The 144,179-nt window shown below is 43.7% G+C and overlaps 2 protein-coding genes across 19 annotated transcripts in view; one reads left to right on the top strand and one right to left on the bottom strand.

Moving 5' to 3' along the window:
• The first annotated feature begins 21,434 nt into the window (after positions 1–21,434).
• FHL1 (four and a half LIM domains 1) lies at positions 21,435–84,598 on the top strand. Of its 6 annotated transcripts, none has more exons than XM_038588406.1 (8): positions 21,435–21,574; positions 44,644–44,714; positions 79,751–79,932; positions 80,306–80,480; positions 81,098–81,267; positions 81,720–81,906; positions 82,495–82,694; positions 83,051–83,237. In XM_038588406.1, the coding sequence occupies exons 3-8, from the start codon at positions 79,777–79,779 to the stop codon at positions 83,132–83,134; spliced, it is 972 nt and encodes a 323-aa protein (XP_038444334.1). In that variant the 5' UTR covers positions 21,435–21,574; positions 44,644–44,714; positions 79,751–79,776; the 3' UTR covers positions 83,135–83,237. The 6 variants fall into 6 exon arrangements, with proteins under 6 accessions (XP_038444334.1, XP_038444335.1, XP_038444336.1 ...); XM_038588407.1 differs by lacking the exon at positions 21,435–21,574 and adding an exon at positions 42,821–42,838; XM_038588408.1 differs by lacking the exons at positions 21,435–21,574; positions 44,644–44,714 and adding an exon at positions 71,088–71,197.
• A 3,742-nt stretch (positions 84,599–88,340) lies between these two features.
• Positions 88,341–144,179, bottom strand: part of MAP7D3 (MAP7 domain containing 3) — a 59,646-nt gene continuing 3,807 nt past the window's right edge. Inside the window, exons 1-20 of one of the 13 annotated variants that reach the window (XM_038588422.1) lie at positions 120,340–120,423; positions 116,528–116,595; positions 116,270–116,368; positions 116,091–116,174; positions 113,310–113,473; positions 109,014–109,128; positions 108,571–108,675; positions 105,553–105,648; positions 103,935–104,060; positions 100,596–101,458; positions 99,932–100,059; positions 99,459–99,664; positions 98,531–98,660; positions 96,345–96,480; positions 95,030–95,134; positions 94,128–94,181; positions 92,785–92,887; positions 91,496–91,694; positions 90,550–90,595; positions 88,341–89,753 (exon numbers count right to left, since the gene is read on the bottom strand). In XM_038588422.1, the coding sequence (XP_038444350.1) occupies positions 89,601–89,753; positions 90,550–90,595; positions 91,496–91,694; positions 92,785–92,887; positions 94,128–94,181; positions 95,030–95,134; positions 96,345–96,480; positions 98,531–98,660; positions 99,459–99,664; positions 99,932–100,059; positions 100,596–101,458; positions 103,935–104,060; positions 105,553–105,648; positions 108,571–108,675; positions 109,014–109,128; positions 113,310–113,411 (2,667 nt within the window). In that variant the 5' untranslated portion in view covers positions 113,412–113,473; positions 116,091–116,174; positions 116,270–116,368; positions 116,528–116,595; positions 120,340–120,423 and the 3' untranslated portion in view covers positions 88,341–89,600. Of the gene's footprint in view, positions 89,754–90,549; positions 90,596–91,495; positions 91,695–92,784; positions 92,888–94,127; positions 94,182–95,029; positions 95,135–96,344; positions 96,481–98,530; positions 98,661–99,458; positions 99,665–99,931; positions 100,060–100,595; positions 101,459–103,934; positions 104,061–105,552; positions 105,649–108,570; positions 108,676–109,013; positions 109,129–113,309; positions 113,474–116,090; positions 116,175–116,269; positions 116,369–116,527; positions 116,596–120,339; positions 120,482–134,459; positions 134,646–144,179 lie in introns of those variants that run through there. The other 12 variants (XM_038588414.1, XM_038588417.1, XM_038588416.1 and 9 more) reach the window with 12 other exon arrangements.

Here is a 144,179-nt window from a genome sequence, read left to right on the forward strand (position 1 = left end):
TTGGCTTTAAGACATCCCGACTAGCATAGGCTTTCTCTCTTTAGATTGTTGGCTCCCCCGCTCTACGCTTAATTAAACAGTGAACAACTTTATCAAAACATCTAGTATATTGGTCAGAACTCAAGTACATGGTGAATATTAATTTATTTGACTTGAAACAATGTCTTATTTCGATTTTTAAAAAAAGGTTTCTCTGCTAATCAGAGTTTTAAAATGTTTACCCAGATTATGTGTCAGCTTTAAAAAAGAAATTTCATGGACTGAAGGCATTTGAGAAGTTGGAAGGAACTTTAGAAAGCCAGGGCAGGAGACTGTAAGCCAAGTTCAGCCTGTAGACATGTTTTATTTGGCCCCTGTGGTATTTTAAAACTATTTAGATTAGTTGCCAACATTGAAAAATCAAGCAGTCTCACATAAAAATCTGGATTTCTGGCTTTTCTTGGAAAAATAAAAAATAAAGGGGTAAACCTGGCCATGTTAGGCCTGCACAGCAGCATGGCACATGGGGGGGCAGGCACACCCCAGTTTATCAAAGCCCTCCCTACAGGAGCCCCTGACCCCCCCCAGCTCCCACCATCACCAGGCCTTTGAGTCTACGATTCCTGAACACATTCAGTCCTTGTGAGATTTTTCTACAGAAATCATTACTGCTCAAACTTCAACAACTGACTAGTTATCAATTTCTCAATTGTTTTGACTCAAATGCCAAAAATATTATTTATCAAACAGAGCTAATTACTTTAAAATTTCAGAAGCTTTTCTGGTTTGATGGCCTTCTCATGATGTACTTAGGCTTTTTAAATATGATTAACTGAGAGAGGAGCTAGAGGAACCACAGTTAAAGACCAATCATATCTAAAAACAAGAAAATGAGCTCTGAATCATCATTCTTATTTTTTATTTTTTAAAGATTTATTTTTTATTTTTAGGGAGAGAGAGACAGAGAGAGAACAAGCAGGGAAGGGCAGAAGGAGAGGGCAAGAGAGAACCTCAAGCAGGCTCCACACCTAGCACCAAGGCCGATGTGGGGAGGGCTCTATCTCACGACCCTGAGATCATGACCTGAGTTGAAACCAAGAGTCGGTTGCTTGACCAACTGAGCCACCCAGGTGCCCCTCAACTGAGAGATAGGTTTTAAAAAATGATGATTCATGGGCATCTGGGCTCCAGCCCTGCATCAGACTTCATGCTCAGCGAGGATTCTCCTTAAGGATTCTCTCTTCCTCTCCCTATAACCCTCCCTCAGCTTGCACACATGTGCTCGCTCTCTCTTTCTCTCTCACTCAAATAAATAAATAAGCCTCAAAAAAAACAATCTCCCAGTTGAACTCTGACTTCCTCTTTAAAATTTTCTTTCAGGGGCACCTGGGTGGCTCAATCAGTTAAGCCTCGGCCTTTGGCTCAGATCATGATCCTGGGGTCTTGGATCAAGCCCTGCATCAGGCTCCCTGCTCAGTGGGGAGCCTACTTCTCCCTCTGCCTCTCCTGCTCCCCCAGCTTGTGCCCTTTCTCTCTTTGTCAAATAAAGAAATAAAATATTAAAATAAAATAAAATTTTCTTTCATTTCTCTCCTTTTCTTTGGAACCCCTGTGATTTACTTACATGTCAGGGTAACAAGTAAGTTAGCACTTAATCATTTATTCATTCAATCAATATTTTTTTGAGCAGTTGGTAGATGCCAGAGGCTGTTCTAGGCATTTGGGAAAGCACAGAGAACGAAGGAAACAAAAACTCCTTGTGCAGCTCACATTCTCGGGGGAGAAAGAGACAATAAGCAAATGAACAAAATTAGTTTTAATAGTTACAGTCACTGTGAAAATATAAAAGGAAGATCTGTGACAATGACCTGAGGCTGGGTACTATTGAGATCGGGTGCTTAGAGAAGACTTGATGGGAAGGGACCAGCTATATGAGGTTGTAGAGGAAGATTGTCCTGGGCAGAGAGAAAAGCAAGTGCAAAGTCCCTGAGGTAAGCTAAGTTTATTGTGTTTGGTGAAAGAAAGGCCAGTATAGCTGGACCACAGGGAGAGGGGGAAGCTGGTAGGAGCTGTGATGGGGAAGGGAGGCAAGGGCCAGACATGCCACGCCTTGTAGGTCATGGCAAAAGGTTCAGATTTTAACCTGCTTTAGAAGCCATTGGAGGACTTTCTATTACATCGGTCATGCCTTAAAATTTTAAGTCTTTTGCAGAAGATTGCACAGTGCTAAGCATATAGTAGTAGCAAGTGAATAAATACTGATTCATCGACTAATTAGTTATAATAATATTATAATAGCATTGTATGGTGACTACACTTATCATGGTGAGCATTGAGTAATGGGTAGAATTGTTGCAGCACTATGTTGTACATCTGAAACATCAACTATACTTCAATAATAAAGAAAATAATTATGTAAATTTTGAAATGAAAAATAACCAACAACAGCAAAAAACTGAAGTGATTCCACTGAGATCTGCGGGCTGCCCTCTCAGAGTTCTAAACTTCCCCTTCACTGATTTATTAAAAGTGACAGGTTCAAGAAAATCCTGCTGATCTATGATCAAACATCCCCCTCAAACGATGACATAAGTCAATGGTGAATCATGATCCAACACCTCTAAAAACATTGTATGAGGGGCACATCATATGAGGGTTATCAGTTAGTGGAGCATCCGACTCTTCATTTGGGCTCAGGTCATGACCTCAAGCGGGTGAGATCAAACCCCCTGCTCCAGTCAGGCTGTGTGCTCAGTGTGCAATCTGCTTGTCCTTCTCACTCCCCCTGCTTTTACTTTCTCTCTCTCATAAATAAATAAAGTCTTTTTTTTAAAGAAATAAAATCTTAAGAAAGAATATTGTATGCAACAATGAGGAACACGGAAACAAAAAAAGATCTATCTATGCCAGCACAGTGGAGTCTGAGTGCCTGGGCTTAAATACTCACCACCTCCACTTTTTTTCCCCCAGAACCTTCTACAAGTTTATTTGTACAAATAGCACAGGAGGACAGCAGACCCATGCAGAAGAAGCCCAGGGGTCACAGCAGTCCTTCCATCCTTACACTGGCAGACAGAAGTGTCTACACTGGAGCCTTTGCGGGGGGCCTGGGCACCGTTGGGAGCCGACGCTGCAGCTGGAGTAGGAACCAGAGCAGGAGTCACAGCTGTGGCCTGAGCCTTAGTTTGAGCCTTGGCCTTGGACTTTGGCCGGCAGAGCCTGAGACACTTAACAATGCGGGCACCAGCACATTTCCCTAGCTTGGGGTGAGCAATGTAGGCAAGTCAATTGAGCTTGCAGCTGCCACCCTTTGGAATCTTGGGCTTAATCTCCTTGGACTTGACGAGGGTCTTGATCACCTCGGCAGGTGCATTCATGGCCTTGGCGTTGAGCGGGGTGGCATTGAGTCGTCACTGTATGACCCTTAGGAAGTGGCTTAACTTCTGTGAAACTTCAGTTTCATCATCTATGAGACAGGATCATATACTACCTCCTTCATAGGGTTACTGCAAAGTTTCAATGAGACGATCCATGTAAAGTTCTTAAAACAACGCCAGGCACAGGGTAGTCAACATACATGAACTATTCTTCTTTACTCCTTATTCCGGTCTTGCTTAAAACAAAAACAAAAACAAAAACAAAACAAAACAAAAAAACGGGGTGCCTGGGTGGCTCAGTGGTTGAGCATGTGCTTTTGGCTCAGGTCGTGATCCCGGGGTCCTGGGATCGAGTCCCGCATTGGACTCCCTACAGGGAGCCTGCTTCTACCTCTGCCTGTCTCTGTCTCTCTCTGTGTCTCTCATAAATAAATAAATAAATAAGTAAATAAATAAATAAATAAATAAAATATTTAAAAATAAATAAATAAGCCTGCAGCCTCAGCCTCCCTCCTGAGTGTGGGAGGCCGCATTTGGGAGGAGAAAAAAATGTTTTGCAGCTCTCAGGGGCATTCAGGTCTGAAGGAGCCGAAACATGGTTGACTGCGCCATCTTAATATTCTGAACATGCCTGTGTTGTTGTTGGGAACTGCTCTCTCTACAGTGACATTGTTGGTGCTTCAGCCGGGAACAACTGCAATATTAATGGCTGAAGAGTCATGTTTAATTAACTTGCCTTTATCAGACACAGTGTCCACGGCTATATTTAGTGACTGAACTCATACGGAAAGCTGCTGTGGAATTAGTCAGCACATCAGCCTGCAAAATATCAAAGAGCAGAGGAGGCCTTTTGTCTCAGCGTTGAACCAGAGGCTGAAAATGCATCCAATTTTAGCATTTCCAGATGAGGATAAGAAGACGGCAAACACTGTAATCAGGAAAAATGTCATGCGCGGCCTAAGGACACATCCATCAGGGGACAAATGTGGGGAGGGTGACCACATAAGTAAGCAGTCTGCCCGGAAGCCAGGAGTGACCATCACAAGTGAATTCCTGCAGATAATGCACCATGAAAAAAAAATCCAAGACTCCTGGCTACATAAGAGGTCTTAGGGAGTAATACAGAGTACGGACTGGGTGGCAGGGTTGATTTTTGTTTTTGTTTTTGCCCTTGGCATCCAGTGGAAGGATTCAGGGAATAAAGGAAAAGCTTTTCTTCTCAAGGTGAGTTTTTGTTTTCGATAGGAAAGCTTCTTTTATTTTGAGAGTGTATATTTAGGTAGAGGTGAGGGAGGAGGAAGTCGGTGAGGTGAGCCCTCCTTCAAAAGATCCTAGCAATCCTAATGTATTTGAAAGGTTTTGCTGGACACAATACACATTTTTAATTATAAAACATAAAGTAAGAGGAATGTGAGCTTTGACTATGACAATTTCTTATTTATTTGGATGTCCGGAGACCCTGGACCAGGGCTTGGCACATGGTAGTTCTCAATAAATATTCATTGAACAAATGAAGGTATGGTTCATGTCAAGATTGTGAAGCAAACACACACACAAAATTCTCCTCCACGCTATTCCAAACACACAGGAATGATCCATAAGGTCTTTAAAGATTTATTTAAAAGTACCTAACAATCGGGATGCCTGGGTGGCTCAGCGGTTGAGCATCTGCCTTTGGCTCAGAGTGTGATCCCAGGATCCTGGGATTGAGTCCCGCATTAGCTCCCCACAGGGAGCCTGCTTCTCCCTCTGCCTATGTCTCTGTCTCTATCTGTGTGTCTCTCATGAATAAATAAATAAAATCGTTAAAAAAATAAAAGTACATAACAATCAAATGCGTGGACCCAAACAGAAAAGCAAACTACAGTGGTTAAGCCATGAGGGGTTGGGACCAGGACTTCAAGTCCATGGGGCAATGGAGCCAGACTTGCTCAATATGTGATATAGGATTGGAACCAGGATCCCAGTGTGAGGCCAAGGCCACACTTTCTCCCTGAGATCAATGGCTGAAAGATCTCCGCCTACCCACCAGGATGGGGCCAGGATCTCCCGCCTGCTTCCGGCAACAGCTGAATCAGGAAACTCTATGTTACATGACACCCATGTATAAGTTTGTACCATGTGGATATGAGTCTTAGAGCTGTTAAATCTTATAGAAAGAATCCTTGAGCTGAGCTGGGGACTAACTTGAGAGGCCAGGCCTGAGGCAACTGAGAAACCCCTCTCACAGGGGTGGGTGTGCAAGAAGAAAACCCCCATAGACAATCAGCTCCCAAACCAAATCTGTGACATTTATGGGAAGTTGGGCACCATGACAAGTGGTCAACAGACCCAATATCTGAAAAATAGAGACAGCAGAACAGTTGAAAAACGACTTTCAAGTAACCTTGTATTATATCTTCACAGACTATATCGTGTTTGTGAGATGCAAAATACCATCTGCAGTATGCTACCTTTTGTGTAAAAAAAGGGGAGGAGGGGATACATATGTATCTGCTAATGTCTGCAAAATATATTTTGCAGGAAATATAAACCAGAAATTAAGAAAATTGATCACCTAAAGGGAGTAGATGCAAAAAGAATGCAAGAAAAGGCAATGGGACTCTTCTGAGTATATTTTTGTATGTCTTATCTGTTGATTACATTTATATTTTATATATTCAAAAATGGATTTAAATGAATGAGGAAAAAAGCCCTAAAATTCAATGTAAACAAATAAACTAACCCAACTGCACAGCACATTGAAGATATAACTACTCAGCAGAAGAAAAAAATTAGTCCAATAACTTTTGACACGGTACTCTCACTGTATGCCTTCAGTGGGATATATTATATAGATTTTTAAAAATAGCTGTAAAGCAATCTTGAAAAATTTTAGTAGGTTTATGACTGGTAATATATTGCTGTAACAATTCTGAAGCTGTTTTGTGTGTATAATTAGATGGAGCAAATAATTCAGTAATTTGGAAACAAGTACATACATTGGGTGTCAGGGTTGTCACCATGGGTAAAGGAAAATACAAACTATATTATGGGGAAAGGAGAGGAAGAACCATGTGCTGTTAGATCAAACACAGCTATTAGCATTAACTCATGATTTAAAAATAGTTATCTGTCTATTAAAAGGGCCTGGAAGCAATGGCAGCCCAGTTGCAATGAGCCCAGAGAACCTAGATCTTGTATACTAAATACCACATGCCTCAAGTTGGGTTCTCTGGACACAATGCTGGCATGGAGTTTGAAGTACAGGACATTTACAAGGCTGGACACCTGGGTGGCTCTGTGGTTGAGCATCTTTCTTTGGCACAGGTCATGATCCTGGGGTCCTGGGATCGAGTCCCACATCAGGCTCCCCACAGGGAGCCTGCTTCTCCCTCTGTCTATGTCTCTGCCTCTCTCTGTGTCTCTCATGAATAAATAAATAAAATATTTTTTAAAAGAAAGATATTTACTAGGGATTAACAAATGAATGAAGATGGAGAAGGAATCAGGATTGAGAAGAGAAACAAAATTCAGGCCTGAGAAAGAAAGCTTCCATCAACCCAGCAGGGAGCTCTGGAGCTGCATTTTGCCCTCACAGAAGGTCCTACATTAAGTTGAAGAGCCGGGTCTTCATACCACAGTCTCAATGATCAATGGACCTGGGTTGCCCCAGGAAGGGAATGCAGTTAAGTGAAATGGTTCTGCATCTGAGACGAACCCTGGAGGAGCTGACAGCTGGAGGCACCCCAGTGACCACACTCCCTACAGCTGGGCAGCAATTCCTCCTGGGCAGCAAGTCCTTTCCTTTCCTTTTGTTTTAAAAGTAGGCTCCAAGCTCAGCGCAGAGCCCAACGTGGGGCTCAAAATCACAACTATGAGATCAAGACCTGAGCGGAGATCAAGAGTTGGATGCTCAACCAACTGAGCCCCCTAGGTGTCCCAATGAGTTCTTTCCTGAAGGGTGATCTGTACATGTCTATGTCTACCATGCTCTTCCCCCTAAAAGGGGCTAGATCTCCTTAAACAACTGACTCATTCTCTGTCCAGGGCAAGGAAAGAATGAATGGAGCCTGGAATATCTTCTTATGTCAGAAGGCAAGGAAATGCTCAGAAATAGACTATGTAATGAAGACATAGGAGCCAGAGGGAAGGGGCCTCCACTAGATGCATTTGGGATAATTTGAGCATCAAAATGAATAAGGACAGGAATGAATTGTACACACTGGATAATAATAAAGAAAGAACCCATGAGTCCATACAGATACTGAAAAAAAGCTCAAAAAAAAGTTGGGAGAAGAAGGGAAAGCTCTTATCTATAGAATTCCAGCTAAGAAACGTGGAAGATGGGGCACCCCGGGTGGCTCAGCGGTTTAGCGCCACCTTCAGCCTGGGCCTGATCCAGAAGACTGGGGATCGAGTCCCACGTCAGGCTCCCTGCATGGAGCCTGCTTCTCCCTTTGCTTGTGTCTCTGCCACTCTCTTTCTCTCTGTGTCTCTCATGAATAAATAAATAAAATCTTTAAAAAATAAAAACAAATGTGGAAGAGATGACAGAAATAGAAAAATCATCATTTTATAACCACCACAGTAATAACTGACTTGGGTGAAATTCATCAGTGGATGTGAAAACTGTCGAGTGAAAGCAGGTTGAGGGATAAATAAGGTGTTCACACAGTCTCAAAATATAGCTTCACAGATGCCTTACTAATTACAAGGGGGGAAGGGTACCCCTACAATGGAGAAGTCTGATGAAAACCACCTGAGCCAAGTGATCAAACCTCACATTACAATAACTGGACAATCTGACATCAAGTGCCTTCTGATATAATGCCCTAAGGACACATCTGTTGCATACTTGCCAATATGTAAACGGTCAGACAAATCCAAATTGAGGGACTTTCTAAGAAAGATAACTGATCTGGACTCTTCAAAATGTCAATATCATGAAAGCAAAAAAAAAAAAGGCGGTGAAATTATTCTAGATCACAGCAGACTAAAGAGACACGGCAGGCAAGGATTAATTCTCGATGGGATTCTGATTTAAAAACAGCTCTAGGGGTGCCCCGCTGCTCAGTAGAGCATGTAACTCATGATTTCGGGGTTGTAAGTTCGAGCCCTACGTTGGGTGTAGCAATTACTTAAGAATAAAATCTTGAAAAAAGTCTTTAACACAGGCACTTGGATGGCTCAGTCAGTTAAGCATCTGCCTTCAGCTCAGGTCATGATCTCAGGGTCCTGGGATCGAGCCCTATATCAGGCTCCCTGCTCAGCGAGGAGTCTGCTTCTCCCTCTCCCTCTGCTCTCTCTCTTGCTCACTCTCTCTCAAATAATTAAACAAAAATACTTTTTTAAAAAGTCTTTAACAGGGACACCCAGGTGGCTCAGCAGTTAAGCATCTACCTTAAGCTCAGGTTGTGATCCTGGAGTCCCAGGATCAAGTCCCACATCAGGCTCCCTGCATGGAGCCTACTTCTCCCTCTGCCTCTGTCTCTGCCTCTCTCTGTGTGTCTTTCATTAATAAATAAAATCTTTAAAAAAATATAAATAAATAAAAATAAAAAGTCTTTAACAAAATAAATAAATACAAACAGCTCTAAAGGACATTATTGGGACAACTAGGGAAATTTGATTATGGATGCAAATTAAATGATATTATTATATCAATATTAAATTTCCCAAGCATGATCTTTATACAATGGTTATGTGAGCATATGCCCTAGAGTTTAGGAAATGCATGTTTGAGGAATTTAGGGGTGAAGTGCCATGTCATCTGCAACTATAACTATCAAAAAGTTCAGATAGCTACATAGGAAGGTATAGATATAGACATCCATACACAGGTAAAGCAAATGTGGAAAAATAATAACAATAGATGAATCTAGGTGAAGGGTACATGAGTTTTCATGATAGTGTTCTTGCAATTTTTCTAGAGGTTTGAAATATTTCAAAATAAAAAGTTGAGGGAAACAAAAATAAGGACAAAAGATATAATTTCAAAAGATAAAAAATGAAAATTAGCACATAAAATTTTAATAGATTATGAGACAGGAACATATAATAAGAAATCAATTGAAAAAAAGAAGAATCCAATTGGATAAAGATCAGAAAAACAATACAACCAAGCGAAAAGTTGTTTCTTTGAAATGAAAATATCCATACAATTCACAAGCCTTTTGTGAGACTATCCAAGGGAAAAACAGAGAAGACTCAGATTACTAAAATCATAAATGAATGAAGGCACATCACTACTAATTTTGTAGAAATTACAAGGATTATAAGTGAATTCCTATAAAGACACAAACTACTGAAACTGACTCAAGAAAAAATAGAATATCTGAATAGAGCTATAATAAGAGATTAGTAATTTTTAAATTCCACACAAAGAAAAGTCCAGGACCAGATGACTTCAATGGTGGATTTCAACATTTAAGGAATTAATATCAATTCTTCACAAACTCTTCCAAAAAACAGAAGATGAGGAAATTCTCCCTAACTCAATCAAGCCAGTACCCTGATAACTGGTATCAAAGCCAAACAAAGACACTGCAAGAAACCTATAATCAATAGCTCTTAGGAATGTAGAAGGAAAAATCCTCAACATAATACTAGCAAACTGAATCTGGCAACATATAAACATATAAGAAATATTAGACATCTGACCGAGTGGGATTTATTCCAGGAATGCAAGGATAATTTAACATCAGAAAAACAATATACTACAATATATCAGTAGGACTGATGTAGAGTATCTGTATCAAAAGAATAAAGGACACATGATCACCTTAATACACTCAAAAAAGTATTTGACAAAATTCAACATCTCTGCATGATAAAAACACTCAACAAACTGGGATCCCTGGGTGGCGCAGCGGTTTAGCGCCTGCCTTTGGCCCAGGGCGCGATCCTGGAGACCCGGGATCGAGTCCCACGTCAGGATCCTGGTGAATGGAACCTGCTTCTCCTTCTGCCTATGTCTCTGCCTCTCTCTCTCTCTCTCTCTCTCTCTCTCTCTCTCTCTCTCTCTCTGTGACTATCATAAACAAATAAAAATTTTTAAAAAAATGTAAAAACACTCAACAAACTAGTAACAGAGAGGACCATCCTCAACACAAATCTACAGCTAACATTACACTGAATGGTGAAAACCTGGAATCTTTCCCTCTAAGCTTAGATATAGGACAAGGATGTCTATTCTTACCACTCTGACTCTCCATTGTTCTGGAGGTTCTAGCCAGTGTATCAGGCAAGAAAAAGAAATCAAAGGCATCCAGACTGGAAAGAAAGAAAGAAAACTAACTCTACTTGCAGATGATTTTGTGTATGAAAGATCCTACAGAACCCACAAATTAGCTTACCAGAACTAATAAATGAGGCCAACAAAGCTGGGGGTACATGATCAATATGTAAAAATCAAATGTAATTCTACACACTAACAGTGAACAATCCACTGGTGAAATTAAGAAAACAATTCCATTTATAACAGCATCAAAAAAACACTCAGGAATAAATTTAACCAAAAAAAGCATAAAACCTATACTCTGAAAACTATAAAACATTGTTTAAAGAAGGCCTAAAGAAATTGAAAGACATCCTATGTTCATGCGTTAGAAGACTTAATTTGTGAAGATGACAATATTCCCCAAATTGATCTACAAGCTCAGTGCAATCCATGTCAAAATTCCAGCTTGCTTTTTTGCAGAAATTGACAAACATCATTAGTCACCAGGGGGAAAATGCAAAATCTACAATGAAATACCACTTCACACACACCAGCATGGCTCTACTAAAAAAGACAGACACGTGTTGATGAGGATATGGAGAAATTCGAACCCTTATACATTTCTGTCAGGAATGTAAAATTTTAGGGCAGCTGCTTTGGGAAACAGTTTGGCAGATTCCCCAAAGCTTAAAGATATAGTTACCATTTGACCCAGCAACTCCCCTCCTAGATATGTATTTGTTAACCTTAAAAATAAAACTGCCAGTTATTTTACCAGCAAACATGGGTTTCTTCAGGAATAGCACAGAGTTGCAATCCCAGAGGAGCAAGTTATGACGAAACCACAGGCAAGCCCAGAGAACAAAGTAGAAGGAGGCTCTTTTATAGAAGAGAGGGGGGCTGTTGTAAACAAAAAGTCCATTGGAGGAAACTTGGAATTCCTAGTATTGTGACTTCTCATTGGCTGGGCTGTTTCCGGGGTGAGAAGGAAGCCTCCTTTTCTCCTGCTAGGGTAGTAACTTAGTACCCTTATGCAAGGTTCCTCTCTTTCTGTTGGACCTACACCTGACAATGACAAATGACTCCGTTCTAAAGAAGGTTTCCCTTATTAATCTCCACATATCCAAGAGAGCTGAGACATGTCCATACAACAGCTTGTATACAAATATTTATAGCAGCATTATGCATAATGGCCAAAAAGTAGAAACAACTCAAATGCCCTTCAATTGATGAATGGATAAACAAAATGGAATGGACAAACAAAATATCCATAGGATGGCCTGTTGTTCTGCAATATAAAGGATGAACCTTGAAAATATTATATAATCTAATTTCTATGAAACATCTGGAATAGGCAAATGCATGGGGAAAGGAAGTAGGTTAGTGGTTGCTGGAGCTGGGAAGGAGGCGGGAAATGGAGAGACTGACCACCAGTGGGGTTTCTTTTTGGATGATAAATGTCCTGAAATTAGACAGTGGTGACGGTTGCACAACTCCGTAAATATGCTGAAAATGAGTTAAACACTCAAGGATGAATTTTATGGTGAGTGAAGTACATCTCAATTTAAAAACAAACAGGTGTTAGCCAGGCTCCCATGGCAATCATGTTGCAATATGTAAATGTATCAAATCAACATGTGGTACAAAAACAGAACAAAAAACTGGAACTAAAGTCACAAACCACAAAAACATCCAAGTTGGGGGTGGGCATGGGAGACATTGGGAGAAGGACAGAGAGACCCCTTACATGGGACTAAGTGATATAAATAGTATGTATGACTTCTAAACATGATGGTGGCGGGAAGGAGAGGACTATATAAAGCCATGATATTGAGTCAAATAGATAAACAAATACAAGTCGCAGTAAGATATATACTAATGGTACCACTAATGTACATTAAACATAAAATCATAAAACAAAAGTAACTCATAATAGTGGTTGACGCAGGAGAGAGAAGGGGCTAGGACTGACGTCAATGGCCAATATTAAATATTTATCTATAATATTTAATTCCTTTGTTTCTCAAAAGAGAGACTTAAAGTAAATATAAACCGTTATCTGCTGTTAATTCTGAGTAATGGAAGCATGAATGTTCTTATTCTTTTGTTTTTTTCCCACGTCGGGCTCCCTGCATGGAGCCTGCTTCTCCCTCTGCCTGTGTCTCTGCCTCTCTCTCTCTCTCTCTCTCTCTCTGTGTGTGTGTGTGTGTTGCTCATGAATAAATAAATAAAATCTTAAAAAAAACTTAAAAATAAATAAATAAAAATGTCTGAAAGTTAAAAATAATTCACAAGGTAATGTCCTGAATTGGATTTTCAGCCCACTTTTATTGATTTCATGTGTCATCTTGGCCACATGACATTTTTAAAATACACTTTTTAGACTGTAAAAAAAAATGATTATCAAGGGTGCTTGTGTAAAAACGGGCATGTCGAGGTGGAAAGGTGGGGGAGGAAACTAATATTTGCTGAGGATCTATCTACTCCACGTCTGACCTTGTGCTAGGTGCTTTACACGCAATGTGTAATTTAATATCTTCCTCATATTAATCCTGTGAGTCAGGTAACGCCAGTCCCAAATTACAGCTGTGGAAACTGGGATGAGGTAAATTAAGTTAAACTAGGTCACGAATATCAATGGGTATACGTGAAGAATTGCCCAGGAGTCCCTGGGCACATTCCATTGTAAAGAAATCAATTTCTGGACTAAAATTGATCTCCTGAGAACATGGAGTCTCTGCCAGGTGGATTCTCTTTCTCACCTCTTCTGGCTCAAAGCTTTTCTCCCATTTTACAAAAGAAAAACAATCCCGCCCCCCCCCCATCCCTGTTGCTAATCTGACTTTGGTGCATAGCCTATGGGATGGGTGGTTGGGGGGCAGAAACCTCCCAGTACCAACCAAAGGGTACAGCCAAAATCAGGGTGTTGCTGTGGAAGAATTAATGACCCTAATCACTGCCTAACAAGCCCTTTTGCAACATAGGTGGTTTTTTTTAAAATTTTATTTATTTATTTATGATAGTCACAGAGAGAGAGAGAGGCAGAGACATAGGCAGAGGGAGAAGCAGGTTCCATGCACCGGGAGGCCGACGTGGGATTCGATCCTGGGTCTCCAGGATCACGCCCTGGGCCAAAGGCAGGCGCCAAACCACTGCGCCACCCAGGGATCCCCACAGGTGGTTTCTAATTCTTTGCTTTCAACAAAACTGCTGAAGGTGCTAATGGAATTGTCAGCTAATAAATCATTAAAATTAATTTTTGATGATAGATCGCAATGGGATTTTTGGTACATAACTCAGAAGAAATACAAATAACTGTGTGACTATGCCATGAGAAAAACATTTCATTACATTTTACCTATTTCTGTGAACAAAACTTCTTAGCATTTCTGTTTTTAAAGAGTGAAAAAAATGGATCAAAATAAAATCAATACTGAATTCTGTCTCGTTCTAGTAATAGGTCATATTTATCCACAGACGCACAAACTAATTGAAAAACATCTCATCTATCTCTAGAGATACATTTTTATTTTTTTTTTAATTTTTATTTATTTATGATAGTCACAGAGAGAGAGAGAGAGGCAAAGACACAGGCAGAGGGAGAAGCAGGCTCCATGCACCGGGAGCCTGATGTGGGATTCGATCCTGGATCTCCAGGATCGCGCCCTGGGCCAAAGGCAGGTGCCAAACCACTGCGCCACCCAGGGATCCCTAGAGATACATTTTAAAACATTCTTTGCATTGTATATTTAGATTATTTTTCAAACTTTATAAAATATTTGTTCTTTTGTCAATTGTGTACTAAGACTAACTCTACCCAGAAAACTTTTTTTTTTTTAACACATAGAGCTTTATGGTGATAAGAAATTTTAAAAGTTAATTTGAACTGTCCTGGCTCTATTGGTGGAATGAAAATTTGTGCAGCCATTATAAAAATAGTATGGAGATTCCTCAAAAAAAAAATTAAAAATAGGGGCGCCTGGGTGGCTCAGTAGGTTAAAAGTCTGCCTTTGGCTTGGGTCATGATCTCAGGTCATTACTCTGAGCCCCAAGTCAGGCTCTCTACTCAGCGGGGAGTCTCCCTCTCAAGTGAATAAATAAAAAAATTAAAAATAGAACTACCATATGATTCAGTAATTCCGCTTCTGGGTGTTAAATTGAAAACACTAACTTGAAAAGATATCTGCACCCTCATGTTAATTGTGACATTATTTACAATAGTCAATGTTTGGAAACAACCTAAGTGTCCATCAACAGAGGAATGGATAAAGAAATTCTGGTATCAAACGGAATATATGGAATAAAATGAAATATTACTCAGTCATAAAAAAGGATGAAATCTTGCCATTTGAGACAACATACATGGACCCCATGGGCATTATGCTAAGTGAAATAAGAGAAAGACACTGTATGATCTCTCTTATATGCCAAATCTAAACAAACAAAAAACACCCCAAACCCATATATACAGAGAATTGATTGGTGGTTGCCAGAGGCAGGAGAAGGGGGTGGAGTGATGGTAGTGGTAGAGATTTTAATTTATGTTCATATTTTTGTCACAGAGAAGTACAGAGTGATCAAAAATAGACTTATAAGCATAAAATATATTACATTAGGACAACATTATGTGTGAGAAGTGGAAAGGGGAAAAAGGGAATGAGGTACAATTTCCAACTGTTAAAGATCTTAATCATGTATTTTTAAAATAGCTAATGGTGTGTATGAAGTGGACATTGTATTCAGATTCAATTGGACAGACTCAAAAAAAGTGATGTAACCATTTTATTTTAGAATATCAATATTTACTATATACTAAAAATAACCTCCTTTGTAACTACAAGGATGAAAAATTTTAGATATCTTAGGGAGCGTGAGAGCAAAAGCGGTTTTTGTTTTTTGTTTCGGGTTTTTTTTTAAGTTTTTTTTTTTCCTTCTTGGTATAGCTACCAGCAAAATACTTTGAAGACACCTGAGTATGTAATTTGCCCTGGGCCACACAACCATCAGATGGCCAAGCTCGAATGCATGTCTGCAAGATTCCAAAGCATTTGGTCCTTTCACTGTACCTGAGGGAGACAAAGGATTCTGTGAATGTTGGTCTTAATTAAACTTCATTCAGTTTAGAAATAATTTATTTGGTTGTTTAATATGAGCAAGGCGCTGTGCTTGGTGCCACTAGATATACAACAATGATGATGAAGGTATATTACTGACTTCATGGAGCTAAAAACATTACAGGAGAAATAAGCTGTCTTCAAAAAATCTTTAATATAAGACTAAATGTAATAACAGTAATAGCTATTTTGAAAAATGTTATGAGACAAGGGAGAGATTGTGTTTAGCTGAGGTATCAGAGGGGAGCTCGAGCAGATTCTGGCATCAGCTAGATGGGTCTTTGTAAAAAGGGTAGAATTTGGACCAAGTGAAGATGTGTTAGTGAGAGAAAGTAGGGATCATTCATTCATTCATTTATTTGTCCATACATCCATTCATCTAAGAGGCATTGACTAGAGACATCAACCAAATATAATAAATGAGGCTTTAAGAATGTCCTGGTTGGAATAAATAAACTGTAAAAAACATTTGGGAGACATTTGGGGAATTCTGAATCTTGACTGGGTATTTGCTGATATTAAGGAATTTTAGTTAATTGCTCTGGGGTGTGATAATGATATTGCACTTCTGTTAAAAAAAAAAAAAGAAGAAAGTTGGGGATGACTGGCTGGCTCAGTCAGCGGAGAATGCAATTCTTGATCTCAGGGTTGTAAGTTCCAGCCTCACTTTGGGAGCAGAGAATGCTTAAAATGAACTCTTTAGGGCAGCCCCGGTGGCTTAGTGGTTTAGCACTGCCTTCAGCCCAGGGCATGATCCTGGAGACCCGGGATCAAGTCCCACGTCGGGCTCCCTGCATGGAGCCTGCTTCTCCCTCTGCCTATCTGTCTGTGTCTCTTATGAATAAATAAATAAAATCTTTTAAAAATAAAAGATTTTTTATCCATTAAAGACACAGAGAGAGAGAGAGGCAGAGACAATTATCTCTGGATGGAATATGATGCGTTGCATTTGCTTTAAAATAGTCCAGTGTGGGGATCCCTGGGTGGCGCAGCGGTTTGGCGCCTGCCTTTGGCCCAGGGCGCGATCCCGGAGACCCGGGATCGAATCCCACATCGGGTTCCCGGTGCATGGAGCCTGCTTCTCCCTCTGCCTGTGTCTCTGCTTCTCTCTCTGTCTCTGTGTGTGACTATCATAAATAAATACAAAATTTAAAAATAAAATAAAATAAAATAAAATAGTCCAGTGTGGGGATACCTGGGTGGGTGGCACACCATCAATGAAGACAAGGAATGTGAGAAACAGGCCAGAGTGTGGGCAGGTAGGGGGAGATGTCTAGAAGTTGCTGAAATGGTGTCAGCAAAGGAACTGCAGAAACAAAATTTTCTAGAGAGGAGGGCCCAGGATGTATTTCAAGCTCCTCCTAGACCCCAGGCTGCTGGCCCACTGAGTCTGAGGGGGAAGAAGTAGGAGGTAAGGCTGACCAGAGAGGCAGATGTGCTCACTGGGAGGTGAGCCAGGTTCCATCATGGCCACCATGTGTGATGATCATGAAATGGAGCGATCATCTGTAGGCTTGAGGCCCTGGTGGAACAAGACACTTCAATCTCATGGATTTCATTGATAGGGAAAAGTCATTGAGATGCAGGACTCGCCATTACTTTGGAAAAAAGAATCACTGACCGGAAAGAATCAGCCACTTTGGATGACCATAGTAAAAGCGATGAACTCTCTCCTGCTTCATGGTTTTGGAAATATAGTATACTGCTTTCAACTCTGGGGTCTGGAGCCATGCTGCTTGGTTTAAAATCCTCACCCCAAAGTTGCTGAACCTCTGTGAGCGTCAGTCTTCTCATCTGTATAGAGTGGGGATGAGTATCTAATGTGAAGAGCAAATAAAATGAGGACCAAATAAAAGGACGCATATAAACTGTCTGGTAGAGGGACCTGTTGGTGGCGCAGCAGTTGAGCATGTCTGCCTTTGGCTCAGGGCGTGATCCCGGAGTCCCAGGATCAAGTCCCACATCTGGCTCCTTGGGGGAAACCTGCTTCTTCCTCTGCCTGTGTCTCTGCCCCCCTCTCTCTCTGTCTCTTATGAATAAATATATAAAATCTTTAAAAAATAAACTGTCTGGTAGAATAATACACTGGTATAGTAATACCCACTTGAGGACTTAGAATCATGAGTCATAGTGGCACTTTTCTGAAGAGAAGGCAAAGGACTTGATTATTTCGTATGCTTATAAATGCTTCATATTTCCTTCCAAAGGTGTTTTAAATTCTGTTGAAATCTAAGACCCTTCTCCTCTGGCCTGTTTCTTTACTAAAACAAAAATTTAAAAGATCAGATCTGAGATCATACCATCTGATTTTAGTCTGTATAATTTATTTTTGCTTCTTAATGCTGCAAAACATTACCAGAATGTAGCACACAAGTTCAGTTTGGGCAACCTTTCTCCTTTTATTCATTTTGCTTATTCTGCAACAGTCTCCTACATATTTTAAGTGGAACAATGTGTTTCTATGACCCATGAAAGCTGAGTTCAAATCCAAGGAGATGAAGTGTTAAGAGGCAGACAGGACCCAGCCGGAGCAATGTGGGAAATATGTGCCTTGTGCCTACAAGGAGCACATCATGAGTATCTGTGGAAGGAAGGAAGAGGAGAAGGACATGGGGAGAGGTGGGAAAGAAGGTTGGGGGCAGGAAGTAAGGGGAAGGAAAGAAGGAAAGATAGAGAAAGGGAAGGGATGAACAAAGAGATATGGTGAAAAATGAACCATAAATAACACCAATTGAGTGCCAAAGGCTGGCCAGGATGTTCTCGGGAGAGGGCCCTCCATTCAGAGCCCTCCATCTTTGGGTGTCTCTTGGCTACTTTTGGGCTGGATGCCCAGCCAGTATTCCATTCTGGGAACTGCCTGATTATTCAGAGCCTTCTGGGGATCAGAGTGGGGCAGATCAGCTTCTTCTTTTCCCAGCAAGTGTGAAGCTGGAGCCTCTTCTGCCATCCAGAAAGACCAAACTTTAGTGCTTCAGAGGGCTTGGAATGGGAAAAGTGAAGGCCCAAGCCACTGGTGACAGGAAGACAGAAGGAAACTTTGCAAGGGCTTATGGTCTCTCCTAAGGGAGGCCAGCATCCAGTTCGTGCACCATGGGAGAAAACAGAAGTCGTTAGACTGGATTTGCTTGATCTATAGGTACAGGCAGCTGCTCCTACTCGGCCCCCCATCAGCACGTACCTCCATGGTCTTACAGTGGAGACCGCAATTGAGCAGGTCGAGGGCCCATCCTCTGCCTGGTGTCCAGCTCTCATTTCATGTTGTCCTGGCAGGGACTTTGGGGAGCACTTCTCTTATCAGCAGTGCCTCCCTCCTGCTTATTCCCAAACATGCACTCACCTCTTCAAATTCAAAAGAGAGACATTCTCTCCTCCCAACTTGTCCTTCCTGTTTTACTCTACTTCTTCTGTTCCCCTTTATGGTGAAAGGTCTCAAAACAATTGTCCCCACCATGCTGTCTCTACTTGAATTCCAATTTCCTCTACAAATCTGTTCCATCGAGTCCAAAATCAAGGCGATCTTTTAAAAATATAAATCACAATGGAATATTACTCAGCCATTAGAAATGACAAATACCCACCATTTGCTTCGACGTGGATGGAACTGGAGGGTATTATGCTGAGTGAAATAAGTCAATCGGAGAAGGACAAACATTATATGGTTTCATTCATTTGGGGAATATACAAAATAGTGAAAGGGAGTAAAGGGGAAAGGAGAAAAAATGAGTGGGAAATATCAGAAAGGGAGACAGAACATGAGAGACTCCTAACTCTGGGAAACGAACAAGGGGTGGTAGAAAGGGAGGTGGGCGGGGGGCGGGGGTGACTGGGTGACGGGCACTGAGGGGGGCACTTGATGGGATGAGCACTGGGTGTTATTCTATATGTTGTCAAATTGAACACCAATAAAAAATAAATTTATATAAGAATAAATAAATAAATAAAATATATATACATAAATCAGATCCAGAATATTACTCAGCAGTAAAAAAGAAAGAGTGATGGATACACGCAACAATGTGGATGAAGCTCAAGAGAATTAAGCTGAGGGGGGAAAAAAGCCAATCCCCAAAGGTTACGTACTGTATGATTCATTTACATAACATTCAAGAAATAACAAAATTATAGAAATGGAGGGCAGAGTAATGGTTGCCAGTAGGGAAGGACCTGGGTGGGGGGAGGACTAGGGCAGTGGGTATGGCTATAAAGGAGCAACAGGACCCATCCTTGTAATGATGGAACTATTTTGTATTTTGATTGTGGTGGTGAATACATGAGCTTACACCTGTGATAAAATTGTATAGAATTAAAGCACACACCCACGAGTCAGAGTACAACCAGGGAAATCTGAGTAAGATTAGTAGATTGTACTAATGTCAATGTTGTGGTTGTGATCTCGTACTGTAGTTCTGCAGTGGGGTAAGCTGTACATAGCATTTCTCTGTATTAGTTCTTAGAAATATATGTGAATTTATAATTATTCCAAAGAAAAAGAAATGTAAAAGAAATATAAATGAAATTATGTCATGCCCTGGGATAAAGCCATTCATTCATCTATTTGTTCATTTAAAGGTCTCCCATTGTTTTTGGAATAAAACTGTCTGCCCATCGCCTAGGACACAGTACGAGATCTGGTCCTTGCCAATCTGTCCTTTCCAGCTTTATATTATGCTTCTCTCCCGGGCTCTGCTAGTGCCAATCACAATCAACATCTCTTAATCCCAAGGCATCAAGATTTGCATCTTCCTTCTGGCCTTCATACACCTGCTCCCTCTTTCAGGAAGGCTTTTCCTTGGATCTTTCTATGGTTGCTTCTGTCCTAACTGTCACGGTTCGCCTTAAACGTCACCTCCTCTTTTCCTAACCACACAATCTGCAAACTCTTCTTTTCCTGCACAGGCCTTATCCCAAATTTGATTATTTTCTCACTTCTCTATCATGTCTCCCCCACTAGATTGCCAGCTCCCAGAGCAGGGTGGATGGTGTTCCTCATGACTCTGCGCTGTAGCCTCAGCATCTGGCACAGTGCTTGGCACGTGGTGAGGGCTCAGTAAACCAAATGTTGGGTGAATGAAATGAGTAGCCACGTGCCGCTTTGCCATCAGTGCTTTTCTGAGTCACGTAAAGCCCTCTGGATGGTGGCATCAGGCTTACAGATGGAGCTCCTTTCGCTCCCACCAGCTAGTCACTAAGCGGAAGGGTCGCCGGTGGGTGCTCCGACAGCGGTCAGGGTGTTCCGCAGTCCGGGGCCCAAACCGGGCGCACCGTGGACCCCGACCGCTCTGCAGGGAGTGCGCGGGTTAGCCGAGGCCCTTGATGAGGGCTAGACTCTTTGTTGCTCCCACCTCCCTGGCCCTGGCCCCGGCTGCCTGCAGTGACTCGTGACTCCCCGCGGGCCTTGAGGGCTGCAGCGCGAGGGCGGGGGTAGGAGGGCCCCGGGCGCCCCCGGCTCGCCCTCCCTTCGGGCTCCAGGCCTGAGCCGCCCTTCACGGGGTTGAGGGGAGCGCTCGCCTCCGCCTCCCCACAGCCACCTTCCCCCGCGCGCTCGCGCAGCGCCTGCACCCCAGCCGCTCCGGAAGCGGGACACGTGGCCGCGCGGGGTGCGTGGCACCCCCGCCCCGCGCCGGGCCGACTCCCGCGCGCGCCGCGCCCCGCAACTCCCGCGGGCAGAGCCCGGGCTGGCGCGCGCCGCGCCCCGCCCCCGCGCGCGCGCCCGCCCCCTCCCCGCCTCCCCCGTGCGCCCCTCCCCTCGCGCCCCTCCCGCGCCCTACATCCAGCGCCCGGCCCAGGGGGCTCAGTCCGCAGCCGCCGCCGCCGCCACCGCTGCCGACGCCGCTGCAGCGCCTCGGCCTCGGTGCAGGCAGCGGCCGAGCCGAAACAGCTGCGCGGGCGAGCATCGCCAGGCAGTAAGCCCGCTTTCTCTCCGCGTGTGCGTGCGTGCGTGTGTGCCTCCTGCCCGCCGGCCGGCTGCACGGGAGAGCGGCCGCCCTCTTGCCCTGCCGCCGCCGCCGCCTCGGCCGCCTCGCCTGCCGCGGCGGGTACCTGCGGCCTGGGGCCTCGGCCTCCCGGCGGGGGTGGGGGACCGCGGGGTCCCCTCGGGTGCATGCCTCGGCAGCCCTGGGCCGGCGCCACCGGAGTGGCGGGCGTGGGGATGGAGAGCGACTGGGGAGGGAGTGGCGTGGGGGCGGGGGAGCGGGCGTGCCAGGGGGGCTCCCGGTGCTTTCTCCGCTGAACGATGAGGAGCGGGGGCCCGGGGTGGGTTGGGGAAGCGGCCCCTGGTTTTCCTACGGAGGTAGGCGGGCCGTGGGGGCGGGACAAGGTGGGGGCATGTTCTCAGCCTGGATGCCGGGGGTGGGGGGCTCGGAGGAAGGCGAGGCGGGGGGGGGGCCTGGGCGTGCTCCCCCGGGTGGCGGGGTTGGGGAGGGAGCGAGGGGGGACCTTCAGGGCTTGGCACAACGCAGAGGACGGGGGTGAGGACGAACGGGCTGTGGAGGTGAGCGGCTCGCTAGGGTTTTCTCGACGGAGATGCTGGGGGGCGGCTGGAGGAGTTGAGGGTGGGGTGTAGAGAGTATGGGGGGCGGGGAGGGTCCGCAGCGCTTCTACTGAGGGGATGACTCGGGGGGTGGGGTTGGCGAATGGGGGTGGGGAGAGTGGGGGATTTCAGCTCCAGCGTGGAAGCTAGAGAAGCAAGAGGAAGGTTCTGTCACGTGGGTTGAGCTTTAGAAGGTGGATTTTCAAGACTGCAGGGTGTGACCTTTGCGTCTCGAAAAGCGTGAGATCCCTACAAGGTGCTGTCCATTCTAGGTTCTGGGAAGGAGGTTTGTGCTTTCGAAGTTTCTCGTTCTCTTCCATTCCTGGTGGCCTCTTCTCAGCCGTCTAGGACTAGGTAGAGGTTTGCAAATGAGCAAGGAAAGACTGTGTGGTTCGTGTTCAGTGCTATATTATTTTCTGCACTGGGGACCGTGCGAGTTTCTCAGGTTTATTTGGTTTGCCCTTTACAATAAAGACCCTGTGCCAGGGAGACCCCTTGGGAAAAGAAGAGAGAACAAGGTTTATAAGGGAGACCCCAGGTTTGTTTTTTTAATTTCCTGAAGAGCATGAGATAAGTCGTGGTAGCATTTTGCTTGGCTTCTAGAAGAGGTAGAAATAGAATAAACGTATGTCTTTGCTGGAAGTCCTCTATATTTGTTTAAATTATTCCATCGGGATTATCTGAGGCCCCTTTGATTTGAATTTGGAATAGATCCAGTTTTCCTAATTGGAGCCATCATTTTGTAATTGCCTGTAATTCTTCCTGGGTTATCAAATCAATGGCAAGCTTATAGAGCAGTAGGAATAATTTTTTTCGTTATCTTGATTAAGATAGTTCTAATGTAGATTTGATGTTATTCCTTGGAAATGTGAACGTTTGCAGAATAGTCCCTTGGAGTCTCTTGGAATTTTGCAAAGCCTTTCCCTCCCTAGCTTATCTTCTCCAGGAACAGAACCCTCCCCATTCTTTACACTGAAGAAGCAAGGGCTTCTGGGATGGTAGCTTTGCCTTTGGAAACTCATGCTCATATTTGCTTAAAAAGAATACATACTAAAAAGGCATACGCTTTTAATGTGGTGAGGCTATATGTGCTTTGCCATTTTGGTTACATAAGGTTCCAATCTAGCCTTTACCTTCAGTCTTTAAAAATGGTTATTTAACATTTTTAAGAGCAAATATAATCTTTATGCAACAGGAAATTGGTCAGATAGCCCATGATTTGTGCAAACTGCCTCGGAATAAGTATATAGTGGAAGGCTACTATATAGGATCTGTAACCATATATGGGTTTTGAAATTCTATGCTTCCATTCCCCATAGGATTTTTGGAGAAGGAAAGCATTGTGTTTTTTTTTTAACCAAGTCTAGATTTTTGAGTGAAAATTTCAAAAAAATTTGTGTAAGATTTAAATTGGTAAAATTTCTCTTGTATGGCCAGCTCATTGGAGCTAATTTAGTATCTACCAAATGAATGAACCAGTTAAATAATTATTTGTTTACTGGAAATACAAAACTGGAAATGTTTTAAGTGGAAATAGAGATTCTGGTCTCAGATTGATAAAAATGTGTTTAAATAAGCACTATATGTGCACCACCTCTAACACTACTGCGAAACACATTCTATATACAGGCAACAGTCTAAAACTAGTGCATTTTAAAAATACAATTTAAGTCTGATTGTTTTTTCTCTTATGAGTAGAACGCTGAGAAGGGTAAAATCTTTTACAGAAGGAAACCTATTGATGGGTGGTGGAGACTTCAGTTTCTCCAGACAAAAGGAGTAAATGGATGTCTTTACTCAGCTTTTTGAGAACCGTTGTTTGCCCTGAAGGACTGGAGAGGGGGAGAAAAGATGAAGAAACCTCAGAAATTCACAAAAATATTATCAAATATCTTTCTAGGTATTCTTAAAGATCTTGCTTATAGCCATTTGAAGAATAATTTGCAAATAGATCCTTTGCATAAGAAATTGACCCTCACCGCTAAAGCTTTGACATTTAAAAAAAAATAACAGTTTGTTGAAAGAATGGAAGCCAACCTTCAGAGGCTGATCCCTGTTTTCCTGCTCTCCACCTCCTGGTTCCCTTCTGCCCCACACCCCTCCCCTTCTCCCCCTCCGGTGCCAGCAACATTGGGAGTTGAACAAATGTTTGTGCTTGCTTGAACTTTAGGCCTTATCTATTTGGCTGCTTTCCCCAACTTTTGCCTACAAAATTTTTTTGGTTAATTGAACTTTCCAGTTGTTTGGATTTGGGGTAAAAGGGAGTAGACTATAATTATTTTCTCTTAAAAAGATCTTTTCTTTCAGCTCCTGTTGGACGAGAGCAAAGGCAGGTTCTTTTTTTCTTTTTCTTTCTTTTTTTTTGTCAATGGAGTACTTAATTAAGCAGAATATATGACCATTCACTTATTCAACAAACATTTACTGAGTTGCGGGCTGTGTTGGAGGCTCTGTGCTAGGTGCAGGGATACACAGTGGATAAAAAATGGTTCCCGCCTTCTGAGACAGTTAGTAAAACAAAATGCAGACAGTGAATGTGTTGTGGATAGTCAAGAGGTGTCCAGAGTCTTTTGGGTATCAGCATAGCACTTTATATGCATCAAACATGCTTCAACCATGCACACAGTGTAGTCAATTCTTGCCAGAGAAATATTCATTGTATAAATAGTGCCTCACCTTCCCAACTAAGACATACTTTTTTGTTTTGGGTCAAAACATGATTTATAAGTCATCTTAAGGGTCTTAAGGTTAATGGCCTTTTTAAAAAAGAATAGGTTTCGTGTGAAGTACATAGGACATAAGAGACTTCCTGATACTTAAGTTCAGCATTTTATATCACATCGTGCGGTAGTGAGCAGCCAGGCCAGCGTCCCTGCCTGTGACTTAAAAGCATCTTATGACAGCAAATGAGGCCAAGCTAAATTACTCTTCTGTGGTCAGCTTTGGATTACGGATAATGGATGGTGGAACCCAGAAGAGTAAAGGATACTGAATAGTGGCTCTAGTAAACCTTCACCCTCCTGCTGAGTTACCTTCTGAGATTTTTGTGCATTGCCCTGTTTGTGGATAGTGCTAGATCAGTGTTTTCAATTGGGGCAGTTTCCCACCCCACCCCCCCACCCCCCGGGACATTGAACAATGTTTGGAGACATTTTTGGCTGGGATGAATTGTGATGCGGCATGCTGTCTAGCAGGTAGAGGCCAAGGATTTTGTTTCAACAGTCTAGGTCACCCGGGGCAGCCCCCACAACATAGAATTACCTGACCCAAAATGTCAGTAGTGTTGAGGTTGATGGAATTCCCTCCACTCGGTGCAGTAAACCGTCATTTCAGGAAGAGTAGAAAGCAGTAACAGTGTCTTGACGTGACACTGAATGTTTGCTGAGCTCACCCGATGAGTCTTAAAAGTGACTGGTCCCAGTACATCGACCTGAATAATTAAAAGACCAGTAAGAGCTGCTATCTACGGGACTTGCTCTGTGCCTGGCACTTCTCTCTATACATTCTACATTCTTTTCACTTTATAAATGAGGAACCAGGCTCAGAGAGGCAAAGCAACTTGTTTTAGGTCTGACAGCTGGTCAGGGTTGCAAGCAGACATCAAAATTAAGATCATCTTACCTCTCAGAAGTTCATGGTTTTTTGAGCACAATGTCATCGTCCCATCTCCCTTGTGGCATGCGCCATTCAAAAGGTCACTTGACAAAGTTAAAATTACTACATGTCCTATATAACCATTGAGTTTTCTTGAGAGTAATTAAAACCATGAATGTTAAATTTTATCATAACTTGGAAGTAAGTGGCCAGGAGTAGAGGGAGAAAGGGAACTGACATAACTTGAAGGCCTGCTATAGTTCTAGAAAATACACTAGTTGAATTTACACCCACTGTGTAATACAATCCTCCAGCAGCTCTGCAGTGTAATGATGCACATTTCACAGATGAGGTTAGCAAAGTAACTTGTCTAAGATTGCACAAGTTAAGTGGCAGAGTTGGGATTTGAACATAAGTCCCATGACTAAGCCACTGTGCCTTGCAGCTTTCTCTATCTTGGGATTCGTGAAGGGGGTGAGTTGTACATGCTGTGGAAAGATGAGTAGTAACTGGTCCTGGATAAAAAGAGATTTCAGAGGTAGTGTGTCGCAGATGCTTGATTATATTCAGGTAGAGAGTAGGGAGGTGAATCACTGTACTTTCCTCCACTGATGAGATTTAAGTTCAGCAGGGAATTTGTTCTCAGGATCTACCCGAACTAAGCCTATAATTGTCCTTGTGGAGAACTTCATTTGCTATCTTACTTGAATTTTTCTTTTTCTTTTTTTCCTTTTAAAAAATATTTTATTTATTTATTCATGAGAGACACAGAAAGAGAGAGGCAGAGACACAGGCAGAGGGGGAAGCAGGCTCCCTGTGGGGAGCCCGATGTGGGACTCAATCCCGGGACTCCAGGATCACAACCTGAGCCGAAGGCAGACGCTCAACCCCTGAGCCACTCAGGTGTCCCTTACTTGAATTTTTCAAATGCTGTTTTGATAACCATGAAACTGGAAGTAACCTAATTGTATTTATATTCTTTCTTTTTTTAAGATTTTATTTATTTATTTATGACAGACACAGAGAGGCAGAGACATAGGCAGAGGGAGAAGCAGGCTCCTCGCAGGGAGCCCGATGTGGGACTTGATCCCAGGACTGGGATCATGCCCTGAGCCAAAGACAGCCACTCAACAGCTGAGCCACCCAGGCGTCCCTGTTTATATTCTTTCTGCAGCTCACCTTCTACCTTTCCTAGGACTGTTGTATAGAACTTAGTAATGACAGCATTTGGTTTTGTCATCTTTTTAAACAATTTAAATATTTGTTTTTGCTGTGGAAGTTGTTTTTATAATTAACGTCATCAAACTCATACTTGTGTTTTCCATATTGGGGGGTGTGTTTTGTTTTGACAGCTAAATATTTATTTTAACTTTTGATGTGTTGTGATTTCAAGCATAACAAGGGGAAAAATAAAAAACAGCCTGATAGCAATCATATTCTGTCTGGCAAGCAGTTTTTTTTTTCCTGTGGGTAAGAGGAGGACTTCATGTTTCATTTCATTTACTTTAAATTGGAAAGGAATTTTAACCATGATTCTCAAGGGCCAGGATGCTGGGGGGAAAAAAGAAATGTTATTTAGATAAAATGTATGTTTTGATTTCCACATAGGTCTGAGAGCCATAGATTCTGATCATAATAATAATGTCGTGACTGGACTATAGCCAGCAACTACTGGGATGATCAGCCACTGGGTATGGGCATGCATTGTGATATGGATTTTGTAAAACCCCCCCCCCATCATTTTAGAGTAGACTTGAGAGATCTGATAAAACTTGCAAGAATGCGCTAATCCTTTCAAAAATCCAACTTTTTAATGGCAGTAGTGGTACTTTTTCAATGTAGGGAAATTCAGAAAATACAGAAAAGCCTCAAGAAGAATAGAAAAGTCAGTTATAACCCACCACCCAGAAATTAGTGACAGTGTTTTATATTTCTTTTTTAAATACAGTGGTTTTCTTTTTTTTTAATGGTGAGTTCGAGTCTGCTGCAAGATCTCCAACTTATAAATGTAGCCTAAGCTATTATTTTAAAAACTTAACAGAAAAATTTTCTGAGTTACTATTGCTTCTGTAAAGAGAAGTCATGGTCCTAAGGAGTGAAATGGAAAGAGTGCCAGGGAGTTGGAGAACTATCACATAAGCTCCTTAAAATTTCTCCCCCTCCAGAATATAAAAAATAGTGAAAGAGAATAAAGGGGAAAGGAGAAAAAAATGAGTGAGAAATATCAGAAAGAGAGACAGAACATGAGAAACTCCTAACTCTGGGAAACGAACAAGGGGTGGTAGAAAGGGAGGTGGGCAGGGGGTGGGGGTGACTGGGTGACGGGCACTGAGGGGGGCACTTGATGGGATGAGCACTGGGTGTTATTCTATATGTTGGCAAATTGAACACCAATAAAAGATAAAAAAAATTTCTCCCCCTCCAAATTGAGTAATAGAATTCCCATGCCAGAAAGGGCTGGCAGGACCCACTCCCCCTCATTTTATCGACAAGAAAACTGAGACTCAAAGAGGTGGAGCATCTGTTCCTAGGTGATATAACGTGTTAACGTTGGAGTTCCAGTTTGATGTTTTAAGTTCTCTGTAAAAACTCTTCACAGTCACGAACTTTTTGTTGGCCTGTCCCTCAAAAAAACAGACTTTTATGGTGGAAGTATATTGACTATACTAAAGGATACCAAAAAGGCCAGGTATTTCCCAATTCCAGAAAATGGTCAAAACAGTCGGGAGCAAGGGTGCCTAGCTGGCTTAGTCAGTAGAGCCTGCGGCTCTTGATCTCAGGGTTGTGAGTTCAAGCCCCACACTGGGCATAGAGAGAACTGAAAAAAATACAACAGCAAAGTCTTTACCAAAAAAAAAAAAAAAAAAAAAAACAGCTGGGAGCATTACAGGAATTTGTCCTCTTGTTTGCTCGATTGAAATTGAGTGTTAGTGGCGGGAACAGCTCCTGTGCATCTAGCCCTCAGTTTAATTTCCCCTGGCTTGTGGGGCAAGTAGCAAGTACTAAGGTACATCAGATCTGCCTATAGTTGCAGAAATGAAAAATTACTTTATAAGAGTTTTTCCACGTGGTAGTTTGGAAGACCACAGCAATTGTTGCATGCAAGTATTTTTTCCTTTCTAAAATGGAATGTCTCTGTTAAAATCATGGGAAAAACATTTTAAAGATTCCATGTGCTTCCAGATTTAAGTAGGAAGTTAGCAAATTATAGCAAATGCTGGCAGTATGGGATCCTTAAAACAGGTACACAGAGTCCTCTTGTAATCCGGTGCTAATATCTCCCCAAGCTTCCCTGTCTTTCCTCTCTTTCTTCCCCTGCCCTTCTTCGTTTCTTCCTGTTAGCTCGCTCGCTTTCAGTCTCTCTCTTTCTCTCTTTCTGTGTCTCCTTTGTCTGCATGTCTGTTTCACTCTTGGGGTTACTCTCTTTGCTGTCCAGCTGACTGCCCCCTTGCCCTTTGCTGGGCCTTCTGTATAGCCACCTCGTCCCATTCATCCACTGCTGGGTCTTCCCCTGACCCCACTTGCCAGTATTAAAGTTGCCCCACCCCGGGCTGGGCCAGGTCTTTTCTGCCTGCCACGGGCCAGGCTGGGAAGCTGCTCCCCAAAGCAAGTGTCAGGTAAGGAGAGCTGGTGTCACTTGATAGAGCAGAGTCACTGGTCAACTAGAATTTCACCTGCGATGCGCAGAGGTTCCGAGGGCTGCATATACACACAAACCAGCAAGCAGGACATCCTCCCTTCTTCACAGCCAGGGCCCCAGCAAAGCTTAGAGCTACGTGAGATAATGAATATGGATTGGATACTCACTGCCAAGGGCTTACCATTTGAACAAATGAGAAAATTGTACCCTTGCCTAGGGGTGTGTTAAGTAGTTTTTTTTGTGGCTGTTCCTCATTATTGCCTGCTAATGAGTGTGTGCATTGTCACTGAGCAAGCAGCTCTTCCCAGCTTCCTGGAGGACACCATATTTCTCTTCTGAAAATGGGTTTTCCTCTGTATTTAAGGCACTGAGATTTGCTTGCACTTCATCTTCGAATTGCTGTAGATATAAAATGCACAGAAAGATACATGTGTACTGGTTTCTCAATGCGGCGAAACCTAGCAAAAAGAACAATCAGAATAAGTCTTTGTTGTCAGCACTTTGGTGCTTGTCGAATTCATAATTTATTTACCCACATAAAAACTCTCTGAGTCTTATGTATATATTCCAAGACAGAAAACGTTCCATACACACTGTAATCACAAGAATTTGTGATACCCACAAGAGTTTAAATTGAATTTTCAGTACTAAGAAAATGATAACTGGGAATACACAAGTTTTATTACTGAGATGATTTTGATGAGGATGGTACAAAACTAAATTTCTATATTTGATTAATTAAGACTTGTTCACTTTCAGTTTGAGAGTGTAGCTAAGGCTGCTTGACTCCTGTCAAATTTGAAAGGTGTGATTTATTAGGAAGACATCGAGGTTTGGTTTTTCAGTAAATTGCTGCCAGATCTGGTTTTACACATCATTCGTGTTTGTGAAGCTGATTGCCAGTGTCTGCCTAGGTATAATCAATCATCTGCACTTTTATGTGGCCAGGTGAAGGGAAGTAACAGGTGTCCCCCCTACGTTTCTTAGAGACCAAAGAGTACCCACAGGCACACACATACGAATCATAAAGTCCAAACTTCCTGTATCACTAAGCCAGAGTGGTGGACTCAAGACATTTGAATTAACACAATTTAATGTTTTTCAACAACTTCTAAGAAATAGACTGTAAATAACTGTAGTTTCAAATAACTACAATGATAAATTCCTCAGTGAGATAGCTTTTGGAAGCCAACAGGACACTAAGTTCCTTGTCAACAGTTCTGCATCTCCAGATGCCAGGGTCAGTTCAAATTTTCGAATCCTAGGCCCTGCTCTTCTAGACTACAAAAGAAGCTCTGCCTCTTTTAAGGAAGGAACTGGGAAGGAGTTTTGCAATATAGTAAACACACCTAACCATTCTGAGGAAAGAAACCAAGCAGCCAAACTAATAGGAGACAAACGTTTATACTTGCATTGACAGATCAAGCTGTCTGCCTTTGTTAGAGCCCTCCCTTTGTTCAGCTAGAGCCTTTTTTAGTATCGAATTTTTTCCCCTATTTTATTAAGGAATAATCAAATTTTGGTATGTTTAAAGGAAACCATGTGGTGACGTGATGTACGTGTGCATTGTGGAATGATGCAAATAATTTAAAGTCAACTTTATTGATTATCATTTATGTATGATAAACTGCATCCACTTAAGGCATACAGTTTGATGAGTTTGGGCAGATGTATGTGCCCATGGAACCACTGCCACCATCAGGATGTAGGATATTTTTTATTACTCCCTCAAAACTTTCCTTGTGCTCCTTTGACTGCACATTCTTCCCTCTGCCTCCATCCTCAGGCAACCACTGATCTGTTCTTGTGTGAGAGCCACTTTGTAAACTTAGATCCCTGCCAAGAAAGAAACAATTCTGATAAAAACAGAAAAGTGGTCTCTGTTTCTTCTGAAATAGTTACAGTAAGCTGTCACATCCCCCAAGAACAGGACAAATAAAAATGGTTTGAATTTTGCTTCACACTTAAAGTAAAAATGAACAAACGAGAGTATTTTGCATCTCTATATACTTACACCTCTAACTTGAGTATGTACATAATCAATATACAGGAAGAAATGCCTTGAGAAATGGGGTTTCAGAGGGCACTTTCTGAGTGGATAGCGCACCATCTTTCCATGCTCATGTGCAAAATAAGCTTTTCATATGCTAAATGTTACTTTCCCATTGACACATTGAGATGAAAGAATAATTAGACAATATAAGGACAAGAGTACTGAGATGCACTGTGTCCCTTCATCATTTACCCCCTCGAAAAGAGTCCACGTCACTGTTCTTCCATGTAGCTGGCAGTCTGCTTCATTGCTATCGCTCTGTCCATCTGCCACTCATGACTGCCACTGTGTCTGCCCTGCCCCATCTTCTTTCCCCATTTTCTTCTTCCTCATCTTTCCCGTCTCCTGATGCTACTGCTCTTACACTGCTCATAACAAAGCTGTTTTTATAAACATCTCCAGACTGACTTGTCAACAGACTGATTAATTCCAACATGTCAGATACCATTTCAGAGGCTGTTTTTCTTACTTTTCTCTTTGTGGTCCAATAATTTCTTCAGCCGCCTTTCAAGTTTGGGGCCAGGCTGGAGGTTAGAGAGTCGTTAGCAGTGGGTTTTCGGACAACCAGACTTGGATGTGTTTATGAGCTATGGTAGAGATGGGCTCTGAAACCATGAAATCACTAAAAAGAAATGAATGATTGGTATTATGATCCTAAGAAACTTCCTTTTACAAAGCTAACGCAATTACAGTCGTCTTGAGCTAAGGTAGGTAGGTACTTCCTGACTTCTCAGCATGTACTGTGAAGGGTTGAAAATGTTCAACATTTGTCAACATCTTGTCAAATGCACCACACTAATGGAAACTATGGACTTTAAGGAACAGTAGGGTGTGAATATTGGCTTATCAGTTGTAACGAACTTACTATGGTAATACAAAATATTAACAGAGGAAATCGGGAGGGAGGTGTTAAGGAGGTATATGGAAACTGTACTTTCTGCTCAATTTCTCTGCAAACCTAAAACTGCCCCAAAAATCTATTTAAAAATCCTTTAGAATTCAGAAATATAAAGAATATATATAAAAAGAATATATCAGCCACTTTTTACTGTTAACTTGCAGGTAGAGGTACAGTGTTTGTTTTTCAGCGCTAGTAACATAAGGGAAGTGCTTCTCCTGGAATGATGTAATTAGTATCCTGCCCCCGCCCCCAAAAAGTGGAAGGTTCTACTAATCACTGGCTGGTTATTGGGTTGGAGCTTGCTTTATTTGCCACCATTGGGACATCATGCCATCTTTGCAGTGGAGTGGGGCCCCAGACTTAAATTCCCTGCCCTACAACCCAATGATCCCTTCTTTAACCATTGTATTTATGGTGTCACTATCAACAGTGACAATTGGTGAGCTCATGCCAACTCAGAGCCAATATCCAGGTCAGAGTTTGATTGCTTTGGGCCAAAGGCTATCACATGGCTTGTAATAGCATAGACCTAACACCAGAACCTCCATGCAGTTATTCATTTTGGCCAGCTCTCTAGGAAACCCGGGTGAAAAGGTTACGGTTTTTAAAGTCTTGTAATTGGTTTCTGTATATTGAAACCGGGTGCTTATTATGAGCAACTGCAAGTATGTGTTGCATTCTTGAGTTGGCTATAAAAACAGAACATTCTAAGGACACCTAGGCCTGCTCAGTTGGTGGAGCATGTGACTCTTGCTCTCAGGGTCATGAGTTCGAGCCCTGTGTTGGGGATAGAGTTTACTGAAAAACAAAAACCCACAGAACATATTATGACAGGTGGTAGTAAGCAGTGGTCAGGGGACGGGTTATGAAAGGAGCATTGAGACTGAGGTAGATTAGAAGAGAAACAACTGATAAGACATCAAGGATTAGAACACAAATGAAGGTGACCACCCAAGGAATGGATACCTTAGGGATGTGGTTATCAACCACATCTATTATCAATAGAATGTATCCCATTTGGGATATGGTTGCTCATAGAATGTGTCCCATTGGGTCTATGGTTAGACTCAGAGTGAAAAGCTCCAGAGCTCCAGAGTTACTTGAAAAAAATACGAATAGAGATGGTTAGTTATAGAGCGCACCTATTTAAAGCCTATTTATTTTATATATCAGAAGTAATTTTTTTAAGAAAACTATAGCTGGGGGCATCACAATGCCAGATTTCAGGTTGTACTACAAAGCTGTGGTCATCAAGACAGTGTGGTACTGGCACAAAAACAGACACATAGATCCATGGAACAGAATAGAGAATCCAGAAGTGGACCCTCAACTTTATGGTCAACTAATATTTGACAAAGCAGGAAAGACTATCCATTGGAAGAAAGACAGTCTCTTCAATAAATGGTGCTGGGAAAATTGGACAGCCACATGCAGAAGAATGAAACTAGACCATTCTCTTACACCATACACAAAGATAAACTCAAAATGGATGAAAGATCTAAATGTGAGACAAGAGTCCATCAAAATCCTAGAGGAGAACAAAGGCAACACCCTTTTTGAACTTGGCCACAGCAACGTCTTACAAGATACATCCATGAAGGCAAGAGAAACAAAAGCAAAAATGAATTATTGGGACTTCATCAAGATAACAAGCTTCTGCACAGCAAAAGAAACAGTCAACAAAACTAAAAGACAACCTACAGAATGGGAGAAGATATTTGCAAATGACGTATCAGATAAAGGGCTAGTTTCCAAGATCTATAAAGAACTTATTAAACTCAACAGCAAAGAAACAAACAATCCAATCATGAAATGGGCAAAACACATGAACAGAAATCTCACAGAGGAAGACATAGACATGGGCAACATGCACATGAGAAAATGCTCTGCATCACTTGCCATCAGGGAAATACAAATCAAAACCACAATGAGATACCACCTCACACCAGTGAGAATGGGGCAAATTAACAAGACAGGAAACCACAAATGTTGGAGAGGATGCGGAGAAAAGGGAACCTTCTTACACTGTTGGTGGGAATGTGAACTGGTGCAGCCACTCTGGAAAACTGTGTGGAGGTTCCTCAAAGAGTTAAAAATAGATCTGCCCTATGACCCAGCAATTGCACTGCTGGGGATTTACCCCAAAGATGGAGATGCAATGAAACGCCGAGACACCTGCACCCCGATGTTTCTAGTAGCAATGTCCACAATAGCCGAACTGTGGAAGGAGCCTCAGTGTCCATCGAAAGATGAATGGATAAAGAAGATGTGGTTTATGTATACAATGGAATATTACTCAGCCATTAGAAACGACAAATACCCACCATTTGCTTCAACGTGGATGGAACTGGAAGGTATTATGCTGAGTGAAATGATTCAATCGGAGAAGGACAAACATTATGTGTTCTCATTTATTTGGGGCATATAAATAGTAGTGAAAGGGAATAGAAGGGAAGGGAGAAGAAATGGGTAGGAAATATCAGAAAGGGAGACAGAACATGAAGACTCCTAACTCTGGGAAACGAACTAGGGGTGGTGGAAGGGGAGGAGGGTGGGGGGTGGGGGTGACTGGGTGACAGGCACTGAGGGGGGCACTTGACGGGATGAGCACTGGGTGTTATTCTGTATGTTGGCGAATTGAACACCAATAAAAAAATAAATTTATTTTATAAAAAAAGATGTGGTATACGTATGCAATGTAATACTACTCAGCCATTAGAAACGACAAATACCCACCATTTGCTTCGATGTGGATGGAACTGGAGGGTATTATGCTGAGTGAAATAAGTCAATCGGAGAAGGACAAACATTATATGGTCTCATTCATTTGGGGAATATAAAAAATAGTGAAATGGAGTAAAGGGGAAAGGAGAAGAAATGAGTGGGAAATATCAGAAAGGGGGACAGAACATGAGAGACTCCTAACTCTGGGAAACGAACAAGGGGAGGTAGAAAAGGAGGTGGGCGGGGGGCGGGGGTGACTGGGTGATGGGTACTGAGGGGGGCACTTGATGGGATGAGCACTGGGTGTTATGCTATATGTTGGCAAATTGAACTCCAATAAAAAATAAATTAATTAATTAATGAAAGGGAATAAAGGGAAAGGAAAGAAAATGAGTGAAAATATCAGTGAGGGTGACAAAACATGAGAGACCCCTAACTCTGGGAAACGAACAAGGATTAGTGGAAAGGAAGGTGGGTGGGGGGTTGGAGTGTCTGGGTGATGGGCACTGAGGGGGGCACTTGGCGGGATGAGCACTGGGTGTTATGGTATATGTTGGCAAATTGAACTCCAATAAAAAAATGAAAAATAAAGTAATTTTTTATGTATGGATCTGTTATATATACTCATCATTACACCTGTTATTAGATAAACTTATATATATTTATTTTCTTGATGTCACTACATGGTTTCACTGATTGACCATACCTGTGCTCCTGCCTCTCTGAGGAGTGGCAGATTTTAGACAAGGTGGGGGAGGGCACAGAAATAAGCTCTCCCCTGAGTCCAGTCCACGGCAAGCCTTGGGGATTCCAGTGCACGATCACAGGTTAGTCTCTGCCAGTGGTGGACCAAATGAACGCACAGCCCACGCATGCCTTGTGGTCACCATCACCATTGATACCATGTTCTGCCGCTGACCTGACCGTACAGAAATTCCTGTCCATCGTAGACATGGTAAAAAAAAAAAAACATCCAACCACGTTGCAGTGTATTTGCGTCATAGGTAGAGACAGGCTTGGTGAGTCCCGAGGCCTCCGATAGCCTTGTTCCTCCCACTTGAGCTGTGGAGAAAGAGCTGGAAGGCCCTTTAGCCCCTCATCTTCTCTTTCCCCCTGTCTCCTCTCTCCCTGTCATTCAATTACTTGTGGATTTTCTGTTATGGAAAAAGGAGGACCTCAGCACAAAAACCTTGGGGGACTGTTGGCGCAGGTGTTCACACTGGCAGAGCAATGGACTTTAGACTTCCCTGACACTGCTGGGTCTTCACTGCCGCCCTGGGTTGTGAGGTGGGCAGTGGAGCCCAGGGGTACCATATAAACATTTTTTTACCTCCACTTTGAAAGTTGAATTGGGTTCCCTTATAAAGTGACCATTCCTTCCACTTTTCACAGCCCCCGTAATTTTCTTTGATGCATTCACGCTTGTGCTTGTAGTGGGTTCCAGCAGAGGGCATGCTGCCGGGAAGGAGTGACTCTGGCCTGCTGCTTGGAGCAGGGCTGCCCAGTTGCCCACATGTGAGGGAACCGTGCCCGGACAGCCAAACCCAGCTTAGAAAGTAGGAGCCAGGGTGCCTGGGTGGCTCATTGGTTGAGCATCTGCCTTCGGCTCAGGTCATGATTCCGGGATCATGGGATCAAGTCCCTCATTGGACTCCCTGCACAGAGCCTCCTTCTCCCTCTGCCTGTGTCTCTGCCTTTATCTGTGTGTCTCTCATAAATAAATAAATAAATAAATAAATAAATAAATAAATAAATAAATAAATAAAAAAGAAAGAAAGAAAGAAAGAAAGAAAGTAGGAGCCAGAGAACTTCATAAAATGAGATCAGCAAATGCTTGCTGAGGGCTTACTCTGTGTGCAGGGCACTTTGCTAAGCCTGCTAGTTGCTGTTGGGAGTTATTAAAAACAGAAGTGATCTCTCAAGCACAGAACTTCTAATCGGAAAAGCTGTTGGAGACACAGGAAGGCTGTGGTGGAGAGCATTGAACCCAGTGAGGGAGGGAGGAGGACAGTCAGGAGTCTTGACTCCTAGCCTAAGTGTGCCATTCATGGAAGAGATTCCAGAAGGTAGTACATTCTCCTTTGCCAAATGTAGTGTGCATGCGACATGTAGACAGTACATATCTGTACTATATCATCATACTAATTTTAACTACTGACCACTATTCCTCCAGGTGAGGTTTTTGGACTGGCCGCATCAGCATCACTTGGGAGCTTGTTAGAAATACAGATTCATGGGCTCACCCCAGACCTCAGAAACACAGGGGTTGGGGCCCAACACTTTGCGTTTTAACAGCTCTCACCACCCCTCCCCGAGACTCTTGGTTGCACCCTAAACTTATTGCACAGTTATGGGCTATGGAAATTTGGGGTAGTGGGTATTCAAATTTGCTTGCACATATTAGATTCATCAGAGGGAATTCAGTTGTGGGGGGGGAGCACCCAGACGTCACTAGTGGCTCTGCAGGTGCAGCCAGAATTAGAATCTCTGGTTTAAGAGGAGGATGGCATGAGCCAAAGGACCTGTTCTTCTCCCGTGGAGACAAATGTCAGAGGCTAGGAGTCTGCCAAAGCCAGAGTTGAGAATGGGGGAAGGTGAAAAGTGGGTCTGATGGGAAGGCCTTGAATTTCAGGCTAGAAATTTGGCCTTTAGATTAAATTGGAGGAAGGTGTAGGGTAAAGGGAGTGATGCATTCAAGGTGGTACATTTGAAAAATAATTCTGGCAGCTCTATGAAGAAGGGAGCATGTCTGATGAAGTAGTCTAGATGTGAAGTGAAAATGGGCCAAATTGGGGTTGCAGAAATGAGCTTATAAGGAAAAGGTCTGGAGACTCTTTTGCAAGACAAATAAACATGATTGGGTGATGGTTTGTAGGAGTGAGGGTGGTATTAGTATGCCTTTAGCTCAGTACTTCCTCTCAAACTTCTGAGACAGCCAGCACTCTCTAGTTGCTTCTGTCAGAATTGCCACATTCTGTGGATCTGGGCTCATCCTTAGTCCATCATTGCTTTGATTTAGAGAGCTGGTATTCCCCAGTGAGTTATGTAAGAATACAGAACTGTAGTTACCCAGAAAGCTACCCACAGTCATCATGGCGGAGGAAACAATCCTGTTTCTTAGCGAAAGAATGCTTGGAGTTGTGGGAAAGTTGTAAACTTGGCAGTGACTAACTCGAGCCTATCAGTCAATTAAGTGAGTTTTTATTTTATCATTTGTTTTATTTGGGTGCTGTTGTACTAGTCACTGAAAGGACATCAATCTTCATATTTTTAAAACAAAACAAAAATACCATTGAACATTAGGGCAAAGGACAAGAATTTGGTTTTACCTTTTGACTTTAGCAAATATTTGCCACTCCATTTTTCTTGCTGGATTTCACCATTTGACTTGTTTTGTTTTGCATTTTTCCCATTTCTTCCCGATGCCTGATAGGTTTAGAGCCCCCCTACTCTGTTATTGATGGCTTGTTTATTCTTTAGTATTCTTTTCTTTTTTTAAAATATTTTTATTAATTTGAGAGAGAAAGAGATCGCAAGCACAGGGAGCAGCAGAGGGAGAGGGAGAAGCAGGCTCCCCACTAAGCAGGGATCCTGATGCGGGGCTGGATCCAAGGACTCTGAGATCATGACCTGAGCCGGCTGAGCCACCCCCCAGGCCCCCTGAACTTTTTTTTTTAAGATTCCACACATTATATGTGGGATCGTTTGGTACTGTCTTTCTCTGACTTAGTGCACTCAGCATAATGCTCCGTCCCTGTCATTGCAAGTGGCAGGATTCTATTCTTTTTAATGGCTGTGTAATAATATTCTATGATGCACCTACACCACATCGTCTTTATCTGTTCATCCATTGATGGATACCTATGTTGTTTCCATGTCTTGGCTGTTGTGGATAATGCTGCAATAAATGTGGGGGCGCAGGTATCTTTTCAAGTTAGTGTTTTCATTTTCTTTGGATAAATACCCAGAAATGGAATAGCTGGATTAGATGATAGTTCCATTTTTAATGTATTGAGGCACCTCAAACATATCCCACAGTGGCTGTACCAGTTTACATTCCTACCCATAACACACAAGGGCCCCCTTTTCTCCGCACCCCCACCAGCACTTGTTTTTGCATGTCTTGTTCCTAATGGCCATTCTGCCTGCTGTGGGTGAAAGCTCACTGTGGTTTGGAGTCACATTTCCCTGATGATGAATGGTGTTGAACATCTTTCCGTGTACCTCTTGGCCAGGATTTGGATGTCTTCTTTGGAAAAATGTCTCTTGAGATCCTCTGCCCGTCTTTTTACTGGATTGTTTGGTTTTGGCCCTGGAGCCATAAGTGTACTTTCTGTATTGGATCTCATCAGATATATGATTTGTACATATTTTCTCCCATTCAGTAGCCTGCCTTTTCATTTCGTTGATGGTCTCCTTTGCTGCACTCAAGGATTTTAGTATGATGTAGTCCCCTTGTTTATTTTTGTTTTTGTTGTAGAAGTTTTCTTAATGTTTTGCTATCCCAGTCAAAAAAGGGGCACCTGGGTGGCTGAGTCAATTAAGCATCGCATCTGCCTTTGGCTCAGGTCATGATCCCGAGGTCCTGGGATTGAGCCCCGTGTTGGGCTCCCTGCTTGGTGAGGAGTCTGCTTCTCCCTCTGCCTGTGCCTCTCCAGCTTGTGTTCTGTCTCTCTCTCTCTCAAATAAAATTTTAAAATCTTTTTAAAAAATAAGACAATATATTTTTATTTAATATCCCCTCCTTTATGACCAAAAACTTCTTTAAATTTGCATCCAGCAATGGCCCATGGAAAGAGCTTCTTCATGTTTATTTGGGGCATGGTGGGGGCTCTGCACACCTTTCCATCTTTTGTTAGTTTATAGGTTATACAGTATCTGGAAGGAAAGGCACATTTTCTTACTTAGTTTGGGAACCTATAAAAGCGAATTCAATATTTCAAGTGTTACATATATTACGTGCAAGGTTTAAAAATGGCTTTTCGTTCTACCTTTGGTAAAGCTGTATACTGTTTACTTTTCTGAAGGAACTATAAAAATCTAGGAAAAATCTAGAGTGATCACAACTTTAAATGTGTATTATATCTAGTAGATATCTTTTAAAAATATAGCCTTTCTTTTCTGGAAGTGAATAAGGATCAAAGCTTTCTGTTTCCAAATTGTGGAGAATAATGGTGAGCCCAGCCTAACATATAGACTTGTTGAATCACTATGTTGTATGCCTGAAGTTAATGTAACATTGTGTGTCAACCATACTCAAAAAATAAAAGTAATAAAAATCGAAATAAAGTAGGGCACCTGGGTGTCTCAGTTGACCAAGTGTCTGACTCTTGATTTGGGCTCAGGTCATGATCTCGGTGTTGTGAGATTGAGCCCCATAGCATGGAGCCTGCTTGGGATTCTCTCCATCTCCCTCTGCACCCCCCCACTCACTCATGCATTCTCTCTCTCTCTCTCTCCCCCCCCTAAAAAAGCCAGACCTAGTTAAAAAAATTTTTTAAATCTTTAAAATAAAGTTACAATAGTACTCCCATAAAATGGACTATCAAGCAGCCATTTAAAAATGAGGGAGCTCTGTATATGCCAATATGGAATGATCTTCAGAATCAGATTTTTTCAAAAAAAATTGTGAAGAATATTATGATTGTATCATATAAAATGAAGATTAGAAACTTGTGTGGTGGGCAGCCTGGGTGGCTCAGCGGTTTAGCACCACCTTCAGCCCAGGTCCTGATCCTGGAGACCCGGGATCGAGTCCCACGTCAGGCTGCCTGCAAGGAGCCTGCTTCTCCCTCTGTCTCTCTCTCTCTCTCTTCCTCTCTCTCTCTGTGTGTCTCTCATGAATAAATAATTAAAATTAAAAAAAGAAACGTGGAATAAATAAATGATCTTCCAGAGTATGTTTTGTGATGTACTTTATACTAAATCGTAATATAAGGACACAAAATTAGATTTTATTGCATTTCAGTCATGTAACTTCCTTCGGTATTTATTAAATTAATATATTGTTAAAGACTTGATGATGTTACAGATGTTGGTTATGTTGAAATTACTACAAATGAGGCACCTTTCTTCTGTGTTGATTTTTTTTTTTTACCAATAAATTATTTTGCTGAATGAGAGCCAGTTTATCAGTTCTTCTGCTAAAGGAAATGAGCCCATAGCCAGGTCATTTGTGTTTATTGCATTTATGGTAACATTTAAAATGTGTTTTGAATGTGCAGATGCCAGTGTTTCTGACTACCATAATAGTGTGAGCACTTGGATAAAAGTAGGAAAAATGAGATGTCTGAGCTGCCCATTGCCATGCTAAGTGTACCTTGTTTGGGGTTCACTGCTCTTTGGTTTCTTAGGTAAGAGAGGATAGTCTGAAGAGCATGATTATAAGGAATGGTTACCATGACAATCACATTTCAGAGAATTTAGGAGAGACAATGAATCCGTGGAGCTCATCCGTTTTTGATTGATTCAACAGCCACCATTCAAATAGCTGCTGGCTCTGGATTTTATTTTTCTGCATAATTCACCCAGTGGATTGGTGATTTGGGCATCATTTAGGCTTGGCTGTCACTAGTGACAGGGTCACGACTATCTTTGACTGTGATACTATCATTAAACCTGTGGGAAAATGATCATGTATGTTAAATGTCACTAGAACATAGCTACTAGCTTCTTCTGGAACCATATAAATGGTTTGTCTAATTTCACTTATTAATGCTGTCAGGGTGGGACGAGATTAACATGATTTATTTTAAAGCATGACTAACCCTAAAGTGTTTGGATTTTACTTTGCTGTCATCACATTTTATCCAGGGTGTTTGGCTGCTGTTCGGTGTTTATTCTTTGACTTGTGCACAATCGTCAACACGGTTTGTATTATTAGGTCTGTTTGGAGGCATGGCGTTCTAGTCCTTGATGATGAAAGCGTGAACCGTGGCACTGCAGACTCGGGGTAGGGAGGGGGTGGGGGGCACGAGGTGGCCCCCAGAGCTCAAGGGCTACCTGCCCAGCCTTTGGGCCTTTCTCTCTTCTGCCCTCTGGAGGCCATGTGGGAACATGACATGCAAGGATTCCCTGTGAAAAGGAGAGCCAAGGTCTTGCTGTGGTTACTAGAAGACAAGTCTTTAACCCCTGCCCCCAGCCTCCCAAAGCCTGAACTTGTAGAGGTGGGGAGCAGACCAAGAAGGCAGGAAGGTACTAGCAGGGTCAGGTGTGAGGGAGGAGGCTCTTCCAGTTCCTCAAGCACAGAACCTATTTTCTTAGAGCCCAGGATGCATTAAATCCCACCTCCAGGAAAGATCAATCCCAGAAGGGTGAGTAAAATGAAATAGTCTATCAAGGCTAGTGTGTGGGGGATGGGTTCGGGTTGGAAGTTTAAGTTGGGTTGACACGGAACTGGGGTGCCCAAGCATTTGTGACAGTGCATAAAATCGTTCTCCAAGTATGATAACATTTTAACTCTGCACCTGCCCTGCTAGTAGTGATAATGGTCTGTCTCCTGTTCAGTGAGTACCTCATGTGTGTGAGGCCCTGGTGAGTGCTTTTCCACGCGCTGCCCTCTTGCTCACCATTGTGAGGCTCAGAGAGGTTTTACAGCTATTATGAGGCAGGGCAGGTGTTGAAGCCCAGGCAGTCTAGTCTGACTCTGGCCCCCTCGTGTGAACAGCTGTGCCATGCTGCGTTCTCACTACGGTTGCATGAGAGGGTGTGGCACCTTCTAGAAACAGTGAGTTCCGTGAGACTGGGTTATGGGGAGTGGGAAAGGAGACTGGGCTATGCCTTTTGTGTGTATGTGTACATGCCCTGCTGAGTACCATCAGGAAAGAAAGGTGGGGTTTCTGTCCCTGCCAAGGAGACAAAGACACTTCAGGTTCTGCAGGACAAGTGAGATACAACACAAAATATGTCATATATATTCATAGGACAGAATGTGAAAATACTGGCTCCAGGTAAATAGAGGTGGGAAGAGGACTAGAAGGTGTCTTTTGGAAGTTCATCACTTTCAGACATGTGCTTTCTTGAAAGCTAGCTCTGGGCTTTTGATCTGGCAGACAGGAACCTGTCCCAAAGTCAGCATTGTTGTCCAGCTTGAGTTTCGAAATGTTGTCTTCAACATGACAGTTATCATTAAGATCTCTACACAGATGAACCCATTAGCCTATTGAACTAACTGGACTAGCTACTTCTTTTCCAGCACGCTCTTTCCAAAATCTCTCACCCCTTCCTGTTTGGTAATCAGCCCAGAAATGATTGGTTGGGGGCGGGAGGTGGACATTCATGAGCCTGGTTATAATCCATGGTTTATGTTTGCCATGCCTTGTTTCATAGATACTTCTTTAAAAAAAAGAAAACCCTTGTTTGTTTGTTTGTTTGTTTGTTTGTTTTAGAGAATTCAGGGGGAGAAGCAGAAGGAGAGGGAGAGAGAGCCCTGTGTCAGACCCACCCCCCGCAATCTTGATCTCATGACCCTGAGATCCTGACCCAAGCCCAAACCAAGAGTTGGAGGCTTAGCCAACTGTGCCACCCAGACATCACTCCATAGATAGTTCTTGAGAGCCTCCTGGGTGTTGACCAGGCACTATTCCAGGCATGGAGCTAGAGGAGTGAACAGACCAGATGGGGGCCCTCCTCTCAGGGAGCCATTGTTTGCTCACATCTCATTTGCTCATGTACATGTCACAGTTGATGTACAAGGGCTCTTGGTCTGAGTTTCAGGATTTCACACACCTCCTTTCTCCTTAGCCCTAGCCCACCCTTCTGAATTGGGGGCAGGGATAAGGCATTGAGTTGCCTCTCGGGAGGCCTCAAGGGTACAACCAGGGCAGCATGTCAGAGGACTGCCTTTGCTTAGGTGATGGGAAAAGCACTGGGCACACCTGTTTCCTAGTGATGTGATGGGGGGGCCCTCCGCGCTGGGCAGGGCATAAGCCTGCTGCCAGCCCTCATCCTAATGTGGTTGTTGATTGGAGTTAACTTAAGTGGTCACATGGCACCTTGTCTCCATGGCAACACCTCTAAATATTCCTCTGGTGACTTGTGCTCTACATTCTGCCTGGATCTGAGCCCTCCTGTGGCAAAATATTCTAAAGATGTTAAAAGAGGGGGGAAAAGGGCTCAACTAATAAATCTATTCTAAACGACTGAATCATTTGTTTTGATTACCCGGATGATTGCCAAATGTTAATTTAAAACTGAAATAGGCCATGAGCTCACTGTGCTAACAATGCTGAGTGTTTGAGCTAATACAGCCTGATGATGAGGGGGCCAGATCCACCACTGGTACAAATGTTATATGATAAACAGACATTGGGGAAATATGCGGAACATCTTGGCAGTTTAAGGGTTGTAAATACAAAGTAGAATGTGTTACTGTGAGCCATTTCAAAGGAATTAGACTTTGAGGTTGATTTTGTTTTGTTTTTTGCTAGGTTTTTTTTTTGGGGGGGGTGTTTTGTTTTGTTTTTAGAATTTCTTAACTTTTCTTCTGAAATGGTAACTTTGTGTCTTGCTTCTCATTTTTTCCTAACTTAGGCACATTGGAACTTGTCCACTGTGTCGAGCCCTTGCTGACTACATCCCAGTCTCCACACATCCAGTGTGAGGTAAGCTTTACTGATTGCCACAAATTTGAACACTGATCTTCAGCCTTCCGATTGTCAATGTTGGGGTCGATGCTGTATTTTTTTAAAAACTATATTTGTATAGTAGATTGAAGAGGATTCATTTTAACTGACCCAACCGGTATCCCTGCTTATCCTAAATATTAGCTCACTGGGGAATGTCTTTTCGGGGGAGGGGGTGGAATTCTCAATTGCTTTTAATTTGGTGGCATGAAAAGTGAATGTGCCAAGCACAGCAGAACTGTTCAAAGGTCTGCCTGAGGATAAAGAAGTGCTCATGCCCCAGCGTGGACAGTAGGGAGCAGGGAAGCTCCATGGAGCCGAAGTGGCATTGAGGAAAGAGATCGCTGCCCAGGCAACCACGTGAGAGGGGCAGGCTGACCCAGTCAGCCGTCCCCAGTCAGCCATCCAGGATCTTCGTGCCCCGGGGTGCAAAGAGCCAAGGTGTACACTGCCCCCGCAAGATCTGGGGTAGATCTGGGATAGGAGCACCAGAGAGGGCTTCCATGTGAACAGCCAGATTGAGTAACCCCTTCACGTAGCAAATGTCTGACGGGTATCCCGGGTCTTCTTCATTTAGCCACAGGGCTTGCATAGGACTGTGATGATTTAGGATTCCTCGGCACTCTCCCAGAGAGGCGGGACATTCAACGTTGTGAATCTCAAAGATGGTTCATCCAGGCCCAGCCAGGCCTAGCATCAGGGTCCCTGGACTTTTCTGCCCTCCCCTCCTCTCTACTACACTCCTTTCCCTACTCATCTCACATTCGATGTGGGCCCTTGATTTCTATGAGGGTCAAGGCTCACTAGCTGGCTGTAGTTGTTCCTCTCACACCTACTTGATGCAGAATGCTTCACGTTTTGAAATATATGAATTCATACCTTAAAGGATAAAAAAAGTAGGACGGATTTTTCGGAGTGTTTAATCTGAATTTTGTCAGTTTCCTCAATTACATAGAAGCTGGAAGCTCTTCCCAGGGCCTGGAGCTTCCAACTGACCCAAAGACAAAAGCTTCAGCAGTGTCTCAGCCGGGAGTGCTTCACTCTGCCATCCGAGGGCTTAGACTCTGCCATCTGAGGGTCTCAGCCCTGCTGTGCCTGTCACCTCTAGCCTTTACCCAAAATGGTGGTTTTCAAACTTTTCTCTTTTTTTTTGGAATGATAGAAACCTGTCTTCAGGGACACCTGGGTGGCTCAGCGGTTGAGTGTCTGCCTTTGGCTCAGGTTGTGATCCCTGGGTCCCAGGATCAAGTCCCACATTGGGCTCCCCATAGGGAGCCTGCTTCTCCTTCTGCCTTTGTCTCTGCCTCTCTGTGTCTCTCATGAATAAATAAATTCTTTTTAAAAAAAAAGTTTAAAAAAAAAGGAACCTGTCTTCAAATAAAATCTTAGGCCTTCCCCCCAGTAGGGAACACCAGAGCAGAGCCGTGACCCTCACCATCCTCTGAGGAACCCAAGGGCAGCTGGAAGCAGGGTGCTCTGTCTAAAGAGCAGAGATAACAGCCCTGTAGCCCCTTCACAGTCCTTGCCTGTATTTTCCCACACCAACAGAGACTAGATTATTTAAGGAGGTCCACAGAGGGGCCTATCCCATCGACTTGGTGGCCAGTCTACAACTCTTACACACTTCATCAGGAGGAAGCTTCTGTAGAAGCGATGTATATTCTCAGAATGATCCATTTGCATTGGAGGTGTTTGAGTACATACTTCAAGTGGTTTTGTGATATTAAACCACCCCAGTGACATCTTTAATTTAACCTCAACTTAGCACCCGTAGGTTTCCTTTGAGAGCAGTGAGTTTTTCAGGTGACTCAATGGAATGTGTTGAATGCAGTTTCTCTGTAGTGGGAGTCTATAGGCTTGACATGAAGCCATGCCGCGGTCACGATGCAGCTGTATCTTGTGACCGTCCTTCATTTATCCAGCCCTACTATGTATTAGGCCAGAAATGTAGGCGTGGGCCAAAGAAAAAGAATAATACATTTTGGTCTGATACCCTTTAAGTGTAGGAAGGGCATCCCTAGTTGCTTTTCCTATTTGCAGATGGGGAAGCCAAAAATTGATTTTCCTTTTTTAATTAGATTACCCAGCATTGAGTAGGCTCAGATGGGTTCAGGGGCGCAGTTCAAAGTCCCTGTCGCCAGTCTGCTCTTTGAGCCTGTGATTTATGCCAACCTCTGGCTAGGCATGTGAAAATAATGAAGTATGCGAGCATAGTCCCGGGATACAGCTGAGCCTGGAACCCACATGCCTACAAAATGAAAGCAAATGTAAATTATGTATTTCGTACTCTATTTTTTTAAGTTTGCTTGGAACAGTTGAACAGTTTAGAAAATGTACTTAGTGGCTTTCACAGGAGGATATTTTATTTTCTAAATGATAATGAATACTAACTTAGGTTTATTACAGCATTTATCACAGGTAAACTTTATCATTCAAGAACTTGAAATTATTTCACTTGGCCACCTTTTAATTATGTAATTAACTTGGAACAAAAACTTAAACCCAACATAATTCTTTTTTTAAAGTTTTTATTTATTTATTCATTCACTCATTTATTCAAGTCATCTCTACACCCAGCGTGGGGCTTGAACTCACAACCTAGAGATCAAGAGTCACACACTCCTCTGACTGAGCCAGCCAGGTGCCCCAAACCCAACATAATTCTTAACACACCCATCTGCTGGGTATTCTGTGTTTGTTTCTGTAGTAGTGACAACGTTGTTAATGAATTAAACATGTATTTCACATCTAGGAAATATTTGTATCACTGACATATGGTCACTCTCATTATTGATTTGGCAGTTTGTAATATTCACAAAACAAAAATTTAAAATATAGTAGTCATAGTGATTTGGTTTGTACCATTTATATTGATGTGACCTCTCTTCTTGGTACACTAACAAGTAAGCATGAAAATCAGCACAGATGGGTTACACAAGCTTAAAGAATTTGGAAATCATCAGTCTAGAGCCAAGGTCTCAAACTGGTGGGCTGAATCTGGCACACAGAGGTGTTCTTTTAAAATTTTAAGTGAATTGCCAGCATTTAAAAATTGAGAGATTTCACATGTTTTAAAAACCCAGACTTGCAGCTTCTCTTGAAATATCAGAAGATCTGGCAACATTGAGCCTGCATTCCTGTTGGGCAACACTCAGCTGAAGAGCCAAGTAGCTGCTGTGTCTTCAGACGGAGCACGAACTCTGAATTTTGTCAGAGACCTCACCACTCTCTAAGGACAGGGATTGGTGGCCGTTATCTGAATGTTTTGCTCATTTTTAAGACCTGCTTGCCTCTTAAAGGCATGTGAGTTTTCACCCTCAGGTATATAGAAATTGAGGCTACAGTCTTAGAGCTATCCTTTCTCTCAAAGTACTGGCTTTTCATTTTCAGGTATATGATGTTGGATGATACTCATTTTAACTTAAGTATGTGCATTAAGAGGGTTGAAGTTTGGAGTGCCTGGCTGGTTCAGTCAGTAGAGCATGGGACTCTTGATCTTGGATGAGTCTGAGCCCCATGTTGGGTGTAGAGATCGTTTCCAGAAAAAGGGTTGAGGCTAAACATTTGAGGAAAGAGCTACCTTCTGATGGTTTCTGATTAAGAGAAGGAGCATCAACAGAGTTTGGAGGATTCCTGTGGTCTTTACCCCAGCTTTTCTCAAACTTTCATGTGTGGCTTCTAACACAGGAGGTCTGGTGTTGGGCCTGAGATTGCACAAGTGCAATAAGGGCTGAATTATATCACTGCTAGTCTGAGGACCCATGTCCCTTTGAGTAGCAAGGGGACTCAACCCTAAAGCAGTTCTAAGAAAAAGCAGTCATGCACTGATGTTTCTACATATCTTTTTCTTTGGCCCAAGAAAGAGAAGCAGATCTTAGGCAGGCTATTTGTGGTCAATAGGTAAACCTGAGTTCACTTCTATCTAGTTCACGTCTACCAGTAGGGTAAGTTTAGAAAGTTGGTTGGTTGGTTGGTTGGTTGATTTATTTTTTATTTATTTATTTATTTATTTATTTATTTATTTATTTATTTGAGATGAGGAGGGGCAGAAGAGAGGGACAGAATCCCAAGTAGACTCCCTGCTGAGTGTGGAGCCTGACACAGGGCTTGATGTGGGGCTTGATCTTCCAGTGCTGCGATCACTACCCTAGCTGAAATTGAGCTGGATGCTTAACTGACTGAGCAACCCCGGCATTGCAAAAGCCAATTGTTTTTAATGCAACATAGCCATTGAAAAGATAAATTTAATTTTAATTTTAAAACTTGCTTTAGGGCAGCCCGGGTGGTTCAGCGGTTTGGCGCCACCTTCGGTCCAGTGTGTGATCCTGGAGACCTGGGATTGAGTCCCGCGTCGGGCTCCCTGCATGGAGCCTGCTTCTCCCTCTGTCTGTGTCTCTGCCTCTCTCTATCCTCTCTGTCTCTCATGAATAAATAAATAAATTGTTAAAAAAATAAAAAATAAAACTTGCTTTAAATGAAGTACTTAGAGTAAAACAGCTACACATGTTTTTTTTTAAAAGATTTTTTTATTTATTCATAGAGACACACAGACAGAGGGGCAGAGACACAGACAGAGGGAGAAGCAGACTCCATGCAGGAAGCCTGACGTGGGACTCAATCCTGGGTCTCCAGGATCACACCCTAGGCTGCAGGCAGTGCTAAACCGCTACGCCACCAGGGCTGCCCAACAGCTACATATGTTAAAGCTCGAGAATTGTAAAGTAGGAATGAGGGCTATTAGTTTTGTAATTATAGAAGAATATATTTATGATACGCTGAGAAAACTTATAAATAAGACCACAGAAAATAGGACAATTCTCAAGTCCCTGGATAAATGATAGCCTTGTAAGCTATAAAATGATAGAAATAGAAAGGTAGAGTATCAACAGACTCCCAATATATAAAAATTTTCTGAGAGAGTTGATCTTCAGTGTTCTTTCCACTCACAAAAAGCGAGAACTCTGAGATGGTAGATATGTTAACTAAGTTGATTGTGGTAATCAGCTCACAGTGTATATGCATGTCAAATCATTATGTTGCTTACCTTCAGTGTGTACAATTTTTGTTAATTAAACCTCAGTAGCATCAGGGCAAAAATAATGAAAACATACCAGGAAAAGTTTGTGATGCATTTGATAAGATAATTAATTTCCATATTATGCACAGAGCTCATATAGTTATAAAGCCTGGTGCTTGCCTGGAGTATGGTAGATGCAGCCTAGCTGTTGGCTGAATGTATTCTCCAGTAGGTAGAAGGGTAAAAGATGTGCACGTTATATCACAAAGTGAATAAACGCATGGAAAAATGTTCAGCCCCATTGGTATGCAAAGATAAAGCATATTCAGACATAAAGAAGGTAGGTATATTTTTCATCTAATTAAGTTGACAGGAAAGGAAGCCTAGTACTAATATGGCTGGTTACCTTGAAATTGAGAAATCCTTCTTCACTGCTGGTAGCACTGTAAATTGGAAATGAGCCTTTTGGAACAGTATTTGGCAATTTATGGCCAAAGTCACAAAGATTGGTACCACTTGACCCAGTAATCCTATTTTGGGAAATGTTTTCTAAGAAACAAATTGTTCTAAGAGAAGAAAATAAAAGGTATATGTTACAGGTATTTATCATGGTGGAATTTGCATGGACAATAAGTTAGAAAGAATTTAAGTGTGTCCAACATTAGAAAAGTGCTTTGTGTACTCTAGAAAGATTCTTGGTTATGTAATTATGATATATCTATGTGGTGGAATTCCATGAATCTGCTCACAATTATCATCTTGATGCTTGCAGACCAGATGAAAGAATTGTATAATATGGCCTTGCCAAAAAATGCACAATGCAAAATTGTTTATGTGCTGTGATGACAGCCTTGTCAAGTGCGGTGTGCATGTGGACAAGAGCTAGATGTAACACTTCCTTGGAGGTTTTAAACTATATTATGGTCCTGTGGATTGTACATTGTACCAGAAGTCTGTGGCTCACTCAGGGATTGAGACCTTCGGCTTTTACCACCTCACCTTCATGTCACCAGTGGTTGGTGTTGAGTAAATGACTATGAGACGATGAGATGTGACAAGGACTCCAGCCTGGAGCTTAGACCAGATGTTAGAGTTCCTACTTATTCCTTGGTTCTAGTTCCTGCTTGCTCCTTGGTTCCATTATCCTGAGCTCCCTTTTTTCTTCTCTTTTCCCATTTTTTTTAAATTTTTTTTATTTGTTTATGATAGTCACAGAGAGAGAGAGAGAGGCAGAGACACAGGCAGAGGGAGAAGCAGGCTCCATGCACCGGGAGCCCGACGTGGGATTTGATCCCGGGTCTCCAGGACCGCGCCCTGGGCCAAAGGCAGGCGCTAAACCGCTGCGCCACCCAGGGATCCCTCTTTTCCCATTTTTCATCTGTGTTCTGTGGTTGATAGAAAGGCATTGTGAAAAAAAAAAAAAAAAAAGAAAGGCATTGTGGCATCCCACATGACAAACAATCTTTGTCCCCAAGGTTTTCCGTAACATGTAGTAGTGGCCAGGGATGAACCTCTCTGTCTGAAGGCACTATGCACACTCAGGTAGTGCCTTGTGGAGCCATAATGCCAGGGCAATGCCAATTTCATCTTCTGGTGGCATTTAACCAGGTAACCAAAATCTCTTCTCTTGTCCTGAGCCTTTGTACAGCATCTCCTCCCCTCCAGCTCTTTTTCATGTGTCAGATATACTTGTTTCCCTGCTGTAAGTATACTTTTCGCCTTTAATTAGGTCAGTTACTTCATGTCTGTTTTTCTTTTCTGACATGGTTTCCTCTGGCCTGAGCGCCACATATTTTCCCCATATGTCATTGCCTCTGGAGCTTCATGTTGCAATCATCGTTCAAGGGGAACAGAGAGCACATTACTGAGGGGGGGGGAGGTGGTTAGCTCTTGACTCTCTGCCTGCCCTTTGCCTGTATGAGCATTCCTGTTTCTTTCAGGCCCAGTTCTGTTTGGTTTTGTAGTCTTCCTTGTTAGTTATGTTTGGACGGAGAGATACTTAAGTAAAAATAATGGTAAGTCAGAGATCTGTCTGGCAAAGGTGCAACCCATTTGTTAAGGTTACTGGTTTATTTATCTCCCCTGTCTCTATGGTGACTAAGTCCGGCACTGGGATTTAATGGACTTAATTTTGACCTCTTGTACATGGCCTAGCTTTCCCAGCCTCCGACATAGAAGGAATTCATTTTCGCTGGAGGAGAGAAACTGCCTCACTTAGAGGAAGGGTCCTCTCGGGACTCTTGAAAAGTGGAATCCTCCAGAGCCTTGAATTCTTTGGCCGTCTTTAATTAGAGTTCATCTAGCACTCGGAAAGAAAGCTGAGGAGTCTTCTGGAGAAACCCGCACATACACACAACATTACTGATGGCCCCAGGAAATCATTTTCTTTTCATTGAAATAAAGTATTATGTAGTTAATGGGAATGAGTGGTCTGTAAGAACGTTTTATAAGAGAACCATGTGTAAGAATAGTAAACCAACGGGAAGGAATATGGGTTGGATGTGACACATTTTTTATGTTTTAAAAAGTACGTGTATGCATGTTTAAACCATATTTCAGAGTTTAAGCATATTTAACAGAAGTCCATAAGAAAGGTTGGGTTTGACAAGGATTCCCATGAAAGAAGCCAGATTTGGACACTGAAATTCAAGTCTAGCATTCCATTTGTATCCATTTGATGTGAAATGAAGGCATGAGGTGTCTGACCACCACGGTAGCTGGTGTCAAACAATCTTGGACTAAAGTTGGTTAAGGTGACCCATTAAAACTTTTGATCCTTTCCCATAGGATGCTTTGAGATTTAGAAGGACACTCTAGTTTTAGGAAGCCTAATGATTTATCTGTAATCCTGTCAGAGTGCTTAACTTTATTTAAGGCTTGTGTATACTGCCTTACACAGGCTTCTCATGGAGAATTCACCTGTTTGCAAGTCTTCATCTTCTCTAGGAACAAACTCACGTAAGTGAATTCTCTTTAAGACCAAAGCAAAGCAGCCCATCAGTGACTAACAAGCATTGCATATAGGCTGAGGTGGGAGGCATCAGACGTGTGTTGCATCCTTATTCCTAAATGAAATATTAGGGTTCAGATCTGTCATCAAATTCGGTTCAAGCCACATAGAAACTTGTGAACACTTATGTTTTTATTAAGATTTTTTAACGTTCTAAAACGCCATGGATGTGGAAGTTGTTTTAAGACTTTCTCTATCATCAACTCATCTATTAATAGGACAAAGACTTGAGAAGCCAACAACAGATGCTCGCCTGTAAAGAGATCCATACTTGGGAGATGAAGTTGGATAGTCACTAAATCCTAGGTTTGGAACTTCTTAAATTAAGGTCACAGCTCAATCATGTACATTTTATCATGGTTAGTACAATAAGCACAGCTGAGGTTAAAGCTTCGCAGACCTCAAACCCTGAAGGCTGAAACCCTTGATAATGCTATTGAGAAAGAGTAGCACTTTTATCCTCCTCATTATCACTGTCACCATCATTCTTATCCTATAAACCTTACATGATGAAAGCCCAGCATGGAGAACCATGCTAATACTAGTCATAATTTATTTTATTATTTCTTTCATTGTTAATTTTCCACTTTTGTTTAAACCACGCTAGGCATCAAATCAATTTAGCTAAAAAGGATGAACTCCAAAAATGTATTTAGAATAGCTGCCTCACTCTCCTACCTGGTGAGCCAGATGAGCTTCATGGTTCATATAGCATATCTTGGTGAGGGATATCCAGGTAGCAGGTGAAGAGTTAGTTCCTGTAACACTTCTTCCCCTAAGGAGTAAAGTAGTGCTCCTTAGGGAGTCCGTGGCCATCTCTTAAACCATGTGATATGTGTATATGGTAGGATCACTTTTATACATTCTTCAGGGCTATGAAATAGTAATTTACTTAAGATATACCCAGTGTTTCTTTTCCAGAACCAGTGGAGCTTTTTCTGTGGATTCTGGTGATGGGTTTGTGTACACAGCTGTCAGTGGACATGTGGTAGGGGATTCATAATTGATAGTGTCTTCTCCTCACTGAGGTTGTTCAAATGCTCACGAATTGAAGATGGTGAGTTCCACTCTTGGCATTGGGGTCACATGAGAGGTTTGAACCCAGAGACAGTACAGTGTGTTTCATCATTTTAGCCCTTTCTTTATGTACCCATAGAGGCATTTGACTTTACGTGGGACCTTGTCCAACTCCCTTGATCCCCTCCTGGGTGTTTTCCCTTTTTGTTACTGGGACTATTGAAGGCACAAAGAGGGTCAAGGATTTGACTGGGGCTGCCATCTAGTACGGTAGTTCCCCATTACCTGTGGTTTCGCTTTCTGGGGTTTCTGTTATCTACAATCAGCCATGGCCTAAAAGCAGGTGGTCCTCCTCCTGACATAGCATCAGAAGGCCAGAAGTAGCCTGATGCCCCATCATGGTGTTGTCTCTGCCCTTCGCCTTGCTTCATCTCAACGCAGAGGCATTTGACCTCACATCAGCAGCACACAGAGGAAGAGTGCACTACAGACCACATTCACGTAACCTTTATGACAGTATATTGTTATAATCGGTCTATTTTATTAGTAGTTTACTATTGGTTCTTGTTCATCTCTTACTTTGCCTAATTTACAAATGAAACTTTATCAAAGCTGTGTCCATCCAGGAAAGAACACTGCATTGTGATCGGTATTGTCAGTGGCTTCAGGCATCCACAGGGGATCCTTGGAACGGATCCCCCTGGGAGTGAGGGGGCAAAGCTGTCCTCTGCTTTCCCCAGGAGACTGGAAGCTCCTTTGCAGTGGCAATACTGATGTTTTCTCTGACGTCCTCTGTGTCGTCTGTGATTCAGTGCTTAGAGGCTTTGCAAGCAGTCACTAGAGAAACAGTTAATTGAATGAAGGCTCTTCACGAATTAGAAGCCATAGAGAGCATGACCATGTTATCACTGGGGATTGCCCCAGGATCGTTGTTTGACTTCCTGTTCCTCTGATACCAGTATTCCTGATGTCACTGGAGCAGATTCTCAAATAGAACAGTCCCTCCTACTTCATTATAGCATGGCACCATTGTTTCCGAAATTTTGGTATGCAGTGCTTCAAATAGGCAGAAAAGTGGAAGCCAAAGTTGAAGGAGATGTTTTTATGCCCACTACCCAGATTCTACAATTTAACATTTCACTTTGTGTGCTGTTTGACATATTCTTCCATGCATTAGGCTATCTTCATTTTTGTATGCATTTCAGAGTAAACCACCAGCATCCATATACTTCACCCCTGAACACTTCAGTGTGCATGTCATTATGTGGTTTCAGTTTTGACCTTCTTAGAGCTGCTTTCAGATTTTTTTAAGATTTATTTATTTATTTATTTATTCATGAGAGACAGGGAGAGAGGCAGAGACGCAGGCAGAGGGAGAAGCAGGCTCCATGCAGGGAGCCTGATGTGGGACTCGATCCTGGGTCTCCAGGATCAGGCCCTGGGCTGAAGGCGTCGCTTAAACTGCTGAGCCACCTGGGCTGCCCTGCTTTCAGATTTTTAAGGTTCTGGCATTTGTGTTGGCGAAGCCTAAGAAGAGATGGTAAGCTGAATGTGAAATAAGCTCCCTTTTCAGACTTAGGTGTCTCTGTTTGTTTTCTCACTATAGTGAGCATACAAACATGTACATATCACTGCCCCCTCTCCCCCACATTACACAGTCACATTATTTGTATTTATGAGATGTGGAATGCTAGCCGAGGACATAGAGTTGTGGGTCTCCTTTATATGAGGGAAAACTGGAGAATTGGGGTTGAGGAGAGTGGGGCAAAAGGTTAGAGCTAGGTCTGACAAGGGAAGGAGAAAGAGGTTCATTACCAGGAAGTGAGCAGTGTGCTACCACTTACACAGTCTAAGGAAGGCTCAGTGGCCATGTATATGACTCAGGAGGCCATGGATTTCATAAACCCTAATGATACAAGTACAAGGTCTTTCTGTTCTATGTTTTTCCAAGATTTTATTTTTAAGTAGTCTCTATGCCCAATGTGGAGGTCACTCACAACCTTGAGGTCAAGAGTCGTATGCTTTGGCAATTGAGTCAGCCAAGTGCCTGATGGGTGTTTGTCTATTCCAATGGTTTTCATATTATATTCCATGGGACCCTAGAATTCATAAAAATGTTGAGAGGTTTCACCAATGTTGGAATTATACTTTTCAAGGTGTATTGAACTATTAAAAAAAAACAAACAAAAAGCAACAGACATATTCAGTGGTACTTTGTAGTAGATTTTAACATACTGGAGAACACTTAAGGATTGACTTAAAAATAAGTAAAGGTTATTCATGTCAACCTAAAATAAAATTTTGGATAACACCTATCTGTCATCCATCAAAGCCAAGGTAATATTTCTGTTACGGGAATAAAGACAAAAGGTCTTCAGCAAGACCATTCCACTAAAGCCATGGTGTTAAGGCATTGGCCCGAGAAAGCTGAAGTTACAGTTTGGTTTCCAATTACCATGAGTGCTTAGCCATCTGTTATATTTAGATTTTTTTTTTCCAGTACCTTTAGGAATCTGGAAACAGATGAGTATATGCTTTCAACTTGCAATGGCCATAAAAGGGGAAAGGTAGTTAAGTGACTGAAGGCTGGCTCCTGTGTCATCCCTTGGTTGGGGCCATGCGAGTGGATTGGGGAACCTTCTAGCTTAAACCCAAGTCTGGAGATGTACATGTGGAATATTTCCATTCATTAGGAGATGTTCAGGGCTTCTTGAATTATGCCCGAAAAGCTTTACAATGACTTTGGCAGATTTCCTTCAGATGGAGGCTACGGTAGTAACTTTAGTCCACTCATTCTGGATTGTAGCACATTCTGTGCTTGTAGTCTAAAGTACCTTTTGGAAGCCAGCACCTGCCTGTGTGTGGTTGCAGCTGTGTTTTAAAATGTTTGCTTCTCTATATTTTATTCTCCCCTAACATCTTTTGATGAAGATTTCCAAAGTTGAAGTGATTGTTGTGGTGCACACCTACATACCCATCATCTAGAATCTACCATTGACATTTTACTGTGTTTGTTTGATCACCATATCTACCCATCCCTCTGTCTATCCGTAAATTCATATTCTTTCTGGATGCATTTCAAAGTCAATGCAGTATATTTCACCAGTTAAGTAGCTTTATATAATTTACACACTTGGAGTCTGGCTTTTTGAACACTACACAAATGTGCATTAAATTGGCATAGAGTCCTATGAAAGATGTAAAATAAATGCTCAGTTTTACTGGGGAAAATTTTAGAAGACTTATTTTAAAAGTAACAGATTTTCTGGAATTCTGGCATGGTGTTGGAAAAGAATACTGGTGTATTTTTAAATCTGAACTTTCTCGTGACTCAGACATCACTGACCCCTAATAAAGAGGAGGGGGGGTTATCCCTGTAAATTTTGTTTTCATTGTTGAGACAGGAGCCAGATAACTTCCACTTCTTATAGAGAGGCAGGATCATCTTTAAAAATGTTATAAACAGCAAGTGTTGGTCCCTCCAACAAAATATATTTTATTTGGAAAGCAGAGAGAGGCAGTTAACCAAAGACCAAATTGGTCTACGCTGGATCTGATCCCAAGCCCTGGTGTCAAGGTGTTAAGTGCAAATTATTAAAAAAAACATTCTTGTTACAATTGGAGCAGTGAGACCAGGATGGAGATGAAAGATTTGATTGTATGGCTTTTGCCCCTATTTGTACGGAAAGCACTCTACATTCTTGCAAAGCTGGGTTGTCGTTCCCTTTATTCTCAATCCCCAGAATCATGTCCAAACACTCTCCCTTGGTCCAGGGGGTTGGCTGGGTATATTTTCTTCTGGAAGTCTTCACTTGCACTCTTGCGTTAGCTGGCAGATCCTTAAAAGCATTTCCAAGCAGCTTTTCCCACTCCCCACAGGGGCTAATCCTGTAGCTTCCACTTCAGTTCCAACTGCTGTGTTCCTCATCTCTGACCTTCCAAGAAAAGTTAGTGTAGAAGAACAAAGAAAAGTTAGGATAGAAGATCTATGGGGCAGGGAGTAGGTGTGAGATGTGGGCGGAGAACTGAGTGGTTAAATGCTTTGAAAATGTGTCAGTAGACCACAAATAGGACCAAATGATGCATAGGGAGTTGTGAGAATTTGACCAAGCTCCTCGAAGAGTTATGGGTAGGGCACACTACCCTTCGAAACCCATGACAACTCATTGGCACCATAGAACAACATGTGTACTTTGGTCTCAGAAGAGACCATTAAGTCACAGAGGTTCATATTCCTCTCTACCACTGACTTTGCTATTTGACCTCAGAATGTGACGGGCCTGTTTGCTGCTGGTGGCATAAACACCCATCATGTAGCTAATGAACTGTCTGTGGTGTAACAGAACAGGTTACAACCCTATCTAGTTTTTGTTACAGCCCTAGCCTTTGAACACTTCATTAACATTTAGCTACTATCATGAGTCAAGTTTAATTTTTGAAAAGGGTTGCTCTGTGTACATTATGTCCTGTGGCTCACGTGTGTAGTACCATCTTAATTAAATATTTCCACAGATCCATTGAGAAGATACATTTTTCTTCCTGCAAAATATATGTTTAAAACACATCGAAATTGAGGGTGCCTGGGTGGCTCAGTCAGTTAAGCGTCTGCCTTCGGCTCAGGTCATGATCTCAGAGTCCTGGGATCAAGCCCCACATTGGGCTCCCTGCTCAGCAGGGAGTCTGCTTCTTCCTCCCCGTCTGCCCCTCCCTGTTGCTTGGGTTTTTTTCTCCCTCTCTCTCAAATAAAATCTTTTTTAAAAACACATCAAAATTGATTAGACTATGTACTTATTGCTAGCAGAAAGGTGGACAGTTGTCTAGATTTATGATTAGGACAGGTGATAGGACTTGAGTTTCTATTCTTGGTTTGACCTCGCCCCTCTCACTTAAGGCAAGACACTTAATCTTTTTAATGTCTCGGTTTATCCCTGTATAACACCTGTAGCCTTCTTTCACGAAAACAGTACCTGGTTTATAGCCGATGGCATTTGAGGATGTGATACAGAATGTGGCATTGAGGTTCAAATGACTATGTAGAAATTATTTGTATGTTGAATGATGATCTTGACAAATTACTACTTACTACATTTAGAAAGTTACAGCTCTGGAGGGAATTGATATTTGATATTGTTGTCCTGTGTGTTCTAAGTTACCATCATAACAGTAGGAAATAAACCCTGTCTTGGCTGTGGCACAAAGAGATTAACTCACTTCTTCAAGTTGTTTCTAAACCTCCATCCCATTCCACAACAGAAATAAAAAGTTCTCCTTGTTTTCTTTACTTTTTCCAGGATAGAAGTCTTCAAACTAACCTTGGGGTAATTTTTTCTTTTGTTGAGTGTTTTCCAAATTACTCTCTTTGTGGAGATGGGAGGGTAAACCATGTCACTGACTTAAAGCAACCAAAATTGTCCCTCTACACATGTGCAGAGGGGTATGCCTTTCATTTGTAGATCAAAGCAAAGGGCCAAGATTATGTGGAGCTTGCCTATCATACATTTGTTCCCAGCTCCCTGTGTCTTTGCAGAGAATGAAATCGTAACAAAATACAAGAGGATTAAAGAGCTAGACCCTAAGTAAAAAGTGAAATACCCATATGACTTGTTTCTAAATTCTCTATACTGGGAAACATTGGCTAACAAGCAAGAGAAGCCCTGTCACAGAGGCCGGCAGTCTTTCCTCGATAATTGGCTCCTAGATTTTATGATGCGTGGTCAATGGGTGTATGTTTTTTTGTGACACTCGTAAGGTGTGAGTCTTGTGAGAACTTAGATCCACTTGAAAAAGGAGGAGACACTACCTACTTGGGTCCAAAGCCTGATATAAGTTCGTATTTTTCTTTTCTTTTGACAAATCTGTCATTTCGATGTTACTTTTTGGTTCGTACAGTACCAGGGCACAGATAATTTAGTTTGGTTCCTACCACAATCCAATCGGAATAGCCAGACAGGGTTAATGGGTTAGGATTAATGTCCCCATCGTATCGATGAGGAAAGAAGATGCCGAGGATTCTCTCTGGGATTTCTGATCCCACGTCTGTTGTTCGTTCCTTGAGTTACAAAACAGTAAAGTCAACAAAACACTCCCTGGTCTTTTCATTAAATGGAAGCTTAAAATTCATTTCACTTTTATACTGTTGTTCTGTTTTTACAAAGTTAACTTGTAATTGGCTTTGCACTGGCTGAGTTCCTGAATTAATCTCTTCTCCACCCATTTCCTTACCAATACGATCATTTATGATCATTTATATGGGCCTCAGCATTGCTTTCTGCCATTGAGTAGATAGTTTGAAGCAAATGAAAATCAGTTTGGTTTTATAATTTTTATAATGTTCCTGGTTTGCCACACTGAGTTGCCACAGTGGTGTGACTGAGGATCCCTGTTTTAACATCTAACAAAAATAGCTGGCAGGTGTACTTCTTACATCTATTTGCATATATTATGCTGATTTATAAATGTCAGCCCTTTTTCCTGAAATCCCAAAAAGCTCACTTTGGAAGTGTGTGCTGTGAGATTGGAGTGTGGTACTGTGACATTTCTTTTTCCCATTTGGCCATAGCAGCGGGGAGGTGTGGTCTTAGGTTGGTAAGTCAGTGACAAGTAGAATACACATCATTTGGCCTGGGTGAGTTATGTGACTTTGGAAAAACAAGCACCCATTTCAGAAAAGACTGAATTTTTTTTTATTTTAAAAAGACTGACTTTTTTTGAGACTCCAGACATTGAGCTGCTCTTCTCCTTCAAAGAAGTACTCAGAGGGTTCATTTAAAACCCTGCTGCAGAGTTGAAAAATCTCTGACAGATTTCTGTAACGAACGAGGATGGTGTTTTGTTTTCCCAGCATGCAGTGTGAAGGTCAGACCTGTGACTCAGAGCTGGGCACCGTGGGAGTGGTATGCACCAGTGACATGTTCCCAGTCTAATCATCCGCCAAGGGCTTGTGCCTGGCTCAGGTCACTCCATTATAACCCCCAGCTGAGCAACCACTTTTCCTTTTTAAAAAGAGATAAAGAGGAGAACATGAACATTTGAAAACCAAATGCCATGTGTACTTTATGGCTTTTCAGCCTAAAGACTCAATGGACACTAAACACCTCCTCTGTGCTGGGATGCAGACCCTCAGTAGCCACTCAACTAGCACAGCGCGGCACTGTGTGAGCATATATGTATGTTGTCCGGATAAATGCTTGACTCAGTTTCTTGTTTTGTAATTCACTGGCGAGGCATCATGGTTTGGTGCAAAGAGCAGTAGACTTGGAATCACAAGCCACTTCCTGTCTGGGTGGCTTACTAACTCAGGGTAACCTTAGCATAGTTGGCTTGGGATTTCCAGACAGCATCTTCTCTGCCCGGACCAAAATAATCTGCCATTTCAGTAAGCTTTGATGGGTGCCACCCAATCCACTTGAGATCCTTTCATGGTTTTCCTTTCTCCCTCTTGCTCCCTCTAGTCCCTTGTACAATCACAAGTCTTCCATGCATCCGACCTCTGCTGGGTATGAGAGGAAGGCAATCTGATGGAAGTAATTTACGAGTTTTATTAGTTGGTTCATTGTTTGTAATAACAGCCTGGAATCAAAGTGTCTGCCAGCGAGGAACTGACTGAGAATTGGGGGTATCTACACACTTGAACCCAGTGTACATTATATAAAAGTAGGAAGCTCTTTATGCACTACCACGCAAAATTCTCAAAAATGTATTAAATCCAAAGGCAAGGTATAGAAGGGTGTGTATAGTACATCACCATTATGTTTTTAAAAAGGGACAAAGAAAAACATACACAGTTACCTCTTTTCCTGGGCCCAGTGTCTCTGGAACTATAAGAAGACACTGGTACCATTGTTTACTAATGGAGGGAGGGAAGTAGGGGCCTGGGGATGGGCAGGAGAGGAAGACTTTTCACTATATACTCTTTTGTACCTTTCAGAAAAGCATTATAATATTTAAAAAATAAAATAAATCCATACAGAAAGAAAAGGATGTTCAGTGGCAGCATTATTCATAATAGCAAAAAAATAGAAACAGCTCCTGTGGGCCAATGAATGGGTGAATAAACAGGGTGTGGTGTATCCACACAATGGAATACGATCCGGCAGTAAAATACAATGAATGACTATACCTGTTACAACATGGCTGGAACTTTAAAAGAGCAGGCTTATCTAAAAGAAGGCAGGCACAAAAGGTCACACACATTGTATGGTCCCATTTGTATGAAGTGTCTAGAATAAGCAGAAAGTAGCAGAGTGGATGCCAGGGGCCTGGAGGAAAGGAGGGATAGGGAGTGACTGCTGATGGCCTCAAGGTGTCTTTCTTGGTGATAAACATGTTCTGGAATCAGATGAGGGTGATGGTTTCACAACTTTATGAAGATGCCACAAACCACCAAAGTGTATACTCTGCAAGAGTCAGTTTTATGGTGTATAAATCGTATCTTAATACATAAAATGGAAAGCAACTTGGCAGAGTCATGAACATGGAAACTTCAAGAAGCCATGTGAACATATAAAACAATGGATGAGGGCAGCCCAGGTGGCTCAGTGGTTTAGCACCGCCTTCAGCCCAGGGTGTGATCCTGGAGGCCCAGGATCAAGTCCCACGTCGGGCTTCCTGCATGGAGCCTGCTTCTCCCTCTGCCTTGTCTGTGCCTCTGTCTCTCTGTGTCTCTCATGAATAAATAAAATCTTAAAAAAATAAAACAATAAATGACTTCCTTAACATGTCCCCCCTAAGAAATATTTGCATTGTTAAATATTTCACATAGTGTCACTAATGACACCAGAGGACTTCCTGCTCTTTAGCTACTTTCACTGACACTCGCTGGTGATCTCATTTCATCGGGGAATGTTGGTAACCCAGATGAGGGAAGCCCTGATGGATATAAAGGACTTTCGGTATGTGGGATTGAGATGTTGTGACAGCTTTGAAAGGAGCCTCAGAGAATCATTTGGACCAGTCTGCACTTTTTCTCCTGTGCTCACTCAAGCCAAGTTTCCCCACACACCATCTTTCCTTGGGTCAGCTGCTGAGCCCTTCCTCTGAGTGGCCTAGTAAGATAAGGCTTTTAAAATATTTTATTTATTTATTTGAGAGAGAGAGAGCGGAGTGGGAAGGAGACAATCCAAAGACTCCCTGCTGAGTGTGGAGCCTGATGCAGGGCTCAATCCTATGACCCTGAGATCACAACTTCACCCAAAACCCAGAGTTAAATGCTTAACCAACTAAGCCACCCAGGCACCCCAAAGATATGTCTTTGAGATCCATGCCCTTGGCATTCATTCAGAATCAACTCACATAATATATACAGAACTAACCTATGTTATGGCCAGAGCTACTGTTTCTGATGGTATAGGTAGCCTCTTCTCATTGTTGATCTCCACAGGCCAACTTAAAATCAGAGATGCGATCCATGGTGGCCTGCCTCATTAAATAGTCCCATCAAAGCCAGCCTTTATTTGTTGTGTTGGAACGTCTAATCATCCATTGGGTTCACTGGGCCCTCACTTGGTTGGAGGGATATAGGGAAAATCCATCCCTGTTCCAAGACTGAGCAGGTGACCTAGACCCTAGGAGGTCTTTTATTTTCACTAGAGGATCAAGAGAGCAAACTTCTTCCCCCTAGGAGTCCATCATCTGTTCCTAAACTGTCTGTGTCCATGCAGGACATGCAGCTCTGTCTTCTGGGCTGTCATGCTGCTAGAGGCTGAGTCCTCTGAATCCCTAGGATATGTAGAATTGTCCTAGTGGAGACAACTCATGCCCGTAACTCTTATAGTTGGGCTCTACCTCTTTTCCACATGTCCTCTGTGAACTGGTAAACTCAGAAAGAAATTTTTCTTTTGCGGGAATCTGCTGCCTAGGAATGCTCACCTGTAGAGTATAATTGGATAAATAGCAATATATCGTGCTTACAACAACCCTATTAACACAGGTGCCCCTGTTATCCCCATTCTGCAGAGGAGCAAACTGAATCACAGAGAAGTTAAGGAGAATTTTCTGGTGCACAACCAGTATGTGGTCCAGACAGGATTTCATTCTAGACGTTCTGGCTCAGGAGTCTGTGCCCCTTAACCATTACACTGTTCCCTTGAAACTTGAGAAAATAGATACACCTGTCTTAAACTCAGGGCCAATCCCATGCCGTCTATCTTTGAACGATGTTGGTTGTTCAGGCAGTCTCACACAAAAATTAAGATTTGAGTATCTTGCGCAGAAGCCCTCAGAAATTGTTATAGGCCTGTCTACACCCATTTGATCTACATTCCATCAAATGCGGTAGAGTCCTCGCCCTGGCTCCCGGTTTCCTCCTCCACACCTGAGACTGGCTGGGCTTATCTACTTGGTACATATTCACATGTTTGTTCGCCTTGATGATCACACTGCTTGAAAAGGAACAAGAAAGGTTGGGATTTGAGGCAAGGGGGATGTGATCTTTCCAAGTGTGTGACCTTCGGTGGCTTCTGCCATTCTAGCTGCAGAGTCCTTCTCGTGTTCTGCTTGCCGAACTCTGTGTTCCCGTCATTCTGTTCACATAGCCGCTGCCTGGCATGGGAGCGCATCACTTGCCTTCAAGAGCTTTGGAAGCGGTCACTTGTGCTCCTTGAGCGTCAGCTGTTGTAGGTGGACCCTTGGCCCCTCCATTGACCTGGACCTTCCCTCTCCTGGCCCGTCATCAGAGGCTCCTTCCCAGTCGCCTCAGCCAAAGTGTCTGGTCTGTGCCCAGACTCTTGCTGCAGCATGAGAGGATCCCTAGGGTGTTTCACCTGCAAATCACACATCTGTCCCTGAGTCTTGAGGTCCATCACCCAGACACCCAGCCTCTGCCGATGACTCTCTGAAGTCAAGGGGCCATAAACTGTTGTCCCAAGTTTTACAGTGTCATGAGTAAGGAACCCTTGCTGGAAGCAGTCTGATATGCAAGGGTCAAGGTGTCATGGTTCTGGGTGCTTGGGTTCTAGATGTGGAGCTGCTGATAAGGCAGTGAGGCAGGTCATGTCCCATCTCAAGGCTTTAGTTTTGCTGTCTGTCAAAGGGGGTTGGCTGGGCCAGGTGGTATGTAAGGTGGTTTCCAACACTGTCTTTATGGCATTTTGTGAAGGTGGCATCTCGCACAGACCCCGCCTGTAGCCTCTGTCCTCACCATGGACAGACTGACAGAGAAAATAAGCTGCCCTTTGGGGCAGTAAGGTCACGCCAGGGCACCGGCAAGATCACACTGGCCTTTACTCTGGTCCTGCTGTGGTGTTTTCAAGGCATAAGGCCTGACCTTCCAAACAGAATAGCTCTTTCCACAGAAAGCCATTCATGTTTGCTCTCTCAGACATGGATCACTGGGGCCCGCCACCCTCCCGAGTCTGCCTGTAATGTATGCTTCGAATCCAGATTACGACACCACTCAGGCAGAAGGATCATGGCCCTCGGGAAACTCGACAGGTGGGGACCAAGCGAGGCTTTCACCTTTCATGTCCTTTCACCCCTCCAGAAACCTGAGTTGCCCTCTCTGTCAACCCTGTTAACTACCGAAATGTAGACTTCCCGAGTGACCCCCTGGAACCCCGTGTTATCTCCTTCCTCCTATGCTCCCACTGCCACTCTGTGCCCCATGACCAAACCCCCCAGAGCCACTCACAAGGGTGTCTGACCTTTGCCCTGAATTCCAGGGCCACACCAATGCATAATAAGGTAGTATGGTAATTGCAGTCTTTTGGTAAATGAAAACAGATTGCATGTTAGAGTGTGAACTGCCATATAAGGAGGCAGGGTTCATGAGGTACTGTCATGACGCCTCTGGTCAAGGTAGTCGATCCCAGTTAGCAGCTTATTCAAGGTCCTGTCCTTTCCTGTTACAGATATTAATCAGCTGGGTAAATTATAGACTAGGGTCACAGAATGTTTAGCCCTTGAGCATCTATCAGAGGCTTGAAATGTCCATAACAGGTGGGCTTGGTGAATGCCAGGACTTAGCATGATTGAAAGGGTGTTTTGAGTCACGGCACATGGCAACATGGAAATAAAACAGATATATCACAAGTGGGTGGTAGAAATAGACTGGAAGAGAATTTTAACACCTAAAATATGACAAAGATTTATCCCTACTAGCTTCTCAGTTTCATGAAACATTTATTTTCATCTGATCTGAGATTCTACATTCACATTACATATTTCCTTCTAAAACTCTGATTTCTGTTCCTTTGCTTCTATGTTTTTCTCTTTATTTTCTCTTTTAAGTACTGCTTCATTTTTTTTTAATCTGAGGTCATCATAGTGTCTTACTTTGAAAATAATTTGTATAGCGTTGTCCTGATGGTGCTTTCTGGTTAGAGACCCATAAAAATATCTATAGGCTGTAGTTGGGACTGTTCCTACATCTTGGTAAGAGTCTAGGAGGTGGCAGATGCTGGGGGCAGGAGACATTTAAAACTCCCTAATCAGGGTAGCCCCGGTGGCGCAGCAGTTTAGCGCCGCCTGCAGCCCAGGGCGTGATCCTGGAGACCCTGGATCGAGTCCCATGTCAGGCTCTCTGCATGGAGCCTGCTTCTCCCTCTGCCTGTGTCTCTGCCTCTCTCTCTCTGTCTCTATGAATAAATAAATAAAATCTTTAAAAAAAACTCCCTAATCATAGAATGACCTTTGCAAAAATCAAATGGCGCAGGCCATAGCACGTGTTTAAATTCTTCATCTCGGGGGCGCCTGGGTGGCTCAGTCAGTTGGGCATCTGCCTTCGGCTCAGGGCATGATCCCAGAGTCCTGGGATACAGCCACATGTCAGGATCCCCACTCAGCAGGGAGTCTGCTTCTTCCTCTGTCCCTCCTCACTGCTTATGTTCTCTCACACTCTCTCTCAAATAAATAAAATCTTAAAAAATTAAAAGTGAATAAATTCATTTCCAAGTGAGTATTACAAGGAAACTGTGTAAGCCCTGGTTAATCATGAGGTGGACAGGTCTTCTCTTGTGTGATGAGCCTTTTCAAGGTTCTTGGCTCAGTACAGGGTCTTCCACTGCCCGTAGCTTACCTCATTGGTGGCAGTCCTTCCCCTTTCCCAGGCCTCCTTTTCCTTGGCCCTGCAATTCAGGGAGCCTTTGGGGAGGCACAGTTCTGGGAGTTTGCTTTCATTTGGATATTGCAGGATGAAGTCACCCCCCATGTGGTTCTGGGGGGGTGGCACCTTCATTTTACTCCTTGATGCATATGCCCTGAATTGTGACACTTCAGCACAGTGACTTTGCAAAATTTGACTTGTCAGAAAAAGTACTCTTCCCACCCTAAAGATTGACAGGAACATGAGATGGCTTAAGCCATACTGGGCCTTTTCTGGCAAGAGCACACAGGACAAGAGATACTCCAGAGAGCCCAACATGGAATCACATCATATCATAGTGCATGACTAGGTGCCTGAATCTCACCGTTAGAGTCACTCAGTGAAATTGCTGGCCAAGGGCCTAGTGACCGGACAGAGTTATATGGAAGAAAACCCCCTTAGAGTGTGTTAATTAGCGATGGGCATGGGGAGAACGATGGGGATGAGAGAAGTGGTGAGGATGAAAGCACTGGTGTAGACACAGAGTCCATTCCACTTGGTTGCCAGGCTCTTGCCTCTGGCTGTGACGAGTGGCACCGATTGAAGAAGTTTTCAACCATTTTGAAATTTCTTTGGTAAAAGGAAAACTATAGCTTTATCTCGCTAAAATAGGTAAGGGAGGAGGGTGCCCACAAGCCGGTTACAAGATGAGATTCTGAGGAACCTCCTGCCAGTGTGGGCCACCCAGGTCCCAAATTGGCCGTGCTGGACTTGTAAGTTATACCACTTTGAACTTTGGAAGTCCGATCCCCTCCCTCCACCCTGGGATGTTGGGCGTTCGTGAGGTCAAGAGTGCAGGGTTGAGCCTGTGCAGGAATGCCCACAAATGTGACTCTCGGGAACCACACAGTCAGGCCCACATATCTCAGCAGGTGGCTCGGATCATCCCATTAAAGAGGGTGAGCCAGTGACATCTTCCACCAGCTCTGCCTCCTAGGTTCCCCCTGGTTGCCCCGATGGCTCCAAACCCTGACCTCTGAGGGCCTGCTGCCTCCTGCCCGCCAGGCTTCTGTGCCACCACTTCCCGACACCGCACCCCTGCCCCCAAGAGGCTGTACCCCGCCTTCGCTCTCACTGCACCTTTCCTTGCAACGACCCTCATTTCCATTCTTTCAGGGACCAGGTCACATGTCCTGACATCCATCAAGTCTTATCTGAGCCCACACGCAGATGTGTGCCTGTGATAAGACCCAATGCCCCTCACATCTACGGGGGTAGCTGTGTACCTCCTGCCGATGCTCATTCGCACATTGATGTCCATGAGCTTGGAAGAAAGGACCGCATTGTACACTCGGTGACCAGAATAATATCTTGTGTCACATAGTAGGACATCTGTTCAGTGTTTACGTTGTAAAGTAAATGAAGGGAGGGGATGGGATTATCTGCAGGTGGAGCCTCAAAGTAGGTCACAACTTAACTGCAGAGTCGTTGGAAGGCAAGAGCATCCAGAGAGATGAGCTCCGAAGTGAGTGGTTCTCAGAGTACCACATCCGAGTGGAAGCTTAGGGCTTTTGATGCCTCACACCCACTGAGAAATCATCCTGACACACAATGGAGTGCGAGAGAATAAAGACCTGCCTGGAAAGGCCTTCAGACTGCAGAGAGGTTTGTGCATCACACGGTAGCCAGCCCCATCAACAGTAAATGAAGGAAGGTGCTTTGTAAACACTACAGTGGTTATTAAGGAGATTATTAAACATCATGCTGTTCATGTGTAATGAAGTTGGCTTGCATGCTAGCGAAAGCAGCGGCTATTCTGGAGCCTAGAGCTAAATAACTGCCAGGGTCTAGAACTGCTGATCCCCCAGCAGGGCAGTGACCAGCCCTCCTTAGGAGGAATTGTCTGTCACCTTACCAGAGGGCCTTTCTCTTGGTTTTGTGAAAGTTGCAATTCTAACTCGAGGCCACAGGCGCTGGGGAACCCCCCACACACACACACACACACCGAGCAGGCAGGGTTCATAATTCCTGAGGTTGGAGAAGGAAGGTGGGGTGTGGCAGGAAGAGGGAGTGATGTACGGGGTGGAGGGGCAGTGAGGCAGGAGTGGGGAATAGGTGGAATGACCACACTGCTGCAGGGCCAGGCTCCCACTCACAGCACCTTGTCCTCGGCCACTGACTAATTTGGGGTCGCAAAGCAGCTCTCTGAGTTATGCGTTTTCTCCTGTGTTTTGACAAAATAGATTTTTGTGTGTTTGCTAACTTGCTGAGGCTGTCCAGCTGTCTGTCTGTATTCTGTAGGGACTGCTCGGAACACTAACAGGGCCCCTGCACTTGCTGAAAAAATATGCCCCCTGATGCAGGGCTTGAAGCCAGAACTGACTTATCTCGGGAAAGCTCCACCTCAGAAGGCACCTCGCTAAAATCTGGTTTCCTGTTGGTCAAGGTGAATCATCTCATACAGTCCCCACATTTCTGCCGTGCAAGACACAGAGCTTTATTTCAGGGGTGCTGTGGCATCCCAACCGGCCAGCCCCTCTAGCATTTAGTCGGGCCGCTGAGAAAGAGGCTGCGGCAGGTTGGAAGGCACAGTGTCACCGCCCCCCCTTTTCCCAGACTGAGCCCTGGACGCAACATGGGACAAATTTGCCTGTGACATCCTAGCTTTTGTTGCTCTGTCATTTCCAGCTAACCAAAGGTTACAATTTCAGTCATCTTTTACTTTTTAAATTCTTTTAAAATTTTCAAATTTTTCTTATTTATTTTTAAAGATTTTATTTATTTGACAGCCTGCACACAAACAGGCTCCCCACTGAGCAGGGAGCCCGATCTGGGGCTCAATCCTAGGACCCCAGGATCATGACCTGAGCCAAAGTCAGATGCTTCACCGACTGAGCCACCCAGGCACCCCTCAGCCATCTTTTAGAATGACTTTTTCAGGGGCGCCTGGGTGGCATAGTCCGTTAAGCGTTCAACTTTTAGTTTGGGCTCAGGTTGTGATCTCAGAGTCATGAGATCTAGCCCCTCATCAGGCTCTGTGCTCAGCCGGAAGGATACTCGAGACTGTCTCTCCCTCTCCCCCACCCCTTCCCCCCTTGTTGTGTACACTCTCTTTTGTTAAGATGTATTTATCTATTTGAGAGAGAGGGTGAGTGAGGGGAAGGGGCAGAGGCAGAGGGAAAGAGAGAAGACGACTCCTTGCTGAGCAGAGAGCCTACCACAGGGTTCGGTCTCACAACCATGAGATCAAGACCTGAGCCAAAACCAAGTCAGATGCTTAACCGACTGCACCACTCAGGTGCCCCAAGAATAACTTTTTCATTAGACAGTTGAAGAGCATAAGAATTATAAAAGTCATTCATCCATGTATCCATGAAGCATTTCTGGCCCGGTCCCCAGCCTGCTAGGGGAGGTACAGAATTGGGCTGAAACCGGTGACATACACAAGACAAGGCAGTATCTATAAGGTATTGATCCTGGGGCCTGCCCCTGAGTGAAGCTCGGATGCCTTCCTTGACATTCAGTGGCCAAAGACACTTTCTGGGTTCCAGGTGGGACTCTGTTTTGGTTTTATATGGGACCCAGTGAACACTTTTTTGACTCTTTTCAGTCATTTTTCAATAGATAGTTATGGTGGGAAATAAATTGGGGGAGCGAGTACAGAGTGGGGACAGGGAGCATGGTTGCAGTTTTCAATAGGGTGGTCCAGGGAGCAAAACCCAGAAAGAAGTAGAGGAGTACCCGCAAGAGGCACTGTGCTGGGGGAGCACGTGCTGGGGCCTGAAGTGGGGCATGTCTACAGGATGTAGAAGCCAGCGAAGAGGTCAGCGTGAGGCTGGAGTGAAGGGCATGAGGATGCAGCCAGAGAAGGAGCGGGCGCGGGGTCATGGAGGGACTTACAGGCCCTCCTCCAGCTGTTACAACATGTTATGTTGCCCTCTTCATTTTCATCCATATTTTGACTTTTGTTGTGCCCAACTCCAAAAAGCAGGAGATTTCACTTGTGGGGCAAAGTATGTTCCCTGTGTAAATAGCGGGTATATACACGTACATCTGTCATCTGACACTAAGGAGATGTATGGCTAGAATCACTCTTTCAGGGTCCTGTTGGGGTCTGGTCCATAGCAAGGAGGATGTAGATGAAGCCCTATATCTCTGTATTCCTCACGTCTAATGCCTTTTCCTTATACTGGGTGACACTACTCTGTCCCTTACAGTGACTTCTATCATTAGCAGCACAAAAACGTCTTCATAGGGCCCGGTGCAAGCCATTTCGGCATATAAAGTGGATTAATAGGGATGGCTCAGCGTTAAGCTATGCCAGAGCCGAGTCCAAATTTTATTCCGGTACAGGGATGACTTTCTATGTGGCCTCTCTGGCTCTGGAGCTAATTTGGATGGTGAGTAGCCCCACAGGTATTTATATGTAGTGTTTGGTATTTTTACTGGGTCCTATTCTTCTCCCTTGGATCACCTAAAATGGTTAAGAATTTTCTAGTGGGATTAAGGTTGTGATCTCTGGGGAGGGGTGGGCCATCTGCTCCTGGTTATTTTTGTGTTAGCCACTTCCCCTTAAATGTATGTTCACAAATGAGCCACAGCCGTATCAGCTGGGGTCAAAGGAAGACGGATCTAGGTGCTGCTCCTGAACTTGGTCTGTGAGCCATGGCTTCCCATAGACACTCAGGTAAAGCTTCACGTTCTTTATCTTGCATCGAGCACGATTTTGTTGGGGCAGTGAATCCGCCAGCCTACTCAAAGATAACTTTTTGACGAAATGATTTCGGGCTCGTCAAAATAGTAAGTCACTCCTAGCTCGTCTGTGTTGCATCCTGCCTTCTGCTGCTGTGGCAAAGACAAGAGGCCGTTTGGGTGGCTTGTTTTGTAAAAATCTAAACTTACTACTATAGTTCACATTTTTCAGGGCATCCTGTGAAGTGACAAGAGATTGTGTGAGGGAAGATTTTTATTGGGGCAGGGGGATGTGTTAGCAGTTCTTTGTTATTTATAGGATATGGATGTTCACCTTGACTGCTTTAAATTGAATTTAAGGTATGTTAGGAAACGTCAACTAAATATGGAGCCTGAGGGAGAAAGTCCATAATGACTCACCACGTCTTCCCTCCCCTGACTGATAGGTTAAGTCCATCCAAAGAGAAGCAACTATGATCCTCTCAATGTGGCACATCGGCTAGGAATTGTTCTTATCCGAAAAAGGGGCAAATTTTCAGAATCTTATCTGAAAAGGGGGCAAACTAGACCATCATTTCCATGAGAGTCGTCTCTTTGTTTTGTAAGCTGGCATGAAGGAAGCCCTTGGGCTGTAGCCAGACACCCCCAGGACAGGGGCTGAAGGGCTGAACAACAGACCACCTTCCCCAGAAGGCCTGGCTCTCTGAAGTCACCCTGCTGCCTGTCTCTCCTCCAGAGCCAGGAATGTCATTGTGGCTCTTTTGCCCTCTGCCTAAGTAACGGTCCCCTCTCTCAGAAGCAGGCACTTTTGGCCTGTCTCCCAGCTTTCAGACAAAGTAATTTGGGGTGGCAGTCTTTTGGAAAAATAGTTCTCAAATTTTTGTAACAGCTCATCAAAATATATTTTTAAAAGATTTTATTTATTTACTTGAGAGAGGGGGAGGGAGAGAGCACAGGAGAGGGAAAAATTGATTCCTTGCTGAGCAAAGAGCCCAATGTGGAGCTTGATCCCAGGACCCCCAAGATCATGACCTGAGCTGAAGGCAGATGTTCAACCACTGAGCCACACAGGCGTTTTGCCCATCAAAATTTAAATAATGAAAGTACTTTTGGAAATTTCTCTCAGGTGTTTTATTTTATTTTTTTAAAGATTATATTTATTCATGAGAGAGAGAGAGAGGCAGAAACATAGGCAGAGGGAGAAGCAGGCTCCCTGCGAGGAACCCGATGTGGGACTCGATCCCAGCATCCTAGGATCACGTCCTGAGCCGAAGGCAGATGCTCAACCAGCCACCCAGGTGCCCCATCCTCAGGTGTTTTAAAACAAATGCACTGCAATGGCATTCCCTGCTTTAATGAATTAATATGCAATGTCTGTCTTGTTCCCAAATGTTGAAGAGCTGTCTCTGTTTTTCCCATACCCCCAGGAACCATTTTACAAACATGGTACCGCATACCTGAGATTGTGGTAATCAGCCAACATACACATTCTCTGGGTGCAGGCAAACTATTCACCTGCACCAGTTGTTCCAATGGACCTTGATCAAGCATGTGAACTGGTAGAGTAACTCCCCATTTTATTTTGATTAAATGACAGAATAGGGAAATACATTTAAAAAGTCACCTATTTACAATATACCCAACCTCTGGCTTTACTTTGCACCAAATCTGGACATGATTCTTGCTTCTATAAATCTGGAAACAAGAACTGTGACCAAATTAGGTTATTGAAAGCTCTTCTATGATTCTTAAAACAAGGGGCTAGCTTTTTATATTGCATTAGAAGTTTATAGCTCTGTGAAAGTAGACGGGAGAGGAGGCCTCACAAAAAAAAAATGCATGTTGCCCTGAAATGAGTTTTTTATGGACAAATTAGAGGGTTCAGATCATTGGATCAGGATCTATTTTTAGTGACCATCCCTATACCCAGAGGACATTCCAAGAACAAGATTTTATACTTTTGTTATTGAACACTTTCAGTCTGCAAGATGATTATGTAGATTGGGTTCCTTTAACCTTAGTCTTGCAAGTTGAGGGCCCAGGTGGGGGTGTGGATGGGAGGCTGGGGGTGTGGATGGGGAGGGAAGTAAGACCATTTGTCATGTTATGTAGCCATTAATTCCCTTTGCCAGCCACTGCCCAGTGGATCTCACACACCCAGCAGTCTTTTTGGGGTGCAGGGACAGAAAATTGAATGGTGAGGTGAGCGAGTCATCAAACTGGGTTGGGTTCTTAAAATAACTGACCAGTCAGGAGACTTGGTCAAGGGTAAACTTGAGTGTTTTATACTTCTAATGACCACCAAACCGCCAACTACTTGACCACAACTAGAAAAACTAAAGAACATGTGGTCTGTTGCTGCCAGGTTGGAAGCACTTGTTTTCCCATGCAAAAGATGGAGGGTGCTCACCTACTGTGTGCAATGTTAAGAAGAGCTTTGTATACTGACAGAATAGTCCTGGGATGGAATCTGGCCTGGTGGAAGTTCAGTGGCACATCAGTTTTTGTTCAATTACATCTATCCAACCCTCTCATTACCAGACATAATCTAAACCTGTACACCACTGACCCAAAAGAGATCTATGAGCTTTTTTAAATGGAGTGTACAGGCAAAGTTGCAAATCGCACTGAATCACTTCATATATGTTCTGTTTTTAAGGGAAAAAAACACTCTCTGGTTTTCTATGAGATTCTATGAAAGACTACTTTTCAGCCATGACTCATGAGCTCCGTCTCATTGCAGCAAGTTAGGTATTTATTCTCAAATGTCTGACGACACCTCCAGGTGCGTTAGCAAGTCTGCCATACAAGCGTCCTATTCATCGGCTAAGGCTTCGCCCCATTTATTGAATGTTCTCAGGAAAGCAATCTGCCCTTTCTTTGGAAGCCAATATTTATTCATGGAGTGACTAACGAACTGGTATGTTGGACTTAGCAATTAACAGACCAGAAATAACCTGGATTTCTTTTTCCATCTGGGTTGATGTTCATTGTTTATACTGTACGTTCTGCCACTCAGAGGAAGCACATCGAAGAATGATTCTTTGCCCTAAGATTCACTGATTCCTTAAATCTTCCTATTTTGAGCCACTCAGACATGAGGGGGTGGAAATGGACATTAGCAAGAAATAATGGAGAAAATCCATATAAAAACACAAGCAGAGGACGTCTGAGTGGCTCAGTGGTTGAACATCTACCTTTGGCTCAGGGCATGATCCTGGAGACCTGGGATCGAGTCCCACATGGGGCTCCCTGCATGGAGCCTCCTTCTCCCTCTGCCTGTGTCTCTGCCTCTCTGTGTGTGTCTCTCATGAATAAATACATAAAATTCTTTTAAAAAGATAAGTTGATGCTTAAAAAAACAAGCAGGGTTATTGAATACAAATTGAATCTTCTCTAATGAAAGATTTACAGTTCAAAAAGAAATGTTGCAATATCACGTTTCTCCAACAGGCTGGCATCAAAAGCCAAGACTTTTTTTTGAGATACTAAGGTTGATGTAGAGCACCCCCTTTAGCATGTTGGATGTCATTCAGGAATTTTCTGAAAGAGGAAACTTGTTTATTAAGTGAAGAATGATGTGTCTTTTGAAGCAGGCACAGCAAGAGAATCAGACTACCATCTTGGAATAAATATCTTAAATGTGATCAACCAGTCACATTTCCAGCTGCATTTGAACCCGCTCCATCTGTAAAGGACCAAGGGTCAGACATCAGCATGTTAGAGTGGCAGGAGCTGTGCCCTGGCTTTTAAAAACAAGTGTTTGTCATAAAATGCTTTTAATGAAAGAGGTTTTAGGAGCTTCGTGGCAGTGACCTATCTCCTCCATCTGCCAATCAACAGGCACATACTGTGTGACTAGTGGAGACAGAGGCCCCCGCTCAGGTCCCCAGGACTCTTGGTGTATTTGCAAACTTCTGTGCTAGAGAAGCCTCATTTCTGTCTACGAGTTCACACCTCGGAGGCTAAGATTAGTCAAAGAGCTGCCACCTGAGGGCAGAGACCGACAGGAAAGGAAATACCTTTGTATCCAGTGCTTTGTGCGATGATGGATGGGGCGCCCTTTCCCAGATAACAGCAGCCGGTCAGGGGAACCAGATTTGGAAGTTGTGGAAGGTTAGAAGGCTTTGCATTTTGCGTCCTTAGAAATGGGTAAGGGGTAAGAAAAAGAAAAAGTATCCCCTAAACGATAAATGCCTTAAGTATATGTAATTCAGTAAGATTAAGGAGAGCCCCCAAAGAAGGGGTAAAATGTGATCTTCATTTTTCTTGATTCTCTTATTTCTAACAAAGGGGAAACAAAGAGAGGTGCCACATTTTTGTCTTCCCGTGAAGTCAGATTTTCACTGTGGCTCATGGTGCTGGAGCCCACGAATCAGAGCACAGGCTATCTTTTTAGGAACCTCCATGCCTCTCAGCACTGTCCTGAGTAGCATAACTGCTCTGAAGGTGAAGAGTAACAGAATGATCTTGCCCTCACATGCCTTCATACTTGGTGCAGAATTCTGACATGGGAACTATCCCATCAGCAGGAGTGGGTACCACTCTGGCTTCCTGCTCAAGCATATGGCTGTGAAGGTTTCATATAGTTTGGGACGAAATAGTCCTAAGTTTAGAAAAAACATGAGGTAAGCTCATTTCAGGTTGCCCAGAGTTCGACTTCAGTGGAATTATTGCGTGCGTGCGCGCGCGCGCGCACACACACACACACACACACAAAAGTACTAAAGTTCACGAATTTGACCTCAGCGTTGTTAACATGCTTTAAGTGTTTCCAGCCCATTTACTTATTAGGCAATAAAGCTAGCATTCCTAGAAGGGCCTATTTTATCTTGACAACTAAGTGTTTCCACACACGTGCAAAAAGGCTTGAGTCAGCTGTGGCAATCAGCCTTAGGAGGACATGATACGCCCTTTGAAATCTGTCCATCTGGGTGCAGACTCTTAGGGTTTCAGTGTACAGTGTGGAGGAATAGAAGATGACCCTGAGGTCTTCATACTACAGAAAGAAAAACTTATAATGCCTAAAAGCTAGGACTCGAAAACCCTAAGTAAATGGCACGCTCCAACAGTGGTACCAGGGTGACCTGCTTAGTTTCCCTTGGCTTGGTTCAAGACCCTATGCTAGAAGAGACCACAGCATGGGGAGCAGCTGCATTGATGGGACTCCACTTTCAAACACACCCTGGGACTTGCATGATCTGCTTGTGAGCCCTGGGTTCTTTCATCGGCTGGGTGCATAGGCACCCTGAGCTTGTCGGGTTCTAGAACTCTAAAAGTAACCAGTGCCCACCTTGGCATTGGTAAAGTGACGCTTTGAAAGTATGTGGTTTTAAAGTGAGAAAGGCTTGGCAGGTAAGATCTCTCTGCCTGCTCCCCAGAGCTCCGAATACCTACACAGACCTCACTGTGCTTTCTGGTGGTGGCTGTCTGTGTGACACCAACACCTATGTTTTTTGGTTTTGTTTTTTATTATCTTATTTATTTATCCATGAGATGCATAGAGAGGCAGAGACATAGGCAGAGGGAGAAGCGGGCTCCATGCAGGGAGCCCGATGTGGGACTCAACCCCTGGATCCCGAGATCACAGCCTGAGCCAAAGGCAGACCCGCTCAACCACCAAGCCAGCCAGGCACCCCCCAATGCCTGTGTTTTTACCACAAAGCCAAGACTTGGAAAGAGCCTGAGGTGAAACTCCATATGGTACTTGCGCACAGAAATATTTGGAAGCCATTTTTTTCTTTGAAAGACATCAAAAAAAGCAATAGGAAAAGGACTGTGGCTCCGAGTTCTGTTCTAAACAGATACTTTGGTGAGGGAGGAGGGGGATGTTCCACCCTGGTCCAGGAAGATAGGCTCTGAAGGCCTCAGGCAGCCATTATTCCTGGCCACGCAGGAAGCCAGGCTGTCTAATCTTACAAATTCTGATTTCCTGCCAAATGGCCTTTAGGAGCCACTAATAATTGAATTTCCTGGCATTTACTGTTGCTGAAGATTGATTTGGTTTCTCTATTCCGCTCTTCACAAGAAAGTAAATTTTTGTTGGGGGCACAATTTTGGGATGGAAAAGCTAATAAGACAAGAATTTTATGTGACATGTGAACGAACAGCAAGAATGAATGAGGGGAGTGATTTTCAGCGTGCTGTCACTGTGGCGGGCACTCTTTTTCAGTCTGCGCCAATGCTGGTGGCACTTTAAAAGCTGCCTTATGTAAACTGTGCAGTTCAAGGAGCTAGACCTCAGTTTCAGTCTGTCTCTCCTTCTCCTCTCTAACCCAATTATGTAAGGGAACATTCTGATTTTCTTTTTGGGGAGAAAGTGCCACTAAGAACCATTCTCTGGTCTCGAGGCACCTCCAAACTGTGACACAACTGTCTCGGGCAACTGAAAATGGCACCCACTCACTTCAGTTGTTCACTCTCTGGAGATGAGGGGGTCTGTCAGAGGGCCCCGCCTAGGCAGGGCTGCAGCTGGCCCAGAACATTCTGCCCATCTGTGGCGCGATGCACTTTGTCTGGAGGCTGGCTTCCGAAATGCTCCCAGTTCTGAGTGAGGGTTCACCAGCCTCAGCCGAGGCGGGCTCGGAGACGCAGGGTGTGGTTTCCTTAGCTCACTCTCTGCTATTTGGTTGCCTGTGGCAACAGGATCCAAACAACTTGGACATGTGTTTGTATAAAAAAAACTGGGAATGGGACCCAAAGTGGGAGTCTGGGGCTGCTCAGCTAGTGGAAGAGCCACGGTGAGTACTGGGCAGCTACTCTCGTTCTGTCTCTAGATTACCCTGGGATGTTTGTTAGCACAATAACCGTGTTTGTGAGCAGTTGGAGAAAATTCTCTCCATTCTTGTGTTTCCTGTGCAAATTAAACAATTGCTATCTATTTACCCACGTATGTTTCTCTTTCAGGGGGAACAGGGAAAATGAGCGTATGTTTTAAAAAGTTGGGAGCTAATAGAAACTCACTTTGGGTACCTTTTTGGTGGCAGGATGAACAGAGTGCCTTAGTGCTGGCGATTGCAGACATGCAGTCTGGGGCCTGGGCTCGGGGGGCCATGGGGACAAGGGGCGTTATTTCCTGTGAAGGCAGTGGAAGGGGTTCTTGGAATGATCAGCTTAACACGTTTTAAAAGCCTTTCTCCTCCCACCCCCAACCCATCATTCAAGTTGCAGTTTTTAAAACCGCAAATGTCCTAAGTAGTAATACGTCATTGACTGTGGATCCTTGCTTGCTCAAACAGCGGGGCAACTTGATTTTGGCATGTCACAGAACAGCACATCACTGTGACCAGTGGGCATAGTTGTAGACCTTGCCAGTACCAACGGAGAATGCCATTGTTAGAAGTCCTCTCTGGCAGGACACCTGGGTGGCTCAGTGGTTGAGTGTCTGCCTTTGGCCCTGGGCGTGATCCCAGGATGAGTCCCACATCAGGCTCCCTGAATGGAGCCTGCTTCTCTCTCTGCCCATGTCTCTGCCTCTCTCTCTGTCTCTCTCTCTCTCTCTGTCTCTCTGTCTCTCATGAATAAATAAAATCTTTTTAAAAAAGTCCTCTCCGGGGTGATGGCTCAGGCCTCAGTCTGTGAACTATGTTGGACGGAACTCTCTGGGATCTGTTCAGGATTTAAAAGTGTTCTGCCAGATTTGAAGGATTAGATGCAGGCGTTTTGCACATATCCATAAGGATGGCTCACGTGGGCAGCAGGGAGCCAGGTCAGAGGCGCTGACTTCTGCAGACAGGAGGGAGTGGAGCTTGGGAGGAAGAGCCAGAACCTGGCAGGGAGGGCCCGATCACTGCCTAGAAGGCGGATGGGGAGCCTAGCAGTGGCTCCGGGCATTCCTCCTCCTCCTCCTCCTCAGGCTGCCAAGCAGTTTGCCATCAGGAGCTGTCGCTGGCACTGAGCCCAACCTGTGTGCCCCTTTGCGTGAAACCCCCCTTCTCTTGCCTGCACCCGTTCACCTCACTGCTCGAAGCCACCCTACCTTGCCAGAAGCCCTGTGAGACCAACGCAAGCCCTGACCCGCTTGTACCCCCCACTAGACCCTGGTACCCCCCTGAAGGCGGAGGTTGGGAGGCTGTTTCTTCCCAGGGTCCTAGTGAAGTGCCTATGGTCGGTCGTGGCGCCTGAGGCCAGCCAGGCTGGGCAGCAGCTGGCACCTGGCTTCTGGGCCTTGGTCGCACCACGCCGCCGACCCCCAGGGCCTCAGTGGCAGCCCACTCCTAGCCTCCCAGGGCTCATTGGCTCTGCCTGCTTGCCCCCCACAGGTCCCTCCAGCTACAAGGTGGGCACCATGACTGAAAAGTTCGACTGCCACTACTGCAGGGACTCCCTCCAGGGGAAGAAGTATGTGCAGAAGGACGGCCACCACTGCTGCCTGAAATGCTTTGACAAGTTCTGCGCCAACACCTGCGTGGAGTGCCGGAAGCCCATCGGGGCAGACTCCAAGGTAGGGCAGCTGGCCCCGGGGTGGGGAGTGGTGGCAGGGGGATGGGCGTACAGGCAGGGGACACCCACGCAAGGCAGGGGGGACAGGGCTGTGGCATTAAGGGAGAAGAAGCCCTGGCTTCCTGGGTCAGTGCCCAGCACCTCCACACCAGTGTGAGGCTCCCCAGGTATCCGATGCAAGAGTTGCACAGGATGGGCCTTTCTTGCTCATGTAACTTCCTCACCTCGGCGTCTCCTTGTGTGACTCACAGAAACACTCACTGCAGGTGTAGTCCGCCCCTAGACACCTCCGTCTGGATGAGAGGGTCACTGCCTCCCACCCCATGCCCCCAGCGCCACTCACAGCAGCCCATCCCCTTGTGCTTGGTCTCCAGGAGGTGCACTATAAGAACCGCTACTGGCATGACACGTGCTTCCGCTGCGCCAAGTGCCTTCACCCCTTGGCCAATGAGACCTTTGTGGCCAAGGACAACAAGATCCTGTGCAACAAGTGCACCACCCGGGAGGACTCACCCAAGTGCAAGGGGTGCTTCAAGCCAATCGTGGCAGGTAGTGTCCCCTCTCCCCCCCGGGGCAGCCAGGGAGGAGGCCCCCCAGGGCAGAGATGATGCTGGGGGCTCGCGGTGGTGGGGTCGTGCTGCTGCGAGCCGTGCTCAGGTTTTAGCGTATATATGCACGCAAATATATACACGTATATCTGCGTACACATATATGCTCGCACACACGCACACACTCGGCAACTAAAGAACGCTGGACAGAGCAGTCTGTGGCAAGAGAAAGAAGTGAAAAGTATGTAGCGCTTTCTCATTTGGGTAGAGTGAGTGATCAAAGCATGCGTCCTCCTCAGGGTGGAATTCTGGGCCAGGCAGTCCCCCCACCCACCCACTCCCAGTGAGTCTCCAGGTCAGGGCCATGGGGGCGGGGCAGGGCTTCAGGCATCTGGTCCTGAAATACTACCTCTGGGGTCCCCTACCCTGGCACAGTCTGGATCAGCACAACCCCAGCTAGGATGGTAGAGGGGGCCCCCACATGAGAAGCGTGAGGCCAATGACTGCAGGGCCTGCATTCCCTCCCCTCTGGAGGGGCCTGGGCGGGGGTGAGTGGATGCAGTCCCCTGCAGGGGACTGCCAGTGGGGCTATCGGATGGCTTCCCCCCGCCCCCGCAGGAGATCAAAATGTGGAGTACAAGAAGACCGTGTGGCACAAAGATTGCTTCACCTGCAGCAACTGCAAGCAAGTCATCGGGACTGGAAGCTTCTTCCCTAAAGGGGAGGACTTCTACTGTGTGACTTGCCATGAGACCAAATTTGCCAAGCACTGCGTGAAGTGCAACAAGGTACGTTGCCAAGGGAGTCGTGCGTTGACCGTTGTTTCTAGAAACGTTTGACAGTTTGGCAGAGCACTTGCACACACACTATCCCATTCCATCCTCACGACAGCCCTGCGATGTAGGAATTCTTATTCTCGGGTTGCAGATGAGGAGAGTGGGGTAGGAGCAGGCAGTGCCTGGGCCGAGTCTGGCTGTCCAGGGGCACGCTCGGCCCTGGCCCTGGAGGCCTGCCTCCTTCACCTGGTTGCTGTGCACCCTCCTGCAGGGGCTCGCCTTCTCTGAGCCTCGGTGTCTTCGTCTGTAACTCGGGGATAATCATCGCACCTGCCTCCCATGGCCGTTGTGGCGATTAAATGAGATACTGTATACCAAAGCGCCCAGCACTGTGCCTGGCACGTAGTAGGCATTCAACAAAATGGTTGTTGAATCTGAATCCGGTGCTACACTCCCTGGTCTAGGCCATCACATCTGGAGGAATCACTTACCAGGATCAGCCCTGGCATGCCGAGTGCTTTGTGTGTGTTACCTGCTCTAAGAAGCTGGCTGGGCAGCGTTTCACCGCTGTGGAGGACCAGTATTACTGCGTGGATTGCTACAAGAACTTTGTGGCCAAGAAGTGTGCTGGATGCAAGAACCCCATCACTGGTAGGCTAAAGAGTCCTTGCTAAGTCTGCCAGGCTAGGTCTTGCGCATGGTAACCATCTCTCATTTTCCTAAGTCGTCGGTGTCATCCACAAAAGCCCCAAAGAATGTCCTCTCCCCCTGCCATTGTGGTCCCGAAGGCCCCCTCCCAATAGTTTGGATCCTCCCCCAGGCCAGCTTAGCCTTTGCAATACAGAACACCTCCTGACTACTGCTGACTAACTAACGAAGCTGCCGGAGTTTCACGAGCCTGAGACCCACGGCCACGGCCACGGGCAGGCAGGCACTGCGCGTGCGCGCGGAGGGGAACAGCGGGGGAGGGCGGGGGAGCAAGGGGTCCGGCGGGGGAAGGGAGAGGACTGGGGGGGCGGGGGAGGACGAGGAGGGGAGGAGGGCTGGCGAGTGGCAAGCTGGGATTAGAAGTCCCCTAGTGGCAGGCTAGCTCAGAGGTAGCTGCGGGCAGCATTTTTTGCGATCAGAAGCAGAGCTGATCACTTCATTCCTCATCTCGCGGCCGCGATCCACGTGCCCTGGGCCCTTTCCCCGGGGAGCCTTGAAATGTACATTTGAGAAGACTTTTGCCATCCTCAGGGAAAAGGACTGTGTCAAGAGTGAGCCACCCAGTCTCTAAAGCTAGGAAGCCCCCAGTGTGCCACGGGAAACGCTTGCCTCTCACCCTGTTTCCCAGCGCCAACCTCCGGGGCAGGCATCCGGGTGGAGAGAGGACTTGTCCCTCGTGGGTGGTGGTTCTTTATAGAAAAAATCGAAGCTTAGCAGCTCCTCGAGGCCCGGTAAGTGCATACCCCGCGAACAGCCCAAGTTTGCCTCCTGGTGGCCACTTTGATGCCATGGCCCTGACCTAAATCAAAGACACTGGTTATGCTGGGAGGTCGGTGCGCGTCACAGGGCGATAGCAGTGGCATGGGAATGTGGGTCCGTGGCCAAGCTCTGGCATCTTCTCAGGTCCTGGAGAAGCCGTGGCAGGGTGGCGGCGGCGCGGGGGCCAGCGCGTGGTGGAGGGCGGCCAGGGGCCGGGCAGATGCTGCCCCTGTGCTCTGGTCAGCTACGTGAACGGGCGAGGCGGCGGCCTGCCTCTCCTGCGGCGCCACTCAGCTTGCTCCTCTGTTTGCTTTTGTTGTCTCCCCAGGGTTTGGTAAAGGCTCCAGTGTGGTGGCCTATGAAGGACAATCCTGGCACGACTACTGCTTCCACTGCAAAAAATGCTCCATGAATCTGGCCAACAAGCGCTTTGTTTTCCATGAGGAGCAAGTGTATTGCCCCGACTGTGCCAAAAAGCTGTAAAGTGACAGGGGCTCCTGTCCTGTAAAATGGAATTGAGTCTTGTTCTCTGTGTCCTCGCCCTCTGCCCTGCACCACCCCTAGGGCCAGAGCGGCCTCTCACCTCTGAAGTTCTTCTGGCTTTGCTCCCATTTTACAGTATTACTCACATAAGGGCACACAGTGATCATTACTAGGATTTAGCAGCGAAGTTCACTTCTCTCCATAGCTGCAGTGATAAAACAAACACTTAGATAGATTGACTCTTCTGCATGTTTTACAATAGGGCAGAAAAGTGCTAATAACCATTTAGTTGCTTAGTGACGTAAGCAAGAAGTGTAACACACGAAGCCCCCACTGAGATGCGTCTCGTGGCTCAGCTGGGACCCACCGTGTCCTCAGGACACACAAGAGTTGCAGCGGCTGCTCCAACTCGGCTGCTCACCTGTTCCGTGAGCAGAAATCGAACTTACCGAAATGCATGGTTGAACTTCCTCATCGAAATCTCCTTCTGTTCTTTTGTGCTTTCAAATGACTAATACGAATTTCCAGAAAGTCAACATTTGAACTTAGCTGTAATTCTAAACTGACCTTCCCCCACCCCCATACTAACCTTCAATTTTCCCCACGTGGCGTGTTTTCTGAACGTTCCTACTTTCAAGCATGGAACATGCAGGTGATTTGCAAAGTGTAGGCAGACCCAAGAAAACGAGCCTGTTTCACAGGAACATCGCCACAGCGAATATTTCTGGAAGCTTAACAAAACTAACCCAGCTGCCCTTTTGCTTTTTTTTTGTTGTTGTTGTTGTTGTTGTTGCTGGGTTTTTTTTTTTTTTTGAATCTTTCATTTTAATGAATAGTAACATAGTTTATGGGTTTGGAGACTTGCATGTCAATATTTTCGCCCCCTTCAAACGTGTCTGCCGTTTTGAAATTCATCCTACAGAAGTAGCCGTAACACTCTAGAAGGGTAGCTGAGCAGGCGCCAGGATGGTCCCTGACACAGATAGGACATTTCCAAGCAGTGGCAAGTGGAATACCTTGTAATGTAGTAGTTGCCTGCTCTTGGTCCATGTGGTGGAGGCCAGTCGAGTCCCTTCTCTTGTGATTCTTAGGAACATTCCCTCAGAGCCTCTCGATCTCTGGGGGAGCGGCCACCACCGTCATAGGCAGAACCAGACTTCCAAATAGTGCTCACCTGAGATGCAGGCTCACCTACTGGCTGTACTCCATCGACATTGTTATAGGACATAGTATAATGAGACAGTATCAAAAGTAAACATGTAATGACAGTGCATATTAACATTCTCGTAGGAGTGGTTAGCGAAGCCAATGCCTCCTTTCTACGTTTTGTCATTAGCTATTATCCTCTAACGTTTCAGTGTATCCTTACAGAAATAAAGCAGCATATAAATAACTGGCCTGGTCTCTTTACTTCTGCCCGTGGGGTTGCAATAAGGGGACCCTACTGATGCCAGAACCGCAGTGACTGTTTTTCCTTCCTTCGAGCATGGACTCTGTCTGGTGCCATGGTGCATAGGAATTCTAAGCAAGATAAAATCTGCAATGGCACTTGGATCTAGTTACAAACAACAGAAACCCACTGACTCCAAATAAACATTTCACAGACATTTGCATCACTTAAGGGCACTGGTTTTCTTTGGCCAGAGAGCAGGGGTGGGAACGGAGTAGCAGCTGAAGGGTGTCAGAGCATCACAGTCCCCTTTTTGTTGGCCTCGCTTTCCTGGTGCCCTGTGGAGTGTGGGTCTGTGGGACCACTGCTGTCAGGTGCTGCTCCCTCCACGCTTCTGGCCAGCCTGGAGGAGAGGGCGACAGTCCTATGAGCATCAGGTCCACAGTAATAAAAACAAAGAGCAGGATCCCCTTGGTGCTAACACTGACCTGAGCACATTAGCAGGGAGTCAAAGCCTGTCAGCAAGAAACCATGGGCATTTTTTAAGGTCTTTATTTATTAGCATAAGCAGGGGAGGCGAGAGGCAGAGAAGACTCCCCACTGAGCAGGGAGCCCCTGTGGGACTCCATCCCAGGACCCTGGGATCATAATCTGAGCCGAAGACAGACACCCAATCACTGAGCCACCCAGGTGTGCCCAAACCATGGGCAGTTTTATGAACAGGTGACCTCCCCTTGTCTGTTTCCTAGAGATTAGCAGTTAAAACCACAAAAAGGGTCTGTCTGATCATCTGGGGCCCCAAGGTTGCAGGGGTGGGGTGGGGAATTGGGATGGCACTGCTCTGCTTCCCAAGTGAGCCACCAAGTTTCAGACATTGCGGCAGCAAGGGCCAGAGCCCAGAGGAGACCAGCCTGAGACCGAGAGGGGACTACATTCAGGATGCTTCCTCACGACACACCACTTGGTCTCCACCCCAGCAGACTTGGGTGCAGCCTTTGGGTGTCCCCAAGCAGCTCCTTCTGCCGGGGGCGCCCCACTCATTCCCACTGAGCTGGTGCTTGGCTCCCAGCAACTTCCCTCCCTAACATCCCTCATCTGCCCTACATGCCATGCCTGTCCTTAATCCTGTGTGACCCTTGGGCCTGCCTTATCCTACTTGGCCCGCAAAACTCCAGGGCACATCAGGGCAAAGTCTGCCTTGAAAAGGCTGCACTGCTGCTGCCCCTGCCAGCGCCACACAGGCCAGGCCGCTGCCTCCTCCCTGTACCTCACAGGAAAACAGGTCTGGCTCTACGGCTTGCACTATAGCCCCAGTTTTCCAGGTTAGAAAACGCAAGTTCAGAGAGGTTGAGAGGTCTGCCGGAGGTCACACCAAGGAGTGACTGACCTCCAGCCTGTCCCTTAGGACCAGACATTGCCACAGAAACAGTGGGCCTCTGCAGGGTAGGGCCAGTGTCTGATGCATCACAATGAGGAACCTATCAGGTCTCTGCTTAGTAGTTTGAAGTAAGGAAGTAGGGGAGATTCCTAGTTAGCAACTTTTCATCAGATAACCCCTTTCTCTCTTGTAATTGGGGATGGGACTGTCCAAAACATACTGGTAGTTAACAGCGTGCGTTCTGGAGTGACTGCCAGGGTTCAAATCCCAGCTGCTCTGCCACTCACTATGCCACTAAGACCACGGGCAAGTTTACCTGACCTGAGCTTGTTTCTTTGCCTATAAAATGAGAATTCCTACTTCCCAGAATCACATGCAGATTACATGAGTGCTTAGCAGGACTACTGACACCCAGTAAAAACACCATAGATTCATTTGTACTTCCAACACCAAGATGGTCTGTTAGTTAACCTAGTATGGAAGCTGCAAGACACTTACCACTCCCAAAGCAGGATGGAGTGTTGGCTTTACAATCAGACTTGAATTTGAGCATCAGCTCTGCCTCTTCCTAATTGTATGATGTTGAACAACTGCCAATCTCCACAAATCTGTGTTCTCCTAGGTAAAAACAAATACCTACCCTCACAGGGTTTAAAACAATGCCTAATAAAGTCCCTGGCATATGGCACGTGTAAATGTAACTACACTTACTAGGAGACTTGGGGAACCCTTGCACACATGCCTCCAGAAACCCTGGAACTGTATTGGTGGGAAGGGAGACCAACAGCAAGGTAGCCTCTCCTGGCCTGCTTCAACAAACCACATCTGCATGGCCCGGGGGCATCCAACAGGCCACAGGGAATTGACCCCTGACAAAATGTGGCAGCTAGCCTGCCTCTGGACTTTGGCTTCTTGGCACCAGCTCCTGCTGCTCTGTCTTGTTTCCTGATCCTCTGGCTCTCACCACAAGGAATGATTCCTCAGGACTAAAAGGGGCTCCAATTGTAGCACAAAGTCACACAAAAATGCACACGAGGAATGCCTAGGTGGCTCAGCAGTTGGGCATCTGCCTTTGGCTCAGTCCTCGGATTGAGTCCCACATGGGGCTTCCTGCCTGGAGCCTGCTTCTCCCTCTGCCTGTATCTCTCATGAATAAATAAAACATTTTTTTAAAACGCACATGAAGTCATACAGCAAGCTCACAGCCACCTCAGCTAAGGCTTGGGACTGTAAGTCCCTGTCTGGCATCCTTTATGGTATCCCACACTGCACTGGTGTGATTGCCAAGGTTTGGAGCTGTTCACAGGCTCTGTGCCTGCACAAGAGGACACAGGTGTAGGAAATGTACTCCTATGCAGAACCCACCAGCAGAAGCTAGAGAACTGTCCCTTAGGGTCAGGGACACCAAGGGACTACCCAGACAGGAAGGAAAACTTAAGGCAACCCATGCGTCACATACCCTTAACAGGTTCAAGGGCACTGGCTCCGGAGTGAGACGAGGAGGCTCTGCCAGCATCCACCACCTCGGAGCTATGGGCAGGGAGTTGTGAGTGTGCTGTAGGTTGTGTGCACACCACAGAACATCCCAGGTCAACAGCTGCAACAGCCAGACCAATGATATGGAATGCCAAGTGGGGACGGCTGTCACTATTCTCAGAAGCACCAGACCCCAAAGGCAGAATCAACAGGGACCTCACCTGACCCAAAACAAAACCTAGCAGAACAGGCCTCAAGGTTGGAGACTATATATTTACAGGCAGATCAGAACATCTGTTTTAGCCAGGCACAGGAATGGTGAGGTCACAAAGATAGTGTGCATGTAACAGCACAATCACAGCCTGTGTGGTGTGCACACTCAGGCTCGAGAAAGCCAAGTGTTTGTCGAAGGCACAAGGGAGGCCCCTCAAAGAGCTGCGGAGAGGTTTGGGGAGTGACTGCATAAAGGTACAGGTGTTAAAAAAAAGGTACAGGTGTTTTGAGGGTGATGAAAAGGTTCTGGAGCCAGATACAGGTAGTGGTTGCACAACACTGAATGGACCGAATGCCAACAAACTGGAATATGTTAGGTGAATTTCACCACAGTAAACAGAAAAGACACCTTATAACCACTGGCCTCAAGGAAAAGTCGAGAGCCACCAGTGGCAAGAGTAAGATACACTAAACCGGGCACAGGATTTGAAAATTCACACCTTAATGTCCCACATCACCAAGTAGCTGAAAGGGGGCATCAGAGGATTTGCTTACCTTCTATTGAACCTGTCACTTGCCTATTGTTCAAAGGTTGGTTAACCATTAGGGTCTCCTTTATACCACCAGCAATCTGTTTCTTGTTATTTGTTTTTTGTTATTGTAATAAAAAAAGAAAACTTGCTTTATCTGCAAAGTTTATTTCACAGAGCACACATATAAATGCAGGTGTAACAGTGTTCCAACATGTGACATTGGTGCAGAAAAATACCAGAAATTCATTTGTTACGATGATTGTCTCTGCCTTCTATATGAAAGAGCTCCTGTATAAAAATAGTTTTCGAATCTAAGGCACCAAGCTCTAATCTATAACAATGGTACAGTACTCTGAATGGCAAAGAGCTAAGGAATCAGAAAGAAGGCCTTTCTTTTGCTAATCCAAGGCTGGTGGCTAGAAAGGAACATGGACTTGCTTCAAACTCCTTTATGATTCACCAGAAAACTATTAGCAGTAGGACAACTGCTGTGCATTCAAGTTTTAGTCAAGGGCGTGTATTAAGCAGAATTTGACGGATGTCAGGAAACCTATCCCGTGTGTGTATGTGCGTACAAATGTGTGTATGCAAATGCGTGTGCACGTGTGTACGTGTGCGTCCATGTGTGCACACCTCTCTATCGTGGGGCCCAAAGAATGGCACTATTCCTGTGTTCACTTGCAGCCAGCAGCTAGAGAAAGGCAAGCAAATCGGCTCCACATGCCAAGGCCGAGTGTGCACTGCAGGGCAGGGCTGGCAAGCACAAGGACAAATAGATGGCACACTGTGAACTGGGGAAATGGCACGTGCCCCACCAGACAACAGCCAGGTACTGCTTTAGGTACAATCAAAACACTATGCATGTTTGAAAATAAACCCCAAAGTGCACTTCAAAAGGTGATGGTGATGAGCACAAAGGGTGCTACAACTGTCCCAAGATCACACTTTCCAACACTCCTAGCCTGTGGGGGTGTCAGGGCCTGTGCGCTCAGGTGATGGCACAGTTGAACACATGTATACCTAATGGTTAACATGTAACTTAACAGTATTTTGCAGCCTCGCCTTTGTCTATTAGAGACAATCCAGCAAAGCTCTTGTGAGCAATCCTGAGTCCCTCACACACCCTATGTGTCCTCTATGAGATTGAATGTCAGCTTTGAATTGCTAAAGTGACATAGCTGTTAAACAGAATAAGCATTATTTTAAGAGAGGAAATTACTCCTTGGTTTACAAGCTCAAGAGTCACCACTTCATAAAGGCACCCTTGATGTGCACTCACACACCCTGGCTGGAAAACAAGAACGAGACAGTGGAAGTATTTACAGGAAAACAAAAATGACTTTTTACTCAGAATCCTTGCTGTGGGCAAGAGTCAAGATGGTATGTGCATCTTCTGAGATACATGTTAAGGTGTCTGTCTGATGTTTTCCCTTTTTTTGATGATCATTTTCTTGGCCAGGTTCAAATTAGAGGCAGAAAGACTAGGGGAGATGGGACTAGAAGTGGAGATCCACAGCAGATGATCAATTCTCTTCTGGGCTGTGCGAAGTTTACATATCTGACCAGAGGGAAAAAGAAAAAGAACAGTGAAGATGCTGGTCTCACTGCCACTGGGCGCCAGCCTCTCTTCATGGTAGGTGCGGGACCTTTGGAAACCCCCTCCCCAACCCAACGCAGCTGACACACTGGTGCCCTCAGAACCCCAGCCGCCAAACAGGCCCAAGCTGTCTCTCAATTTTGAAGAAAGCTTCCTAAAGGAAAGAAAAGCAAAGGTCTTCTGGCTTCAGAAAGTCAGATGGAGAGACTAAATCTAAAAGTATCATGAATCATGTGTCCTAAACAATTATCTGCCTGCCGTAAAGCAGCTGATGGATCAGAGGGGCTGACAAGAACTGACTTTGTGTATCTAGTAGGAAATGCAGGGTGTCAAAACTAGAATCAAGTCATTTGTTCTCAAAACCAACTTAAATGGAAGACTCTTTGATATGAAGGTAGCCTTTAGACCCACCACCATCTCCCTACTTGCCTCAAAGTTACAGGATGCCAAGAAGGCCCTGCAAGAGCCAGAAGCAGGAGGGTTCGTGGCCAACTGCCTTTCAAGCAAGGTGAAAATAGGAGGAGGCCTTACCCGGTGGAGCAGGAACAGATTTGTTTTTCTTGTCGTCTAAAGGCAACTGGGGACTCTGGTGGAATGTCATGGAACCTTTCAGATGGTATTTTCGGCTATCAGGAGGGATACTGGACATAAGGGGCTCTGCCTCATTTCTGATGTCAATAATCTTGTCACAGATCCACTCCTGTGCCTCTGGATATAAACTCTTGGAAGGTCCCACGGTGTTACAGTTTTCACTTGCCTTTCTGGTTTTTGCTGCACGGCTGGTCATTCTTTTGGTGGACGATCTGGAAAGAAAGGCTTGTGTTAGAATCCTGACTAACCACAGACCAAAGTTTTGTCCCAAATAAAGCTTTCTCCTTTAATTAACTTCTAAGAGAGATCTTGGAAGTAACTTATCCTTCAGAATCCTAGTATGGAAAGGCTGGAAGGGACCCTGGAGATCACAGAACACACTGGTTTCCAAATTGTGTCCTACAAAGTCCCAGGGTTCAGCGAACACTAAGCAGGGCTAGGAGCAGCTAAGCACGCAGGGCTCCAGAAGCCCTGTTGCCCACTTCATGCTGACATGGGATGCCACCAGAACAGTCAACTGAGGATGAATGTGGCTTTCCTAGCTCCGGTGCTCAGCTCAGCCCATCACTGTGCTTCTCAGCCCATTGTGTTCCAGTGGGCTTTGTAGGTTTGTGTCTTTTTAGGCAATCCCCAGGGAGAATTCCTAAGAATCTACCCACTCTTCAAACCTAACTTCTGATTCTCAGTTTCACTATATATAAAATGACATCTGTACTGAAGTCAGACTTGCAATTATTAGAATTAAAATAAATAGGCAACATAAAACACCTGGTATGCAGCAGTCACTCAATGTCCCCCCTTTCTGGATTTTATGAGCAGATGCTAACCACTGTGCACAAAAGCACAGCTTAGAGCCAGATGTACCTGGTTTGAATGTGGGCTCTGCCCTTTCACAATGGGATGTTGGGCAAATAAGGCCCTTAATCTCTCCGTGCCTCAGTTTCCTCGTCTGTAAAAGTGAAGTTGATAGCCCTTACCTAGCAAGGCTGCTGTGGGGATTGGTTTATTTCTGGAAGTACTTGACCCAGTGCTTGGTACAAACTAAGAGCTCAGTCAATAATCGTGTATGACTCCCACCAAATTTATTCTGATAAGCTCGCTGAGCAACTCACCTGGTACCCTTCGCCTGAGCCAAAGGGTCTTTCGCACTTTTTTGTCTGAAGGTTTTCATGTCGTCATTAAAAAATGTTTTTGTCTCTCTATGGACTTGGCCAGAAGTGGCATCTAAAAACACCAGCTTGGGAGTGTTCTTCTTCATGTTTTTAAAATGTGTTTTGAGTTTTGTGGATGAATCCATGCCATTTATAAAGGCTTGGAAAACAAAAGGAAGAAGATTAAAACTGGAGTTTTGACAACGGAGACAACAGAAGGTGAAGGCTGTGATTGTGGTAGGCCAGGGCACAGCCAGCTGCCTCAAGGCAGGGAGGGCCATGCAGTGGGATTATGGGGTGCAAGGTGCTGCCCGGTGCACATGCCTCCTCTGGTCTCAAAGCACAAAGGGGCCATCTCTAAGGAACCTGACCTCTTTCCTCTGCCAGGCAAAAGTGGTAGGCCAGAAGGCAGCGGGCAACAGGCAGCAAGCTTCTTACCCCTCCTCCTGACTACCCACCTGTCCAATCCCACCTCTTATTTTAGCCTCAATCCCAGTGCTATCTCCTACCTTCACCTTTCCTCAGGGCCTGAAGCAGACCCTACACCTAGCCCTGCTCCTACTGCTCTGTTCTCACTGCATTTGGGCCAACCAGCTTGTGGCAGTATCACTGTTTGCTCCTCTGTTTCCCCAAGGCCTCCCTTGAGGGTATGCTTCCTCCTTTCTGTATCTCTGCTACCCCTACAGAGAGCCTGACTTGCGTATTCATATCCATTTGTGGGATAAAGAGTGGACAACAGTGTTTTCTCAAGTGCCTGGTACTGCTGCCAGAAAGTGGTTCCTCCTCATGAGGGACTCAGCCTTCCATTTCAGAGGGCTCTCAGATCACAAGAGGTGTTGTGTTTCTCCCAGTGAGGTGGGAAGCGGTATTCTACCTGTGTGTGCTCATTCATGAAAGCCGCATAAGGCCAGGAGCTAGGAAATGCTAGTAAGCCTCACATTCCGGTAAGAGCTACTACCTACAGCCTACGTCACAACCTGTACAAGAATAATATTTGCCACTGTAGTGGGCTTTACTGAGAGCTGTCTATGCATCAGGTACTATTCTTAGCATGACATGGATCAGCCCATGGCAATCTCGTGCTACCTTAAGAGGACCACATTAGCTTCCCCTTTTTCAGGTAGGAAAACTGAGTACAGAGAGGTTCAGTAAGTTGCCCAAAGCCACACAGCTCAGAAGCAAAGGAGCCCCTAGATGAACTCAGTCCAGATCCTATACGGTGACTAACAGAACTCAAAAGGCAAGCAAACCTGATGGATGCGGGTCATCAGAAGAACCATCGTCACTTTCCGACTCATCCTCATCATCCGCCTCGTCCTCCTCGTATGTGTTGTCAACAAAGGTTTCTGCAGCCTAGGATGAGAAAAGGAGTCATGATTGCATCTATATTCCATCAGCCTGATTTGGTCATTTCAAAGAAAACAGGTTCATGCTGGACTAATTGATGGCTATTTTTCATCACTTCAATTAAAGGTTAAAAAAAAAATCTAACCTCTAACAGGTGGCTCTAGTTGTCTTTCAGTTAGGGAGATACTCAAGAATGAAAGACTTCTCTGAGTGAGCAGATGGCAATGGTTTTGGGTTGGCATGTGGCCTTTGTTGCTCAGAGTCCAAACTAAGCCATAGTAGGGCCAATTGATGAACAGCTAAAAAAAATTCACGGCTGTCTCGAGAGGAGGCCACTTCTCAGGCCAGTGGGCTAACTGATCTTTGTGTCTCCACACTTTCCAGAAATGACAGTTCTATTTTAAATTTTCATGATATGAATGACCACACATGGGAACTGGAAAGAGCCAAAATACCAGTTTGGTAACACAAAGGGTTAAAAGTCCAGAATCTGGAGGGAAAAGGCCTTCTAGAGGCATGTGACACATCAAAAGACAGGATTGCTGGGGTAGAAAATACTTGTGAAATAGACCCCCAAAAGCAGTTACAATAAAGGAGAAAAAATTGCTCAATTTGAAGTTCATGAAAATGAACTTCTGTTCAACAAAAGGCCTTATGAGAATATGAGACAAACTACAGCAATACCTACATATCTGTAGGGCTCATAAGCAGAGCAGGTAAAAAAAACTCCTACACATCACTAAGGAGGCCAACCACCAAACAGAAACATGGACAAAGGACTCGACAAGGCACTTCACCAAAGTAGATCTCAAATGGCCAAAAAGTAGATGAAAAGGCACTCGAGTTCATTTATCATCAGAAACTACTAAACAGTTCAGTAGTGTGCATATTAAGAACTTCTATCCAGCAGCAGACCAAGTTAGGATAGGCTATGAACTGGGAGAAGATCTATGCAGCACAAACGAGCAGAAAAGTAATATCATCCAGAACAGTGAAGAACCACAAGTCAGTGAGAAAAGAGAAGTATCAACCCAAAGGCTTTGGGCACAGACTCGAACAAGCATCTCACACAAGAAAAAACAGGATAGCTAATTAAAGATAAGAGAACGAGCTCCACTTTTTTCATAATCAGGGACAAGGGAGACTGATGCTTAAGTTACCACCAAATCAGCAAAAATGGAAAAGTCGGCAAGAAGGTGAAGCTACAGAAATTCTTATGTACTGCCGGCAGGGACACACAGAGTACCTTTGATGTATTTGAATCTGTCTTCCTCGTCCGCTTCATTATTTCCTCAATTCTCTATTTCAAGGAAAATAAAAAATCAAACACAAAAACGGATTAAAAACAAACCCACAATCCTGAAGAAGTTGATTACTTGTTTTCCACAAGCAGACAGCATCAGTACTGCTCCCAAGCCACAGATTTAACCACCTTGAGACCTTGGGTCAGCAGCCACACATCCTCCCAACCCCAGTATCAGTCATCTGGACAACATCTTGAGTGGTAGTAGCTAATGTTTTAGTCTGAACAGACCATGACTGAAGCAAATATTAATGAAAAGAATGCACCCCAATGATGTGACATTGACAGAAGTCTGTTACTGGAAAGAATACACACATGAGAGGGAAATAATTTTTCTTCCCTGTGCACACCTCCTTCCCTGGTGAGAGACAGGCCTTGTAGCCTGAATGGGGGCCTCCTCTGATGCCAGAGGATCCCGATGAGTTGCACAAAGTGAGGTCCCATCTGATGAACAGCCCACACCACGGACTTCGAGAGAAGCCTGAACCTCCTGCTCCCTCCCACTAAGCTGCTTGCAGTTTCCAGCCCAGTTTGGAAGAAACTAACTTCTGCCAACCCCTCCCTGTGACTGGAGGGATTCTTTCAAAGGAGCTTTGTTCCCAGAGGTTTGTGATATTGAGGTGTCACTATAGTGGTCACCAGTGGTCCATGATAGATAAGGTCAATAAGGGGAGACCCTTCCATAGTAGGGGGGAGATCCTTAGATAAAGAAGAGAGTTGCAGTGGGAAAACTACCAGAGGCTAGCATGCCACTTACTTGTGATTTTCAAGAACATGTTTTGATATCATGTGCCCAATGTTATTTTTGAAAAGAACCAAACCTCCAAAATAGAATGAAAGAGTACCTTCTTCCTTTCTAATCGCTCTTGCAAATTCTGTAACATAATTCTCTCCTGCTCCTTCTTGCGTTTGTCAGCCTCCTCCTGAGCTTTTATCTTGGCGTCCCCTTTCTAAAAAATTTGCATAAAGATACCATTTATTCTCAATATATGAGTGATAACTGAAAACAATAGCTGAAAAAGTTAAATAGTTAAATGTTATCCAGCATAAAAGAATGTAACCTGAATGACAGCACCTATACACACCACACTCATGAATTACCAGTTTTCAAAGCATTAACTAAAAATGCACAAAACTAGGCTATCCTCTTGAGGATTTAGAAGCAACGTCAGTCCCCTCCAGGACCTCAGGGTTATCATTATACTGGTTATCAGGCCACTACAGTTTCAAAGTAAGTGATTATTTAGCTATCCATCAACACAGAAACAGGAGCCAAAAGTCTTACACCTTTCAAAAGCACGGAGAGGTTCCTTAAAGGTAGCTTCCTGAGGAATGCAAACGCACACAACCACTTACACAACATATAAGTGATTAAGTGATATACTAAAACTGGAATGAATATTAAGTAGGCTAGGTAGTGTTAATAATTCAAACTGAGGGATCCCTGGGTGGCGCAGCGGTTTGGCGCCTGCCTTTGGCCCAGGGCGTGATCCTGGAGACCCGGGATCGAATCCCACATCAGTCTCCCGGTGCATGGAGCCTGCTTCTCCCTCTGCCTATGTCTCTGTGCCCCTCTCTCTCTCTCTCTGTGACTATCATAAATAAATAAAAATTAAAAAAAAAATAATAATAATAATAATTCAAACTGAGTGTAGTCTGAGCTCAGTTTATAGATTTATTTACCAGGTGATTTGAATTTGCATGGATAAGACATTCTTACTGGGGAACTGGAGGACTTTAAACTTTTCGAGGCATTCATAATTTTTATCGTCTCTGTTGGAGTTTAAGGAGTGCAGCTGTGAGCGTTGCCACAGAGTGCAAGATTGGGAAAACTCACATAGGACATTTAATCTGCGTGAGCAATGGGATTTCCTGAAACCAAGCTGCAATGTTGTTTATGTAGACAAAATAAAAAACTACTAATCTGTAATTCTCAGCTTTCTGCTTCTGTTTCACTTGGAAAATATTCTACGATTTTGCCAAGGGTGGCTGGGAATGACTTGTAGTAGCTTTGGGTAGCAGCTAGACTATAATGGGAAAATACAGCCAGTGAAGGCTACATATCTGTTCACCATCTTTCTTGGAGAGACAGATTTTTGCCTTGGGTTTCCAATGAATTTTAGAATCTGCTTCTCAACCCCTGATAGAGAGCCAACAAACCTGTAGCAGCACTTTCCGGTCTTCTGGATCTGGATATTCTTTTTTCTTTATTTCCTTCTGCTGTTGCCCATCTTCCAGTTTTAAGAACTCTTCTTGTTGGCCTTCAATTGCTTTCTCTGCCATGTCCTTCAATTTGCTAATGACACAACACATTTAAACAATTTAGTATTTGTCTCAGTCTCTACTATATACAGCTTGCTATATAGTACATGCATTTTTTTAAGTCATCTCTACACCCAACATGGGGCTCGAACTCCTGACCCCAAGATCAAGAGTTGCATGCTCCTCTGATTGAGCCAGCCACATACTCCCTGTACATGCATTTAAAAAAAAAAAAGATTTACTTATGGGACACCTGGGTGGCTCAGCAGTTGAGCGTCTGCCTTTGGCTCAGGGCATGATCCCAGAGTCCTGGGATTGAGTCCCACATCGGTCTCCCTACATGGAACCTGCTCCTCCCTCTGCCTGTCTCTGCCTCTCTCTGCATCTCAAATGAATGAATGAATCTTTTTTAAAAAATAAATAAAAATTAAAAAGATGTACTTATTTGAGAGAGAGAGAGGGAGGGAGAGGGGGAGAGAGAGAGAGAGAATATGCCAGGTGGGGGAGGAGCAGAAGGAAAGAGGAAATCCCAAGCAAAACACGAGGCTTAATCCCAGGACCCGAGATCTGACCTGAGCCGAAACCAAGACTGCGCCACCCAAGCACCCTTGTACATGTTTTTTAATAGTGAAACTGCTTCTGTACAGAACACAACTTATACTTACATCAGATTCACTGCATTTTCTATGTTATTGCACAGAATTTACATAATTTCACACTTTTTATTTATTTTAGAAATTCTGAGTGTGCACATGTGTGCAAGTTGGAGGCAGAGGGAAAGGGAAAGAAGCAAATTTCCTGCTGAGCACAGAGCCTGAAGCAGGGCTCAACGCAGGGCTTGATGCAGGGCCTGATCCCATAAGCCCAAGATCATGGCCCGAGATCATGACCCGAGCCGAAACCAGCAGTCAGATGCTCAACCAAGCCACCGAGGTACCCCAATTTTACCCTTTTTAAATGGGGGAAACTAGCTCTTGGGAGTAAAAAAGATTTCTATCAGTTAGTGGGCTACTCTGTATCTTAAAAGGAGACAGAAAAGAAGAGCACTCCTTAACTGTATTAAACACATGGGACCCTCCAAAAGGCCTCATTTTTACATACATTCACACCCAATCTCACATGTAATCATTTAAAAGAAGGCCTGGTGGTGCCCAGAGGAAAGCCATGTCAACAACGACCAGTATGCAGGGCTTTTTAAATGTTAAATTAGGGGTGTCTGGGTGGCTCCATTGGTTAAATGTTAAATCTGCCTTCGGCTCAGGGCATGATCCTGGGATGTGGTCTCTCTCTCAAGTAGATAAAATATTTAAGAAAATAAAATATTAAATTAGCTGTTTACATGAATCATTGATGTTTAAGTTAACATGTTATTTTTGCTATTCACAACATCCCCTTTCTCCTCTCTTCCAAACCCATAAGGTGTACTGAAAGCATATGATTACATTTCAAACACTTACTACTTAAAAACAAACTCAGGACTAGTTATTCTGTGCAGGCAGTGGACAGAGGTTTATATTCCAGAACCCTGAATCAGGTTAGCTTCAAGAAACCTTGAGATGGAATTAGAATGAACATGAGTGTACATGAGGTTTGCTGCCCACAGGCAAGCCTTCCAGCAAGGACTGATGAGAATGACATGTCACAAAGGTCACTGGAAGCACCCCTAGCAAAACAGGAGGAAGTACGCTTTCCAGGTTTACAAATTCCAAAGTTACAAAAGAAAGGGGCTAACCCTAGTGAATTCCAACAGAAATGGTCTGCCATGATCACTCAAGTGTTCCTGCTGAGATATGGGACCCTTATGGGGGGGTCTCCTTACGCATCTTAATGGTACAACTTAACAACACATGATGCATGGATACTAAAGACGGCTATACCAGCTATCTAGAAGACCAGTGTCCTCTCTGCTGGAGATGCTTGCCACATTTGTTTCGAAGGCAATGAGTCATTTCGGATTCACACTAAAGGAAAAGTCAGTTACTCTTTGAGTATTTGAAATACATCTAACCTGAAGGTACATTTTTGACTTTCAAAATCTGGGCCCTAGACAAGATAGAGTATAGAAAGAGTGGGTTGGTGCCAACCTTTGCTCCGTTTCCTTTTGTTGCCTTTCTTCCTTCTCTCTTTGTTCACGAGCAAGGCGTCGTTTTTCTGCCAAAATTTTTGTTGCCTCCTCAGCATTCATAGTCCCTGGTGTGCTTTTATTACCAGACTCTAGTTGAAATTAACATGTAAAACAGTTAGCTTAGGGAACTTAACACCCTTAAGTCCAATAAAGAGGTACAAGACAACCAATGACATTAAAAACCCAAACAATATGCACATGGTCTAAAATTTATAAACAACAAACAATCTATAAGTGATTACAGAACAGATTTGGTTCAAACCCCGAACCCCACTCCCAGTAACAGAAGAAACAGTTTGTCTCTTTTTAACAACTACTTGCTCCAAAATAAAATAATGTACTCCTCCTTTGGTTTAGCCATTTTGAGAGATGTGATATTTTTCCTTATGGGAAAAAAGATTAAGACACACTGAATATAGAGGAAGACAAACACCCAGGCATCCCCTAACCAGTTACTTTTTTTTTTTCAAAGATTTTATTTATTTATTCATAGAGACACACACAGAGAGAGAGAGAGAGAGAGGCAGAGATACAGGCAGAGGGAGAAGCAGGCTCCACGCAGAGAGCCCAATGCGGGACTCGATCCTGGGTCTCCAGGATCACGCCCTGGGCTGCAGGCAGTGCTAAACCGCTGCGCCACCGGGGCTGCCCCCAACCAGTTACTTTTAACATCAGTTCCAAAAATGGATGTTCCAAAACAAGGGGGTAAGGGTAAGAAGCTCTGGCAAGAAAAAGTAAATAGTGTGCCAATGATTGGCTTAATTCTTTATCAAAAGAAGGCTCACTCCCTAAAGTTCTCAGAATTGGGGAATAAAATAAAGGCAACTATTCCCAAAGTACCTTAAGATTTTCTGGGTTGCCTAAATAAACTTAGTGAAAGAACTTACCTTCATAGACCATCTGCTTGTGGCTCACAGCCTCAGAGTTGTTAGAAGGTTTAGGCATTCCTTCTCTTTTCTTTCCAAGAGTACCTAATGCATTTTGCGCAAATAGGCTACGCTGAACAGGAATTATTTTACAGGAAAGAGAAGAATGTGACAGTTTTGACATGACGGGTGAAGGTGATGGGGGGCGATTCTTTTGCAATTGCCTGCTGGGAAAAAGTAACCATTAATGGAGGAAATCTGATATGATGTTGTAATATATATGTGCTAATTAGTTTATAACATGCCATTTCATAAAATATATTGTCTTGATATTATGATATTTTATGATATGTTATTCCATCTTTAAAGGCTTTTTTCTTTATGTTATGATGCATTTTCTATATTTATGTTTGATGTTATTTCATTTATGAAACACTCGTGGAATTTATCATGGTAAAATACTTATCAGGAACAGCTGCAAATAAGGTACTTACTTTGCACTGATAGGAGAAGGTGGACGCCATGTACTTGCAGGAGAAGATGGCCATTTATAACATGGTATGTGTGATGATGGGCGCTTTTTGGCAGTAGGATTTGAGGCCTGTTTGTCCATTTCTGATTTCTGAACAGAGTAATTTGATCAGATTAAGAAATTAGCATTTACTTTACTGCAGCTGACTTTTTTAAGACAAAAATACCCTGAATATAATACAATTATAGCTCCTTAAACTCCTAATTTTCCTTTTAAGCATAAGAATTAGGTACACAGATATGTTCTCCTAGACTACCAATTCAGATTACAAAATTCAAGATCACAGAAATAATTATCTTAAAAAATCTTTCACTTCAAATTCTACTTCTAAATCCTGATTAAAAGTTTTGCATTATTTCTCAAAAAGCTTTTCTTCACATTTTAGAAACAGTTCATGTAAAAGTTACTCCCTTCTACTAAAAAATTAATCTACCTTCGAGGGGAAACTGGTACAATGAATATCAGAATTTTAAATCGTTGAAGTTATCCTATTTTACTAATTTTATTACAGAATGCTATAAATATGAACACGTTGCTTATGCTGTGAAACCTGACCTATCGTAACCTACACAAGTAAACATGCAGATTTTAACAGAAAATTTTTCAATAAAAGGCATCTGACAAACCTTTGCAGAGTCTCTCACTTTCACCTTTGAAGATGTTTCTGGGCTCACCTCAGGGGATGCCTTGGGGGATGCTTCCGCACTCTCTTTGGGGAATACTTTCACACTAGCCTCAGGTGACGCTTCCACACTGGCCTCAGGTGACGCTTCCACACTGGCCTCAGGTGACGCTTCCACACTGGCCTCGGGGGACACTCCCACACTAGTCTTGGGAGATGCCTCCACACTTGCCTCAGATGATGCTTCCATGCTTACATCAGGGGATGCATCCATGCTCACCTCGGGAGATGAATCCACGCTCACCTCGGGGGACGGGTCCACGCTCACCTCAGGGGACACGTCCACGCTCACCGAAGGGGACGGGTCTACACTCACCGTGGGGGATGGGTCCACGCTCACCTCGGGGGACATGTCCACACTCACTTCAGGTGATGTTTCCATGCTCTCAAGGAGTGCTTCCACTTCTGTTTCACATGATGCTTCCATGCTCCCTTTAGGGGACCCTTCCATGTTCACCTTGGAGGTTGCTTCTATATTCACCTTGGGAGCGGGAGCTGCTTTCACATTCACCTCAGGGGCTGCTTCCACACTCACTGTGGCGGCCCCTTCCACGTTCACATTGGGGGCCACTTCTGCCTTTGCCTGGGGGGCAACTTCTGCCTTTGCCTCGGGGGCAGCTTCCACTTTTGGCTTGGGTGATGATTCTGCACTCACCTCACAGAGTGCTGCTTCTTTTTCCTGGGGAGGCACTACCTCGGAAGGCACTACTACTGATGACTTGTGAAGCACTACGTTACTCTTCAATTCGTCACTGCTCTGGCTACACAATGGCACGTTTATATTCTGGACTAAAGTACTGCGGGTGCCTGTGAGTGAATGAGAACAGAATGAAACTGCACACACTTAGAAACCTGACAAGACAGTATCACACCATGTGACAGTATAAGAACAGGAAGAGAAAAGAGACTACGTTCATTAGTAAACTGCAGGGATTACACACAACACTGAAGTGTTTAGTGAAATGGATCACAGATACAGGACAAAAACATCGCAAAGTTGGTACTTCAGAAGCGCCACCATCAAAGAGGTGTTGTGAAAGCAATAGTCCACTACAGATGAAGAGAGGATGCTTCTCCAAAGTTGATATTTATAATAAACCATTTCCCTTTTAATCATACTATAGTTCTGAATGATTTTCATAAAACATTACAAGATATTCAACACTTTTTAAAAGTAATCTAAAACAACTTCACCAGGGCCAGAGATTGGTACCATTACAAGTCACGCAAGGGGTGGGGCAGAGGGAAAGGGACAAGGAGACTCCCTGCTGAGTGGGGAGCCCAATGCAGGACTTGTTCCCTGGACCCCAAGATCATGACCTGAGTCGAAGTCAGATGCTTATCCAACTGAGCCACCCAGATGCCCCAGAAAATGGTATATATTGAGTTTAAACAAAAGCAGGTCAAAAAATTATTTTTAAAAAAGTATTTGGTGGTAACTTTCATAAAACTTGGTAAATTTGTCATCTCCTCTTTAAATCTGGGTAGTAAATTTTTACATGATCTCATCAAATAATCAAAACAGAACAAATTACCAAAGACTGACTACTCATGAATAAACAATTTGAATATTTTTTAGTTCCCCCATTTTTGGTGGAAAAAGTATTTTATTTACACATCTGTATGTATCTAAACAGTCACATTACTTAACACTGACAGTTTGCACTATAAAAAATATATTAAGTATAGCTATAGAAATTTAAGATAAAATGTTATATTTTTGATGGAAGTAATAGATTATTAAACAGGAATGAAAGTTAATACAAGAAATATCTCACAGTAGACTGGGGAGGGACTGGCATAAAATAATCTGACATACATATATAATGGGGGAAAAGCAAAGTCAGGAATCTAAACTAAAAGAAGGCTGCACTACCAAAACAGGCTCTGATAGCACTAATTTCTTTTACTAATCATATGAACATTAACAGAAGAAAAAATAAAGATGGTGGGATAAATTCTGGAAAGAAAAAAGTAGAAGAAAAAAGAAGAATGAAGAGAATTGTGCATTTGAGGCACACTCCACTACTGAGGACTTCTTACTACCCACAGGTTTGTCTAATACTCTGTGTGACCTATAAGTGAGAAAATCCACATAAGCCTGAATATTAGTTTTATTTTACTAACAATAAAAAGTTGAAGAGCAGCTCAATGTTATTCTTCCATATTTTAGGGAAAAAAGGAGGGTGGAGTAGGAAACTTTCTCCTTTGATATTATAAAAATTTTCAGATACTTTTAACATCCAGTACTTTTTACAGTACAGAAGCACAGGTCAAAAAACCCATAGCTCTTTAAAAATTTAGAGGCAGGGTACCTGGGTGGCTCAGTTGGTTGAGCCTCCAACTCTTGATTTCAGCCCAAGTCATGATCTCAGAGTCATGAGATTGAGCCGCGTAGTACCAGGCTCTTCAAGATCAGAGAGGAGTCTGCTTATCCCTCTCTCCCAACCCCCAACTTGCATGCTCTCTCTTCCTCTCATTCATTCATAATGAATGAATAAATAAATAAACAACTTTTAAAAAGTTAGGGATGCCTGGTTGGCTCAGTCAGTAGAGCATGCAACTCTTGATCTCTGGGTCAGAAGTTTGAGCCCTATATGTTGGGTATAGATATTATTTTTAAAAATCTTTTTTAAAAATCATTTAAGGGGCCCCTGGGTGGCTCAACTGGTTAAGTGTCTGCCTTCAGCTTAGGTCATAGTCATGGGTCTATGTCATAGTCCTTCCAGGGTCCTGGCATCAGGCTCCCTGCTCAGTGGGGAGCCTGCTTCTCCCTCTGCCCCTCCCCCTGCTCATGCTTTCTCTCTCTCTCAATAAATAAATACAATCCTTTAAAAAAAGGATTTAAAAATTTAACAAAATTAACTATTACCCAAATAACTAATCTAGCACAACAGAAGGCATAAAATAAATATACAACATAAAAGGTTGGGTAAAATCAGTCATTTGGAATACTGATGCAAATTATTTTTATGCCTACTGCAACAAATTAAATGATATAATCTGTTTTTTAAATTTTTATTTATTTTTATATTTTTAAAGATTTTATGTATTTACTTATTTGACAGTGAGAAACATGAGTGGAGAGGGGCAAAGGAAGAGCGAAGCAGGCTCCCTGAGTGCAGAGCCTGACAGGGGCCTGATCCCAGGATTCCTGGAGGATTATGACCAGAGCCGAAGACAGAGAGCAGATGCTCAACCGATGGAGCCACCCAGGCACCCCTAACCTGCTTTTTAAGTGCAAATACTAACACTTTCGGGCTTTCTGCCCTATGCCTGTTACCTGGAGTATCTTTCCCAGGGACTGATAAAGAAGCAGCACTTTTGCTCCTGGCTATTGATGCTTTTGTAGGAACGAGGAGGCGAGTGATTAAATTACTCTCCCGAAGACTGGTATACGGGGGACGAGCTAAATAAGAACAAACAAAAAGGATTCAAGTTGAGGTCTCACAAATAAATGTGAAGCAAGAAAGAGCAATGTGAACTGCTGCAAATGAGAATTTTCCCAGCCTGAAAGTAGAAGCAACGAGAACAACATATATATAATGGGAGTGAACACTGCCACGGGATCAGATTGCCTTGCTATGGAAGAGATCACCTGAATTAAGGGTCAAAGGCCCCAGCATACACAATAACCCCAATAAAGAAATCTAGATAACCTATTTAACAGAACCCTATCCAATGTATAGTCTCTATGGAGGAACTCACATATGGAGAAAGAAGTTGTATGTGACAAAGCAACTTTGACATGGATTTCTACAGATATATGCTACTGACAGTCATACTGGTCAAGTTCATTACCAAAAGCTCCAAGGAACTTGACTGATTTCTTTTGTTAAAAAGTGCATCTTGTAAATAACTTGCTCCAAACATTTTTATATTCACAAAGATCTCTATGACAATGGCATTTGTTAATAATAGGATTCAGCCTGAATCAAAGAACTGGAGAGTATTCTGTAAGTGAATGGTTTGGTATAAAACAAAAAGCAACAATCATGTTTGACTGAGACAAACATGAGTTGGGGTGAGGGAGAAGGTGTTAGAAACTATTTTTTTTAAGATTTTATTTACTTATTTGAGAGAGTGAGATAGCGAGAGACAGCACAAGCAAGGGGAGAGGGAGAAGGAAAAGCAGACTCCCTAAGGATCAGGGAGCCCAATGGATCACCTTGGGATCATTACTTGAGCTGGAGGCAGGCGCTTAACCAACAGAACATCACTCAGGTGCCCCAGATAGAAACTACTTTAAATAAAGAGGTACTACCCAGTATTAAGTATCAAATTCTGTGTATAATAATCAGCGAATACATGCACAAAGGTTAGATGTGGGTAATCCCTGAAGCAACATAGCAAAGCTCTGAAGTTCAAATTATGACCAGTAACTTAGAACTTCTAAACACTAACTGATGAAATCTTTGAAGAGAATCAAGTCCTCCAGCACAAAATCTCTACACCAACACTCTGTGATCTAGTCCCTCAGCTTCATTATAAATGTCTTGCTCAGATGACAGCAGAATTACGTATTTCATTTGAAGACACACTCTTAGCTTCAGTCAAGTAAGTATGGCATCAAAGTACATTTTTAGTTAAAGAAGGGATATTCTGGCTCCCAATTTTAGGAACAACTTCTCAAGTGACCAAATGTTAATACAGATTTTTTTTGAGAGAAAGAGACAGAGAATGCAGCACGGTACAGGGGAGGGGAGGCAGTGCAGGGAAAGAGAATCTCAAGCAGACTCCTTGCACAGTCCTATGTAGGGCTCGATCTCCCGACCCTGAGATCATGACCTGAGCCAAAATCAGAAGTCAGAAGTTCAACCAACTGAGCCTCCGCCAACCCTCAGGTGCTCCAAGAGAGCTCTTAAACTACCACTTAAGATTGGCACTTAGAAAGAACTAACCACCTGGTTTTTCTTCTACGTGGTCAGTTTCCGCAGATGCCTGCAGTTTGCCAGATCTTCTAGTCAAAGACGAGCTTCTCTTCTTTTCTGTTTTTTCTGGAGATCGACAGCAAAAGAATATCATTTTTTAGAAATTATTTAAATATATTATTTCAGGAGTCAGTCACTTCTCTTTCCAAATATTTTTTACCTTCTCTACTCTTGCTTATAAATCTCACATAGAGATTCTACATCCCCAAACTTAAAACTAGTTTATTCTAAGTTATTTGGAAAATAAATTAAGAAAAAAAAGTTTTAACTTTTTCCTCCTAAGTTTTAACTTAGGACACTTAGGAGACACTAATAATGACCAATCTAGCTACTCTCTAACACTTAGAAGGAAAATGTCGAATACTACCTGACAAATCAATATTCCCAAACTGGGAATATATAACCTTTAATTTTGGACACAATCCATGACATCTATTACTAAACTAATGTATACTTTAGTTATAATCGTTACTTTTTTAAACAAAAATGATCATTAACATTTGGCACAGACGTCACAATTTTAGCAACCTAATGAAAAACATGGTTTGTGTAGACACTTTCCCATTTCACTTGAAATACTCTGGCTCAGGATACTGAGGAGTGTCTGTTTAAAGAATAACTTCTCTTTTGGGAACCTATAAATTAAACTGGGGACCTGTACATATTGACAACATAGCATCATCTGAAAATGCCTGAATTGATAATGTAATTGAACAGCATGACACAGAGGTATAATCAATTCAATCGTGTGATTAAATCACATATCCTTTATTTTCATACTGCAACAAATGACAGGATATTGTGAACAGTTATTTTGAGTCAGCAATGAGCAGAAGAAAAATAGGCAATTTGAATCAGCCAAGCTTTAAAACAGAGCTACTTAAAATATTACAGGGTATTAGATTATGTACTTCATTTAAGCATGAAATGTTCATCTCTCTGGATCAAACAGGTTTCATTTCAATTTGAAGAGATTTTACAAAGGTAAGCCACTGCCAATACAGATTTTATTTTCCCTGACATCATTAATTAAAACATTCAGTGTTTCAGAGTGTGCAATATACTATACCTTTAAGTACGTTATTTCACAAAGTATCTTCTATACATACTTTCTTGTATTAAAAACTAGTAAAAAATCATTTAAAAAATTACTTGGAATTGCTCTTTCAGTGCAATTATTATCCTGAAATTCATTACCTGTTCCTCCTCTTTACAAGTCTCATTAATAATACAGCAAGAGGCCTATTAAGGAAAGCATACTAGTATTTTCTCATTATACTAAAAATGTCATACATGTCTGCAGAAGCAATATTTGCTAACTCCTCAAAGCAATTAGACAGTGAAACAGAGTGAATGCTTGTGAAACAATTAAGATATATCAAAATGAAAAATTATATATATAAAAGCAAAGTATATAAATATAACATTGTAATGAATGCTATTTAATTTTTCTAAAAGATTGTATCAGTGAATAAATTAATTTTATTATATGATAAGTAAAGCACTAGAGAAAACCTTCCCACATTAATCTACAAATAAACCCAGGCTACACATAAATGTTCTGGGAAAGCCTATCAAGGGTTAGGGTGGTAAGTGCATCGACTTTTGTTAGCATTAAAAGAAAAAAAGACTGACAAAAAAAAAGACTGACCCAAGACTGACAAAAAGTCTCTCAAGCTCATCAATGGAAACTCAGAGTCCTTCCTAAAAGTACAACTAACATAAGTATGAACAAAACAAAAATCCCTTTCAACATTTTAAAACTGTAATATTTAGATAAAAATGAAAATCTTTCCCACTAAGTTAACTACTGCTACAATTAATTACACTTTAAATGAGATCCAGAACTTCTGCTGCACTGCAATTTTATAGCATTACTCAAAAATAGGTCAAGGTACCTACTAATACAAAAAGATCTTTAAATTCAAACCATAATTATGCCCTTATTTTTTCAATTCATAAGGCACAAAAGTGGGAATGATGTGGAATATGTTTGCCATGTCTTCTCGCCAAAATCACTTCCATTTTTGCCTCTGGAAAGGATTTATTTATTTATTTTTTGGATTGATGGGTATGGTTGCCTAATCCATTTCAATCATCAGTGAGAAAGAAGCACCATGTGCAACAAGTCAGAAATGATCACTGACAGGTAGGTGAAGGATTTTTTTAAAAAGGAACACTAATTAAAAGGGCAAACACCAGAAGCAAGACATATTTAAAGTAGTCATAGTAGTCATTTGCTTTTAAAGAACACCACATTAGCACTATGAAGAGTTCTAAAGTGGAGGTTAGCAATGCTTTCTTTGCTCATTGAACACGGGACCACTTTCTTTGAAGGAAAACATAGGCTTATTACTGAAAAGTACAATTTCAACATCATGACCTGCTTATCAAATGACCAAAATATAAGCCATCAATAAGCATGATAGAGTGAAAAGCACTGAATTTCTTAGGGTCTTAACTATAAAGCCAGGTAGGTAATTACATTTGCCTGTCACCTTTACAAGGCTGTCATAAGTAACAAATAGGACATATGTGAAGCAGATCAACCTGTCCACTGCTGTATATATGCTAACATTTTCCTTAAATGAGGTGATATTCATGAAACTTAATAAAATCCAAATGACCAATCTAGCTACTCTCTAGAGGAAGGATTTCACTTACCGGTTAGGTAGAAATATGAATTACTTTTGTAATAAATTACTGAGCCACTTAATGGCAATGTCTTTTGGTTAAAATATGTTTCAGTTTGGGCCACCTGAACTCAGCAAATCCATCTGATTCATATGCAAATCATGAAAAAAGGATTAATACTGATGAAAATACAAAATAGTAATGACCATCTCTGCTGTAAAACAAGGTGGTTCTCTTCTGAAAATAAATCTAAATGTTCCACCATCTAAAGGGTAAGTGGTACTAAGAAAAGATATAAAAAGAACTTATGTCATTGGTTTAAAATTCAGTAGAATACATGAAATAACTACTTACTCTTGGCGATAGAGTTCTGAAGACCTGCAGATGACAAAGACATTTGTTTGTGTAAACCAGAAGCCCTCTGCTCAAGTTTTTCAGTTGATACGGAATCTTTATTAACTGAGAAAAGATACAGAATTTACTATATTCCTAAAGCATCATTAACTGAAATAAAGTGAGTTCATGATGCAGTTTGACAGAGTACACGCATTAATTAGATGCTCAATGTTCCCTGTCATTCCTCACAAATGATATAAATTTAAGTTTTATGAAACTGTAGAATTATATTCATCTACAGGAAAATTTATGGTACCCTCCACAGTAAACGGGGCAGACTTAATTTATTTTTGAAATATTCATTAGATAAAGCTGTATAAAGCTTAATTATTAATCATTTTTACAGAGATTACAAAATAGGAACATAAATGAACCTAAAGGTTAACAATTGTATTAATTACCAGTTTTAGTCTCAGAGTTCACGGCTGTAGAGCCCTCCCAAGACCATCTTTTTTGATGACAATCGACACGGCTGCTCCGTTCCAATGTTCGATAGAGAACAGCTTTGAACCTCTCCTATTTAAAATAAATGCCAACAAATTTTTACATATTAATTTTGTCAGTATAATTTAAATCTGTGGGTTAGAAAACCACCCCATTATCAAATTTTTGTATCATGCAAAATGTTGAGGAGGCATCAGGTAATAGTTAAAAATAACTGAAGACCAAACAAACAAATAATTGAAGACCATGTCTCTAGTATCAATCAATGTCTATGCTTCTCTTCAATAACAGGCTTTAATCTTATGAATATGAAATGAGGAATGGACTGTGCTTCCCTCTTTGCTTATATCATTAGGAAATTTAGAACCAAATTTGTAGCTCATTTCTAGCAACTAAACAAAAACCAGGTAGTGCTTTTTTTTTTAATGTATGCTAAGCATACTTATGTTTTAGCATTTTCTGCCATCAATTTTCCCTTGCGATTTATCCCCTCAATCATTTATTTTATTTCCTGGATGCGATATGTGGGGTTTAAATTTTTTTTTATTTATTCATTTGAGAGGGAGAAGCAGACTCCCCATGAGCAGTGAGCCCAAAGTGGGGCTCAATCCTAGGACCCTGAGATCATGACCTGACCTGAAGGCAGATGCTTAATGGACCAAGCCACCCAGGAGCCCCTGTGGTTCAGTTTTTTATTTTTTATTTTTATTTATTTTTAATTTTTATTTATTCATTCATTAGAGACAGAGACAGAGAGAGAGAGAGAGAGAGAGAGGCAGAGACACAGGCAGAGGGAGAAGCAGGTTCCATGCACGGAGCCTGATGTGGGACTCGATCCCGGGTCTCTAGGATCACAACCTGGGCTGAAGGCAACGCTAAACCGCTGAGCCACCTAGGCTGCTTGTGGTTTGTTTTTTTTTTTTTTTTTTTAATACACCTTAAGGGGTGCCTGAGTGGTGCAGCCAGTTAAGCGTCCAACTCTTGATTTAGGCTCAGGTCATGATCTCAGGATCATGGGACTGAACCCAAAACTGGTCTCTGCACTCTACATAGAGTCTGTGTGGGATTCTCTTTCCCTCTCTCTCTGCCCCTCCCCCCAATAAGTAAATAAAACCTTTAAAAAATAAAATTAAATACACCTTAAATTGTTTGTAGAATGAGGCAAAAAAAATCAACTTACATATAAGTGAAATCTATGCCAGAATAATCTATAATAACCATTTATAACATCTTTAATTCTAGTAATAAAGTTAAAAAAAGATAATTGATGTGTTTGTCTTGACCTCAACTTTAAGTTTTCTTTTTTTAAGTCATTTCTGCACCCAATGTGAGGTTCCAACTCAAAAGATCAAGAGTGCATGCTCTTCTGACTGAGCCAGCCAAACAGCCCCGGACCTCAACTTTAATCGGACCTCAACTTTAATCGCAAGGGCTCAGGATAATAGCTATTCAATTGTAAACACCACACTGTGGCAAAACAATCCCACTGCCAGAAATGAGGGGCATGCATAGTTTTCCTTTCTGATATTTCAAGTCCTCGTGATATAACAGACCATGGACTATACTCAGGTAAGCAAATCAACTGCAGGGCCAGGAAGCTTTCTACTCTTCCCTGACAACTGTTTCATAGCAACATCATCCTTACAATGCCCCCACCATTTCTCTGAGAGAAAAGATAAACATACAAGGAAAATGGAGAGTCCTCCGTATCCTCTCAGGAGAAAAGCAACTGCAATTCTTAAAATGTATCTAATGGCAATATTTTAAAATTATATTTTCCAACAGAAAATAAGGTGCTCAAATTACTAAAAACCCAGAAAGTATAATCAAGACTGAAAACAGTAATTCATCTTGTGTTACTGAAACATTTGTGATTCCTAAGCATTCTATCCCCCTGCTTCCAAATGCACTGGCCCTCTGTCCTCTCAGGCTCCCCTTGCACCTGTGGCTCCTACAGGTCTCCTCAGTACTCAGCCCTCTTCAGTACCACCTCCTGCTCTAATAAATTATTCTCTTTTTCTATGTGCAGGCTGCTCACAGTGTCCCATGGACCCTTCCTAGTCTGTCAGGGTCCACCCCTACCCCATCACACTAGTTTTGTGAGGTTGGTTCTCTTTTGCCCCTTTTCTCTTTGTCCTCCTGCTTCTTTTCTCCCACTGCACCCCTGGCTCCCTGCCTCTCTGCAGTGCCATTTTGTTATGTTTTCTCTGGGTTCTCTCTGAGGTTCTTCTTTCTCTAAGATGGTCTTTTTCTCTCTCAGTCCTTGGGAGTCTCTCCTCTCCAGGGACCCTCCCCCACTCTGCAGTGTTCTGCATTACTTTCTTTCAGTCTATTAGTTCAGATCACTCTATGTCTGGCCTTTATTCTCTTCACCACAGAAGTCAATTAAAGAGCTTTCACAAAGGAAGATGGTGATAGAAATCCTGGATAGGAGCTCATCAAATACTGGAATATGAAAAAAACAGCATAAACAGCCACAGAAAAAGGTAGAGAGAGAGAGAAAAAAAATGTAGTGGACCATGGGTGGGGAAGAAATGGCATGCAAACAGTCCTAGAATAAGGAAGATACACACACAGGGCAGGGGCTGGGGGTGAGGCATGTGAGAGCAATCGTGTGCACAAGGAGGAAGAGAGAGCACCAGAGAAGCCTCATGGGGATAAATGGAATCAAAAAGAATATTTAAGGGTGCCTGGGTGGCTCAGTAAGTTAAGTATCTGATTCTTGGTTTTGGCTCAGGTCCCAATCTCATGGATCCTGAGATTGAGCCCTGTCATGGGCTCTGCACTTGGCAGGGAGCCTGCTTGGAGATTCTCTCCCTCTGCCCTTCCCCCAACTCATGCTACTCACTGTCTTGCGTGTGCTTTCTCTCTCAAAATAAATAAGTGAATCTTTAAAAAAATAAGAGCAATAGAGATGCCTGGGTGGCTTGATTGGTTAAAGGTCTGCCTCAACTCAGATCATGATCTCAGGGTCTTGAGATCAAGTCCTGCGTTGGGCTCCCAGCTCAGTGAGGAGTCTGCTTCTCCCTCTCCCTGCTGTTCTGCCTACTTGTGCTCTCTCTGTGTCAAATAAATAAAATCTTTAAAAATAAAAAATAAATCAAAAAAATAAGAACAACAGTAGAAAAGCAGGAGAGATAAAAACACGCATACGGAGAGAATAGGCAGAAAGCCCAAAGATGGAGAGAAAAGCTAAGACAATGAGGAATGAAAAGTGAGGCGCCTCTGGCAGAAAAAAGGTCACAGTCAGATGGAGAACCTGAGACAAATACTGAGTTAGGGACACTTGAGAATCAGTGGAATAAAGAAAAAGAAAGAATGCCAGCAAGAAAGAGGATGGTGGGGCAGCCCCGGTGGCGCAGCAGTTTAGCGCCACCTGCAGCCCAGGGAGTGATCCTGGAGACCCTGGATCAAGTCCCAGGTCAGGCTCTCGATATGATGCCTGCTTCTCCCTCTGCCTGTGTCTCTGCCTCTCTCTCTGTCTCTATGAATAAATAAATAAAATCTTTTTTTAAAAAAAGAAAGAGGATGGTGTCCCAGAGAGCATGGCAGATTCACAAGGAGTCAAGGATCCTCAATGTGAAGTAGTGGAATGACCTACAGGAGTAAAATCTGGTGTTGGAGTCAGACAGAACTGGACAGATAGCCAAATGCCCAAGTATGGACACTCGAAAGACCAATTAATTGATTGAAGGAGGACAGAAGGCAGTGACTCATACCGACAGCATCAGACAGCAAGAGTCCAGGAAGGTAAAGAGAGACACAGGGCCACAGCACAGCAGGGTGGAAGAGCACACACAGGAGAAAGGCAGAGGAAGCCAGATGGGAGAGCAAGTGCTGTCATCTGACCAGCATGCACTCAAGCAGTCAGAGGAGCTGCTGTGAGAAGTAAGATGGGGGCCTATTGGTGGCTTTGTGAATACTAAGGCCGCTGGGATGGAGCTCAGAGCAAACCCTGGGCTGCAGGCACCTGTGGGCCACATCCCAGACAGCAGAAGGGCTCTCTTCCTGGGCCTGCAAGGCTCCTTTTGATCTCAGCTAGCAGTTCAAAACTCAGAGATCTGAGAGGACAGGGCCAAAGAGGCTCTACCGCTGAAGGAAGGAGAGAGAACTAGGACTGGGTCCTTTGGTGGTAGCAGCAGTGGGGGAGGAGGGTGGGCAGGAAAGGCGGTGAAGGACTAAGAAAGAAGTATTCCAGTGCCAGGCAACACAGCGTGGCATCTGATTAACAGGCTAGGAAACATGTACCGTACCCTTTCCTCCTGTAGTTTTTGCTTCCTTTTTTCTTCAGCAGATATTCTCCGTTGCTCATCCTTTTCTTTTTGTTCTTTCAGCTTTCGTTGTTTCTCCTCCATTTGCCTCTCATATTGGATCCTGGTCTTTCTTTCCTTCTCAAGGATCTGGGTTTCTTTGTTGGCTGAAATATTTCAAATACATTTTCAAGGTATAAGAGCCAAGAAAATATTTAAGTTTTCCACAGTACTCACAAAGGAGAAAGTTAATATATCTCCTCTTTCTTAAAAATAACACAACCTATAAAAAAGTATTTTTTAAAGATTTTATTTATTTATTCATGAGAGAGACAGAGAGAGAGAGAGAGAGAGAGAGAGAGGTAGAGACACAGGCAGAGGGAAAAGCCCGATGTGGGACTTGATCCTGGGTCTCCAGGATCACACCCTGGGCTGAAGGCAGATGCTCAACTGCTGAGCAACCCAGGCGTCCCACATCACAAAAATCTAACTGAACCTTAATCACAGCAGCTTTTCAAATAGATAGTTGGCCCAAGTCAAACTTCCACTCTATTTTCCCAGTCCTGGTGGTCCCCCAACTTCTTTTTTTAAAAAAATTTTATTTATTCATGAAAGACACACACACAGAGGGAGAGAGAGAGAGAGAGAGGCAGAGACACAGGCAGAGGGAGAAGCAGGCTCCATGCAAGGAGCCCGATATGAGACTCGATTCCAGGACCCTGGGATCACGCCCTGAGCTGAAAAGGCTGATGCTCAACCGCTGAGCCACCCAGGCGTCCCAACCTATAAAAAATTATATAAGTGAACGAGAATGGCCACTAAGCCACTAAAGAATCATTTGCACTGGGTGTTCATTTAACCCAGATAATGGAGATGGCCTAGATGACCCTCATAATCCTGTCCAAACTAAAATTCCATATTAAAAACAAATATTTTGGGGATCCCTGGGTGGCTCAGCAGTTTGGCACCTGCCTTTGGTCCAGGGCATGATCCTGGAGTCCCGGGATCGAGTCCCGTGCCAGGCTTCCGGCATGGAGCCTGCTTCTCCCTCTGCCTGTGTCTCTGCCTCATTCTCTCTCTCTGGAGCCTGCTTCTCCCTCTGCCTGTGTCTCTGCCTCATTCTCTCTCTCTCTCTCTCTCTCTCTCTCTCTGTCTATCATGAATGAATAAATAAATAAATAAATAAATAAATAAATAAATAAATAAATGAAAACCTTTACTATCATTTAAAAACAAAACAAAACAAAAAATTATTTTCAGGGTGCCTGGGTGGCTCAGTAGGCTAAGCATCTGCCTTTGGCTCTGGTCATGATCCCAGGGTCCTGAGATAGAGATAGAGCCCAGAGCTGGGCTCTCTGCTCAATGGGGAGCCTGCTTCTCCCTCAGCTCTGCCTGTCACTCCCCCTGCTTGGGCTTTCTCTCTGTGTCAAATAAAATAAATAAAATAAAAAAATAAAATAAAATAAAATAAAATAAAATAAAATAAAATAAAATAAAATAAATAAAATAAAATAAAATAAAATAAATAAAATAAAATAATAAAATAAAATAAAAAATAAAATAAATAAAATAAAATAAAATAAAATATTTTCTTTCATGTGCTATTTCCACTGATTTGAGCTGAAGTTAAACCCCATCAAGATTAACACACTACAAACATTAAAATAAAAATTTAATAGAAAACACATGCCCAGGGATGCCTGAGTGGCTCAGTGGTTGAGTGTCTGCCTTTGGCTTAGGGCTTGCCTTTGGCTCAGGGCTTGATCCTGGAGTCCCGTATCAAGTCCCACATCGGGCTCCCTGCATGGAGCCTGCTTCTCCCTCTGCGTATCTCTCTCTCTCTCTCTGTCTCTCTCATGAACAAATAAATAAAATCCTTAAAAAAATAGAAAACACACAGCCAGAATGCTTTTCTTCCTTCTTCTTTCTAAGGTCTCATCTATACAGACCACATTAAACATGCCAGTTTTACCACATTATGGTACAGCATGATGTTTTCCTATTTCAAATTTCCCCTCACTAAAGCCTGGAAAACATCTATGCAGTTCTAAAATACTCTCCTGAAGAGTTCCAAGAAGAAACAGCTCCTCACTGAAACAAAGACAAATGATCTCCATTTGAATAAAGCTGATCACAAGTTTTGTCAGGGAATTTCAAAGACCAAAGAAAAATGCAGTAGTTGAAAAAATCATTCTCTCTTTTAGATCCTAACTTGCACTGGAGAAGCCGGTTACGATTATTAGCAACTTCATTTTCCTTTTTAGAGTCATTTTTATTGAAACCCTCATTCTGCTTGTTTCTACAAATGTTGAAGTTTTCATACCTCAGTTTTCAGAAAATTAGAACTAACAGAAACTACCACTTCAAAAATTAAGCATTTTAATCAAATATTTTTCACAAGCCTTCTTTATCTGTCTTAGTATAATTACTGAATCCAGGGGCAGTCCCGTTGGCTCAGCAGTTTAGCACCGCCTTCGGCTCAGGATATAATCCTGGGGACCAGGGATCCAGTCCCATGTCAGGCTCCCTGCCTGGAGCCTGCTTCTCCCTCTGCCTGTGCCTCTGCCTCTCTCTGTCTCGAATGAATAAATGAATGAATGAATGAATGAATAAATAAATAAATAAATAAAATCTTTTTAAAAAGTTACTGAATCCAATATAATTCATCCTAGAAAAAATGTAAACTATGATATAAACAGATCAGGAAAAGTAAGTAAAACCACTTTGGAAATACATAACCTTGACAGAAAATTCATTCATCCTGATTTTTTTAAAATATTTTACCTTCTTGTTGTCTCTTCTTTTCTTCTCTGCGCTCCTTCGCCAATCTCTGCTTCACATCATTTTTAAGTACGGATCCATCGATGACTAAAAACAAAAAAGAATATAGTAAGACATTAATAGATCAGATTTTCATGATGTGGCACTTTGACATATGTCAAAAAGTGTTCTAGAAATTACACCTGGTCTAAATGTTGATCTTATATTTGAGGACTGTGATGGAAGAGAGCAGAGACCACTCTGATTCCGTCTTTCTTCGGCAAGGGCATGAGCTGCAGCAACTAGAATACAGGGAAGTAAAGGGAAGGGATCAGATACTACAAACAGGTAACACAGAGGAAGTAAAGCACAAGCAATTTTCCTTGAAGATAAAGGATAGTATCTTGCATCTATAAGGCAAAAATCATGACATAATCCAGGTCAACAATAAAAAGACATACTGAGTACTTATGATGTTCAACTCTTTAAGAAGGAATTAAAGCTGTTTACTGTGGATGTGCCAACCTATCTGTGGACAGAGAGAGAGTTGTTAGTGGGAGTGGTAGCACGAGCTTGTGGATGAGTAGGAGCTAATGATTAATAGCTTTCAAAAATGCCTCGGACAGGGACGCCTGGGTGGCTCAGCGGTTGAGCTTCTGCCTTTGGCTTGGGGCATGATCCTGGGGTCCCAGGATCGAGTCCCACATGGCACTCCACTCGAGAAGCCTGCCTCTTTCTCTATGTCTCTCACGAATACATAAAATCCTTTAAAAAAATTGCCTCGGACAAGACATTACAGCAAGTACTAGAAAAACTGAGCTGGCACAGAACTGGAAAAACTGTTTCGCCATAAACTGAGAATTTAGAAAAGACTTGGTGCTTATGGATCTGAATTTGGAAGCAGAAGTATCGACAGGTCAGCAGTGAGATCCTCAGAGATTAGCCCCGATATTAAAACGTACATTTAGGGATGCCTGGATGGCTCAGCAGTTAAGCATCTGCCTTCAGCCCAGGGCGTGATCCTGGGGTCCTTGGATCAAGTCCTGTATCAGGCTTCCCACAGGGAGCCTGCTTCTCCCTCTACCTAGGTCTCTGGCCCTCTCTCTGTGTCTCTCATGTATAAATAAATAAAATCTTTTTTTAAAAAAAAAAAGTACATTTATGGCGCGCCTGAGTGGCTCAGTCGGTTAAGCATCTGCCTTCAGGTCAGGTCATGATCTCAGGGGCCTGGGATCCAGTGCCATGGTGGGCTCCCTGCTCAGCAAGGAGTCTGCTTCTCCCTCTCCCTTCCCCCTACCCCCGCTGGAGCTCTCTCCTGCTCACACTTTCTCTCAATAAAGTCTTTAAAAACAATTTAAGTACATTTATAAATTACGTAGACATGGGCTTTTCTATCCTGGCTGCATAGGGTTACCCTAAGTTGCCTGCCTTTCCCCACCCCCAGTCTCTGGGGTGGAGGCCCAGGCATTTCCAGTTGCTAAAAGCTCTATTCTAATGCAGTGAAGGTGGAGAAGCACCCAAGGAATTTCCATTGACATAGTATTATTCCAGGTAGAAAAATATCAGGCAAACAAAGATAAATTTACACATGCCTTGTAAAACAGGTCCAAAAGTGGCAAATAAACTTCAATAAGGATAAAATAAAATACAAGATTAGGGGAGCACAATTAGAGGGAGAGTAAGAAAAAAAAATGCCAGGATGATACATACACCAATTATCATATATTCCTGAGCCCTTGAATTCCATGTATGGTTGTATCTAAAATGCCCCACAATGCTGGGCATCTTCAGGAAGGATCTGGAGATTAACAGTGAAAATTCTCTACCCTTGTGAAAGCACAGGAAATATGCCCCTGGGATACCACATACAATTGTTTTCTATATATCAGGAAATAATATAACAGCTGAAGATGGGCAATTAAAATAATCAAAGGAACAGAGTGACTGTCATTGTCCTTGTCATCCATTGACTTTGAGATGTTCCTTGCTACTGAGGAAAGATATCTGGGAGTCATTTTACAGAGTAACCTTGAAAGTGACATCATAATTACTGCCATAGGGACCACCATCTCAAAAAAGGAAAGAGTCACAGGACTCTTAATGTCCAGGTGGTGTGTTTGAGCCCCACCGTGTGTACAGAGATCATCAAAAAATAAACTTAAAAGATAGCATGTCTTAAATTACAGTTTCCTATCATTCAGAGATGTCTATGGTGGAATGGCTACTTGGAAAAATCTTAAGCTATTGGAATACACATTCAAGTTGTAGAAGCTGCCCAGGATTTTATACTTGGGACTCTGGGTACCAGACTTGAGAACCTTTAAGTTTTCTCCAGCTCTAAAATTCCATGATCTGACTCAATCTTAGTAGCTTTTTCTGTGTTTGTTGAAAGTATTCTAAGTAATTTATCATAAACCTAGAAATCACTTGTGAATCTGGAAAACAAGAAAGGTGATAAGCCAGTGGCAAAGTTTCTTATGCTCATCTGGTTGAAATATTCGCATATTATTTTAAAACAATTAAAATATAAAACACATGTTTTGTTAAAAGTGTATTTCTTCAGTGCGCTACAATCTTAGCACAGTCCTAGGCACAGAAAACAATTCAATGAATATACATAATTCATGTACCCAAAGAAGTTATTTATTCAGGACAATGTTTTAACTCTTGGTGCCTGGTTCCCAGCAGGAAATGAAATGGACCAGATTAATAGAATAAAAAAAAGCAACTGTCACAGTGGCATTTAATTTGCCACAAATTGGCAAAACATTTCAATGACTCCTTGTCCCCCTTCAGGAAAATGCTGGGACCATGAGGGCAAATCTAGTTAAGCTGGTACTGTGTGAAAAGTCTAACATATAATATGTGAGGTTTTCAATTCCTAATATGAAATGGGCAGCAAGGAGGTCAGTTAGGGTTCTAGGTTAAGCCCTTTTTGCATGACTAAGGTTTTGGCTTGAAATATTGTGAATTCAAGCGACTGTCTCATACAAGATCATAAAACACAACATTCAATACCCAAAAATGCTTTCTTTTGGGGGGGGGTATTGTCCAGAATGCTGGTTAATTTAAATGACTGAAATAAACCAGTGGCAGGGAGCCTTACTTACAAGCAGTAAAACAATCCGAATTTACTGTAAATTCTTCCTAGGTGAAGCAAAATAAGCTAGAAACAGAAGGGGTTCGCTTCCCAAGTAAAGATCAAGGTGTACTTGCTTCTGATACACTGGGGAGTTGCAGTATCCTAAGTAACAGAAAGCCTCCCAAACGCAGTCAACTTTCCAACTGCAAATTTCTAAGGATTTCAATATAATCAATTAAAATCGTTTTATTCAAGTTCTTAATAGGGAGCTAGTCTGAGAACAGCACGTAACCTCTCACCGAGCGAGAAACACCTTTTCACTAAGCTAGCGGAGCAGTCTCCTGGGCCAAGCAATGCGCTGCCAAATTCTATAAAATTAACGATGGGGGGCGGGGGCGGGCGGCATTTTGGCGGTGGGAGCAGTTTAGGAAAAAGCACTTTCAAGTGCTGCTTTCCGTTCATTGCAGCCTAGGGTCTGCTAGTTGTCCCACGGGAGGTGACATCTTGGCGAAGTCATGTGCCACAGCAGGCAAATCAGAAGGAGCTGAGAAGCAAGTTTCTTCCCAACTTTCAAAGCAACATCCCCCCAAGGCTCCGTCCTCACCGGACCTTGACTGGGAGGGTGCGGGATATTAAGCCCTTGGGAGAGGGAACGAGTGCGACTGTGGGAGAGGATGTGACCGCTAGCGCCGCGCGCAGAGGGAAAACTCCCGGCTCTGCGCCTGGAAGGGCTGCCCCGGCGCGCGGGGTCTGGGCGGGCGCCCGCACATCCCAGACCCGGGCGCGTCCTTTCTGTGGCCGCGCGGGCGTCTACCGCCCCCCTAACCGCCGGCGGAGCTCAGGACCGTCTGTGGGGTCCCGGATCCCAGGCCCCTCCACCCCCCGCGCCCGTTAGTTCCCTCGCGCCCCGCCCCCGAGGTCCGGCCGCTAGCGGCGACCGTTGGGCCGTTGGCCACAGGACTTCTGCCGTTGGTGATGCTGGCCGGCCGTCCCCCCCAAGCCTGTCCCACAACGGTTCCCTGTCCCGTCTAGGGGAACTCCGTGTCGCGTGAGGGGTGGACCGGACGGCGCGAGGCCACCCCGGAGTAAAGTTTTCTGGCACCCTCTGCACCGCCACAACAGCCCCGGGTCCGCGAGAAGCCCGCATCCCGCACGGGCCCGGGCTCCCCCGGGAGCCTCCGGGCCGCTCACCCATCCGTTCGCGCAGCCCCCTGAGGGATGTGCTGCCGCCGGCGCGCTCCGCCATCTTCGAGCCGCCGAGTAGAGAACCTCTGGAGGCGCTGGGGACCCAGTGCGCAGGCTCCGGCGTGACCGTCTCGCCAGCCTTGGTGGCGGCGCCGGGGGGGCGGGAGGAGGCGGGGTGGGGCGGGGCCCGAAGAGCAGCCGCGCCCTCCTGGTCCCGCAAACTCTGCAGCGATGCTCCCTAGGCACCACGTCCGGACCTGGAGGGCAGGGACCTCCTGGGGCTAAAGAAACCCTCCCCTGCATTCCTTGCTTTCCCACATTCTGTGCGGGGAGCCATCCAACATTCCTTTATTCCTTTTATCCCAATCTACCTAGCAATGCAGTTAAGATTCCTTCCTTCCTTGCTTTAGCAAGCATTATACTGAGCGCCTCCTGGGTGCGCTTGTATCGGGAGTTTACTACTCTTTCAAACACTATGGAAGGGTCCAAGTTACAGGGAAGAGGCCCAGAGACAGGTTGAGGGAGTGAGAGGCTCTTGCTAGGGGCCCAATCTAAGAGTACAGCCTTTTTTAAAAATTGCTGCAAAATAAATCATGACACTCTTAGGTCTCAAAGTTGCATGAATTATCTCTAGGGTGTTTATGGGTCTTTACAACGAAGGAGGGCTTACTGGCATATTAATCTCTTAGGTTTTGGAGGAGAGGTCCTTCAAGATTGCAAAATGTTTTTCCCATTCACAAGGGAAAACAATTCACCTGACGCATCACTTCCTGGGTGCTTGCCTATACAAGCTCGAGTCACCCCTGTTATTAGTGTGATGTAGCACATGGTTGTACCAAAGCAGTTTATGATGAGGCCATAGGTATGGGACAGGAGGCCACTTGTGGGACGTGCACTTTGATGAACCCACCGCATTTCAAAATTACATGGGAGCTGTAAAATGGAAGAAGCTAGTAACAGCAAACATTTATTGACTCTATGTGCCAGGCACTGTTCTGCATTACCATATCTATATTCATTCATTTAATCCCCCTTGCTACCCGACAAAGTAGGTACCATTATCACTCCCATCTCATAGATAAGGAAACTAAAGCAGAGAGAAGTTAAATTATTCAGTCACGTAGTTACTATCAGAACTGGAATTTGAACCCAAAATGTCTGACCAGTAGTCTCTTTGTGCTTAGCCTTAAGCGATATTGTTTCATGAAAGTGGAGATTTATGTAGATACAGTTCACAAATGATTAGCATCCAGAATTCATAAAGATCTAAAAATACATAATGAAAAGACAATCTCCAAGAAATGAACCAAAGGCATAAACAGGTCTCCCACAGTAGAAAAATCACAAATGATCAATAAACATATGAAGAAATCCTCAAACTCTTTAGCAGTCGAGAAAATGCAAATAAAACCCACAAGATATCATGTTACACATACAGATTTAGTCAATTTTTAAAAATGGACAATAAGTGTTGGTAAAGTCATAGATTAATACTGGGGATGGAGGGGAAAAAATACTGGGGGTGGGGGTGGGGTAGGAGTGGGTTGGGAAAAGTTCGGCATTATAAAGTACCCAAAGCCCTGCTCCTGCATATACACAGACCAATGTTGTGCATGATGCACAAGATGGTAGCCATGATTGTTAATATGACACATGTGTGATTTAGGCACCAGCAAAGCACATACACATAAACTCAGCTTTGATGAATTTACCTGGAACTTCACAAACAGACAATGTAGAAAAGTGCAGTATCACTTTTATATCTCCAGCAAAAATGTTCAAAATGTTGAATCCACTGTGACATGTTGAACCCATCTACTAACGTGGAAAATTCAGACAAATCCAGATTGTGGCATACTCTATGCAACAATTGGCCTAGATGTTTCAAAATGTTAACATCATGAAAGATTAAAAGTAAACATCAGGGCAGTCCGGGTGGCTCAGCGGTTTAGCGCTGCCTTCAGCCCAGGGCGTGGTCCTGGAGACCCGGGATCAGGATCTCAGGATCTCAGGATTGAGTCCCACGTCTGGCTCCCTGCATGGAGCCTGCTTCTCCCTCTGCCTGTGTCTCTGCCTCTCTCCATCCCTCTCTCTCTCTCTCTCTCTCTCTCTCTCTCTCTCTGTCTCTAATGAATAAATAATAAATATCTTAAAAATAAAAAATAGGGACACCTGGGTGGCTCAGCGGTTGAGCACCTGCCCCTGGCTCAGGGTGTGATCCAGGGTCTCAGGATTGAGTCCCACATCAGGCTCCCTACCTGGAGCCTGCTTCTCCCTCTGCCTACATCTCTGCCTTTCTCTCTCTCTGTCTTTCACGAATAAATAAATAAAATCTTTAAAAATTAAAAAAAAAAAAACATCAGAGAAGTGTTCTGGATCAGAGGAAGCTAAAGAGACTAATGTGAAGCACAGTCCTTGATTAGAAACTAGATCTTTAGGGCACCTGAGTGGCTCAGTGGTTGAGCATCTGCCTTCCGCTCAGGTGGTGATCCTAGAGACCCAGGGATCAAGTCCCACATAGGTCTCCCTGCAGGGAGCCTGCTTCTCCCTCTGCCTGTGCCTCTCTGCCTCTCTCTCTGTGCATCTCTCGTGAATAAATAAAACCTTTAAAATATATATTAAAAAAAGATACTAGATCTTTAAAAATAGCTTTAAAGAAAAAAAATAGCTTTAAAGAGCATTCATTGTTGGAGCAACTGGGAAAATTAGAATATGAACCATGTATTAGATAATACTGTATCAAGGTCAAACTTCTTGGGCATGAGAATGATACTGTGGAAAATGTCCTTTGTCTTAAAGAAATAAATGCTGGAGAGTTTAGGGGCAAGGCATTTTAGTGTCTGAAACTTACTATCAAGCAGTTCAGAAGAAAAACCAGAGCAAATATCACAAAATGTTAAAAATCATGGCTCTAGATGGTTATATAGATGTTTGTTTTACTATTCTTTCAGCTCTTCTGTGGGTTTGAAATTTTTCACAATAAGATGTTGGAGAATTATTTTTTTCAATTTAGAAAGTGTGGTCTCAGCTGACTTGTAAATACCATCACTTTGAATAAAACAAAATTTGATTTGAAAATACATATGGGGAAGCACCCTCCTTGATCTTTTCAGCATTTAGAGCCTTTAAATGCCTCAATCCCACCCAGGTGTGGTGGGAGGGGGCAGGGAGGAGGGGAAGTAAGAGGTCTACAGATAAAAAAAACTAATATAGGCAGTATTTTCTGGGAGCTGGGTGAGTAATCAAATGTGTTCCAAGAGCTCAGAGAGATGAAAAATCACTTCTGGTTAGGGTATTCAAAGAAGCCTTCATGAAGAATTGGCACTTATTTCTGAACTTGAGGACCAAAAGAGAGCAATCACACCTTCATCCCAGCCTGTGGGGGGCCACATCTTCCCATTTTTCAAAGTAGGCTGGAAATCTGGATTTCATATTATTTTAATTTTTTTAGATTCATTTATTATTTGAGTGAGAGAGCGCATAACTGATTGAGCCACCCAGGTGCCCCTGGAAATCTTGATTTTAATGTAAAACCTCTTATTGTAAAAATGATGGCAACATTAAAAGCTTTGGAAAACACAGTGCAAGGCAAATAAAATGATCAGCTATCTCATCAGTGGTCCACTTTCCCAATTGTCTCCTTTTCTATGTTTGAATAAAAATCCAGGCAAGGTCCACACATAACATAAGTCTCTTTTAATCTTCAGATAATCCTTCTTTCTCATTCATTCCATAGGTGGAGTCACTCTAACTTCCAGACCACCCACTCTGCGTCTGGCAGGATGGAGAGAGACAGAGAAGGAGCCCCGCCCTCCATTGATTCCTTGGTGACTATTAGAGGTCAGGGCCTCCCTTAGAGGTTTCCTTGGGACTAGAGCAGCTCTCTAAGGAGCCCCACAAAACTGTATATTTCTCAGAAAAATATTGGAACTAGATAGTCTATTCTTCTGGAGCCAACCCAGACTCAGCTGGGAAAGAACGCAGGTGGCTCCTCTCCTCCTGTGTTTGGAAAGTCTATGTTCCCCAGTGAGCAAAAAAGAACTGCAATGCTGCTCACTTTTTTCCCTACTTGGTTATTTTCCACCCTTAAAACTGACACAAGCAGGAAGAACATTCAGAAACAACAGTCACAATAGGTGTAGGGTCTGTCCTATTTTTTCCTACAAAATGATGAAGCTTTTAAAAGTTGAATTCACATGTAATAAACACTCGGTGGACTTACCAAGTCTAACAAATTTGCCTTGAAACTGTCACCATCACAGCACTGAACTGTGCATTTTAAGCTTCACAGCCATGAGATGGCTCTTCCTCTCCATCCATGAATTACCTGTCAGATTGACCTATCAGGCACACAGAGGAGGCAGGGATCTAGTTCCTTCACCTCTCATTTCTGACTCTTACCTCCCCATCTGTTGTTGCAGCTTGGCTGTGATGCAGTTGGGGGGTGGGGGGTAGTGAGGTTTCATTCTGGACTCCTCTCTTGCCAAATCTACTCACATTTTCTTTTCTTTTCCCAAATCTTCACTTTTTCCCCCCTCCTTAGTAACAGGCATACCTCAGAGTGGTCATTTCTCAAAGCTTTCCAAGCTCTAGAATTCCCACCCTAGCAGCACTCTCCCCCACCTGTGCTCTGACCATTCACAGACCCCCCCACCCCTCTTCCCCCTTTCTCTTTGCCTAGAGAACCAGGATGATCTTGCTCTTTGTACCTTCTCCTTTTAAGGGAATCCCTGGCCCTTCCTGGGGTGGTCTGAGGGGCTGATTGTCATGGCCTGAGTTCACCAGGGTGGGGGCAGTGAGCTTCTGAGGAAAGGAAGAAGAGGCCACCACTCTGGTTTGGAGGGTATTTCCCCTCCAAACTGGAAAATCAGACAAACTTCAGAGGGGAAAGCTGTAGTGGCAGTGGTGGCCTGCTACTCAGAATAGTAGGTGAGTCTTGGATACTTAGGGTGGATAGTGAGAGCTGTCATTTGTCCAGTGTCTACCCAATGGCAGGTACTGTGCTAAATGCTTTGCATGGATCACTTCACATAATTCTCACCATAATTTTATGAGATAGCCTCTATTCTCATCCTCATTTTAAGATGAAGAAGAGGGCAGCCTGGGTGGCTCAGCGGTTTGGCGCCGCCTTCAGCCCAGGGCGTGATCCTAGAGACCCAGGATGGAGTCCCGCGTCGGGCTCCCTGTGTGGAGCCTTCTTCTCCCTCTGCCTATGTCTCTGCCTCTCTCTGTGTGTGTCTCTCATGAATGAATGATAAGGTCTTTAAAAAAAATAAGATGAAGAAGAGTGAGGGGTTGACTAATCTGCCCATGGTTAGCACAACTAGCACGTGGTGGAGCCAGCACTCAAGTCCATGTACATCTAGTAATCCTTCCTCTGTGTCTCACAGTTTAGAAGATGATGATCTCCAGTCCACTCTTAATTCCTAGCCTTTGTCTTCCAGTTTTTCATTGATCCAGTCCCCATACTCAGGCTACTGAGCCTTTTCAAAGCTGCACTTTCTATAGTTGGCAGTCTTCCTACAACTACATATCCCAACCCAGGTGTCTGTAGCTGTCATAAGCCTTTAATAGAATTTTCCCAGGGTACCTGGGTGACACAGTCACTTAAATGGCTGACTCTTGGTTTCAGCCCAGGTTGTGATCTCTGGGTTATGAGATCAAGCCCCACCTGTGTCGGCTACTGGGCTCTGTTGCACAGAGCCTGCTTAAGTTTCTCTCTCTCTCTCCCTCTGCCCCTCCCTGCCATGTGCTTTCTCTCTAAAATAAATAAATTGTTAAAAAATTTTGACTCAGACTCTTAAATAAGAAATCATTGGAGGGACACCTGCATTGCCCAGCGGTTGAGCATCTGCCTTTGGCTCAGGGCCTGATCTCGGGGTCCTGGGATCGAGTCCTACGAGTCCCTGTAGGGTGCCTGCTTCTCCCTCTGCCTATGTCTCTGCCTCTCTCTCTCTCTGAGTGTCTCTCATGAATAAATAAATTAAATATTTTAAAAAGAAAAAAAGAAACCATTGAAAATGGGTGTCTAATATAGGTCTTGCAGTGGAGATCAACAGGACTCCTCTTAAGCAGCTTTCTTCTAGATAGGCTCAGCAGAGTCAACATATGCTGAGTACTCAGGACTGGATTCAAAATGCATGTGTAAAAGGAAATGTGCCCAATCTATTGTAGTCTATCTTGCAATGAATGTTTGTTGAATGAATGAGAGAGAGTACTAAAAGCCTCTACAGTACTGAAGGAGGAAGAAATGAAAATATTTTGGATGGCCACTGGTGGGTTGAAAAGGTCTAGACTTAAAAGTATTAAAGGGCAGGCAGCCCTGGTGGCTCAGTGGTTTGGTGCCGCCTTCAGTCCGGGGCGTGATCCTGAGTTCCTGGGATCCTGGGATCGAGTCCCAAGTCGGGCTCCCTGCATGGAGCCTGCTTCTCCCTCTACCTGTGTCTCTGCCTCTCTCTGTCTCTAATAAATAAATAAAATCTTTTTAAAAAAGTATTAAAGGGCGCTTTTTGGGGGGATCTGCTACGGAAACAAGATGACAAAGGGGATGTCATCCTTCAGAATGCATCGCAATAAGACTCACACGTTGTGCTGCCACTGTGGCTCTAAGGCCTACCACCTTCAGAAGTCCACCTGCGGCAAGTGTGGCTACCCTGCCAAATGGAAGAGAAAGTATAACTGGAGTGCCAAGGCTAAAAGATGAAATACCACTGGGACTGGTCGAATGAGGCACCAAAATTGTATACCGCAGATTCAGGCATGGATTCTGTGAAGGAACGACACCTAAGACCAAGAGGGCAGTGTTGCAGCATCCAGTTCATCTTAAGGATTTCAACGATTAGTCAAAATAAATGTTCTGGTTTTAAAAAATTTTAAAAAGAAAGTATTAAAGGGCAATATAATGTCCTTTTCTCCTCCCTTAACTTCAAATAAAGTAGAGCAAACATGGGCTGGGCCTTCTCATTCTAAATACAGGCCTGTAATATAAAGGAAGTTTCAGAGGATGCCAAAAGCATAAAATATCAAGGAATGCCCTTTACAGACACTTTGGAATTTCTAATAGAGCTAAAAAATGGTGAAATCCAGATGGGAGAAAATGAGAAGAAAAGAGGAGTCAGTATAGTTTGTTAAAACACAGATTGCTGGGCCACATTCCCAGAATTTCTGATACTATAAGTGTTATTAGTTGTATAACATGTACCTCTAGGGAAATATACCAAATAACGTTTAGTGTGATGTCAAGTACACCTGAGTACTTAATGTTCTTTCACTTTGATGATGATAAGTATGAAAAATTCTAATACAGACCTAGTATCTCCTAGTTTGTGATACTTAATATTTTTTTAATAAGGGCAGGCAGATAGCTTTGCCCTACGGTGCACTGAAAGCCAAGGTATTGTCATGGCAACGCCTGGAAGCATCACACAGGGAATGGCATCACAGTGGAGGGAGAGGCATCACACACTAGGAGATATGGCAGGGATGCCAGAGGGCATTTTTGTACCACAGTTTCCTGTGCCACAGTCTGATACAACACACAACATACTTGGTTTCCCTTCTCTTTCCCTCCACCACACAGCACAGTGTACACACATATGCACCTACATTTTAAAAGGAGCTAGTTGGAAGACCAAGGGGAGACACATCCAGATCACACACAGGAAGTGAAATGCAAAAAAAAAAAACACTCCTCTCCTGAAGAGAGACAGACAGAGAGAGAGAGATGTTTCCCAGGGAACTTTGGTTAGATTTAGGGTGGATCCTATCCTTTTACCCACTATACTCAGCCCCTAATTCATTGTGTGCTAAACTCATACCTCTGCAGCAGAGGGAATGGCTTGTTGCTTTGGGTTTGATCTAGATGTTTGAAAGTTATGCAGATGGAAGGAATTTCACCCATATTTATATACTGCACTTCATTAATCATCAAGCTGTATCTAGGACTACAATACTGTTCTAAAATCTCTTAGGTCTTTAAGACTTTGAGACTCAGGGTTGTGAGATCAAGCCTCCTGTTGGGCTCTGTACTGCATGTGGATCCTGCTTAAGATCCTCTCTCTCCCTCTCCTTCTCCTTCTCCTTCTCCCTCCCCCTCTGCCTCTGCCCTCTCTCTCTCTCTCTCTCTACCTCTCTAAAAAAAATGCCATCTTTATTCTGGCTCTTCTTGAGAATTTCCCTTGGCAGGGGGTGGGGGTGTGTGTGCTGGCTGGCTCAGTCGGTAGAGCATACAAACTCTTCATGGGGTTGAGCCCTGCATTGGGTATAGAAATTACTTAAACATTAAAAAAAATCTTAAAAAATTTCTCTTTGCCAAACTCAACTGTTTGTCAACAGGCCAATACAGTTATAGTGGAAAGCCTGCACTGTAAACCCCATTGTTCCTTCAGGGCCAGCTCGCAGATCTATTTAGAGAATGTGTACTTTTAGGGGGAGAAAAAAGGGCCCCAGAGTACAAGGGAACCTTGTGTGCACACTCCTTAGGCCACATGGGTCTAGCGGAATGCACACTTGGGCAGCCAAGATCCCAGGCAAGTTTCACCAATGGGTTCTCATCCATGTGTGCTGCTGGGGTGAAGGACTCAGAAACACAGAGCAAAACTTCTCAGGGTCAGATTCACTCAATAGTCAGCCTCTCCAGGCCTCTGAGGAGTGTTTTTGGAGGGTGGATGGGGTGAAGAGAAAATGTGCAGGTTATCCCTGAGGCCAGAGGCTAAATAGACCACAGTTCTCTGCTTTCATGAAAGACACATACCCTTGCCTTTGCTTTTCTGTAGTTTCTAGATACTATTGTCGAGACAGCCATGAAACATGAGAGCTAGGGACGACCAGCAAGGCCACAAAGTTTAGACCTTCACTTCAACTCTAGCTCCCATAGCTGGAATCCTAGCTACTGCTCTTTTCCCCTGCACACACGTAAAAGGCTGTCCAGATAATCTATTGGAAGAAAAAAATAGTGAGAATTGCTGATCCAGTGCTGGGAACCATTATGTAATCCAGCTGGAATTTGCTCCATATCCTCCCAATGAAACGGGAAAAGGACACGGGAGGGAAACACATTGAGATACAGCAGTGTTGGCAAAGGCGCATGTAAAGGATGTTGAACAAGCATGATTTTTGTGAAGGGTCCAATGAGTTGGCCCCTGTCTGCTGCTCTGGACTCAATTCTCATTACTTCCTCCTGGGAACTCTTTTCTGCCACAGCAAAACCACACACCTTGGCTCATGGCACCTCTTTACTCTTCCCCTACACCTCACAGAGGCACAATTCAGATTCAGGCTAATCTGATTCCAGAGTTCTGGAGCTTTCCAGAGGTAGGAGGAGCCAGAGTGAGAGAGAGGGCTGCTAAAAACAGTGCCTGCCAGTCTCTGCCAAGGGCAAAAAGAGTAGCAAAATCAAATTGCTATTTGAATCTGCAGTGGGCGTGGGAACAGGAGATGGGCAAACATCAGCATAGCCTGAGAAGAAGTAACTCTTAGAACTGGGCTGTATAAATGGTTGCCATTTATCGGATGGTAAACTCTTACATATCTCACCCTCAGAACTTGACACATTGTTCTGTGAGGGTTTGTGTTGTCATTGATGATATTTATTATGCCTGAAACATACCCAGGTAACTAGTTTTTTTATGGGAGGAGGAGGGTGTATGCCAAATTCTGGTTCCTTCTGGATGTGTGTACACTGGGATACTGTAGCTGAGCCTCACTTCAGAAGGAAGGTGTGAGATATAAAGCACTGATTTCAATTTTAGTTCTGTAGAAATATTTGGGAAGCCTGCTTGGTGGTGTTTTCATGATTAAAAATGACCCAGTACATGTGCTTGACAGGAACATGAGCCACAGCAGGCTTGACATATGCTTTTTCCCATCTCCATATGTTTCATTTATATCTTAATCCATGGCCTTGGGGAATAGCTGGGTAAGATGGCACTTTGGGGACCACTGTCACTTGGTCTCATGCTATTTTCCTAGCCTATGGTATTCACACATCCCCCACTACGAGCTGGAATTTGGCCCTGGGCCTGTGGAATTGCTATAGGGCTGACTGCAGGGGAAAGAAAATTTGAAATGTGAAATGAATTTGTTCAAATGTGAGTCAGGGATGTGTTCAGTCTGTTTATAGAAGGAGGAAATGACATTTGAAGAAAATTGGTTCTGGGAGAAATGCTGTCATTATATAAGCTTTTGAAATTTAGTGACTGGCTAAGGCGAGTGACAGATGGGCTAACCTGTCAAGTACCCAAACATGCCCTTTACCCATTACGGTGCGGTGGCCTGGGTCCCTGGTTCGGCCACCAAAAGACTATTTGACCTGACTCTAAGTTTCTGCATCTGTAAAATGAGGATAAGAACAGTTGCCTATAAGTATTCTGTTGATAAAGTGGATCAGGTACAGTTCTCAGTATGAGCTCAATATAAAATAATTAATAGTAATAACAGCTAACATTTTGGAGGCACGTATCACATGCCAGGCACTGAGTTATGTGCGTTTTTCACGTTGTCTCACTTATTCTTGACAATTAGGCTACAAGGCCAGTGGAATTACCCCCTCAAATGCCTAATACTATTGATAATTATAAATACAGCACACAGCTCAGATTGGAAAACACAATTCAGGATCCCTGGGTGGCTCAATGGTTTAGTGCCTGCCTTCAGTCCAGGGCATGATCCTGGAGTCCTGGCTCGGGCTTCCTGCATGGGGCCTGCTTCTCCCTCTGCCTGTATCTCTCTGTATCTCTCATGAATAAATAAAATCTAAAAAAAAGGAAAAGACAATTCTACACTTTCTAATCCTGCCTATTCACCTCCCACACCTTTCCCTACCGAGTTTTCATTTGGGCCCAATGAGTTGGCCCCTGTCTGCTGCTCTGGACTGAGGGCTGGACATGTGTCACAATGTGATAGGATAATAAAGACAGGAGACCAAGAGAACAAGCATTTTTGGAGCTCAAATGCCTGAAGATGGGTTTGCAGTCAGAGACCAGAGATGGAGTTTTCATGCAAATAATAATGATTGTGTATAACTCTCTAACAGAGAGGTTTGTTTGGGGGAAACAAACATGGGTATCATTCATATACTTGAAATCTTACAATAAACCAGAACACTAAAGCTTCACAGTGTCACTACCCTTTGCATCACTGCTCCTCACCCTCCTTTCTTCTCTGCTTTCCTCTGCTGTAGGGGACAGGGTAAGGTCTATTCCCTTGAAGTGGCTTGCAGTCAGAAACCCTGTCCACCCACCCACAGGCACATCTCCTCGTGGGAGAAGGCACAAGGACAGAGCAGATAGAGCCCAAACACATAGATTGCACCCCTAGGATACTGGCAGTCCCCTCATTTCTTACCAATGGACATGCCCTTAGTAGATCTTGCAAGAAGAGAACAGTTCTTTTAGGAGAAAGACAAAGAGGGAAGGACATGTGCCTTGAAGAACCTTGGGTCTCTTAGGGTTAACCCAGGTCACACAGCCCTCAATCCATCCTGGAAGGACAGCTTGTACATGGGGGACATAGTGTCTCCTCCACGACAAGATTGTTTTAATGCAAAATGAAACCAAAGAAGGTTCAAGTTTCCCTTCGACCTTGGGGTTGTCACAAGCACAGAATTTCAACATTGTTCACTTACACTATCTGTGCACAGCTCCAAATTCATTCTGAGCACATTCCCCATTCCCCGCCATCTCTGCCAATTCTCCAGGCGTGGGATAAATGAAGCCCTTTCAGTCAGGTCTCCAAAATTCGTGGAAATATTAACGGCAGGAATATGACATTTGGAATTGTATGTTGTTGTAAAGTAGGAAAGGCAGTTACATTTTTTTCTGGTGGCATTTTTGAAACAAGTTAAGGAACACACCTGAGGATGAGCTTCTCTGAGCTGGGATTCTCAGAAGCACCAGAGACAGAAAAACTCAAATGATGACTTATTTGATAGCTCAAAGGCACTCCCCATTTTGAGAGCTTAGTCAGCTTCCTCTTTATTTTACAAAGGAAACAATTTAGAGGGTGTGACTTGTCCAAGGTCACAGGGCTAGTAAAATGGCAGAGTCATGTGTTTAAATGTCCCATTTTCAAAATTCTGTTATACACAATCCAATCCTGGCAGGGGGGGCTTGTTGTGTGTGGAAATTAATAAGATGATTAGTTGCTGTGAAGATTAAATGAGATAATGTCTGTAAAGTGCAGTGCACCATAGCTACACAAAACTGAATGAATATGTTCTAGCCGTCACACATTTTCTTTCTTTTATATTCACATCCACATATATTTTAGGTTTACATAGTTGTAATGTTTATGTCTATACCACATTGTGATCTTTTTTCATTTAACATAGCCTGCATACTTACCATTTTAATGCCTAAAAACATTCCATCTGGTCGGTAGACTCTACTTTTTTTAGACACTTTACCATTATTGAACATTTGGGTTGTTTTCAGTTTTTCATCCTTATAAATAGTGGGGCTTAGAGCAATCTTACATAGCTTCCCACCCTCCCACCCCCGTGCCCCTTTTGGGGTTGTTTCCTTAGAATATGTTCTCAAAAATGGAATGAGACCTAGAAAAAGCTCTCAAACCAGATTGCTCTTTAGAGAAATACCACCAGTTGACTGTGTTTGTGTGTCACCAGCGATGGGAAGATATATTATTGCAAAAAAAAAAAAAAAAGTGGTTTAACTGTTCTGTCTAGGCATAGAAAAGGAACTTGGGTATTCTTGCCGGAAATTTCCTTTCCCGGCCCCCACCCCCGCCCCGCTCACCCCACCCCGTACCCTTGGCAGTGATAGTGCCCTCTTAGCCTTTTTCTGACTTCCTCCGCCTGCTCGGTGTCTTGGAACAAAAGTGACCATGCTAATACAGAACGGGATGAGCAGTTTTTTATATTAAAATCTAACAAAAGCCTCACACGGAGCACGGCTATCCCAAGAGCTTCACCCAATCAAATGCTGGAGATTCACTTGTGAATTTGCATCACAAACAAAAAGAGGATTTGGGTTTTTTTTATTTATTTATGATAGTCACACACACAGAGAGAGAGGCAGAGACACAGGCAGAGGGAGAAGCAGGCTCCATGCACCGGGAGCCCGATGTGGGATTCGATCCCGGGACTCCAGGATCGCACCCTGGGCCAAAGGCAGGCACTAAACCACTGCGCCACCCAGGGATCCCAAGAGGATTTGGGTTTTAAAGAAAAGTCTGCCATTTCAGAAAGAAAAAAACCCAACTGTGGATCTATTTATCTGTGGGCTTAAATTTGAACATTTGGCCCACTGGGCTTGGGATGCCTATTCTGACTTCTGTCACTTACAAATTGTCACTGATTTAATAAGTTACATTTTCTTTTTTTTTTGTAAAGATTTTGTTTATTTATTCATGAAAGACACACACACAGAGAGAGAGAGGCAGACACAGGCAGAGGGAGAAGCAGGCTCCATGCAGGGAGCCTGACATGGGACTCGATCCCAGGTCTCCAGGATCACGCCCTGGGCTGAAGGCGGCACTAAACCACTGAGCCACCCGGGCTGCCCAATAAGTTACATTTTCGAGTGTCAAGGCCCTTTGCCCTCCATGCAGCATTTCTTTAAATACTCAAAACTACCCTTGGAGTGAACACTGTTAACATCCCCATTCTATGGATGAGGAAACGGGAGCTTAGAAAGATATTTAACTTGCCCAGAGTCACACAGCTAGGAACTGCCTGAATTGTGATATGAACTCAAGATCTGCTCCACTCAAAGGCCTTTGTGCTTGACCTTGTCCTGCCTCTCAAGCTCTCGCTCTCGTTTATGATCCGGTGACTCATCTGCCACACTGACTCCAATGTTGTTTCAAGGAGCAAATGAGACCAAAATCCCCAAGTGCTTTGTAACGAGTAGACAAAACATTGTATAAAGTTGGGTAGGCACTTTATCAACGTCAGGCATTGTCACTTGGATTGATTTTAGCTGAGGTGACTCTATAGGACTCTAACAGGATCACCTAGCCCCGCCCTAGGCTTTCTGGAGAGACTTGGTGGTGGTTTCTATCCTGAGAGCAGTTTCTGTGGAGTGGATCCCCGATCATATTTACACTATGCTATCTGCAAAGGCAGTGCTTCTCTGTGAGGGACCTGTACATTTCAAGATGAAACTCACCTGAATTGAAGTTCTTGTTCCTTATGGTGTTTTGCATGTTTCAAAAGGAGGTAGATGAGCTAAACAAGAGGTGGTACTCAGAGACTCATCTTCCGAGCAAGCTGGGCTCTTGTAGGTCTTATTGTAGTGGGCAAATGACAAAGTTAGGGGGTGAGAATGGAAGAAGTCACAGTCCCACTTCTTTTCCTAAGAGGAGAAATCGAGAGTTAGACACAGTTCATCTTCATACTGAATCAGAGACTGTTAGGAGACTTTGGAAGAGGCTTGAACATCCTCTCCCATTCCTAATTTCCTGAGGATGGCTTTACTGCTTTTGTTAGCAATGTATGCACTGTCCTGTGTAGCAGACTCTGTCATGGGGGAAATTTGGGAACAGAATGTCTTCAGGGATACCTGGGTATGATACATCTGCCTGTGACATGTCTCCCTGAGTGTGATGTGCCTCTGTCCCTTACATGCATGGTCTCAAATTCTTTTTTTTTTAATTTCCTTACGTCATCACTACACCTAACACGTGGCTTCAACTCAAGACCCCGAGATCAAGAGTCACATGCTTCACTGACTGAGCTGGCCAGGCGCCCCTGGTGTTTAATTCTTGTACAATCCTAGGAAGTCGATACTATTCTTAAAGGCCTTATTACAGCTGAGGAATTCCAGGCTCAGAGAGGTTAACTAATCTGCCTCAGGGTTCACCATTGCTAAATGAAACCACTGGGCATATTTATCTCCCCAAAGAAGGAAACTGGAAGAGATTGTAATGGAGTTAAGAGGCTGGAGTTCTAGTTCCCACTCTGCCACTTCACCTTACTGGTATGACCTTGGCCAGAGCCCTTTCTACCTCTACAAGTTAAAGGGTCCTGTCCAGTTATTGCTTTGGTTTTTTGTTTTTGTTTTTTTGCTTGTTTGTTTTTTTTTTTTTTTTACTTATGAGAGAGAGAGAGAGAGGCAGAGACATAAGCAGGCTCCATGCACCGGGAGCCCGATGTGGGATTTGATCCCAGGTCTCCAGGATCGCTCCCTGGGACAAAGGCAGGCGCCAAACCGCTGCGCCACCCAGGGATCCCCTAGCTTTGGTTCTTTTATGGCTTTCCTCCCTCCGAAACCTGTGCTAAAATAAAAATAGAAATAGAAACAGAAAGTATGGCGATGTTCCCAAATCAAACATTAAATGATAGAGATCTTCATGCAAGGGACGATAGACCCTTTTCCTATTTGGCAAAGCTAAGTGTTGCTGCCACCTAGTGAAGAAAAGGAGCATGGCCTCTGGGCCAGGTCTGGTCCTGTATTGGCCTAGGGAAAAACTGGCAGAAATCATTCAACTGACTGGCTAATTTATGGGATTTCACAGATATGTTAAACCTTACTATGTTTCTGGAAGCCAATCTCTCCCTTTATCTAAAATGAGGTTAGGGCAGCCCAGGTGGCTCAGCGGTTTAGCGCCGCCTTCAGCCCAGGGTGTGATCCTGGAGACGCCGAATGGAGTCCCACCTCAGGCTACCTGCATGGAGCCTGCTTCTCCCTTTGCCTCTGTCTGTTCCTCTCTCTCTCTGTGTGTGTGTGTGTGTGTGTGTGTGTGTGTCTCATGAATAAACAAATAAAATCTTTTTAAAAAATAAAATAAAATGAGGTTGGGAGGATGACTGGGTAGCTCAGCGGTTGAGCATCTGCCTTTGGCTCACGAGATCCAGCATAGAGTCCCTGTGTCAGGCTCCCAGCGGGAAGCCTGCTTCTCCCTCTGCCTAGGTCTCTGCCTCTATTTATTCATGAGAGACACAGAAAGAGAGCGAAAAAGAGGCAGAGACCTAGGCAGAGGGAGAAGCAGGCTCCATGCAAGGAGCCCGATGTGGGACTCGGTCCTGGATCCCGAGATCACGTCCTGAGCCAAAGGCAGACGCTCAACCGCTGAGCCACCCAAGCGTCCTGATCTTTAAAAAAAATTTTTAAAAATAAATAAAACGAGGTTAGGAGAGGGGCTCCTGGGTGGCTCAGTCCGCTAAGCCACTGAGTCTTGATTTGGGCTTAGGTCATTGATCTTGGGCTCCTGAGATCGAGCCCCATTCACAGGCTTGGATCCTGCTTAAGATTTTCTCCTCCTTCTCCCTCTGCTCCTTCTCTCTCTCTCAAAAAAAATTTAGCTTTTTAAAAAATTTTTATTTATGATAGTCACACAGAGAGAGAGAGAGAGAGAGAGAGGCAGAGACATAAGCAGAGTGAGAAGCAGGCTCCATGCACCGGGAGCCCGACATGGGATTCGATCCTGGGTCTCCAGGATCACGCCCTGGGCCAAAGGCAGGCGCTAAACCGCTGCGCCACCCAGGGATCCCAAAAAATTAGCTTTAAAAACAAAATTAGGTAGAAGAACTTCTCTGGGCCATATTATTAAGTACTCTTGGGTACTCTGACCCATCTCTGGCCTCCTTCAAGTGTACCTATCCTATGTCCTTTCCCACACCCACACTCCCACTATAATCCTAGAACCCTAGGTCTGAGCAGGAAGGACCCATCCTCAGAGAATTTCTATGGCAACCTATGTCATAGTACAGAGGACAAGGGTTTTGACTGAGGTCACAGAGGCAGTTAACGTAGGCAGCGGTAACAATAGCGTATTCCCAGAATTCGGAAAGGTGGTTTGATAAAATCCGCCCAGAAGAGATGAGATTAAATGATTTGCAAAATCACTTTCCCAAGAGAATAGCTCCCAGGCCTGGAGCAAGGTTTGGAGATGTAATCAATGATATTTACATATTTAAAGAAAGCCTGAGTAGTTCTGGTGGGGAAGAGAGGGTGGTCAGGCCAGAAACCCCAGGAACCCTCCCTTATAGCAGCTTTAAGCACCACAGGATGTTCGATGTTAAAGGAAGTGCTCCCTGGGACTCCCTGAGGCTCCCAGCCTGGAATCTCCATTTCCGGAGAGACATTCCCACCCCAGGGCTCCCAAGGCACCAGGTGTAATCTTAGCTTTCCCCTATGCCTGCGGAAAAGAATTCTTAGAAGTGAGAATGAAAGCATTGGCTATTACAGGGTAACATGCATCTGCTAGAATGTATTTTAAACAATCAAAAGTTTTTAGAACGACAATAAATCACTTGCATCTAGTTGAGGGGATCCACTTACTCTTGTAATACTTCCTTGTACAATCAGCAATCTTAAACATTAAGGCTAAAATGGCTGACATCAGCAAGGGCATCCACTGAGTCAGGGGCTTTGCATTGTCTCATTTCCATCTGACAACAGTCCAATGAGGTAACAGTGATTATACAACTGAATAAGCTGAGGCTCAGAGAGCAGTGTACCCAGAGCCCCACAGCTCCCCCTGACTTTCTCAGCCCCTGATTACTACCCTGTACCACCCTCCTCCCTGCCAGCTCTAGGGAGTGGAAGCAGGAGGTGCGCGTGTGCACTCTGGCTAGTGGACACGCACATTTCCAACTCGTAGAAAGGAGTCTGTCCTCACCAGCCCATCCCAACCCCCTGCAAACCCCACCAGAGACCAGGGCAGGGGCATTCTGGTGATCCAGCCTCTCCTCAGGGAACTGATCCACCGGTTTGCTGGCTAGTTGCCTGTAGGGGGAGAGATTACCTCGGGAAAACATTTTCCCTAATTTACAACAAATGTTTGCTGGGCGCCGGTGAAGGGGGAGACAGACTAGGAGAACAGGTGACTAATTAAGGGAAAGAATTTTTGATTATCTGTTGTTTCAGATTATCAGAGCAATTGCTTCTCTCTCTTAACATGGATAATTAAGAATTGACCGTGTAGTTAAGTGATTCAAACCCTCCTCGCTCACATAAAATTCTCTTTGGTAATAAACAAGCATGCACAGAATTATTCGCTGAAAGGGATGGACTTCCTTCCAGTGTTTGTTGGCAGATACAACCCCGTCCTCCTCCCATTAAATTATCAATTAGGCGAAGAGCTTCCTTAAACAAGAACATCTATCTATCACCCATCTCTCTAATACGTATATATCTCTGTAATATGAACAGAATAAGCACAATAGTAATACTACCCTCGTCCCACCTCTCCCCACACTTTTGACTCTTTTTGGTTCCTTAGGCTAAGAATACGTGCTAAGGCTTATAGAACATTTTACGCTGTCTCTGTATAGTTTTTTTCAGGCGGGGAATAATAAGGGCATTTGGAAAATGTGAACAGGAAACAGTTGAACACAAGCTGAGAATGCTGTTAAAAAGAGGAAGTGAGTCGGAGACTAAAGGAAACTTTGTGTTGGGAGGGTCATCAAAAAAAGACCTTTTTTTTTTTTTTTTTTTTTTTTTTTTTTTTTTAAAGAGGCCATGCCTCTCATGCCTAGGCCCCATGCACCAAGTCTGGACTATAAGCAGAATTTTCAGCTGTTTCCTGAAATAAGCCCAAGGTATATTGACCACAAATTGTTTTCCTGGGGTTGAGATTATCACACATTTCATTAAATCACCCCACCCCTGGTTTTCTAGCCTAGTTTTAGCATGTTTTAGATGCTCAACAAATATTGAGTCAAAATGTAATCAGGTTCTAGGCTTCAAGAATCAAGTGGCTTTCTTCTTGTTAAACAGCAAAAGAAATGAGGAACTTTCAGAGTGTAAAGGGGAGGCTGTAAAGAGAGTAAATGTTCTCATCTCATTTTATATGAATCATAGCTGTAATAATGCAGCCAGCCACAGCATGGGCAGCTCTTCAGTGGCTGGTTTCAGCCACCTTCCAATCCAGCCGTCTACCTGTAGGGTACAATTCACGGAAACAACTGTTTAATTAAAAAGAGAAGACTGCGTGTGTGTGTGTGTGTGTGTGTGTGTGTGTGTGTGTGTGTGTGTTTAATGCAGAGAAGCTAGAATTGAAAAGAATTTTTAGTATGGAAAAGAATTTTTAGAATTAGGACAATTCTTACTACCAGGAGGCTGTGCTTACTTACGTGGTGTGTGAGAAGTTCCCAAAGACACCCCTTTATCTCTCTAGCACCCCCACAAGTCTTCCTCCTACCACCTGTGACAGCTACTTAAAACCCCCAGTGGGGAGCTAAAATCTGATCTCTAGTGGCCTCTGTTAAAATCATGCATTTGGGAAGAAGAGGGTAGAAACCACCTGAAATCTTGGCAGGGAGCAATTATTATGTGCCAAGCATAATGCTGGCAAACATGCATATGAAAAGATGCTCGACCTCATTAGTCATGTAGGAAATGCAAATTAAAGCCACAGTGAGATACCACTGCATACCGGATCAGGTTGGTTAAAATAGAAACAAAGCAAAAACAAAACTGATACTATCAAAATGCTCACAAGGATGCAGATTATTTGGACCCCTGGAATATTGCTGGTGAGAGGAGAAATCTTCAAGGAGAACAGGAAGAAAATGGTACTAATTTCGTCTCTTGTCTAGAATGGACCTTTTCCTGTTGAGGGCTAAAATAAAGTATTATAAGCAGGTCCTGACTGGGGCAGTAGCTAAAAAGAGTAGTGGCCACGTGTTATGTAGTGACTAGATCATTCCAGAGTAAAATGAAGAACTCTGGAGAAACACTTAAGTTCCTGGTCTCAGCCCAAAGACGGGAAGTTTATTTGACATTCTCTCTATTAAAATTACATACTTCTGGAAAACTAATTTTTTAAAGATTTTATTTTTAAGTAATCTCTACATCCAACAAGGGGCCACAACCCTGAGATCAAGACTTGCGTGCTCCACTGACTGAGCCAGCCAGATGCCCCTGGAAAGCTTTTTTTTTTTTTTTAAAGATTTTTAAAAATTTACTTTATTATTATTATTATTTTTTATAATTTTTTTTTTTAGATTTTTATTTATTTATTCATGATAGTCACACAGAGAGAGACAGAGAGGCAGAGACACAGGCAGAGGGAGGAGCAGGCTCCATGCAGGGAGCCCGATGTGGGATTCGATCCTGGGTCTCCAGGTCGCGCCCCGGGCCAAAGGCAGGCGCCAAACCGCTGCGCCACCCAGGGATCCCTACTTTATTTTTTTAAAGTAAGCTCTATGCCCAACGTGGGGCTTGAATTCACCACCCTGTGATCAAGAGTTGCATGCTCTACCAACTGAGCCAGTCAAGCACTCCTCTGGAAACCTAATTTCCACCATTGAGACAATACATGTCTCCTTTCAATTTTAAGAAATTCGTCACTTATTTTTAGTTTTTAAAAAATATTTTATTTATTCATTTGTGAGAGAGACAGAGACAGAGCATGAGCGGGGAAGGGGGGAGAGGGAGAGGGAGAACCCTGCTCAGCAGGGAGCCTGACATGGGGCTGATCCCAGGACCTTGAGATCATGACCCCAGAAGGCAAACATTCAACTGACTGAGCTACCCAGGAGCCCCAGGAATTGATCTCTTCTTGGGGTGGTGCCTGGGTGTCTCAGTGGGTTGAACATCTGCCTTCCTCTTGGGTCATGATCCCAGGGTCCTGGGATCGAGCCCTGCATGGGGCTCTCTACTCAGCGGGGAGCCTGCTTCTCCCTCTCCCTCTGCTGTTCCCTTCTTATGCTCTCTGGTGCTCTCTCTCTCTCTCTGTTAAGTAAATAAAATCTTTTTAAAAAGAGAAATTGGGATGCCCAGGTGGCTCAGTGGTTGAGTCTGCCTTCTGCTCAGGGCCTGATCCCAGGGTCCTGGGATCAAGTCCAGCATTGGGCTCCTCACAGGGAGCCTGCTTCTTTCTCCCTCTGCCTCCCTCTGTGTGTCTCTCATGAATAGATAAAATATTTTTTAAAAATAAGAATAAATTAAAAAGAAACTGATCACTTCTATAGATTGCTTTTACTAGGGAGAAGTTTGTGGAATTGGGGGTGGGTGGGAGGGAGGGACAAAGGGAGGGAGGGTGCTCTGCTCCCTTTGCAGAGCTTCTGGGTGCCTGGTTGAATTCAGTGCTACCTCTGACTGCCTCCTGCAGCTTTTTAGCCCTCAGGTTTACCTACAGATTTACTGTGTTGCAAATGAGTCCCAGCAACCTAAGCTTCCTAGGATTGGTGACCCTTGGAAACCATTTCCTGATAAGGGGATGCATGTGGCCCCAGGATTTACTGTACCTTTCTCAATCAATACTAATTACTTCCCTGCATTAATGGCTTCTGCTTTCAGCGAGACTAGGGCACCTCCTCAGTTCTGCCATTTCCCTGACAACGATGAATTATAGTCAAGGTTATGCTCTTACCTCCACCGGACTCAAATCACCCTCCTGGCTTGAGAGCTCCGGGAAGCTTTCTAGACAGATGTTGCCATGGTTCTGTTTGCTGGACTACCTGCCAATTTGGTTAATGTAGGTAAATACACTTATGCTCTCTGCCTTTTACCTCTGGAGGGGACCTGTCTGCAGTTAATTGAAATAAAGAATGCCAAATAATCTGAATAAATATACATTGTGTTACACAGGGCAACTAAATCAAGCTGAAGAGTCAGTCTAAAGTGATGACTACTGTAGAGAAGCAAGAGTGCATTGTCATTACGTGCCTGAATTGCTCATGTGGAGGTCATTTTTTTAGACTAGAAAATGACCAATGATTGTACAATCAATAGGGTTGCCAGCTGGTTGATTTCATTCCGGTTAGTTTGGCCAAATACCATTGACCAGAAAACAATCCATCTGACTGTGATCATTTCTAATTGTTCTGACAGAATTGATTGATTGAGGATTTTTTCACCCATGGAAACAGACTTGTTTTTGTAAGGTTTTAATATTTAGGAATTTGGAGCCCTTTCCCTCTATAAATGATTCAAAGGTTCCATTCCTTTTTTAGACAAAACACACATCTGCCTGAAGGCTCAAAGATGATAATATGATGCCAATTACTTGCATAATCAAATCACCAAACACTCTGGAAATGACTTACCTTTTTGCCCCAAGTCCTGCAGCATCTTGGGGGTGACTTTCATATCTATTATCTCTTTCCATCTAGAACACTCTGACTCCTGGCATCTCCCAACACTTATAGGGCCCCTTTCAAATGAGAAGCCCTAAAGCTGACCTGAAGCTTCATTAGCTGTTTTAAATTTATGGTAAAATTCCTTTTGCAGAGCACCTATCTTAGTTTTGAGTTGTTAAATAATTAACATGTCTATATTATTAATATCTTCCTCCCCTAGTAGACTCTGTCCTGTGAGATCGGGGACCATGTTTAACTTTGCCGATCATTGGGATAGAACAGGCACTCAATAAATATTTCTTTGCCTAGCACAGTGCCTGATGGGGCTCAGTGCTGGGCTGAATGGAACAGTTAGGAGAGGCCCTACCATTCCCTCACCTTCTGTAGTCAGAATGCCAACCTCCAAATAGTCGATGTAAACAAAGCTGGCTGGGTATACTTATGAGAGGGGAAGAATAGGGAAGGAAGCTGGCCAAGACTGGGAAGCTGGAGGTTACTGGTTAGAGTGGGGCTGGGCCTGCTTTAGCTCCTACTGTTACCCTTCAAAGCCTCATGGGGGATGGGCAGGAGGCTGTGCACAACAGCAAATACAAGGGAAAAGGTGCAGGAAATCAGAAAGCAGTCATTGAGCATCATTAGAATGAGCTAGTAATAATCATAATAACTACCATTTACCAAGTTCCAGGCCCCATGCTCCATACTTTCCCATACATTATCTCATATCTTACTCATAATGAGTCTGTGAGAGAGGTATCTCCATTTCGTGCTGTGGAAACTAAGACTCATGTTGATACAGAGTTTGGCAGTATTCCCATGGAGGTCCAAGGCACTCTAACCCTGGTCTTTCTGAGTTCAGAGCCAGAACTCCCTTTTAACCACTGCACTATTAGCCAGAAGAAGAGTGCAAGTGTAGAAACTTGCAGAGCCTTCAGTGAGTGGGGGGTCAAAGTAGCTTCCAGGGTACAGTTTGATCAGTTGCTAGAGAGCCAGATGGAATAGATTTATTGCCGACTGGGCAGGGGACCTGTAAGAAGAGGATTTGGCCTGAGCCATGACTAGGCTGGAAGCTGGGTGGGACCAGAAAGAATGAGACCAATAGCAATTAAAGGGAAATATCCAGCACCTAGGAGAGCTCCAGGCTTGCTTCTCCTGCATGGGGCAAAGCTAGACCTGGCAATACTATTGGTCCTCTCCTTGGCCCAAAGATCTCCCCCAGGTCAAGCAATCTACTCAGGGATGTGACAGGGTGGCATTCACTGCTGTGGGCAGCTCACATGTAGGAGCTGTGTGTTAAGGAGATGAGCTGTATGTCAGACTTCTAAGTTGTAGCCTAGCTGTGTCCCTGAACCCAGACCCTGCTCTGAATTCTCCAGCAGTGGAACGGCAGTGACAGCTGTGAAAACAAGCAGGCTTGCTCATCTTGGCATTGAGTTATAGAGCACATCATCATTATGGAGGGAGTCAGTAACATCTGTCTTTCCTGGCCTTTATTTAACTTATTCTACTTAGGAAGCCTCTCCATGTTCCCACTCTGTAACTACTGTAAATGATGCAAAAGAGGAGCAAGAGACAGAGACAGAAAGAGGGAGAGAGAATTAATTTACCACTGGGTGAAATGAAAATGTACTGAAGTGTAATGGAATTTCATTAACTTCGGAAATGATGATGAATGCTGTCCAAATAATTCTTACTAATGCATAATTCACAGCTGAAAATAGAGCCAAACTCTCCTAAAAAGCACATCCATTTATGCCCCCAAATTAATTTGGTATGTTATTCAGGATGGTTGACAGGATAAAAGATCTACTATGAAATGTAATCATCTATTAAGATTGGGAATCTAGGAGTCTTTCTAGTT

Source organism: Canis lupus, chromosome X (assembly GCF_011100685.1).
Source record: "Canis lupus familiaris isolate Mischka breed German Shepherd chromosome X, alternate assembly UU_Cfam_GSD_1.0, whole genome shotgun sequence".
NCBI lineage: Eukaryota > Metazoa > Chordata > Mammalia > Carnivora > Canidae > Canis > Canis lupus.

Coding starts and splice junctions, on each gene's coding strand:
- FHL1 (XM_038588404.1), top strand. CDS start 71,463: ATGGCTTCCCATAGACACTCAG. Junction 81,907..82,494: donor ATGCAAGAACCCCATCACTG/GTAGGCTAAAGA, acceptor TGCCATCCTCAG/GGAAAAGGACTGTGTCAAGA. Junction 82,695..83,050: donor TAGCAGCTCCTCGAGGCCCG/GTAAGTGCATAC, acceptor TTGTCTCCCCAG/GGTTTGGTAAAGGCTCCAGT.